The sequence below is a fragment of the Camponotus floridanus genome, unplaced genomic scaffold, assembly GCF_003227725.1.
Source record: "Camponotus floridanus strain SB8 unplaced genomic scaffold, Cflo_v7.5 scaffold116, whole genome shotgun sequence".
Taxonomy (NCBI): Eukaryota; Metazoa; Arthropoda; class Insecta; order Hymenoptera; family Formicidae; genus Camponotus; species Camponotus floridanus.
Genome location: NW_020229233.1, coordinates 301079 through 406633, shown reverse-complemented (window position 1 = coordinate 406633; position 105555 = coordinate 301079). Strand labels below are relative to the sequence as shown.

Below are 105555 nucleotides of genomic sequence, written 5' to 3'. Positions count from 1 at the left end.
AGCTTAGAAAGAAGATTTCAACAAGGAGCAAGTGAGAATCTTGTAAAGGAAATGCTGATCGAAGACACAGAAAAATATATGGATTATTTTAGAATGGCACCTCAATTATATTTGACGCATTATTAGCATTAGTTGGACCATTCCTTGTTACACTCTTATTTAAAATATTTTTTAATAATATTCTTACGGATATCTGCTGTTTCGACATTTTTCATCATACACACAATTTCGAAGTTCCGCACAAAATGTGTATAAAATAGAAACTTGCGGATAGAAATCGGCGGAACAGACGTAAAACAGGTTAAACCAATCACGAGCGTTCCGCCAATTCCGCATTGCGTATACGTTCCGTGTCATGGGACCGCACCATTAGAGTGACGTCCCACGAGCGCGTATTGCGATACGCGCGAATCGGGCGTATCAAGCTCCGACCAATGACAGACGATCCGTTTTTGATACGTTGATTTTGGGAGTTGATCTTCTTATATCCTATGGAGCGGATTACGCGGTAGCGAATTCAGCGGATCGCTAATCCACGGGATTATAAAGTTGGCTGTAAGCAGAAATAACTAGGATTTCAACCAATTGAAATCCGATTTATTTCTGCTTACGGCCAACTTTATCATCATTTCTATCGTCTTCTAGGATACATAAAGCTAAAGCAATATTCTGATTGGTTCTTCAGCTTACGTTTACGTTTTATGTTTATGGTTATGGTAATTCATGCACGAAAGCCTTAACATAACATAAGAATTTCTTGTGTGTTGCCGTAGGATTAGTTTACGTTCACATAAAGGCCCGTCTACAATGGCAGTATCAGTAGGTCGTAGCAGTTGTAAGCGAAATGAACCATATCCATTTCCTACGGATTTCGTGAGTTCTACGGCGGTTGCGCATACGCAGTCATGGAAGAATTCTGCGTTTTTAATTCTGATTGCGCGTTCGCCGTAGAACATACATCGTAGCCGTAGGAAATGGATTTAGTTCATTTCGTTTACAACTGCTACGACCTACTGATACTGCCATTGTAGACGGGCCTTAACATGTCATCTACAATGGCAGTAGGATTAATGAATTAAAGCTGTAACTTAAGGAATTGACCAATCACAGTCAAGCATTAAAAGAATACTCAATTGTGATTGGTCAATTTCTCGAGTTACAGCTTTAATCCATTAATCCTACTGCCATTGTAGACGACGCTTTAAGCCTATTCTCGCGATTCGTCGCATATCGCGCCATCGCGCTGGTCTGCAGGAGCCATAAGACGATCTCAAATATAAGATCGGACTATGAATACCGACCTGCGTTCGCTTTGTACCAATGATGGTAGGCCAGGTGACTTTTTCGCGCATGCGCAGTAGTAATCACAGGAAAGCAACGGTGTATCAGATAACGGATTATGGGCGGCAAAGTTTTGGCGGGCAAACTGAGGTCGGTGATGCCAGAAAGAAGTCCCGAGTGAATGTTATAGTGTTTTAAAGTACAGCGAGAAAAGTGATTAGTGAAATGAAAATGTGCTGTTGGTCGTTCGTAAAAATTTTTTAAAAATTTTCTTTCAGAAATTTATTTAAGGGCGACCAGTGACACACCTTTTGCTTCTACTAGATACTTCGTTAACGCGATCGCGGCGCATGCGCGAAAAAGTTACCCGGCCTACCATACTGAACCATAGATACTGAACTCAACACATATGCACTGAACGTAGCCAATGTTTTCAGCTCGAAAAGTACGACGATAGAAAAGGACAGGTATTGTTCCACTTTTCCCTCTCGCTCGTTCCATTTTCTCCTACGGCAGTGCACAACATTCCAGTATAGTATAGAGTTCACTTGACTTGGCATAAGCACATCAAAGGCTGCTTCAGAAATCCTACTCGTAAGGTAGAGTGGTATTTAACCTACCAATCGGGATCGAGAAATGTTTGCTTCTTTTGTCGTGATTGATCGATTTGATGTTACTTTACCATGTGGGTAGGATTTCTAAACGCGCCTAAAGGTGCCGACACCGAAGTGACACTACTGTATATACTTATACTGTGCAAATGATCAGTTTCAGCGGCACGTGAAAATGCACCATTAGAGTATACAGTGCGCATACGTATACATACACATAAAAAGGCTGAACGAATCAAAACATTTAATAGCAATTATAATTAGAAAGGTTAAGAAAGATAGAGAAGGAGAGAAAATGATCGAGTTTGAAAAAATAAAGGAATGATCTTTCGCGATGTAATAAAATTGCGAAGAATACAGAAAAGAAACCGCGCTCGCATAATATTTGCCTCGAATTGCCGCGCTGTTATACTCGCCTTTTCGCAAATTTTCACGGCGTAGGGGAATGCGCAAAGTGCAGCTCGCGTGCGCAAATACGCTCGCAATTACGTTCACTGTTATTCACTCGTGCTCGTCAGCGCCGAGAGTCGACAGCCGAGAGCATCGTGCGTGTCGTCTCGCGCACACGCGAGACTTGTCGGCACGTTTCTTACCGTAGAGCTGTCAATGGTTCCGACGAAGACGGTCGAGAGGTTCGATAACTAAACAAAGACGCTGGCCTCGCTCGCGCTGGTAGAAAAAAAACCGCAACGTAACTGAATAAGGGTCTAGTCTAAAGGTTCTAGTGGAAGACGGAGAGAGAGAGAGTGAGAGAAAGAGAGAGAGGGCAGGAGTGAGGAGTGGCGAGGAGAAAGGAAGACGGAGAGGAAAAGAGGAGCAACGAGAGAGTGAGATTCTCTCGCTAGTTTGGCGTAGCTCGCGATCGAAGGATGGATGCTTGAAGCGGAGGATCCTACTAGGCGAGAGACGTTTTCAATGGATCATCGTCGCGACGGTAACTTGGTTTAAAAAAAAAAAAGTCGAGAAGCACTTTTGAGGTTATGTGTTGTTGAAAAAACGACCGTACGAGCGAAACCGGAGGTACCGCATCGTAAGTCTGATTGAGATGCGTTTTCGGATCTAATTAAAGATGCCGTATCGATAACGCCACTCGGGGATCATATCGATCCGATAGTAAAACCTGCTTTGCATCTCGATGAGAGGTGCATTTTCGTGCAACAGTCTGAAGTTGTCAAAATTACGCGCGATTGTTATTTTTAAATTATACGCGTACAGTGAGAAACAGGAAAAGAGGAAGAGATCATTAAGAATATTCGTTGATGGTTCGTAAAATTCAGTCACCTCTAATAATAACGTGTATAATAATTTTATGGCTATTGAATAATCGGATTGTCTAATCACGCTGATTGTTGATATAATCAAAATATATCGAACATTTAATACCTTGACAACGAATTCGCTATTTTTGTAACTAAAGTTAATTATTTCTAAGTGATACACGAAAGATAGTGATGTGCGAAAATTGTGTTACGCCGATTTACATTTCAGTTTGTAAGGATGTATGTAATTTGTTTGTGTTGATAATCACAACTTATTCCTTATTCGAAGGATGTGAATAAATTTTGAGCCGCACAAATTAACATACATTTATCATAATATTGATATTGTATTTATAAAACTTGGTTTACGTTTACAACAGAAGTTCATATGAATGGATGATGCTTGGAGGCAATGAACGGCATGGAGAGACATGGTCACGGACATGGACATTCACACGCGCATTCGCATCGTCATCGCCATTCTCATGGCAGTTCTCAGAATACGCCGCAAAACTCGAGCCAACCGCCTTCAAAACACAGCCATGGTCACGTAACACACACGCAGAAAGATACAGCTGTGCCACAAGTGACTCAAAAGCAAAGGAATTACAAATTATTGGTCGATCCATTTTTAGTTAAGGGTGCAACAAAACTGTGTAGATATGATGGAACTGTTCCAGGAGATCCGACGTATCCGCAGGTTCAGCCTCGAGATCCCAGATCGCAATTGACGAGGATCTGGACCAGACTTGAACAACTTGATTTACCTGTACCTAGATTTAAAATTGATTCAAATTATTGTGGGGAACCTCCTCCTCTGGAAGTAACGTTTTGCCATTTAAATGATAATATCGATAAAACATTTTTGACAAACATGGTTCAAAAGTTTGGTTCTATAGAGGAACTTATTATTTATTATCATCCAATAACCAATAAACATCTTGGTATAGCAAGAGTAGTGTTTGAATCGACCAAGGCATCAAAGGCATGCGTGGAAAAGTTGAATAATACATCTGTGATGGGAAAAGTGTTGAGAGTTTTTTTGGATCCCTTTGGGGAAGAGTGTAAGAAAATGTTTGAGGAGTTGACTACAGAGAAAAAACCGGAAAAGAAGGTAGAGAAGGAAGTGGTAAAGCCTGAGATTGAGCAAGAAAAACATCAAACACCAGTGGACAAGGTTTTACCTGAGGAGAGGGAAGACTTTAGAAGTAACAAAAAAGCTGTTCTAACTGTAGACAAAAACAGAGAGCCATATGTAGAAAATTCGAGGTATAACAAATACAGGGATTATCCTACACCGAGCGGTAGCACAGGTAGTGACTTGGGTTATGGAACAGCGCCCAGTGAACTGAATTATTCTAATAATTATTCTCAAAACTCTACTCCTGCCACAAATTATGATTTTTATTATGGCAATTATCATCATCAACCTCCAAATAGCTACTTAGCTAGCATACCACAAAATGTATCACAAAATATACCAGTCCAACAAAATTCAAATGTCTGGTGGAGTAGCAACTCTGGGACAACGGGGTATACACCTTCAGCATCCGTTTGGCCAATTCAGCAGCAGGCGACAAATTTGGACAGTGCTAGTTCTAATATAACACAGATTAGTAATAAGACTTCCAATGCAAAACTGCACCATACTCCTAAAAAGGAAAAGGAGAATCAGATTGTGATGAAAAATGCGTCGCGTGATTCTCCTGTTGAAACTCGCAAAACTTTAGATTTAGATACCAGAATTGCTATGTTACTAAAGGACAAAGCAGGTGGAATGGCGCCTCCATTTTTACAATTTGGTAGCGATTCCGAAGATGACAAAAAGTCTTTACAAGATGACAATGAAATGTTATCAGAGCCACCCAGTCCCTTCCTATCGCAAGAAATTTATAAGCAATGTTTTGAGAAAATGGTAGAAAGAAATAAGGAACGAAGAAAAGTTCACGAGAATAGCATTAGTCAGTTTTCTGTGGATGAAGATTTGGGTAGTGTTATAAGTTCCAGTGAAGATGAGGCGTTATTAGGAAGTTATAGTCCAGCACCTGATGATAATGAACCAGAACCACCTAAAGAACCACCTCCACCTCCACCACCTGACGATGACAGAATGTCTTTGAGTCCTTTGAGTTCAGGAGATGAAAAGATTGAAGAAGTAAGTTTATATATTACGTTAATTATATATATTTCTACATTTTATATATAAATCTTATATATAAATCTCATTTTATATATATCTTCTTATATATAATTTATAGATAATAATAGGATTTTTATTTATAGATAATAATAGATAATAATAAGGTATATAATTTACAGGTAGCACAAACTGAACCTTCGAGTCAATTATATCCAGCAGCTGGTTATCCAGGAAACCTAACTCATTACCCCTCTAATGATGTTTATAATTGGCCACGACCAGCGCAATATCCTTATCCTTATGGAGCAACTTATTTGCAGAGCCATTATCAACCTACTACAGCTTCTTTCTCAGCAACAGTTGGAAATCAAGGAGCAAATTATTATTCTTCTTTTCAATCGCGGTTACATGCTATGGCAAATTATAGCATCACAAAAGATCCACAGGCAAGATTATTGCATTGCATTGATATAAGATTGAATCTGTAAATTTCAGTTTTTTTTTTGTAGAAGCATTTTTTTCTAGAAAAATATTTAAGGTATTTCTATTTAGGGTCCTACAATCAATGGAGTACTGAGCAGAGTAGTGAATGAATTAAAACAAATTCTAAAAAAAGACTTTAATAAGAAAATGATAGAAAATACAGCATTCAAATTATTCGAGGTATGGTGGGATGAAAAGAAGTCGGAGAAGAGCCAAACTCATGGTGTTGGCGAAAATGCTATCGTCAATAGTACGACGAAAGAAGATGTAAAAACACAAGGATTATCGTCTTTATTAGAGCAAGCAACACCGTTAGGACTCAATTATGATGGATTTGGTTTGGGTATTAGAGCTAGCATGCCAAAGATGCCTTCGTTTAGGGTAAGATGATTTTATATTTTATATTTTTCATATTTCATTTTCGCTTCTGATTGATTATTACATGTTTGTTATTTCTTTTTATCTGTAGCGTAAGATCAAAGCTCCGAGTCCATTACCGCAGGATGAAGATAGCCGACAATCGGGTCATGCTGACATGGAAACGATCGAAAGTGACAGTGATCTGGATGTACCACCAGCACAAAAAACAAAAAAAGCTATAATTTCTCTTCCGAGCGTCTCTTCCTCGACGTCGTCTTCGTCCTCGTCTCTCGAAAGCAGCAGTGAAGAAATCAGTTCTAGTGAATCTTCCGATAGTTCAAATGAAAGTTCTGATGAAGAAGCTTGCTTTGAGGATGAAGTATGTATAATATATACAAAAGCGTGAAGATTTAAAAAAATAACAATTGCATCAATTAAAATTGATATATTTTTTTTTAGCAAGATACAGACAGCCGCATGTCTGATCACAGACCTTTGGCTTGTAATAGTGAGGATCCTGATATATTGATGGAATTTGCAATTCAAAAGTCATTAGATTGCCCCACGCCGACTGGTAGAGAAACGCCAATACCAGATATCAAAATTAAAGATCAAAATTCGAACGAGTTCCCTCAAATCGATAATGACAATCTAATTACCTCATTATCTTCTCCTGCGAAAAACGAGAATGTCGAAGAAGAAGATAGAATTTCTGAGAAATTGCCTACTACGCAAGAAAAGCCGTTCGTTGATGTATGTGAAACTTTAGAAGTGAAAGATGTATCGAGAGTCACTGAAGAGAAAGAATCACAGATTGAAGCGAAACCAGCACCGGGAATAACGCCGATAAAGGAAGAAGTTATACCGGATATGCAAAAGATGGAGAATTCGGCTGCGGAAGCCTTGATGACTCTAGCTGGACGAGATAATATCATACGTCATACAAGTCCGGGTTCTATACAACCTAATATTATCAGAGCGCTGCAGACAATGTCGACGAAATACATCAATGACGAACCTATTTTGAAAGAAAACGAAAAAATTGAAATGTTCAGTGAGATTCCTACAACGGATTCAGAAGAAGAAAGTTTAGAAATCAGAAGATTAAGGTCAGTGATCAATTTAACATAAATTTTTAAGTAATAATTTTTTCTTGTCTGTGTAATATAATGTATAATATAATGTATATAATGTTTATTGTAAGATTATCGCTCTGGAATAACGACAAAATATTTTATATAGATATCAAGCAGAGGCGGAGCTTCGATTAAACGGACAACAGACACCAAGTTCACCTGGTTCTCAAGCTTCACAAGTGTATATGGAACATTCATATTCATTGCCACCTGCACAACCAGAACCCGTAGAACCGGTGATACGTGTACCGCCAGTGAAAGTAAAACATCCGAAAATTGTTAAATTATCGAAATCAAAGGACAAGGTTCATAAAGTGGAGAAACAAAAATCCAAGAAATATACAAAAGTGCACAGTCATCAGAATCACGAGGGAGAGAAGGAAAATATCCAGAATGATTATATATTCGATAAGTTACCTAAGCAAATTTTGGAATCGAAAGTCACGTACAAAGAAAGAGATCTTATATCAGAAATGGCTATTTTGTATGAGTTTTTAACAAGAGGCATAGACGCGGAAGATGCAGAATACTTGAGAAGAAGTTACGAAGCTCTATTAGCAGATGATACCCAAGGTTACTGGTTGAATGATACGCATTGGGTTGATCATCCACCAACAGATATACCGAGTCCCGCGAAAAAGAGGAAACGAGATGAGCTTCGATTACATGCAAGTGGAAGTGCTAGAACAGAAGGATATTACAAAGTCGATATCAGAGAAAAGGCTAAACACAAAGTAAAAATTCAGATATTTTAATATATATATATTTTTTTAAATACATTTTTAATACATTTTTTATTAAATTTCAAATTTTTATATATATTTCAATATATAATATTTTATATTATACAGCTTTCTTTTATTTATAGAAGTTATATAAGTAATCAAATTTATGAATAATCACAATTTGTTCTTGCAGCACCACTATGCTCAAAGTATACAACGCAGTAATGATGTGGAAGACAGTACTAACTCTTATATCGGAGGAGATAGCGTAATGAACGGTCCAAAGAATAATTCTAAAGCATTGACCGGTAAAATGCAAGCGCTGTCACGTGAAGCAAGAAGTAATCAACGACGATTACTGACAGCTTTCGGAATTGATACGGATAGTGATCTTCTTAAATTTAATCAATTAAAGGTAAAATATAAACATACAGGTTGAGGAAAAAGTATGGAAACTTTTAAATTTTTCAAAAACTATGCATTTTAGAAACAAATGTTTTAGACAAAAGTTGTAGAGTTTCAAGTAATACATTACATAACATTATTATGACTGTAAAGTGTTGTCAAGGTCACATAAAAATTACTTTAAATTTTTTAAATGGACCCCTTATTTTTCATGAAGTACTTTCCGAGTTATCAGATGCTTAAAATAATTTCTTAATTTTACATAACCCATAAAATATCTAGTAACATATTCATTTTTCGAATAGCTTATCTAATACTTTTATGTACAAAATAATGAGAGGAATCAATTGATGTAAAGAAAATACATAATTATTTCGAAAAAAAAAATATGTAATTTGCAATTAACAATTACATATTTTTTCTCAAAAATAACTATGTGTATTTTTTACACCAATTCATTCCTCATTATTTTGTATATAAAAGTATTAAGGTAAGGTAATCGAAAAATGAATATTTTACTTAGATATTTTATGGTTTATGTAAAATTAAGAAATTATTTCACGCCTCATAACTTGAAAAGTACTTTATGAAAAATAACTTAATTATATTATTTTGGAAAGCTCTCAATGTAAGCTACAAGAATATGTAATGAAAAATAGAGGGTTCCATTTAAAACATTCAATTTTTATGTAACCTTGACAACACTCTTCAAGATCATACTGATGTTGCTATCTAATGCGTTACTTGAAACCCTACAACTTTTGTCTGAAACATTTGTTTCTAAAATGCATAGTTTTCGAAAGATTTAGGAGTTTCCATACTTTTCCTCACCCTGTATATATTCTCAATATCTAAAATTTTTATAATTCATTTATTCTAATGTACACTTTTGTGTTTCAGTTCCGCAAAAAACAATTAAAGTTTGCCAAGTCTGGTATTCATGATTGGGGCTTGTTTGCCATGGAACCAATTGCAGCCGATGAAATGGTTATAGAATATGTAGGACAAATGGTTAGACCAGTTGTTGCTGACTTGCGGGAAGCCCAATACGAAGCTACTGGAATTGGTAGTTCTTACCTCTTCCGCATCGATTTAGATACAATTATTGATGCGACAAAATGTGGTAATTTGGCGAGGTTCATAAATCACAGTTGCAATGTGAGTTATTTACGATTATCTATATTTTTATATTCTTGACTTGTGCATTTATTATATAAAAAAGAAATATGGTGGAAAAATTAAAGTACGAGTTGATTACTCGGTCAAAAAAATGACCAAAATCCAATATTAGTTAACTTAGAGTGAGAAAGGCAAAATCTGTGACATGTATTTTGTTATAGTTACCAAATTTTTATTTCTTTTAGCCAAATTGTTACGCAAAAGTAATCACGATTGAAAGCCAAAAGAAGATTGTAATCTACAGTAAACAACCAATAGGAGTTAATGAAGAAATTACATACGATTATAAATTCCCATTGGAAGATGACAAAATCCCTTGCCTTTGCGGAGCTCCTCAATGTCGGGGTACCCTCAATTAAATTGTTTATTCTTTTTTCCGTCTTCTACACTTCATCGCGCCCTACTCATATTTTTGTAAATACTTTCCCATGTAAACATTTTATAAAATGCAATGGAAAAAAATACTAAATTATGTTAAGATGCGTTCTTCTTACTTTATTATTATGAGAGCCCTTTTATCCAGTGTGTGATTTAAATATTTGGAAAAACATATGAAGACAAATATATGAACCATCACACACATCACTGTGTGTTAAAATTATTTTTCAACATCTTGTTTGTATTTATTGTCCACCACTGTGAATATTAAATGATAAAATATTAAAAAGAAAGAACAACATTTGTGTTTAATATGCAATCATATTTGCTATTATAAACTGTATATATTTTATATGTATCCTGTACATATATAATTATAACAAAATTTTATATAATTTGTATTTTATTGTATATAAGGTATTATACAATTCCCATTCTATCTATAAAATTGATATAATATGAGAATCCAGTTTTAAATAATTTATTTTCGAAAAACAAATATTTTTCATCAAACAATCAATCCAATTTCTCAACATTCTTCTTCTTCTTTAATTTATTTGGCAACGTTCCTTGTAGGGTGCAATCTACATCCATCAACTAGTAATAAAAATGTAAAGTTTGAGTTTATGCTTCCTCTTGTAGAAATATTTGTGTCTGAGGGCCTCAGCACAAGGTGTTGTGTATCGCATTACGTTACGTTAAGTATCAGGGTGCTTTTCCATGCGGCGTAAGTTGCGTAAGCGTAACTTGCGCTAAACCCTGTCAACCAATCAAATCGTCTCAGCTATTATACGCAAATCCGCCTAGTTATTTAACCGCCTAGTTAGTAATACCGATAAGCTGAATTCAATTTTTTTGCGTAAGCCGCCGAAAGTCGCATAGGCGTATTGACATATTTACACGATTTGCATAATTTTAAAATGAACCAAATTCGGGTAAGAAGAAATTGTAACAAATTTTATATAAAACAAAAATTATCCATTCAATTTAGGTATAATTCATCGCTTGCACAATATAACGAAATAATTTTAAGGTTATCTCTGGTGAAAATTATTTTCAGAATCTCTCAACAATTTTTGTTCCGTCTTTCTCCATCTTTGCAATTGTATACCAATAATTGTTAATACAAGATTGGAATCCATATTCAAGGGTCATTCCATGAACTACTGAAAAACGAGTTCTTTAAAAATATATTTATCTAATAAAGATTTAAAAAATTAGAATATTTTATTTTTAATTAGTTAATCAAAATTTAAAAAAAAAATAATTGTTATTATTAGCACTTTTGAGTATTTAATCGCGGAACTATTTGTAAAACCTGTTACGATATTATTTTTATTTATTTATTTATATATTTTATTTATTTATTATTATTTATTATTTACATACATTTTTATTTATACACGCTGCACTTCATCCATTTAGGTGCAATTTCATTGACGCTACTTTTTAGCGTCAATGAAATTGCACCTTTACTTCACCATACATTATCTCTATAACCTAACCGTATGATTACGCACATTTTACGATAAGTACCAGGTACCTAATTCACATGGCGCGTATTTAGCAATACGCCTAAATAATAATAATCAATAGAAAATCGATTTTAGTATTTCTGCTGTGTTCTACAACAGAAAGTCTAATCTTTATTGGTTAAATTTGTTACGCTTTACGCAAAATTTAACAAAATACGCTTCATGTGAAAAGCAGTGATGGTGAAAGGCAGGCCGGGTGACTTTCGCGCATGCGCCGCGAACGCGGCGTTAACAAAGTATCTAGTAGAAGCAAAAGGTGTGTTACTGGTCCCCCTTAAATAAATTTTTGAAAGAAAATTTTTAAAAAATTTTTACGAGCGGCCAACAGCATTTTCATTTCACTAATCACTTTTTTCGTACTTTAAAACACTATAACATTCACTCGGGACTCAAGACTTCTTTCTGGCATCACCGACCTCAGCTTGCCCACCAAAACTTTGCCGCTCATAATCCGCTATCTGATACAACGTTGCTTTCCTGTGATTACTACTGCTAGAGAATCTCTAGGAGAGAGAATGATCAAGCTTTTTCATGATTGGCTGGCAGAAAATGTATCAATTTTAGCTATTGCGACGCCAATGCAAAATATGATGACACACAAATAGGACACACATGACACACATATATTAACCTATTTGTGTGTCATCATATTTTGCATTGGCGTCGCAATAGCTAAAATTGATACATTTTCTGCCAGCCAATCATGAAAAAGCTTGATCACATGTCACATGATCAGTTGTCCATTCTCTCTCCTAGAGGTTCTCTAACTACTGCGCATGCGCGAAAAAGTCACCCGGCCTACCATCACTGGTGAAAGGGAATTTTTTAAATGGCGTCAGAGAAAAGACTGAGAGCAGAAAGAAATCTGAGAGCGGCCACCTCGGTTTAAGGAGCACATTAAAGTCACTAGATTAACAAAGTACCGCAATTTTGATCTCAATAAGATAAGCTAAAGCAAAAATGGTGTCCGATAGTATAGATATAGGCTGCGATTGTTGCATTTCTCCACGCAACAACCTGGTATTTTTGATATTTTCTTCTTTTTCTGCGCAACAGAAGGAGTTTTCTCACCTCACACACAACAGGACACAGGACAGACCAGGATCAAAGTTAGAAAAATTGAACTTAGTATAGATAGCTACACAAAGTGTGTACTATCTGCACTATCGGACGCCATTTTTGTTCCATCTTATCTTATTGAGATCAAAAAAAATTGCGGTACTTTGGCCGGTATTCATAATCCGATCTTATATTTGAGATCGTCTTAAATTCGAGCTTGAAATGCTACGCAGCTATTTGATTGGTTGATTGAGGTCTCAAGTCAACCTCGGACCAGACTTAAGACGATCTTAAATATAAGATCGGACTATGAATACCGGCCTTTGTTAATCTAGTGACTTTAGAGCACATTGTCCTAATGCGCCGCCTGACAAAGTGGACGTCAACTACAGTCCATTACAGTCGATAATGATACATGGTTCGTATCCGAGCTATGGTTCGTGTCCGAGCTATGGTTCATGTCCGAACTATTCACATGAGATGGACATGAGAGAACTATTCACATGAGATGGACATGAGACAAGAGCCGATAATCTATCGTTCTGCTTTTGTCTCACTAACGATGGCAGACCACGTGGCGGTAGGCATGAGGCAAACCATGGACGTAAGAAATACAGGACAGAGCATAAAGTACTCTTTTAGACAAGGGGTGAAGCCTGAGGGGTAAGGGATTTATTGTCGCGGCCATCTTAGATGCCTCAGATTTAGCATCTATTTTCACGTCGCACGAACGTAAATCGAATAAAATATGAGAGATTCCGTGAAATAATCTATCATCTGAAATTGCTGTATTATTCCGAATCATTTCTGAATATTAAGAAATTCAAAAATATCACACTCCGTGAAATTAATATCCGTCGCCATCTTACATGCCTCATATTCCGTTGCAGTAGACATTTCTTTCCCCTCACCCTTTGAGCTTCACCCCCGCAGCAATACACTCTGTCCAATATTTCTTACATCCATGAGGCGAACGGTGATTTTCTATCATAAAGCTCATGTCTCCTTCCATCCGTCGTCAGTCCCGTCTCATCTTTTACGCGCTACATTTTACATAATTCGGATAGGATTTCGAGACGACTTCGAGCGCCCAATACATAGAGACAAATTTACTTATTTATTATAAAGACATTTATTAAAAATGTTTTTTAATAAAACCTTTTCTTTTTATTTAAAATAATTATATCTGTATTTCATAAATGCCTACAACTCTCATATTATTATAGTAATATTTTATTTTATATATTTTTTAAATAATTAATTAATTTAAAAAATATACATATCAATGCGAATGATATCTTACTTTGATGCATTTGCGTGTTAGTGTTAGACATGAAAAACATAATGTAATACAACATCTAGTGTATCGAATGCTATGAATAATTTTCTTGTAAAAAAATAAAGTTTTAATAAGATTGCTCACACAACGGCACAATACAGCATCCAATGCGCTAGATATTGTATTACATTATGTTTTTCATATTTTTATGATAAATATCATCCTGGCTTATGTCTTGATGAGATCGATAATTCGGATGATTAATTTTATGTAATCATTTTTTGTGTAATCATATTTAATTTTGAAAATAATAACAAAAAGATAAACCAGTTTGTGAAACTATAATTCTTTGTATGATGATATACAAAATAACTTTACATTAACAATAAACAGATTCTTTAATCTTTTATTAATATATAAAAGAATTACGTTTCACTGTCGTAATTTCGCGGCTATTTGATGCTATGAAACAAGTAATGCGCGACAACACGCTGGAAATAATCAATCAGCGAGCTTTACAAGTGATGTTCGATTCTGCGGTGCTTCATTATCTGTGCATAACAGATCTCTTCTATTGTTTTAAATTTATATTTTTTTTAACGATCTATAAGATCTGTGTATTTTGCAACATGTGTTATCGTTTCTTTTATAGAACACGACATATTATCTATCAATATTTCTGCGAATACACGTACGTGCGTGTATGCTTTTATTGTGTTGGTTGTGTAATTTTTTTATTTTTTTATCACGTGTTATATTTCTCTTTTATTTCTACTTTTAAGTTTTTTAAATTTTATTTTTATATTTTTTTATTTTGCATTATAATAAACAATCACTATGTCGAGTCAGTGCCCTAAGTGATAGATAGTTATTAGTGCCCTAGATAGTTATTATGATAAGTGCGTGTACAAAGAATGTAAGAATGGGAGATTTTCGCATGGGAAACGGCTATTCCGATTTCCAATGCAGAAGGATACAAGATGCAATACATGGATACGCAATACAGGTATGTTTTTGTGCAATAATTGTCATTATTTTATTAATTTTTTTGCCTTTTCTACTCCCAAATTCAATACATATTATTTGTTATTTTATTATTTCATAAAATAAAAATAAAAAAAACGACAGCAGGGAGGTTCGAACTCGGGTCAGCGCCGTGACAAGCAGTCATCTTACTTGCACTGCTACGCGCTATTGTGAAATAACGCTTTATCGAATTGATTATAACCAACACGCCTGACATAAAAAATTTTTTTTTACCAAACATTCGGTATACCAATTGCTATGTCAGCCTGAAGTATGCATGTAATCGTAATTTTCATAATGTGTTGTATTTTTGTTACAGGACATACAAAGTTGGAAAACTTGTCTGCCCTTAGAAAATTAGGATTATGTGAAGATCATAACGAGATAATAATAGGAGCAAGCGAGATAGTAATAGGAGCAAGCGAGAGAGAAATAGTATGCCAGGCTGCAAGAAAGACTCGATTTTCGAGTCTTCGTTGCTCGTTCTATTCTTATCTCGGTCGCTCTTACTGCCATTTCGCTCCCTCTTATTATCTTCTTGCTTGCTCACATAACTCCTGCGTACACTATATACATATATATATATATATACATATATATATACAGGGTCTACCAAAAGTGTGGAAACCCCTAAATATCTCGGAAAATATACGTTTTACAGAAAAGTGTTTCCAACAAAAGTTGTAGGGTTTAAGAAGATCTATATACTGATTCTATCAGTTTGACCTTGGATGGCGTCGTCAAGGTCAGGTCAAGGTCACATTGACTTTTTTAAATGACACCCCCTACATTTGATTGCATATTCTTATAGCTTAATTCAAGAGCTTTCCAAAACACTATAATAATGTTCATTTTTATTAAGTACTTTGCGAGTTATGAGGGTTGAAATAATTTCTTAATTTTACATAAACCATAAAATATCTAGTAAACCATTCATTTTTCGATTATCTTACCTTCATACTTTTATGTACAAAATAATGAAAGGAATCAATTGGTGTAAAGAAAACATACAGTTGTTTTTAAGAAAAAATATGGAATTGTTAATTGCAAATTACATATTTTTTCTTAGAAATAACTATGTGTTTTCTTTACACCAATTGATTCCTCTCATTAATTTGTACATAAAAGTATGAAGGTAAGATAATCGAAAAATGAATGGTTTACTAGATATTTTATGGTTTATGTAAAATTAAGAAATTATTTCAACCCTCATAACTCGCAAAGTACTTAATAAAAATGAACATTATTATAGTGTTTTGGAAAGCTCTTGAATTAAGCTATAAGAATATGCAATCAAATGTAGGGGGTGTCATTTAAAAAAGTCAATGTGACCTTGACCTGACCTTGACGACGCCATCCAAGGTCAAACTGATAGAATCAGTATATAGATCTTCTTAAACCCTACAACTTTTGTTGGAAACACTTTTCTGTAAAACGTATATTTTCCGAGATATTTAGGGGTTTCCACACTTTTGGTAGACCCTGTATATATATATATATATATATATATATATATATATACAGGGTGTCCCAGACCACCCGTCTCACCCGATTTTTTCGTAAACGCGACATTTTAAAGAAAAATGTTTCAGACAAAAGTTTTGTGACTTCGAGGGGGACATAAGATGGTGTCATTGGTTTGACCTTGGATAGTCGTTTGAAGATCACGTGAAGGTCACCTTTAATTTCTTAAATGGAAACCCCCATTTTTCAATGCATATTCTTGTAGCTTACCTCGAGAGCTTTCCAAAACACTATAATTAAGTACCTTTTTATTAAGTTACCTTTTTATTAAGTACTTTTTGAGTTATAAGGCTTGAAATAATTTCTTAATTTTACATAAACCATAAAATATCTAGTAAACCATTCATTTTTCGATTATCTTACCTTTATACTTTTATGTACAAAATAATGAGAGGAATCAATTGGTGTAAAGAAAACATACAGTTGTTTTTAAGAAAAAATATGGAATTGTTAATTGCAAATTACATATTTTTTCTTAGAAACAACTATGTGTTTTCTTTACACCAATTGATTCCTCTCATTATTTTGTACATAAAAGTATGAAGGTAAGATAATTGAAAAATGAATGGTTTACTAGATATTTTATGGTTTATGTAAAATTAAGAAATTATTTCAAGCCTCATAACTCGGAAAGTACTTAATGAAAACTAACTTAATTATAGTGCTTTGGAAAGCTCTCGAGATAAGCTACAAGAATATGCAATGAAAAATAGGGAGTTCCATTTAAGAAATTGAAGGTAATCTTTATGTGACCTTCAAACGACTATCCAAGGTCAAACCAATGACACCATCTTATGTCCCCCTCGAAGTCACAAAACTTTTGTCTGAAACATTTTTTTTTTAAATGTCGCGTTTACGACAAAATCGGGTGAGACGGGTGGTCTGGGACACCCTGTATATATACAGGGTGTCCGTCAATTTTCGACCTTAATGAAATAAAGAAGTAGATTGGCTCGAATTAAGAAGGAATGACCTGTATTATTTTGGGATTGTCGCAATAATTAATGAAATATTAAATAAAAAAGATCGTCCAATCTGCGTGAGTAAAAGCGCGCGACGACGAGAGTCGTCCCACCGTAATCCGATACTACGCGTATCCGATACGAGCGCGGTGAAGCGGTGGGCGGGTCGCTCTCCGAGACATGATGGTGGTTTGCGATATATCGCAATATCGCGCCGAAAAATGGCCCGTCTCCCCTTTTCGTGGCGAGAAAATGATGCGCTATTATTTCCACACCACCTTGCGGTAGATAGCATGGTGCGCTTTTTTTATAGTGGTTTCCCCCATAGGCCTATTCCACTCTCAATTTAAAAATTATTCAAAATGCCATTTACTATACGCTGAATATATCATAAATGTAAAAAATTAATGGACAGTACCTTTACAAAAATTGATTCGTGGTTGAAAATCCATCGATAAAATGTATTGCACACGTTGATAATGTGATACGATGATAAAATTCTTCAAGAATCCTTTCTTCATCTCGTACACGAAGACTCACTGCTGGACCGGTTATCCCGATATTATGCACGACACTCAGTTTTACATAATTATTGCACAACACGTAAAATTGTACGGCCATTTAGTTTTCGTGCACGCCCGAGAAATGATTCCATGTAAATTGCGGCCGCACGATAAGTATTTTCTCCCGCTAGCCCGTATGCCACAATCATGTCCGTATATTCCTGCGGAGTATACTTCATTTTCACTGGTAATTAACTGCGCGAACATAAGATTTTTACTAAGCGTCTTAGCTCTCGCACGTTGTTGCCAGACTGCGTACGCCAGCAGCACGCAACTACAGCTGACAGCTGAGCGGACATGTGAGTGTAATCATAGTGCGCAGGCGTCGAACTCACACGTACGCTTACACATGTCCGTTCAGCTGTCAACTGTAGTTGCGTGCTGCTGGCGTACGCAGTCTGGCAACAACGTGCGAGAGCTAAGACGCTTAGTAAAAATCTTATGTTCGCGCAGTTAATTACCAGTGAAAATGAAGTATACTCCGCAGGAATATACGGACATGATTGTGGCATACGGGCTAGCGGGAGAAAATACTTATCGTGCGGCCGCAATTTACATGGAATCATTTCTCGGGCGTGCACGAAAACTAAATGGCCGTACAATTTTACGTGTTGTGCAATAATTATGTAAAACTGAGTGTCGTGCATAATATCGGGATAACCGGTCCAGCAGTGAGTCTTCGTGTACGAGATGAAGAAAGGATTCTTGAAGAATTTTATCATCGTATCACATTATCAACGTGTGCAATACATTTTATCGAGGGATTTTCAACCACGAATCAATTTTTGTAAAGGTACTGTCCATTAATTTTTTACATTTACGATATATTCAGCGTATAGTAAATGGCATTTTGAATAATTTTTAAATTGAGAGTGGAATAGGCCTATAAGGGAAACCACTATAAAAAAAGCGCACCATGCTATCTACCGCAAGGTGGTGTGGAAATGATAGCGCATCATTTTCTCGCTACGAAAAGGGGGGACGGGTCATTTTTCGGCGCGGTATTGCGATATATCGTAAACCACCATCATGTCTCGGAGAGCGACCCGCCCACCGCTTCGCCGCGCTCGTAGTATCGGATTACGGTGGGACGACTCGTCGCCGCGCGCTTTTACTCACGCAGATTGGCCGATCTTTTTTATTTAATATTTGGTTAATTATTGCGACAATCCCAAAACAATACAAGTCATTCTTTCTTAATTCGAGCCAATCTACTTCTTTGTTTCATTAAGGTCGAAAATTGACGGACACCCTGTATATAAGAATATATATATATATATATATACAGGGTCTACCAAAAGTGTGGAAACCCCTAAATATCTCGGAAAATATACGTTTTACAGAAAAGTGTTTCCAACAAAAGTTGTAGGGTTTAAGAAGATCTATATACTGATTCTATCAGTTTGACCTTGGATGGCGTCGTCAAGGTCAGGTCAAGGTCACATTGACTTTTTTAATGACACCCCCTACATTTGATTGCATATTCTTATAGCTTAATTCAAGAGCTTTCCAAAACACTATAATAATGTTCATTTTTATTAAGTACTTTGCAAGTTATGAGGGTTGAATGATAGAGTAGCGCCGGTATTAACATTATCCAAGGTGTACTACATGGAGGTTACTCGCTCGGATTTGCATCTGTTGTGTGTGTGATCCAGCTAACTAAGGCAAGATCGATTCCTCAACATATCCTCATATTTCGCTGAAGTCAAATTGCCAAAAAATTGCTCCATAAAACGTGTATGAAACGTCTCGTTAGTTCCTTCATTTACCGCTATGTGACGCACTACATGCAGTCTAACTCGCATTTAAAATTCAACTAAGAATGTATAAAGCTATCAAAGAACGAGCACCTTCTAACTTCAGCTTTGAGCAAGCAGAAATTAATTGTTATCGTCCAAATACAACGTACGATTAATTAAAATTAAACGTTTTAAAAATGGCTGGCGACTTGTCGGAACGTGAAAGAATCACTATCCTCATGATGCGTGGATGGGGTGATAACGAAAGATCGTTCTCTGATGTCGTTCGATTATTTAATGACACGTATCCGAACCGTCGAATTAATAAGTCCACTGTGTTAAAAACAATAGAACGTTTTAGACAAACTGGTAGCGTAAGAAATCGCTCTAAGTCAGGAAGACCATTGTCTGCAACCAACGAAGAAAAACAACTTGATGTTCTGCAGACATTTATTGAAGATCCCAATTCTAGTGTTCAGAGAGTCGCTCAAACTCACGATATTGCTCCCATGTCGGTTTGGAGAATTTTAAAGAAGAACAAGTTCCATCCATATAAATTGCAATACGTTCAAGAATTGCAAAACGGAGATGAGGAGCGTCGTATACATTTCTGTGAAAGAATGATGGCACTAATAGATGTCCGGCCCATCTTCCCTTATCAAATTGTTTTCACAGACGAGGCAACTTTTACCTTAACGGGAGAAGTTAATAATCAAAATTTTCGTTTCTGGTCAGATGAGAATTCGAATTGGGTGCGGGAAACTCACACACAACATCCACAAAAAATAAATGTATGGTGCGGAATAATAGATGGCTATTTAATAGGGCCGTTTTTTTTTTGAAGAATATTTGAACGCTCAAAGGTATGAGAGATTACTTGTTGATCAAATAATTCCAGCCATACAGAATACTTTTCCAAATAATTTCCAAGAAATATGGTTTCAGCATGATGGAGCTCCTGCTCATTTTGGTGCAGGACCACGTCGTATTTTAAATGAGACTTTTCCGCTACGGTGGATAGGAAGAAGGAACGGAAATGAGGGAGGAGAGGATTGGCCACCTCGGTCACCAGATCTAACTCCTCTTGATTATTATCTATGGGGATATCTGAAGAGTAAGGTTTACAGAACAAAACCTAAAACCATTCACGAATTGATACAGCGAATAAGGGATGAAATGGCTTTGATACCTTTTGAAACGAATCGTAAAGTCATTTCTACATTCTACCAAAGATTAGCATATTGTCAGGAAGTAAATGGCAGCCACTTTCAGCATTTACTTTAACACATTGAAACACATTTGCAATCGTTTGGTGCAACCTAACCTGATCTCTGTATACACGCACCGCACGCACGCACACGCACACATTTCGAACAATTATTATGATAAATGAGCATCCACAAATTTATTTACTGTTTACTATGTCGATTGCTTTCCAGGTCTTTAAATGCTCGATTGTAATTTGGTTGGGTCTTTGCTTTTGCTGACTGGATCCACGACCGATCTTGCCTTAGTTAGCTGGATCACACACACAACAGATGCAAATCCGAGCGAGTAACCTCCATGTAGTACACCTTGGATAATGTTAATACCGGCGCTACTCTATCATTCAACCCTCATAACTCGCAAAGTACTTAATAAAAATGAACATTATTATAGTGTTTTGGAAAGCTCTTGAATTAAGCTATAAGAATATGCAATCAAATGTAGGGGGTATCATTTAAAAAAGTCAATGTGACCTTGACCTGACCTTGACGACGCCATCCAAGGTCAAACTGATAGAATCAGTATATAGATCTTCTTAAACCCTACAACTTTTGTTGGAAACACTTTTCTGTAAAACGTATATTTTCCGAGATATTTAGGGGTTTCCACACTTTTGGTAGACCCTGTATATATATATCCCGTGCTATGTGCACGAATTCTGTAAGATGTTTATGTATATTAAATATATTTCGATGATAAATAAATTTTATTATCTCTCTTTCTCTCTCTCTCTCTCTCTCTCTCTCTCTCTCTCTATATATATATATATATATATATATATATATATATATATATATATATATACACGGTGGGCCATTTTAATCGATGCACTCGAATATCTCGAAAACAGCACTCTTCAGAAAGAAATGTTTCAAACAAAAATTGTAGGGTGTGAAGGGGGACATAAGATGGTAGCATTGGTTTGACCTTGGAAAGTCATTTGAAGGTCACATAAAAGTCACCTTCAATTTCTTAAATTGAACCCACTATTTTTCATTACATATTCTTGTAGCTTATCTCGAGAGCTTTTCAAAACACTACAGACAAAATGTTTTTTCATTAAATACTTTTTGAGTTATAAGGCTTCAAAGTTTGCAGTACTTCGATATAAAATGCAAAATATCTCGTAAAATATTTAGTTTTCGGTAGTCTTACCCTAATACTTTTATGCACAGGATAATGAGACAAAACTATTGGTGCAAAGAAAACGTATGATTGTTTATGATAAAAAATGTGTAATTTGCAATGCACTTTTTGTTATAAACAATCATGCGTTTTCTTTGCACCAATAGTTTTGTCTCATTATCCTGTGCATAAAAGTATTAGGGTAAGACTACCGAAAACTAAATATTTTACGAGATATTTTGCATTTTATATCGAAGTACTGCAAACTTTGAAGCCTTATAACTCAAAAAGTATTTAATGAAAAAACATTTGTCTGTAGTGTTTTGGAAAGCTCTCGAGATAAGCTACAAGAATATGTAATGAAAAATAGTGGGTTCAATTTAAGAAATTGAAGGTGACTTTTATGTGACCTTCAAATGACTTTCCAAGGTCAAACCAATGCTACCATCTTATGTCCCCCTTCACACCCTACAATTTTTGTTTGAAACATTTCTTTCTGAAGAGTGCTGTTTTCGAGATATTCGAGTGCATCGATTAAAATGGCCCACCGTGTATATATAAATAATTCAAATTCGTCATTTCTCATTTATATTAAAATTTATTTGATATACGTAAGCACCTTGCTACACAGCACTGGTGTTACCGCCATTTTGTGCACATAGCACGGGACAGAACCAGAAATTGTGCACATTATATGTTACCATAGACATAGTAAGTATAGACCGAGCATACATTGGCCGGTATTCATAGTCCGATCTTATATTTGAGATCGTCTTAAGTTCGAGCTTGAAATGCTACGCAGCTATTTGATTGGTTGAATGAGGTCTTAAGTCAACCTCCAAGCAGACTTAAGACGATCTTAAATATAAGATCGGACTATGAATACCGGCCATTGTATAAGCGTTAAGTATACGAAAAGAGAGACGAAAGATGTAAGATGAGTTTCTTTCTCTTTTCAATGTCAGAGAAGTGGGGAGCACTTTTCCTCATTTCCTCGCGCCGGTTCGTTTCCCCTATTGCGCTATAAAATACATAACCAAACATTGTGTAATGATTTTTATAAGCAGTGAACATTAATCTTAAAATATTTAAAATGGTTAATGCGTGTTGTGTCTGCGGGAAAGAAACAAATCCAAACGAAAATCGTACATTTCATTGGTAAATTTTTTTTAATAAGTATATAAAAAATTTTATGCATATAAATTAAGAATACATCAAATTAAAATATTTCAAAAATATTTTCTTAAAAATACTAACTAAAAATATATTTTTTAGCTTTCCGAAAAATACAGATTTTAAACAGAAATGGTTTGAAGCAATTGGTAAAATTGTCAGTTATTCATCTGTTCGTATTTGTAGTGATCATTTTTCTAAAAATGATTTTAATCATGACACTACAAAAAGGAAACGTCTACTTTCAACTGCAATACCTAATAAGGAGAATAAGTAAAAATATCAATTTATCATTATTTAGAATTAATGGAGTTATTTATATATTTAATATTAAATCTTATATTTTTTTTTAGAAACAGTTTAACACACAGGGAAATAAATGAGCAGATAAATGATTATGAAGAAAACTGTTTAGATCAAAACACGAATATTATTATTAGAAAGAGGAAAATTAGTAATGTGTACGTATTTGTAAGTAGTGATTACATATGTCAATTTAATTTTATTCAAGAATTTTTTTAATTATAGGCAAATGGATATCTAGTAAACCATTCATTTTTCGATTATCTTACCTTCATACTTTTACAAAATACTTGTACAAAATAATGAGAGGAATCAACTGGTGTAAAGAAAACACATAGTTGTTTCTAAGAAAAAATATGTAATTTGCAATTAACAATTCCATATTTTTTCTTAAAAACAACTGTATGTTTTCTTTACACCAATTGATTCCTCTCATTATTTTGTACATAAAAGTATGAAGGTAAGATAATCGAAAAATGAATGGTTTACTAGATATTTTATGGTTTATGTAAAATTAAGAAATTATTTCAAGCCTTATAACTCAAAAAGTACTTAATAAAAAGGTACTTAATTATAGTGTTCTGGAAAGCTCTCGAGATAAGCTACAAGAATATGCAATGAAAAATAGGGGGTTCCATTTAAGATTTCAAACTTGCCCCCCCTCACCGCCCAGGGGGAGGGGTGGTGGGGCTGATTTTAATGTCATTGTACGTCCCCCTCGAAATGACGAAATTTTGATTCTAACCATTTTTTCGTAGTGTGCTTATTTTTCGAGTTATTTGGCTGCCTAAGTTAAAATGGGTCACCCTGTATAATGTTCCTATATTTTTTAATGTTCCTATATATAAAATTTTATGTTATTTTTAGAAGAAACATTCTATCAGCTTTCAGTATGTTGAAATGTGTCTGCAATTAAATGCCAATTGTGATTTTTTATTAATTATCATTAATTATAATTGTTATACTACATTAGCGTCGTCTGAGCATTTAAATCAGATTGCGCAGGCTCTCCCTACTACGATGGTGTAAGAGAGAAAAAGAAACTCATCTTACATCTTTTGTCTTTCTTTTCGTATACTTAACGCTTATACAATGTATGCTCGGTCTATACTTAGTATGTCTATGTATGTTACCTTCTGAGAATTTTCGTGGATATTGGCTTTGTAGGTCATAGTCCACGTTTTTTAGATTAACAGAGGGCGTATCGCTTTCAGGGATCACCTAAAAGCGGGCCATAACACCTCTCAGTCTTTTCTTTGATGGCGTAAGTTCTGACATATTACTAGAATACGCAAGGTACGCAACAGTACGCGCGTACGCATCTTAAAGGCCTTTGCACGTATAAAAATTTTAGTCGTAAGGTTGTAAGAAAACTGACCAATCACAGTTGATTATTCTTTTATCGCAGAAAGAATACTCGACTATGATTGGTCAGTTTTTTACGACCTTACGGTTACGACTAAAATTTTTGTACGTGCAAAGGCCTTAAGCGTCGTTTACAATGGCAGTAGGATTAATGAATTAAAGCTGTAACTCAATAAATTGACTAATCACAGTCAAGTATTCTCTTAATGCTTGACTATGATTGGTCAATTCCTTAAGTTAGAGCTTTAATCCATTAATCCTACTGCCATTGTAGACGACGTGTTAAGCGTCGTCTACAATGGCAGTAGGATTAATGAATTAAAACTGTAAGGCTGATGGTAGAGAACTAGATGTCTGTTGTAGTCGTGGACGTAAAGTAAGACAGAGAAAAACGTATGTCGTACAAGGCCATTGTCACAATGGCCTTGTATGACATACGTTTTTCTGTCTTATTTTACGTTTACGACTATGACAGACGTAAGCGTTCACGTCTAGTTCTCTGCCATCAGCTTAACTCAATAAATTGACCAATCACAGTCGAGTATTCTTTTAATGCTTGAATGTGATTGGTCAATTCCTTAAGTTACTGCTATAATCCATTAATCCTACTGCTATTGTAGACGACGTGTTGTTATGCTGCATGGGAAAGCACCTTAACTTTTTAACTCGGGGTAGGATTTCTAAACGCAGCCAATGAGAGATCTAAATTATTAAACAAATAATTTGTTTAATAATCTGGATCCTTCATTGGGTTTCAGAATATTAAACAGATTTTTCTTAATTGAATGGGTAAATAAGAAATAATTCATTTATTGCACGTATTAAAATATTCTGGTATCGAATGTATGTAAAATAATTGTATGTATATTATTGAGATAAATATTTAATAAGACATTTGATAAAAAACACTAATAGATGTTTTTTTTCGAAGTTGATAAATGTTTTTTTCCTATCTTTCTTAAACATTTCTTTATATTTTCAAGATTTATTTATTAAATTTAAAACGGTCTGCATTTGTAGCAAAACGCGTTTTAATATTGCAAATACGTTGTACCATAACATTACTACAATCTTACATTGTAATATTTCTGAGGGCGGACATTTCAACGTTGCTGCAAGCTTGCAGTAATGTTGCAGAACATTTCGCAACTTCTATGCAATATTACAATGGTTCAGTGTTAGGTCTATGCAACGTTTTTGCAATCTTTCGGTGTTGTATGGATGTGTTCTCTTTTTATTTTGTTATTGGAATCCACAATAGTGACATAGATTAAGTTTCCACTGAGAGTTCGAATCGAGTCAGAGTTGGGTCAGAGTTGGGTCAGAATAGAGTTTATTGGTGTTTCCACCATAAAAATTTCACTCCAACTTGACTCTGATCCGATTCTGACCCAACTCTGATCCGATTCGAACTCTCGGAAACTTCCCAGATAGCCAAACTTGATATGACATTCAGCAAACAAATGCATCGCATATATTATTATATTTGCAGTATACATAACATCGAGATAGAATGCGTTACGAATGCAGCTATATGTCTGCTTCTACATGCAATCAATTAACAGAGCAAATGGTCTGCAATATTGATATATTACGTTGTCTACTACATGTCAGCAATAAGCTGACACGTTGCAATTAACTTATTGTTATTTGCACATGAATTCATGTGAGTACAACATAACAGACATAATGCTGTCTCACCTTGTCTCTTGTTTGTTCAAATTAGTTGCTTCAACAATTATTGGCAACATGACAGCAACCTCATTGCATTTGGCTATCTGGGTTAGTCATATATGTATATATATCGGTTAATTTGAAATGTATATTTATTATTTATTACTCATTACCCATTATATTCTTCAATATAAAAATGTGATAAATCCTACGAAAATTCAGAAAAAAGTAGAGTAGTTACTCGTATTTTTTTCGCTTAAATTTACTTTTCAAAACATTGAAATCAGGCATGACATAACTCTCGAATAAATCTTTGTCGAACATAAACCGTGCCAATGTTTGATCACCGATGCCCGATAACACGGTCACTAATCTTCCCATCTCGTTTATACTTTTCATTTGATCCGCCATAAAACCGGTGATGATGAAATCACTCGCATTTAAATCACCATGCTTCTCTGCTATAGCGTTCACCGCGACTAATTTTTTACTAACTTGAATTTCTATCTGCAATGCCGTCTGTAAAAATTTATATAAAGAGAAACATTAATCACCCATACGGCACAGAAATATTGCAGCAACATTGCAGAAAGATTGCAAAATGTTGCTGCAATGTTGCTGCAATATTGCAGCAACGATAAAATGTCCGCTTGTAGAAATTTTGCAATGCAAAATATTGTAGCATTGTTACGGTGCAACGTATTTGTATTGAAACGCGTTTTGCTACAAATACAGACACCGTTTTAAATTTAATAAATAAACTTTGAAAATATAAAAAAATGTTTAAAAAAAATAGGAAAAAATGTCTTTAAAAAAACATCTATTAGCATTTTATTAGATGTTTCTTAAATATTTATCTCAATAATATTACATACAATTATTTTACATACATTCGACACCAGAATATTTTAATACGTGCAATAAATGAATTATTTCCTATTTACCCATTCAATTAAGAAAAATCTGTTTAATATTCTGAAACCTAATGAAGGATCCAGATTATTAAACAAAATAATTTGTTTAATAATCTAGATCTCTCATTAGGAGAATATTAAGTAAATCAAGTCAGTTTATCGCCAGAAATTAAACTGACACAAGACAAGAAATATAATTACGACATTAATCCTTTGTAGATCTTATATCCATCTTAAATGAATTCGAATACGAGTTAATTAATTTTGGGTGTCGCCGCGTAGCGGCAAGTAAAGTGATGATGTTAGAGTAGCGAGGATAAGGGGTGGACGAAATAAGTATTACCACAGATTCATTGAGCTGCAACTTTTAATATCCAGTAACTGTTCGAGTAGAGTCATGAAGTAAGAAAGTATAAAAGAAACGAAACTAGAATTTAGAACGTAGATTACATAGTGTAGAGAGAGATTATACATTGCTCAATCTAACACTCCGCCTCAATGTATGAGCCGTAACATAAATGTAAATATAGCTTAATTTTTGCAAACACCAATATAAGAACGAAGCTTAACAAATTGGTCTCCTGTGAGACTTTTCGTAAGTATATCGGCAGTTTGCTCTTTGGTATTTACGTAATGCACGTTGATTTCTTTGCTTTGGTACATGTTTCTAACAAAATTGTATTTAACATCAACATGTTTTAATCTACGATGTTCCCATCGGCTTAACAGATGAATCACAGATTGATTGTCCTCAAACACTGTAATGGGATAGGCACTATTCACATTAAAGTCCTCTAAAAGTCCTTTTAGCCATATTGCTTCCGTCAAAGCTGTTGCCAAAGCAACATATTCTGCTTCAGTAGACGAGAGGGTGATTCCAGTTTGCTTTTTCGTTGACCAAGCTACCGTAGAGCCGAAGACCTGAAGTAGAAAGCCAGTAGTTGACTTGCGATCGTTGTCTGTAGCCCAATTTGCATCTACGTAGACTTGGAGTGGTGTTCCTGGATCTAAGCCTCGTTTGAACAGCAGTCCATAGTCGAGAGTGCCTCTAATATATCGAAGAACTCGTTTAAGGCCTTTCCAATGAGTTAATTTCGCATTGTTCTGGAAACGACTGTAATAGTTTACAGTAACACTTATGTCAGGACGTGTGTTGAGCATAAGAAACATCAGACATCCAACGAGCTCTCTGTATGGTTTTATCTCATTTATGACTTCTCCGTCATCGTTTTCTTGTTTTTCAGGATTTGCTTCCATGGGTGATTTGGAAGAATTGCACTCCGTCATTCCAAAGCGAGTGAGCATTTTTTCCATATATGCTCTCTGGCTCAAAAATAGGCCTCTTGATGTTTGCTCGATTTTTATTCCGAGGAAACTTTCAATTTCGCCAATGTCCGTCATAGCGAATTCATTTTTAAGAGCATTAACAATCTCTTGAATCTGGATTTCATCTTGGCCTGCAATGATAATATCATCGACATAAAGCAGTAGATACAGCCGACACCTTTGGGATATTGCTACATAGAGACAGTGATCTCGTTCTGATCTTTTGAATCCTAGGGTCAAGATGAACTCGTTGAATCGAGCATTCCATGCTCGTGGAGCTTGTTTCAGTCCGTATAAGGAACGATTCAACTTACATACGAGGCCATTACCTTGGGTGAATCCTTGAGGTAATTTCATGTATATTTCTTCATCAATAGTTCCGTGTAGAAAAGCATTTTTAACGTCTAGCTGTCTAGTTTTTAGCCTGAGTTGGTTGACTATCGATAGAAGGGTTCGCACCGTAGTGAGACGCGCAACTGGCGCATATGTTTCTTCGTAATCCAGGCCTCTTCGTTGAGAGCATCCTTTCACTACCAGACGTGCCTTGTATTTGTCGATATTTCCGTCTTTATCCCTTTTTATCTTGAAAACCCATCTGTTATTGATGATCTTTCTTTCAGGAGGCAATGGTATTAAGTCCCAGGTTTTGTTTTCGACAAGAGATGTAATTTCTTCATTTATCGCATCCATCCACTGCCTTTCATCATCTCGTCCTTGTATGTCGTCAAAATGTTGTGGAATATCTTCGACAAAGGATTCTGCGCTTAAAGCCAAGACAGTGTAGTCATTTAAATACTTTGGCTTGTTTCTCTGTCGTGAGCTCTTCCTCAAAATCCTTGCTTCATCAGCATTATCGAAGTATTCGGATTCTTCATCACTCGGGATATCTTGTTCTCCGCCTGAATTGGGAGACTCTTGATTCCTTACTGTTTCTTCTGTAGACTTCTGTAGACTAAAATCATCATAAAAATCTTCAGACTCGGAGGTAAACTTTGACTCGTTAAAAATAACGTCTCGACCTAATAATATTTTGCTACTTTCCGGACACCACAGTCGATATCCGTTCGCACAATAACCCATTAGTCTGCAGCGTTTTGAACGTGATTCGAATTTTCCGTTGATCAGTTCCTTTGGAATGTGAAGATGTGCAACGCATCCAAAAACCCTCAGTTTCCGAAGATTGGGTTTTTCTCCATACCAGAGTTCTGCTGGCAGCTTGCCTTTCACAGCGTTCGTTGGGCATCGATTGATTAAGTAAACAGCCGCTATTACAGCCTCGGACCAAAAAATCTTACTCATTTTTGAATTCAAAATCATACAACGCGCCTTTTCGATTATTGTTCGGTTCATTCTTTCCGCTACTCCGTTCTGTTGTGGCGTATAGGGAATCGTGAGTTCGAATTGTATTCCGCAGTCCTCGAAATGTTGACGAATTTCAGTCGAGAGGTATTCCCTTCCATTGTCACACCTGAATCTGCTTACTTTGAAATTAAAATGAGCTTCTGTCAATGATTGGAACATTTTAAAATGTTTGAGCACTTCTGATTTGGCTTTCAATGTATATGCCACAGTAAAATGAGTGAAGTCATCAATAAAAGTAAGCAAATATCTTTTTCCATCAAAGGATGTAACGTCCATTGGACCACAAAGGTCGCTATGAACCAGCTCGAGAGGTCGCTTTGCTCTGATGCGGTGAGATTGGTGAGGGAGGCGAGTCTGCTTGCCCTCCACACAGGTTTCGCAGAGCTCCAATGAAGTCTCCAATTCTTTCACATCTATTCCGTCTGCCATGCTCACAAGTTTCTTCAATCCGGAGCTGCTCAGATGTCCTAAGCGACGATGCCACAGTTGTGTTGTTTCACTGACATTGCAGACATTCGCGGTTTCCGTTACGCTTTCAACACATAGTTCATACAGCTTGTCTTGACGACGCGCGATTGCGGCGACTTTGTCCCCTTTCTTAATGATTCCTTTACCGTCTTCAAAAATTACTGAAAAACCATTCATTTCAAGTTTACGAACTGAGAGAAGATTACATTCGAGTCCCGCTACCGATAAGATTCCAGTTATTACAATGTCACTAGTTTTCCCGTTTACTCGCGCGCGCACTCTTAAGTCTCCGATTTTATTTGCAGTCAGCACGTGACCCGACTTTGCAACGCGTATATTTATCGGCGTAGTTAATTTCCGCACGTTAATTAATTTTGTCTTTTCCGTTGACAAATGCTCAGTAGATCCGGAATCTAAAACAAAATTTACGTTTGACACACTACTGTCACTTCCATTTGAGAAAAACACAAAGGCTTTTTGATTTTTGTTACAGTTATCATCAACCGCGGCATTCGCCGTTTCCGAATTCTTATCTTCGTTTTTCAATTTCCGACATTCGGACCGTTTGTGTCCAACTATGCCGCAGTGGTGACATCTATAATCAAACCGGTTACGTCTCGTTCCCGCGCTATTCCCGTTCGAATTAACATTCCGTTTATTGTTCGCGTTTCGATTTCCGGTTGAGTTCGCGTTCCGATTTCCGGTTGAGTTTGCGTTCCGATTTCCGTGGCGCTTATTCGTCGTAGCTGAGAACACGGTAGACGAGCTTCCACTTACTAAATCTGTGCTGCCACCTCGCTTCGCTTCTTCATCCAATAACCTTGTTTTGACGAAGCTAAGAGTTAACTGTCCACTTGACATTGTTTCGAGGGCTGTTACGACCATATCATACTCTTCGGGCATCGTTAACAATAGATGGCATACGATATCAATTTCTTCTATCTTAGCACCGGTCGATTTCAACTCCCGAACGAGCTTGTCGAACTTCAAAAAATGAGATGCCATGGATTCCGTTGACGCGTACCGCATGGTCAAGAGTATTTTTCTAAGACGAAGTTGGCTCGAGACGCCTGTACGCTCGAAACTATCCGAAAGAGCCTTCCACATATCATACGCTGTATCTTTCTCCTTCACGTACTCGAGATGACTATCTGAGATACGTTGAGTAATAAGCGACTTACATTTTTTGTCATTTCTTTTCAAGATAGGAGTTTGAGCGGCTGCGGTTGCCGCCGGTAGCCTTGCTATTAATGTATTAAGCTCTTCACCGATTAGATCAAAGAGATCATGTTCCTCAAGTAGAATCTGCATACGAAACTTCCAGTTACTGTAGTTGCTTCCATCAAAGAGCGGCACTTTGTACTTTTCATCGTCCGCCATTTTTGTCGCACTTTCGCACACGCGTTGTTTCTCAAAACTTTTCCGACTCGTGACTTACGAAGTTCATTCCGCGACTAAATTCCTTCTTCACACGCGCAACTCTGGGCCCATAACCTGATGATGTTAGAGTAGCGAGGATAAGGGGTGGACGAAATAAGTATTACCACAGATTCATTGAGCTGCAACTTTTAATATCCAGTAACTGTTCGAGTAGAGTCATGAAGTAAGAAAGTATAAAAGAAACGAAACTAGAATTTAGAACGTAGATTACATAGTGTAGAGAGAGATTATACATTGCTCAATCTAACATAAAGAAACATATGTTATACATTTTCGTTATGTTAAAACATTGTTGCAACATTGCCAAAATAATATTACAAAATAATGTCTCTGCATTATTGCTGCAACATTGCACTGCAGTGAGCAATATTGTAACATTGCAGCAACGTTGCAGCAAGCTTCTATGCTGTATGGGCAATTAAATATGATGCAATTATAAAATATTTTTAAATTGCAATAAACTCAAACTGTTTGATGCGCAAATTTACTTTGAACGCATGCAACGGACACTTCCAATCTTGATCATCTGGCGGCGAGACGGTGCATAAATGCACTTTGCCGCCACGCATCTTTATATAATCTAAAAATTTCAGAGCATGCTTGTGCTCTTCGTAATGCATCTGCATGAAGAATGATTCACAGCCCGGTAAAGCGACATCCACGCGACCGAAATATGCAGCCTAAATAATAAAATACAAAGATAATACAATTATTAATTATTGTTAATATTATGCGGATTATTTATTTTGTATTTAAAAAATATAATCTATATAATATATTATTATATCATATTATATATAAAAATATATTCACTATTTTCCACGGTTTTATATTTAAAAATATAAAGAAATTACGCTGTTTTTGCATACCATAGATAGATAATAATAAAATGCTTTTAATTCTATATTAATCTGCTCGTTAATCGCAGCTTCGGTTTCGTTATGAAAATCAAAACCGCTTCTCTTGTTGTTCGGCCACTTCATTGGTTTGTCGATGCATATGTCCGTTCGATTATAATCGTCACTTTTCGATTTTTTCCACGTTGAATTTGATAATTTTTGCAAACTAATGAAAAAAACATCATAAATTAATCAAAATATAGAAAAGAAAATTTTAATTTAAAAAAGACAAGACGATAATTTTATAATCAATCATAATTATAATCGTATCTTTCAATTTGGAGGAATAAGGTTTTATTCGTAAAAAACTTTTATTCTATTTTGTATTTTTATGTAAATAAATAAATTTCCTATTAAAATTATGATTTATCAATGCAATTACTTAATGTAACCTAATGAACCTAATCGCTGAGTTTGAAGATAGCATGCGTCATTCAATTTAAAAAGTTTATAATAGAATCTACAAATCAATACTTGGAACATTTTTTTTAATGACACAATTTTTTAAATTAATTTATATTTATTTTAGATTAATTTAACCCATTTGTAAATATCACAACGTAATAAAATATAGTGTTGTTAATAAATAAATTGATTAATAAACTATATTTTGATTAACTTGAAGACACATAATATTGAATTAAGCGTTTGGAGAGACAATTGCTTAAAAAAAAAGTAAATAAAATTAACAAAAAAAGAAAAAATGCATATAAAAATAGAATTATCAAATTATTATATGTATTGTGGATACGTTTGAATTTAATTGAATTATTAAACTATATTACATCATAAGTTTTTATATATATGAAGAAATGAGCATATAAGTTCAAAATTCAAAAATTTAAATTCTCAAAGATCCATTTATATTTATTTGTATTTATTTATAATCCTCCTAAAAGAATATGATTAGATATAAAGTAGTGCAAATCAAAATTAAAACACCTCAATCCTAAGCACTTTAATTTTATTTTTTCTTTCATCTACATTATTCATTTAATTGATATATATTGTAAGATATTAGAATTAAAGCTCTAAATGCATATCAACATATCCTAAAACAACTCTATAATAACTGTAATAAAACTATTATTTTCTCTGAATAAAATTTTTAGTTTTTAATTTTTTCATGTAAAAAAATTGTTTCTTAAAATTTATTTTATCATTGAATTTATATTTTCATTATAAACAATTGTATCAAATACAGAATGTACACAAAGTACAGAAATATTATGAAATTGTAAACTATTGTTCCATTTATTGTCCCAATCAATATTGTAACAAAAAAGAAACTAATACTAATTTGATTATTTATATTGTAAAAATGTTTTACTATAAATAATTACAATAATTCATAAATATGTCATTGATTTATTGAATTAGGTGAAGGATCCGATAGTTGGTGCGTATTATTCGAAGTATTTATAGACGCTTCTTGCTTTATATTACAACTGTTAAGATTCATGTTTATCACGGTGGTAGATGTGGGATTTTGCATATCTAATTGACTTTGCGCTATGTCTTGCAGAGCAGCTTGGATTCGCTGAAGGAGTGCTTCTCCTTGTCTCACTACTTCTTCCAATTGCTCACCGGCCTGTTGATTCTCTTGTTCAAGTCGACTAAGACTGGCTACTTGCAGTTCCTGAGATGATTCTTCACTTGGCAAACTCTCTATTAATGTATCTATATCTTTTGCGCATCTTGCAATAAGATTCGCAAATAAAGCAGCATAATCTAAAACAGATAAATCATATATGTTTAATACTAATGTACATTATATATATATATATATATATATATATATATATATTACATATAATATACATGAGATATATGAGAAATCATCATTACCTTCTTGAGGCTGATGTGATTGTGGAGTGCCATTGCGATCAAGATTAGAGAATTTACTAGGTGTAGAATACTGCTGTAGAATACCAACGCTGTTACAAAAGTGTTCCGCTTGCTGAAATAACAGACATTGATATATATATATATATATATATATATATATATATATATATTTTATCAGGTAATGCAAATTTTATATTTTTATTTCGCTGAGATATCGTTTACTTCCTCAGAATTTTGATTTTGTCAAATATATATATATATATATATATATATATATATATATATATTTGACAAAATCAAAATTCTGAGAAAGTAAACGATATCTCAGCGAAATAAAAATATAAAATTTGCATTACCTGATTTATAGTATCTTGTAACTGTGTCAGACGATCTGCCATAATGCCAAATTATTAATTCACAATTGATTTATATATATGTACATATATATATATATATATATATATACATATATATCATTTCACATTCGCCAGAGAGAAACCTGAGAGCGGCCATGCGTCCGCTGAAGCGGACGCATGTCCTGATGTACCCCTTAAGGTGCCTTTACATGGGAGCGTTTTAGCGTCGAGCGTTAAAGCGTCAAAAAGTGTGACATGCGCAGTGTGCCTAGTGATTTGTTGAAACGCTGGAGCAGTCAGTAAATCATCTAAATTGCGGAATATTATCAAATATTATCATTATTATCAATATTATCAATATTATCATTATTATCAAATATTATCAATAAAATGTCAGTTAATTATCGTTATCATCAATGGTTATTAGAATGTAGCAGCATTATTAATCATGAATATAAGAAACAAAAAAAAGTTACGTGCACACTCCACACGTTATATCCTATACAAAGAATACATTGTAATAAATAATATTCATGTTGTATTTAGAAAACATATATTTATGCCAATTATTCCTTCTGTTTGGTTATGTTGTAATACGCTACTAATCGCGCAATTCTATAATATATATTGTATAATGATATCTATTATATCTATTATATCTATTATATTTATTATATATTATATATATTAATACATTTTCTATTAAGAATATACAATCTACTTACCTCTACCGTATTTATTAAAATTTTGTTACTAGACATTGTTTTAGCGGTTTTAGCGTCAAGATGCTGGAATCTGCCTGTTCAGAATTATGCGCAAGGGTGCTGCGCACGTGTTTTTGACGCTCGACGCTTGACGCTAAACGCTTCCATCTAAATACGTCTTTAAGGTGCAATTTCATTGACGCTAAAAAGTTGCTTTATTGTTCAACCAGTGGTTGACGCTATATTTTATCGTCAATGAAATGACACCTTTAGGGTGCGTTTTCACTTGACGCTAAAAAGTAGCGTCAACCATTGGTTGAACAAAGAAGTAAGTAGTTGCTTCATTGTTTAACCAATGGTTGACGCTACTTTTTAGCGTCAAGTGAAAACGCACTCTTAAGGTGCAATTTCATTGACGCTAAAAAGTAGCGTCAACAATTGGTTGAACAAAGAAGCAACTACTTACTTCTTTGTTCAACCAATAGTTGACGCTACTTTTTAGCGTCAATGAAATTGCACCTTTAAGGTGCAATTTCATTGACGCTAAAAAGTAGCGTCAACCATTGATTGAACAAGGAAATAAGTAGTTGCTTCTTTGTTCAACCAATGGTTGACGCTAAAAAGTAGCGTCAATGAAATTGCACCTTAAGCGGCCTTTTCATTGACGCTAGAAACCAGCGGCAAATGGGGATCTAGTGACTAAATTTGCCGCTTGCTTAATGGAGGGAGAAGTAGCGACAAAACATGCGAGACAAATAGTGCGTTCGAAAATATGTAGTGCGTTCGAAAATATGTTTGGTCGGTGTTGGAAAAAAAGATAAAGTTGGCAGTATTGAAAACTCCCAGTGCTGCGTTTCGTTTCTCCCATTGGGATCACTAAGATTTAAAAAATTTGCTACTTGAGATATTAAAAAAGGTAAATAAGTAGTTAAATATATTTTATAATAATATGTTTAATAACATCACATATATTATTATTAATACAAACGTGTGTTTTATATTAATAATAATTATAATAAAGTGACATAATTTACCTAAAATGTGATTTAAATTCAATATTTGTACATCTGGTAACAACATTTTCCAAATAATCTGTTATTTTTGGTACTATTTTCTTTTCACCTCTATTGTTATTACCTCTATTGTTATTACCTCTATTTTCTAATAAAATATTTTGTAATTCTTCATTATTATCATCACTATCTGAAGAAGAACTACTCGAAGATTCAAAAATGATGTTTTCGAGTAAAATATATTGCTCCATAATAATAATTAGTGTAATTGCAACACTTTCATATATTGTATATACGGTACAATACAATCCTAATGATCCCAGTGGGAGAAACGAAACGCAGTACTGGGAGTTTTCAATACTGCCAACTTTATCTTTTTTCCCAACACCGACCAAACATGTTTTATATGTAAACATGTTTTACATGTAAACATATTTTCGAACGCACTATTAATCGGATCTCTTCGGTCGGATCGGTTGTGCTCCTGTTATGCTATAACAGAATTACGCCTCTAATTGGTTATGCCGTACGCGTTACGCGGAAAATATGAGTCCATGTGGCCGTACCCTAACAGTCATCGAAAGAAATTGCGGTCGAGCTGATCGAAAAAATTGTGAAAAACATTATAAGAAATTATAGAAGATTATTATTCTTTTAATTAATATATCTTTATTTATCAAATATATATTAATAAACAAATGTATTTTAGAGGAATAAGATGTTTTATATAAAATAAGAATAAGTTGTTAATCTAATTCGATTACTTCGGAGACACATCATTGATTTGGATTAGTCTAGGGAAATTTAGAAAGTCTATCGCTGAGTACCACTGCTCAGTCCGATCAAAGATCCGATTAATTATCATAAACACCCTCTGATTGGTTCTTCAACTTACGTTTACATTTTACGTTTATGGTTATGGCAATTCATGTGTAAAAGTCTTTATACCTCTTACTATTAATTATTTTATCTTTTTAATTACTGTATATGTCATTCTAAAATTGTGTACGATAACCTTTATGTGCACTCAGTGCGCACCAGTTCTGTCAGTGAAAAACGCTATTAATTTCGACTAAAGAGCATACACCAATCAGATTCACAAATTTTACAACAGTTGCGAAGCAGCTTTCCTGCTGAACGTGGCCAACGGTTAACCTTTCTACTTACACTATGCACCATGGTATATATGATAAAATGATTAGTATGCAATATGGCCGTTATTATTCCGAACATCGTCGATCAGTTGGATGATCGACAACGGGGTTGAACGGGGTCAAGGTATTTAATCAAGGTTGCGATTGCTTAATGCTGACAGTGCACGATAATCAATCCGGTGTTTATTAAATCCGCATTCTCCAAGAATGTCAGACATTTTTTTTCTCCACATGTAAAAACGATTTTTTTTGCGCGATACAAGATTCCTGCGAAGGTCAAATAGGAATCCTCGTGATTTCCTTCTGCTACTTGTGGAATATCTTTATCTATCGGGACACATAGATTATCCCATTCTTTGTTCTCGATATAGTGCTTCGCATAACTAACCTCAAGCCTTAAGAAGTGAGTCACGTGTCGCGAGACAGATTCTCGGAACGACTTTTGAGGTCGAAAACGTATAACCGCCGTGGGTAAGTTTTGAATAATGGCGAGCGATCTGTCGAGCGGCTGCATGGAGACAATCGACATCCTCGACGATGAGAAGGAGGAGGGTGAGATCTCATTGGAGGACGTCAGTTCATCCGAGGAAGGCGGGATAGGCCATTTGACCTGTAACTACGTCATCAGCAGGACACGATCGTGTCCAGATTGCAAATCATGGGGTGAATGCGCTCCCTGGTGTACCATGATGTATTATTCTAAGAGCAGGAGAGGTAAAATTTACTAGATCACATTATCTTTTTTGTTCGAGATACACAAGTTATATATAAAATTCCTTTCTTTTCTTTGATATTTTATCGTTAAGTTAAAAGGGACCTTTGGGAGAAACATTTGTGTATATTTTCTAGATTGTCATTTAAATTTTTTTAGATATACATGTATAATAATAAAGGAGCGTGAATGATAGTTGTAAAGTCTTTGTACATTTTAATTTCTTTTGATTAGTGTTATTGCAGTAATCTATAATTTTCGTTCTTCTATGAACAACTTAATGTAAAATTGAATATACAGAATATACAGGGTGTCCCAAAAGTCCCGGACCAGTCGAATATTTCATAAACTATGCACTTTAGAAAGAAATGTTTCAGACAAAAGTTGTATGGCTTGAAGGGGGCCATCAGATAGTGGCAATGATTTGACATGAGAGAGTCATTTGAAAGTCACGTGAAGATCATCGTCAATTTCTTAAACGGAACTTCTAATTTTTTATTACATATTCGTGTAGTTTATCTCGAGAGCTTTCCAAAACACTATAACTAAGTTCGTTTTCATTCAGTACTTTCCAAATTATGAGGCTTGAATTTATTTCTTAATTTTACATAAACCGTAAAATATCGTGTAAAATATTCATTTTTCGATTATCTTACCTTAATACTTTTATGTACAAAATAATAAGAGGAATCAATTGGTGTAAAGAAAACACATAGTTGTTTAAAAAAAAAATATATGTAATTGTTAATTGCAAATTACATATTTATTTCTTAAAAACAATTGTTTTTTCTTTACACCAATTGATTCCTTTCATTATTTTGTACATAAAAGTATTAAGGTAAGATAATCGAAAAATGAATATTTTGCTAGATATTTTATGGTTTATGCAAAATTAAGAAATGATTTCAAGCCTCATAACTCGAAAAGTACTCAATGAAAAAATATTTTATTATAGTGTTTTGGAAAGCTCTCGAGATAAGCTACACGAATATGTAATAAAAAATAGGGGGTTCCATTTAAGAAATTAAAGGTGACCTTTACGTCACCTTCAAATGACTCTCCAAGGTCAAATCATTGCCACTGATGGCCCCCTTCAAGCCATACAACTTTTTGTCTGTAATATTCGACCGGTCCGGGACTTTTGGGACAGCCTGTATAAGGAATTTCGTTGAAAAATTATTATAAACTGAAACGCTAAAACTTTATTATAACTCGAATATAACAATAGGTATGTTTCTTAAAATTTTATTATGACTCGAATATAACAATAAGTATGTTTCTCATTAGATATAAGATAGAAATGTATAAATTTAAATAGAATAATTTGATATATTGCTTATTGATACTGATATATTGTTGTAATCAAGTAGAAGTTAATCTGATTTTATAAGATCCAGTCAAGGGAAAAGAAAATCGTCATCGTGTAAGAGAAGCAGGATGTACGGCGGCAAAACACACAGCGTCGACATTACAAGAGAAAAATGATGACCTAGTGCCTATTTCGAGCGATAGCGATATGGAGATTGTCGGTCTCACGGACACATCTAATCGATCGAAAAGTAGAATGAAAAAGAAAAAGAGAAAGAAAAAGGACTATGACATTATTACCATTGATGACTTAATTTCTCCAGCTTCCGATCCTATAACAGACTTTGGTACTCTGAAAAAAACGCATTATAGAGAATCAAGTCCAGTTCGCAGAAGTGGCAGATCAAGAGTGATTTCGAGATCACCAATCCGAAGACACAGATCCCCCGTGAAATCGCGATCGCCTATCCGATCGTCCCGATCTCCGTTAAGTCGTGTTAGATCGCCAATGTCGAAGAGATCTCCGCGAAGGCTCAGATCGCCAAAACGGATCTCGCCGCATCGTTCGCCCGTCAGATCGACGAGAAGACCATCGAGGCTAGATTCGTCACCGTCCACTCGTCATTATTCCAACAGACACGGTGACGTGACAAAATTGTTGAAGAAAGTAAAGCATTCCATGGGTATTCTCGAATCGGAGTCGAACGTCGATCGGAGCAAGGAACATCAGTCGTCGTTGAAGGAGAAACTGTCAAATATGTTAAAGAAGCAACCCGATAACAATGATACGACGATGCGTTTTAAGGCGAAAACGAATAAAACGGCTGAACCCGATATTGTTAATGATGCCGATGATGAAGAGGATTTGGCACTGCTTCGGCAAAAGGCATTGGAGACAAAACAGAAGAAGTCTAATAAATCATCGAATCATGGACAGACGGATATGGAACTGGAGAAGAAGCCCGCTGCGAAGAATGACGATCAGGACGAAGAGGCGTTGCAGCTGCGCATGATCGCACTCCGCTCGGCAGTCATGAAAAAACATCAGAACCGGGTTCGACGTGGCATCAGAACGAACAAGAAGCCTTCTCGCAGCGAGAGTCCATTCAGTCAAAGCTTCCTTGATGACATACCTGTGCCCGGCGACGAGTTGTTGAAGTTCGCATCGCCGCCGTGCACCCCGCCATGCGACAGTAATCGCATCGAGGACATGGAGCTGGACACGGACGTTGAGGGCGAGAAGGAGGGAGAGTTGCCATATTCACCCACCGATAAGATAACCACACATGTGCCTATCGATACGTCGTTACTTGGCATTGAACCATCTGACGTGTCATTCATCAATGTAAACGAGACGAATAACAAGTCTCCAATCTTCAACGACGCAGAGCGGATCGAAGACGTGCCATTGCTGACCACTGACGTTGCATCATGTTACAGTAACACTTACCTGACGTCTCACGCTTATGAAGCATCGCAATACTATGCGTACTCGCCGTCTCAGCAGTGCACCGAGATCTTCCTCGGTTCAGATTTGAATGATGAACCGGAAAAACTATCCGATCACCTCAGGGACTGTCAAAGCGATAATGTTGTATGCGATTTAATAGACGGTATTTGTTGCCAAGTCGATTCCTCAATGGGTGTTGCATCGACGCAACATGACGTGCCTGATACACATCCGATTCCAGTTCTAACTAATCTTCTTCCTACTCCTTCCATTTCATCAAAAACGCAGCAGCAGGTTATAGAACAATCTACTGATGTTCTATTCGCAAACGTAGATTCGACATTCGGCAAATGCACTTACGAAGCGCAAAATATTTCCGAATGTCCTTTTAGAAGGACTTCTCCGACTATGTATGCCGAGCCAGTATCGCCGAATGAGTCGATAGTAACGATCGACGATTTTTTAGAGACGGAGAAAGATTCATTGGGTTCTTCTGTTGTTGACAAAAACTTGCCGACCACAGATTGCATCCCGAAAGAGTCGAGCCAAGCTGTCGAAGAAGAAACGGAAGAACCTCTATATATGCAAGGTGTGCCGGATATTACCAAAGATGCGAATAAGATACCTACCTTAATCAACAAAACGTTGGTCCCTGCACCTATATTAAGATCGAACAAACAGCTTCAGCAACCGTTGCCAGGAACGAAGAAGTGCGAGACGCACGTTTCGGAGCCAAGCTTCAAAAGCGCCGAGATGCAACCGGTGACCGCAAATGCGCAAAACACGAAGAGTGGCAGTAATTTCAAACCTATAAAATTGCGAGTTGCCAGGAAATCTGCGCCTATTTTAACAGCGTCCGTTGCATTCAATGAACTTACGAACGAAAATTCGGAAAATGACCCATCGGAAGTTCAAGAAAAATCCTCTAAAGATAGTTCTGAAATAATCGAACATTTCGTCACCGTTAAGACGGTGTGTCCTGCGAATAATGACGTCGCTTCGGCGCGTAAAAAACGAAAACGTAAGAAGGAGCTTCAACTTCCGTTCAACCGGTACAAGAGTTTCAGCTCGTTGTTCCAATTACTCGTAGAGAAGCAAAACAATTCGGATGACAGTGTAAATAAAGATGTAAATATTATATTTTCGTCTAATGTGGAGCGACAAATTACTGAATCTGGTCCAAGTGAGGGTAACAATGACAATAAAGCACAGAAGGGTTTAATGGAGAATGAAGAATTGAAATTGCAAAATGCCATTGGCAATCAGGAATCAGTTAGTTTTAATAATATCACGATAGAAAATAAAAGTGTTGAGAGAAGCGATCTTGCTTCTACATTATCAGCTTCCGCTGAATGTCCACAAGAGAGAAATGTCGAATCCCATTTATCAAGAAATTCCGCATCCGACAATCTTGACTCTAATAGAGCACCCAAAGATACTGATAACAGAAGGCAAAGTGTCGATGAGGATGAAAATGAGTTGCGGGCTATTTTACTAGCTTCTATGAAACGAAAGTTAATAGACATTAATAATAGTCCTTCAACAATTTCGATTACTGCAAACTGTGCAAATTCGCAAAAATCTATACAGAAAACATTAACAGATACAACGCAAAAACCTATACAGAAAACATTAACAGATACCGCAGTAATTAACGCAACGCACGCAACGATGAACAATAATGCTGTGTCATCAACAAGATTGGGTTCATCGCAAACTGAAGAGAAAGAGATTAATCGTGTACCCAGTTCATTACTCGTGAACGGTAAGAAGAAGATCAACGTGGACGCAAAAGGTCCGCAGAAGAAAATGATGAGGAAATCAATTATCCCTGCGAGTACGAAAGTGGTGAACAATGCTAAGAAGTATCAAAATATGATGGAGCAGAGAAGATCAAATCTGCGAAAATTCGATAACAATACGAAGCCTAACGAGAACGTTTGGTCTAACGCTAATCCATCCAAGACGCCGTTGCACGTGTCCGACACTCAGCGATTTGTAATAAGCTTAGGATCCGACACGGACAGCGAGTCCGATGGTGAGAAGCGTAAGGACTCCGTCCTCGTTCCCACTGTAGAGAAGCATCAATCGCAAGATATCAGTGCTGATTTCGAACAGAGTTTGCACAAATTTCTGCGCGACATGAGAAAAGAACAAGAACAATCCACCGTTGCAAACGTGGCTAAATCTGCGACAACACGAGATGTACCATTAGTGATTAAAGATTCATCTAATATGCATACACCATTGGTAAGGCAACTTTTTACATTATATTTAATTAATATACAGGGTGTTTCATTTTAATCGCCCCAGGCAAATATCTCGAAAAATATGGAATTTATGAAAAAATGTTTCCGACAAAAGTTGTATGGTTTCGAGGGGGCCATAAGATGGTAACATTGGTTTGACCTTGAACAGTCATTTGAAGGTCACATAAAGGTCACCTTAAATTTCTTAAATGGAACCTACTATTTTTTATTGCATATTCTTGTAGCTTATCTCGGGAGCTTTCCAAAACACTATAATAAATTATTTTTTCATGAAGTACTTTTCGAGTTATAAGGCTTGAAATCATTTCCTAATTTTACATAAACCATAAAATATCTTGTAAAATATTCATTTTCCGATTATTTTACCTTAATACTTTTATACAGGGTGAATCATAATGGTTGTAACAACCTTTTACCATTAGAAATCAATTATCGACTGCAACTGTAATCAATCGAATAATTCATAAATGACAGCTGCTTGGATCGACCGTGTCTGCAGTAACGTACAAGCGAGTTAAATACTGTGAATCAAATAATATACATATTCTATGCATACTTTTCTAATATATTTAACTCTTTTATGTACATATTTTTCTTTCTACACGGTTTTTTTCTAATAACGCGATTTCTTATTATTGTGAAACGTATCTGCCACATAAAAAGAGATATCTTTTGCATTCGTGTATTTTTTAATACGATTTTTTTTAAATAATGGTATTTTAATACATAGAATTTGACGGCGATTTTTTCCATTCTTACACAAATCATTTTAACGTGTAAAAAGAGTTGGATTGGTAAACGATACAAAAGTATTCCTTTTTTATAAAAAAAAATGCGTAATTCTACTTTCTACAAGAAATATTCTGCTGTAGATATTAAGAATGTAAAAGTTATAACTTAGAAAATTAATAATAAGTAGAATAATTCTTGTAGAAAGCAGAATTACGCATTTTTTTTAATAAAAAAAGAATACTTTTGTATCTTTACCAATCCAACTCTTTTTACGCGTTAAAATGATTTGTGTAAGAATGAAAAAAATCGCCGTCAAATTCTATGTATTAAAAAATCATTATTTAAAAAAAAATCGTATTAAAAAATACACGAATGCAAAAGATATCTCTTTTTATGTGGCAGATACGTTTCACAATAATAAGAAATCGCGTTATTAGAAAAAAACCGTGTAGAAAGCAAAATATGTACATAAAAAAGTTAAATATATTAGAAAAGTATGCATGGAATATGTATATTATTTAATTCACAGTATTTAACTCGCTTGTACGTTACTGCAGACACGGTCGATCCAAGCAGCTGTCATCTATGAATCATTCAATTGATTACAGTTGCAGTCGATAATTGATCTCTAATGGTAAAAGGTTGTTACATCCATTATGATTCACCCTGTATACAAAATAATGAGAGGAATCAATTGATGTAAAGAAAACATACAGTTGTTTTTAAGAAAAAATATGGAATTGTTAATTGCAAATTACATATTTTTTCTTAGAAACAACTATGTGTTTTCTTTACACTAATTGATTCCTCTTATTTTGTCCTCTTATTTTGTACATAAAAGTATTAACGTAAGATAATCGAAACATGAATATTCTCTGGTTTATGTAAAATTAAAAAATGATTTCAAGCCTTATAACTCGAAAAGTACTTCATGAAAAAATAATTTATTATAGTGTTTTGGAAAGCTCTCGAGATAAACTACAAGAATATGCAATAATATATAGAATGTTCCATTTAAGAAATTTAAGGTGACCTTTATGTGATCTTCAAATGACTGTTAAAAGTCAAACCAATGTTACTATCTTATGGTCCTTTCGAAAACATACAACTTTTGTCCGAAACATTTTTTCATAATTTCCATATTTTTCGAGATATTTGCCTGGGGCGATTAAAATGAAACACCCTATATATCAGCAAGAATAGCTTGTATTTATTTGAAAGAATTAGTATTATGTAGATATATTATTATAAAATAAATTGTCTACAAAAACTTTTTGTTCTGGAAGTTTTTACATTTTATTGCAGGCTGTGAGGCATCTTCCTGCATCGCAACAAGAGGAATATCGTCGTTTGAAGCAGCAAATCTTGGAGCGCGAAAAGCTGAAACTACAGAGAAAGGTAGCAGATAACAATAATAGCGCCAACAATAATAAATTATTAAATTCTAATACGACAGCGAGTTCCCTAGTAAAATCTCAATCGATGTTTGAAAAGAAAAATATGCACATTAAACAGAATCCAGATAAATCAACAGAATCGGAAAGAAATTCTCAACAATTACCAACGGAAAGCAAAAAGAGAAATATCAATGCGGCAAAAAATTCAGTAACATCAAATGCATCTCATACAAACACAAACAAAAATCTCTCGATAAATGTTGTTAAGCCAATTCTGAACTCCAATTCTGAATATTCGTCAACTAAAGAAGCTAAGAAAACAATACCGAACAATCTCAGCATCTGCATCACTAATGAGATTGCACCGAATTATACCGGGATAGAAAGTAGAACGGTTGAGAATTCGTCCGAGAAACAACAAAATAATAGACCTGCTCTGAGAGCGTTAACTAAAGAAGAAATAAACCGTAAATATGTTCAAGTTTTATTAAAATCGGACATAAGCGGGCGAATTGTTACTATAAATGACAGGTCAGTTTTGCGACATGATATAACAAATGTCAGCCAAAGCGAGAAACCAGTTGGAAACGATGTTAGTACAGAGATTTCAGAGGAAAAACAAAGAAATAATGAAAATAACAATAACAGTAGTGTATTTTCCAATGCATCTACCGTAAAGCTTTTAGACCTCACCACCAATTCAAGCATGAATAAGCAAGAACATGAAGACTTCATGATGGAAACTACAATGCCGCTTTCCCAATATGAGGCAGAAAGTCAACGAGAAATGAATCGTAATACTTCAACGTCGCTATCTTCGGAAAATAATAATAGTAATAATGCTTTCTATAAATCTGATTCTGTAAATGTCGACAATAAAGGTAATACGGATGACGTTTGGGATGCGCTTAAAAAAGATGTTAAAGAGGAACTAGATTCTCTAATAAATCTTCCAAAAGCGGAACAAGAGCGATATTTAAGAGATACCGAGCATAAATTAGTTGCGAGACGGTAATTAACACATTTAGTAATTTATACACAGAAAATAGTAACAATAGCATCAATAAAACTTTAAATTGTATATGTATGATGATGTATAGGTATACGGTTTTGGATCATTTGGCAGAAATGTCAGGGAATCTTCGTCAGTGGGACATGGAGAAGGAACTACAGAATAGTCTAGCTAGCGAGGTGAAGAAACTTAAGGAGCAATTAAAGATGGCAGAAGAGAGATTACAATTGCAGCGGGATCGCGTTAATAGCATGGGACCGAAAGTTTCGACCGCACGTCAAAAGATCAATGCTGGACGGCGCGAATGTTTTAAATTGTCGAAAATTTGTTCGACTTTAGGTAACCGGCTCATGGGAAAGATTTACAAGTACGCAAGTATGAAAACTGCAAATATCGATATTTTTAAATTTACATTTTTAAATTAATATTTTTTAGACTATTTCGATTATGAAAGGATTATTCTTTTAGATTACCAGAGGCAGGAGGTCAACTTTTGAGTGATAAACTTAAAGAAGTTGCTAATCACACCCGTCAATTTACTAAAAAGAAGCGGATCCAATTTAATGATGTCCCTGAAAATTCCAATTCTAATTTTTTACGAGAAATCTCAGAATCATCTAAGCATACATGCATCGAAGATGATTTGCCATTACAAGAACAGCCAATAAATGATACTGCTAATGAAACGGGATCAAAAAACGATACTTGTCATTTGAAGCAATGTAGCGATGATGGAAATTTATTCATATCAGAATCTTCTGTTATGTTAAATCTCTCGCAAACATTTCTAAATCAATTAACACCTCTTAAGAGAAAAGAAACAATTACGTCACTTCATAATGATGAACAAGTTACACCTCCTAATCAAGATACTTCTGAACCAAAACTATACCAAAGTACTCCTGTAGAACAAAACAAAAAAGATAAACAAAGAAGCTGTAACACATATGATCTTATCACATCTTCAGAGTTGGAATCATCAGGGACAGATCCTGTTTTATGTCAAGATAGTGAACAAAATAATAAGAAATCATCGCCATCGCCATCGTTATCGACGTCGACGACGAAGACAACAACGACGATAACAGTGACAACGTCGACAATAACAACAACGATGACAACAGCGACAACGACGACAACAGCGACAACGACGACAACGACGACAACGACGACAATGACGGTGAAGGCGATTGCGCCTTATGAATCAATATTATCACATTTAAAGACACCAAGGTGGGTCTCTCTCTCTCTTTAGATTAAGAGAGATTGTCACAATATTAAATTGTCCATTATCTATATAATGTGCTAAAAATCATGACAATTTTGTGTGGTTTTTGTTACTCTTCTTACCAGGAACACAAACCCCCATGGAGTCCTATGTCCGTACGAAATGATGGGCATTTGCAGAGATGAAGATTGTCAATACATTCATCAGTCGAGGAATCAAACCTGAAATTGTACATTACTGAATGCATTCTTTCAACATGATATACGTAAGGTGGTTCTAATTTCTCAAAAGTGTCAGTATATGCTCATTAACAGCTTATCGAAAGCATCGAAAATTTTTGAATTCGTCATAATGTCGTCAATTTAGTTTAATATCTTGATTATCCTACGTTTTTTCATCGCAAATAATATGTAAAATACTTCATATATGTATATATGTATATATATATATATATATATATATATATATATATATATATATATACACATGTATATATACACATAAGGGTGTTCCAAAAGTTCCGGACCGGTCGAATATTTCATAAACTATGTACTTTAGAAAGAAATGTTTCAGACAAAAGTTGTATGGCTTGAAGGGGGCCATCAGATAGTGGCAATGATTTGACCTTGGAGAGTCATTTGAAGGTGACATAAAGGTCACTTTCAATTTCTTAAATGGAACTCCCTATTTTTTATTACATATACGTGTAGCTTATCTCGAGAGCGTTCCAAAACACTATAATAAAGTATTTCTTCATTGAGTACTTTTCGAGTTGAGGCTTGAAATCATTTCTTAATTTTGCATAAACCATAAAATATCTAGTAAAATATTCATTTTTCGATTATCTTACCTTAATACTTTTATGTACAAAATAATGAGAGGAATCAATTGGTGTTAAGAAAACACATAGTTGTTTTAAAAAATATATATGTAATTGTTAATTGCAAATTATATATTTTTTTTTTTAAAACAACTGTTTTTTCTTTACACCAATTGATTCCTCTCATTATTTTGTACATAAAAGTATTAAGGTAAGATAATCGAAAAATGAATATTTTACAAGATATTTTACGGTTTATGTAAAATTAAGAAATGATTTCAAGCCTCATAATTCGGAAAGTACTTAATGAAAACTAACTTAATTTTAGTGTTTTGGAAAGCTTTCGACGAGCTACCAGAATATTTAATAAAAATAGGGAGTTCCATTTAAGAAATTGATGGTGATCTTCACGTGACTTTCAAATAACTCTCCCATGTCAAATCATTGCCACTATCTGATGGCCCCCTTCAAGCCATACAACTTTTGTGTGAAACATTTCTTTTCAAAGTGTATAGTTTATGAAATATTTGACCGGTCCGGGACTTTTGGGACACCCTGTATATATATATGTGTGTGTGTGCATGTATACAGATATATAAGAATTACAAAAAATTATGTTTTTAAAATAAATAACGTAAAATATGTAGGTTGCAAAAAGTTCCATTGTGCGAATTTTTTTAAATATTTTTATTGAATATTTTATTGTGATAGACTAGAGCAAAATACTCATAATGAAAAGTAGCTTTAATTGTCTCCTTCAAACAAATGTCTTTGCTTTCGCATTTCCAGGTATCGTCCATTATTATCTGAGAAATATAAATATCAATGTAGAGACGAGATGCATTAGCTAAGCAGAGGCAACGCCCGAAGATCGGTAAGTTGTCTTCATCCATGGCAGACTCTAGTACTCCTAAAAAAGTGCGCAATCCTAAGAAATTATGTTTTATAAAAAAAACTTATATTTTATGCATAAGACTTTTTTTCATTGTGCTACTACTATGAAGCAGCAGCAGCTGTATTTTGTTGAAACTTCAGAGAATTTCTACAAGTGTATATTTTTTGAAATATAAGAAAAAAAGTGTTAAAAACTGCAAGAGTAATCAGTGCGGTAAAGACAGAAGAAGAGTCTATTTACCATACTAAGAAGAATTAATATTTGAAAAAGAAGACCATTCAGCAATTGCAGATCATCATTGAACAATTGCATCAGTTATTCGCACTTCGTACTTTGAAATATATAAGTTACCTCATAATAACTAATCTTGTATATGTATAATAAAAGTTGAATATTTTTTCTTATTTAGGGTGTAAATAAATTCAATTATATGTTTTCCTACTTCTTTTATATATATAAATTGTCTTTAAAGTTTAATACTTTAAAAAGAAGACCGTTCCGACGTATAATTTTTTTTTGTCTTATATAATTCTTATAATTATCAAAAGAAAATTCTTACTAATTAAAATTAACAATAGAAAATAATTAATAACTGTCATCATCGTTTAATTATTTAAACATTACATTCTTTATTTTTATTCAAAGATTCTTTATTCGCCATATTTGTTACCGGGAAAAGTACCTTGTGTTTTGTATTTGTGCCAAGGTAATCTGCCCGTAAGTCTGAGTTCATCCCAACGCTGCACCCAGGCGTTTGGACAAATAGACGTGAAGACATCCTTAAACCACGTACACGCTTCAGAACCTTCCCCTAAGATATACTCGCATCGATAAAAATCAGTATACATTACGAAACATCGTTGTGTCTGATTTTGCTGTTGAAATCTGATTAAAAATCGTAATTAAGAATGCATATCAGTATATCAGTGTATGTCACATGTCGATGTATATCAGTTTCTGAATTAATTTTTAATGTGTCTTGCATAATTATATACCTTGGGTCATAGCCAGGAGTGAATCGTAACTCTTGTAATGCTTCCTCCTCTATTTTATCTTTTCGTTTGAGACAAGATTCATCCTTATCTACGACGATTGTTTTCTTCTTTGAACTGTTCTTTTCACTCGCTTCATCATTTCGTATTAAAAGAGGATTGTCCACTTTCTCTTCCATTTTCTGCTTAAATGTATTGGGATGTATTGATAATTCTGTTATATATTTTAAAATATTCTTTTTTGAAACTGTCGGCTTCTGCCATTTTTAGATTTTCTTTCGTTGTTTTCAATTGTTTAAATTTTTATAAAATTATATACAGGATGTCCCAAAAGTCCCGGACCAGTCGAATATTTCATAAACTATGCACTTTAGAAAGAAATGGGTCAGACAAAAGTTGTATGGGTTGAAGGGGGCCATCAGGTAGTGGCAATGATTTAACATGGGAGAGTCATTTGAAAGTCACGTGAAGATCACCGTCAATTTCTTAAATGGAACCTCCTATTTTTTATTACATATTCGTGTAGTTTCTCGAGAGCTTTCCAAAACACTATAATAATAAAGTATTTCTTCATTGAGTACTTTTCGAGTTATGAGGCATGAAATCATTTCTTAATTTTGCATAAAATATCTAGTAAAATATTCATTTTTCAATTATCTTACCTTAATACTTTTATGTACAAAATAATGAGAGGAATCAATTGGTGTAAAGAAAACACATAGTTGTTTTAAAAAAAATATGTAATTTGCAATTAACAATTACATATTTTTTTTTTAAACAACTATGTGTTTTCTTTACACCAATTGATTCCTCTCATTATTTTGTACATAAAAGTATTAAGGTAAGATAATCGAAAAATAAATATTTTACAAGATATTTTACGGTTTACGTAAAATTAAGAAATGACTTCAAGCCTCATAATTCGGAGAGTACTTAATGAAAACTACCTTAATTGTAGTGTTTTGGAAAGCTCTCGATGTGAGCTACCAGAATATTTAATAAGAAATAGGGAGTTCCATTTAAGAAATTGACGGTGATCTTCACATGACTTTCAAATAACTCTCCCATGTCAAATCATTGCTACTATTTGATGGCCCCCTTCAAGCCATACAACTTTTGTCTGAAACATTTTTTTCTAAAGTGCATAGTTTATGAAATATTCGATCGGTCCGGGATTTTTGGGACACCCTGTATATTGCAATGTGTGATATATAATTAAATTAGTATTTTTTATTGATGCGTGAAAAACGAATGTATAAAGCATTACAAAAAGGTTCTATAAAAATAGCATACAAAAAATACACAACATATAATTAATCACAGCTAATATAAGGCTACATCTGTTTGTTATTTTCTATATCTGTGATGTTGGAGCTTTTCAATGCGTATCAAGTAAATTTATATCGCTTTAAAAATAACTGAATTATATAGCAGTACATATAATGCTTTTCCAAAGAAAGCAATTGTGATAATAAAAAAAACTAAACGCTAACACGTAATTAACATATCCAATGCGAGAATTAAGTTTATACTTAATTAGATATAAAACTAAACTTTTCAGCGAATACACTATGATAAATAAAATCTTACAAGGTTATTTTTTTAATAATATTATATGCCGAGCGATAAAATATATAAGCATATATAACATGAACAATTTATATATGTAATTATTCACATATCTTTGTATATTGTCATTGTTCTAAGATTAAACACATATTCGCTTTTATGACTTTTTCCATATATTATTGAGAATATTATTATTTTTTTTTAAATTATATATAATTACATATTTTTCATTCAGTTAAGACAGACTATCAATAGCATTTGTAAAATCTTCAGAATACGAAGTCTGCATATAACAAATTTATAGAGTCTTTTGCTTAATCATAATAATTGCGCTTGTAGAAAGAGCTACATCCAATGGTAATAATTTATTAACAATAATTTTTCGCGATGCGAAATTTTTTTCTAAACATTCGCATTTAAATTGTATTTATAGAGAACATATATATATATATATATATATATATATATATATATATATATATATATATATAATTTATTATTAAGAACACAATTATTGAATATAATATAATAGAATTTGACACATACACAAGTGGAAGATAAAGTTTTTAATAAAACTATTAATTTCAATTTAGAAAAAAAAAAATATATGTATACATATATAAATTCAAAATATATTATATACATATCATAATATTATCATCCACTTGACATTCGATAATAAAAGGCACTATTTAGGTCCCAATATTAGTAAATTAGCCGACATTATGATCGGTTCAGGATTTCATAATAAAATTTTCATCTAATTCGTTATTCTCTTTTCCCTCTATTCGTCATACAGAGTGTCTCAACTAACATGTGTCAAAGAAAAAACAAGTAGATCTCGCTAAACTGAATTAAAAAGCCGTATACCATTTTGCAAATAATCACATAAAATTTCGAGATATTAATTAAAAAAGATCGGATAATAAACACGCGCTCCAACGATAAATCAACTGCTCGCAACGGTGAACATCGGGCGATAGTGAAAAACGAAATAAAAATGACTCTTATAAACTTGTAAACCATTTATTTCTTTGGAGTTGTAATTTATTTTATTTTTCTGCAGTTTTGTATCAAATATACCAATAGGTTTAGAAAATTAAAAGCAAAAAATCAATTTTTGAATACTCAAACTATCTGTATAAGAAAAGTAATGGCCGGATCATATTTTTGCGACATCTTCACGCAGTTTTGTGTTCAATATATAAAAATCAACATTGATTTAAAAAAATTTTTGCAAAGCCGATCTGATAAGATTTCGGCACAGCATTCTTTCTATAAAAAAATCGTAGAACTTTTTCCTGTAAAATAATTATATTTCCTGTAAAATAAAGTAATTATATATTTCTTGTAAAATAATTGTAATATTTCCTGTAAAATAATTATATTTTAAATATTGATTTTTAAATGTTAAAAATGGTTTTTATTTGAAAAATAATTATTTGATTAGAAAGTGATTAAAATTTCTTACAAACCGCGTGTCGCAAAAATACGATTCACTACTTTTCTTATATGAATTATAGTTTCAGTTTTCAAAAATCAATTATTTGCTTTTAATTTGCTAAACCTATTGGTATCTTTGATACAAATTATATTTGATACTGCAGAACTATTGTAAAATAAACTACTTCAAAGAAATAATTTATTTTCATGATTTAGTGCGCTGCGTGAACTTTAAACATTATTTAAATTGTTTACACAAGATACTGGAACTATTTTAAAAAATGTTAGAATTCTAAAAAAAATTTTTAGATTTTTAGATATGGTGTTTATAAGAATCATTTTTACTTCATTTTTCGCTGCTGCCCGTTAGTCACCATCGCGAGTCGTGTATTTCAGACAGACGGTAGACACATCGTCCTTACTGGAAGGCTGACTGCCTAGACAAGCTAATCTCGTACTTATTTTAGTCGATCTTCTTTAATATCTCGAAATTTTACGTGGTTGTTTGCAAAATGGATATAGGACTTTTTTAGTTCAGTTTAGCGAAATGTATGGTTTTTTTTTGACGCATATTAACTAAGACACCCTACACCCTACATACACACACACACACACACACACAGGCTGTCCCAGTTATCTTCCGTCATCTTTCAAAGACAGATTCCTGGGATCATTTGAAGACGAAAATGTCCTCAGCGAAAATGTCAATAAAGGCCATCATTTTTTGCATGTTCCCATGTTTGGGACACCCTGTGTGTATATATATATATATATATATATATATATATATATATATATATATTTCTATTATCACGATGTAACGTGATCAATTGCAGTGTCGACAAATTATTATAAATTTTTGTTATATGTATGTATATCTTATATTAGTGCGTTGTCTAAAAAAGAAATATTTAGGACCAGTTTTTCTTCGATTAAATTTTGTAAGCGTGTGAGTGTATGTATGTGTAATAAAAATAGTGACAGGCATGAATGAAGTATATGTCCTGTGAGATATGTAATTATCTCAACGATGAGAGATAAGGTTGACAAGTCATGCGCTGCACAGGCTGATAGAGTCTTCTTTGTACTGGACTGGCGGTAACATTATCAATGTTTTGTGCGAAATTATAAGTATTGGGATTCCTAGACAAATCGCTAGAGCTAATTTCCGTAGGACGGTTCTCCTGTAGAGGAGAATCGTTTCTAGTTTGAGATTGCGTAGCGGCTTCGTTCCTTTTGCGGAATTTCGTCGAATACTTGTAAAAGTCCGACATTTCAAAAGGCTTCGTCACTTCTCTATACGGCTGATATTTCCCTGGTTGCACAACTGTGCAATTCTGCGGTGAACCTAGTGGTGGTCGTATCGCATCATCGCAAACATCTAAAGATGGTTTCGATTCGGCCGGTATCTCCAGCATCTTCGGTCTCGTCACAGACTGATCGTAACGAGCGTGTGGTTGTTTTGTGAGTTGCCGACACTCCTCGGACTTATCCCTATTGTGGCGATTCACCGGACTCATATTAGGCAATGCCGCACCACTTTGATTGTCCTTTCCGTTTTCATTGCCTGTCTTGATACGAACTGGCGGAGGACTTGATTGATAAGCGACCGTATTCTTATGAGCAACAATCAAATTACGATCTAAACCCGCACTCGCTCCTGAATCTACGGATGTTTCGTACCATTCCTTCTGACGATTCTTACGATTATTATTATTATTATTATTATTATTGGGATATTCTGCGGCTGGCGCATCTTTACCGTCGTGTGAATCATGAAAATAATTCGACTGCCACGTCTCCACACTTCCCAAAGATTGCGTACGTAGCAGCATCTTGTTATGATTGCTGTTCGCTAACGGCATTTGTTGTTCGGCCAACGGCAACAGATGAACAGAATGATGCTGTTGGGATGATGTGACGATGTTACTGCTAGCGGTTCCTTTGACGCCTGTCACGGCGACTGTGCGATAACGCGATTGCACGTCCGAATTCGCACCACTACTATTGTAGTAAGCATTCCGCCGTCTGCGGTCTAAACTGCCAAATCTATCGGGTTCGTCGACGCTTACCCAGTGAATGTCATCATTGTGACGCACCCAATAGCCAGATAGTAGTTGCGTCTCGATTGACGCATTGCTAATTGCAGTGTGCCGCGGGATATTTTTACCGCTGGACGAAGACGAATCGCGGTCTCGCCTCAGTAAAGGCTGAGCGTGCGCGCTATTTTTGTAATGAACTTGGTAATCGGTGATAGGCGTATAATGTGATGCACGAAAATCTTTCTCGTAAGTTCCCTGACTCGTTCTTCGTACGATATCTGCGTTATCCAGATGCTTATACTCGATGGAACCTGTGTATTGCGATCTGTGACTCTCCTGTAATTGTTTCTGTTGCAGATGCTGGAGTTGTCGATAACGCATTTGACGCTCATCCTCAGTGTAGGTATTCGGCATGTAAGGTCGATAAGTTCTTTCGGTATCTGGATAATGTCCGCGAGATCCTCCGCTTCCGTGGGAATACGTACGAACGCGATATTGATCCGACAAGATGTAAATGTTGTGATTCTCATTGTGATCATGCTCGACCATCTTAATGTTTGAATGATCGACAGGGCTCGCACCGGGATAAGTACCACTATGATAATGATGATTGCAGATGTTCGATATATTCGATTGCTCCTCGTAGCTATGTCCGGAATATGTATTTGGTTTATCAGGAATACATTTGTCTTCAGGTCCTAACGGACTTAGACTGATACCAGGTTCATGGAGTATACCTCTTCCAGCAAATTTTGGAGTACTTATTTCGTTTCCTATCATATATGATGATATGTTACACACATAAAAAACTACTATTCATAAGAACCAGTGTTTGCTGCTATCTAGATAAAATTATCTAGATAATTATCTAGATAAGGAAATGGATCATTTTTATCTTTAGACTAGATAGAAGAACTAGATAGAAGAAATGCAAAGTATCTTTATCTTTATCTTAGATAAAAAATGTCATCTTATCTAAAAATTGTCTAAAATGACGTTTTCATTATGCAAAAGTTTTCCAGGCAAGTTTCTAAAAATCTATCTAAAATATCTGAAATATATTTTTTATTTGGAAAATAATATTACAAATTATTACTTTATCTTGTACTTGTTTTACTTAAATTTGTGCAATGCATTTATGTATATTTTATAAAAATGATATATGTATTGTTACATTGATTATTATATTATAAATATATTATAAATATAAATTAATAAATATTTATTATATCATTTATATACTTTTTTGTTATTATTTAAATATTCTTTAGGAAAAGAGAAAGAATATGTGTTTATGATTTTAATATCCCATTTATAACTTGCGTCACATTTTTTACAAATATTTATAGTCTTATAAAATAAACAAAAATATCTAGATAATTATCTAGATTATTGCAATAATCATCTCATCTTTCATCTAGATTAAGTAAAAGCAAAATCATCTTTATCTCATCTAAGATAAATTTACGGATTTTTATCTTTATCTAGATAATTTTGAAATTATCTACAGCAAATACTGATAAGAACATTATTTAAAAATTTAATTAGTGATTTGAAAAATACCTGTACTATCTAACGGTGGTCGTGGCTTTTTCGTCCTGTGTTTTACATTAACGTGCGAATGTGATTGCGTATTATAATTTCCTGTGTGGATCGGTAATTGCGCCGATCGATGGGTTTTTCCACGACTCTGTCTTATAAAGTTCAACTCTGTTTCTAATTCTTGCAGTCGTCGCTGACTTTGCTGATAAGCAAATCTGTGCTTGCGACGTGTAGCCTTGCTCTCTGTAGAGTCATTCACAATATTCAATGCAGTTTCCATAATTTCGAGTTGTACCTGCTTCTCCAATTCCAATTCTGACTCTTCCTATGAATAAATATAATATTCAATATATTTATCAATCATTATATAAGTTATATTATCAGTTTTTTTAAAAAAAAGATAATCTTACAGTATCGGCTGTTTTCAATACATTAACTGATTTTTGTGGGTATATAAATGTAATGTCTTTCCTCCGAAAAGTTGGAGGACTTTCCCCAGGCTCCAAAGGTATTTCTGGAGGTAAAACTCCCGTTATCTCTGCCTCCTCCACACACAAGTTTTTCAATTCACTATTTTTTTGTGCAAGTTTCTCTTGCAAAGCCTCTCGGCGTTGGCGTAACCATTGTAGTCTTGCGGATAATGCGTCATCTGCCAAGGCACCTGGCGCATTTTCGTTTCCTGCCATCACTAAACATGGAACAAAGAATAATTTTAGTATTGTTCTTAGTTATCAGAAGCTCACAGATTGTATCGTATTAGTTATACTCACCCATATTATTAACAAAGATAAAACAAGTGGGTCAGCTGCAATCTCTTCATATGCTTTAATTAATATATTTTGATAACAGCATATCTTAAATTATAATGCCATTTTGTGACCTAACAAAAGTAACGCTAAAGTATATTACAAGAAATTTGATTTTTAAAAATCAAGTATCTTTATACATAAAGATTCAATAGTCAATACGATACAAATCATTGGTACACCAGGAATTTCTGCAAAAATTATTTAAAAATTATTTAAAAATTATTAAAAAATTATTTATAATGCTCGGGTTAAGCATTACAATTTACAAAGATGTATTTAGATTACTTTAATTTATAAAGATGTCAGACATTTGTGATAAGATATAGAGAATATATAGCTTGAATCTCTTGCAATAGTGATTTTTGGCAATTAGGTCAAACTTATTTTAATCAAAACATTTAAGTAAATCTGAACAAACTGAATATAATTTAACATAACAGACAACTAGAGAACTTTTATTTTTTCGAAACCTTTCTTCTTAACTTTTTACTTACTAATAAAATAACGATGCTTTTGATCCTTCAAAGATGTAACAGGATATATGCATAAAAAACAATCGAAGAATACATACGACTTGAAAACTTTGAACGTTCGAGTCACGTTTTTTTTTGTTGCTCTATAAACACTTCTTCTTTTACTACAAGAGCCAAAACGCTACTAACTTTTTTACCAGCATAGTTGCAGCTGCACCTTGTCGGTGCCTTTGATGAGCGTTAGGTCAAAACGGAGTGCGCGTGCGCAAAATAAATATGCGTCATAAGCATATAAAGTACATAGATGAGCCTATGAGCCTATCGTAAGATTTCTTTATTCTAACCACTATTCTACTAAGTTTATTTCTAACCTCTATTCTAACCAAGATTTCTTTATTCTAACTGGTTAATCAACGCAGCTATAGAATGCAGTCGATTGGCATTATAAATGCTTCTAATATTTCTCATAGTTTTTTATCTTCTTATCAGACTTTTCTTCTAAATAATGTTTTATTTTTTGTTGTACGTAAGAATATTGTCACAAAAAATACTATTAAATTGACAGTATTTGTTGGTATCTAGATAAAATTATCTAGATAATTATCTAGATAATGAATGTGATGATTCTATCTTTAACTAGATGAAGAAATACAAAGTATCTTTATCTTTATCTTAGATAAAAGATATATGTCATCTTATCTAAAAATTGTCTAAAATGACGTTTTCATTATGCAAAAGAGTTTTCCAGGCAAGCTTCTAAAAATCTATCTAATCTATCTAAAATATCTAAAATATATTTTTTATTTGGAAAATAATATTACAAATACACTTTATCTTGTACTTATTTTACTTAAATTTGTGCAATGTATTAATGTATATTTTATAAAAATGATATATGTATCGTTACACATTGATTATTATATTATTAATATATTATAAATATATTATAAATATATTATAAATATAAATTAACAGATCAATATTTATCATATCATTTATAGGGAGAGTCCCGTTAGCCCACAAGCCCGATAGCACACAACCACACATATCGACTGATGCTTAAGGTAACCAGCACAGTTGACCAATCAGAAGGTCCTAGTGTTCTAACTGACCAATTAGCAACACTCGTGCGCAATCGGGCTCGTGCGCTATCGGGTCCCGTCCCCCATTTATAATCTGCGTCACATTTTTTACAAATATTTATAGTCTTATAAAATAAACAAAAATATCTAGATAATTATCTAGATTATCGCAATAATCGTCTCATCTTTCATCTAGATTAAATAAAAGCAAAATCATCTTTATCTCATCTAAGATAAATTTACGGATTTTTATCTTTATCTTTATCAAGATAATTTTGAAATTATCTACAGCAAACACTGCAAAAAAAATTGAACAGCGCATAACAATCAAGTTGCAGTATATTATTTGTCCGTTCGCGAATGACTTTTTAAAACACATCAAGAGGCGGAAACGCGATGCACTTGATGAACGAGAGGGAGAATCAACGGTGATCAACGAGTCGCAATAATAACAAATATCTATCTTCTATTTTGGCACTGGGCAATTAATAATCTTCACTCATGCTGCCGAATATCTTCAACAGGCTCAGAGACACAACAAGAAAGGTTCAGTTTTAACCATTTAAATGCCACAACAGCGAGATCAAAGATTCAATAAGTAGAACAAATCAAGGGACACAAGCAGTATTTGCTGTAGATAATTTCAAAATTATCTAGATAAAAATAAAGATAAAAATCCGTAAATTTACCTTAGATGAGATAAAGATGATTTTACTTTTACTTAATCTAGATGAAAGATGAGATAATTATTGCGATAATCTAGATAATTATCTATATATTTTTGTTTCGTTTAGAAGACTATAAATATTTGTAAAAAATGTGACGCAGATTATAAATGGGATATTAAAATCATAAACACATATTCTTTCTTTTTTTGTAAAGAATATTTAATATTATAAAGAAATAATAGCAAAAAGGTATATAAATGATATGATAAATATTTATTTATTAATTTATATTTATAATATATTTATAATATATTTATAATATATTAATAATAATAATATAAAAAATATATTTTAGATATTTTAGATAGATTTTTGGAAGCTTGCCTGGAAAACTTTTTTGCATAATGAAAACGTCATCTTAGACAATTTTTAGATAAGATGACATATATTTTTCATCTAAAATAAAGATAAAAATACTTTGTATTTCTTCATTTAGTTAAAGATAAAGATGCTCCATTTCTTTATCTAGATGATTATTTAGATAATTTTATCTAGATACCAGCAAACACTGGACACAAATAAGGAAGTGGGAAAGATGGGGGGACGATAATAACAATGACGACGACATCATCATCGGCTTCGTAAGCTTCATTTTGGGTGTGACAATGACGACGTCGCGGATAATGCATGGAGATCGCGCAACATTCGCTGCCACTTGCTGGAATCGACGTGCGCGACTTGATCGATGTCGTGACTGCGATGTGCGCGAGACTGTCGCCGAGCGATAGCCAGAGAGACATTAATCGAGCCATCGGTTGATCGAGTGGATAAGCAGGTCTTATCCGGTATTATGTCCAGACACGTTTCTTCCCTCGTGCCATTCGAACGAGCGCGAGGGAAAAAGTAACGAGAGAAAGAGAGAGAGAGCGAAGATGACGATTCCCAGACAGTACACATGTCCAAAAGACATCTAAAAGACGATTTAAAGACGTCTCAAAGTCCTTTAGACATCTTTAAGACATCTTTTGACCTTTTCGTGTTGTCTGGGTTAAAGGGAACTGAATTTTTGCACCGCACAGTACCGGAACTGTAACCCGTTCATGTGCCCAAGAGAGACCGCCGGAAGGCGTGGAGCGGAAAGAGAGAGAGAGAGAGAGGGAGAGAAATGGGGAGGGAGTACGTTTCGATAGAACGGTGCAGCAACGAGGAATCCAGAGTAGGTAGATAGATTACCGACCTATCATCGGGTGGTGTGCGCGGTTCTTCGCAGGCGAAGGTGAAATTCCCAATCACGATGGACGAGTGTATGCTAAACGACTTGTTGGAGTGTTCGGTATGCCTAGAGCGACTTGACACCTCCAGCAAGGTCCTGCCGTGCCAGCATACGTTTTGCAAAAAGTGCTTGGAGGAGATTGTGAGCACTCATCGCGAGCTACGTTGCCCGGAATGCCGAGTGCTCGTGGACGCCAAGGTGGACGATCTGCCGCCGAACGTGTTGCTGATGCGCATCCTCGAGGGAATGCGCAACGCCGCGCCGAAGAACCAAGCCAAGCCCGCGTTGTCGAGGTCTTCCGGTGGCACGGCCGCGCCGCAACGACTATTCGGCGGCCACCAGGTCGCTCCGGCGCCCATGGTGACCGCCAATCTCGTCCCCGCTGTCGCTATTGCTTCCGAACCGGCAATACGACATTCCAATGCCGCCGCGAAGCAGGTGCACTTGCACAATCAACAGGCGTACGGGAGGGCGATCTATGATTATGTTTCCAAGGAGGCAGGGTACGCTCTATGTTTTGTTGCTATATACAATATTTGCTCTTACAATATATACCCAGATAGCAAAATGCAATGAGGTTGCTGTCATGTTGCCAATAATTGTTGAAGCAACTAATTTGAACAAACTAGAGACCAGGTGAGACAGCATTATGTCTGTTACATTGAACTCACATGAATTCAAGTGCTATTAACAATAAATTAATTGCAACGTGTCAGCATATTGCTGACATGTTGTAGACAACATAATATATCAATATTGTAGACCATTTGCTTTGTTAATTGATTGCATGTAGAAGCAGACATATAACTGCATTTGTAACGCATTCTATCTCGATGTCAAAAAGTATACAGCAAATATATAATAATACATGCGATGCATTTGTTTGCTAAATATGTCATATCAAGCTTGGCTATCTGGGTACTCAGATAGCTAAATGCAATGAGGTTGCTGTCATGTTGCCAATAATTGTTGAAGCAACTAATTTGAACAAACTAGAGACAAGGTGAGACAGCATTATGTCTGTTACGTTGAACTCACATGAATTCATGTGCTAATAACAACAAATTAATTGCAATGTGTTAGCATATTGCTGACCTGTTGTAGACAACGTAATATATCAATATTGCAGACCATTTGCTTCGTTAATTGATTGCTTGTAGAAGCAGACATATAGCTGCATTCGTAACGCATTCTATCTCGATGTCAGCAAGTATACTGCAAATATATAATAATACATGCGATGCATTTGTTTGCTGAATATGTCATATTAAGCTTGGCTATTTGGGTATATACAATATTTGCTCTTACAATATTTAGTTGTTGTTAATGTCATTAATTTTTTGTAGCGACTTGAGTTTCAAGAAGGGTGACATAGTCATACTTCGGAAGAAAATTGACAAGAATTGGTATTTTGGGGAATGTGGCAATAATCATGGCGTCTTTCCGCTTTCTTATATTCAGGTCTAAAAATTATTCTATTCTTCAAAATATTCTGTTCTTCGTTTGCTATTATTCACTTTAATTTATTGTAATTTATAATATCATGACTTGCAGGTGATGACACCTTTAACGCCACATGTACCTCAATGTAAAGCGCTATATGATTTTAGAATGACAAATGATGATGAAGATGGTTGTCTAACCTTTAATAAGGTATTTTTTTAAATATCTTAACTATTTACATGTTATTATATATATATATGTAGAAAATATATATAAATATATTCTCAGGGAGAAGTCATCAGTGTTATCAGAAGAGTGGATGAAAATTGGGCCGAAGGTAAACTCTTGGATAGAATTGGCATCTTTCCATTAGCTTTTGTAGAACTGAACAGCGTCGCTAGAGCTCTGATGAAACTTTCCACTAAGTAAGTAAAACGATTAATTGATATAATTGTATCATATTTTGAGCAAATATATATTTAAATAGTCGCTTAATCAGTGTACAGCCAGGACCGTCGAGATTAGCTCCACCAACTCCAACGAATGAAGAAACCACGCCATTAATACCAACCGATCATACGCGTAATGTACAAACTACCAGCCAATCTCGATCACAATTGGTACAAGTAAGTTAAAATGTTGTAATCTTTTGAATTAGTTGCGCGAGATAAATATATTTTGACATTGTATCTTGCAGAATGCCGCGTTACCAGTATCCGATTCTGTCTCAAATGTCTCGTCTGGCGGCAGCTCTACAACCACTACTCCAAATACACCCAATAGTTCGACCACGTCCAGTAGTTCCAGTACTGCTCCAAGCAGCCCTGGCAGTCCCGCGACATCACCGCCTGCAGTTGGGAATAGACATAATGTTAAACGTCATAGTTTCACTGCCGTTAATACAGGTCATCATGCTCATCCCCATCATAGACATAGCGCTGAGATACTTAGTCCTCCAATAGACAATGCCCCTAATAATGCCAATAATAGTGGAGGCAATGAATCATTTTCCTCCTTGCAAGTAAGAAAATACATTTTCTATTCTTTTTTTTTTTTTAATTTCTAATTTTTTTTTAATATCTTCTTTCTTTTTCTTTTTCTTCTTTTTGACAAGAGTTCTACATTAAATAAATTTCTTTTTATTTTAGGTCAACAGTTGTACAGATCACAATCTTCGCCATAGACGAAGCGGTAGTAGCGATCTCGTTCTTGCCCAGCAGAGTGTACCCACTAATCAGACTTCCAGCGCATCTGGCGCGACACATTTACCAGCGGCATACATAGCATTATATCCGTACAAGCCTCAGAAAGCGGATGAACTCGAGTTGCGAAAGGGTGGAATTTATATGGTGACGGAACGTTGCCAAGATGGATGGTTCAAAGGAACATCCAATCGCACCCAGAAATGCGGAGTCTTCCCTGGAAATTATGTTGCACCTGCTAAGTATGTTCATTTCTTTATTACATTCTCTGAATCGCAAGCATGTCTATAACACAGGCCTGCAAAAAAGGGGGTCAAAATTTCTTTTTAAGATGCAATAGTGATTTTTGACGTAATTTTGTGCGCTAAATCCGAATCTGGCCGCCGAATTTGCATAGCACGTCAGGTTTTTGAGTTATTTGTAGTTGAATAGCCCAAAAATCGCTATTTTGGCCAATTTAATGAATTTATTGTGAGTAAACCAAATTTTTTGAAATATTTATATCAATGGTATAGTACTCACTTTCATCTTTCGATTACCCCGCCGTACGATTTTTTTTCGCTCAGATATACAAGTTATAAGACTGGGCATGCATAGGGATTTAATAAGCCTTTCTAAATCAACCGTGCCACTTCTCTATCTCACTACGAATCAAAATAAGGGTAAAAATATACATTTTTAAATACCTTCTGTCACCTTTTGAAATTAAAAATGACGCATCCAATATGGCGAATAGAATCACAATAAAAGCATAAAATTTAGAAAAATTTATCAAAATGTGTAACAACTGTATTAGACATTTCTTTACAATATTTTTTTGACCAACCGAACCTGATATATGTCAGTCTTTTCAAATTTCAAGATCATGGATTTACCATATTGATGTCTATATAAATTTTCTTTAACGTAAATTTTCTTACGTCATACTTATATATCACAGCGAAAAAAAATCGTGCAGCGGTAAGTGGATTTGAAAGGCGAAAGTGAGTATTATACGATGCCATTGACAGAAATATTTCAAAAAATTTGGTTTCCTCGCAATAAATTCATGAAATTGGCCAAAATAGCGATTTTTGAGCCATTCAATTACAAATTACTCAAAAACGTGACGTGCTACGCAAATTCGGCGGCCAGATTCGAATTCAGCTCACAAAATTATGTCGGAAATCACTATTGCATCTTAAAAAGAAAAACCTCGCAGGCCTGTGTAATCAGCCGTGTATCAAGTCTTCGATATCCGATTACAGATGTCAACGCGGATTATGTCGCGGATCGCCAAACTCACCGAGCCAACATCAAGTTTCATCATTACCAAACGCCGTATCGAATGCCGAGTCACGTTTGGCTGTAACATATACGAAGAGCAAAGGTCTCATGCCGCAACCTTCTTATAATCCTCGCGCACTGCCGCCGCCTGAATTACCGCCGCGCGCTATCAGTCCTTCTTCGACGACTGTATCTTCATCCTGGCACGGCAGCGCTGGTCAGCCGAGTCAAGGATCAAATCAGGAAACTAGTCCACCGCGACACAATGACCAAAACGCAATCACTAATCCGCTCGGACGTAGTCACAGCGTAGTAATGACTTCAAATATCCGTATGTGTTTCGAGTATATTATATTGTCTCGTAAATAAGCGCTCTTTTATATGATATATTTAATCATATCATATCTTTCCAGCTTCGCCTGGTAAACAAATTGCGGTATCTGCATCGTTACAACCGCCTGTTGGTCTTAATAGCGCTAATAATGGCTGTAGCAGTGCTACTATTTCCGTTCCTTCCTCTTCCGCAAGCGATATGAATAGAAGCCCGAACAATACTTTGCGAGTAGCTTCCTCGAATGCAGCCGCAGCCACATACAGAACCACGGAAAAGGTATTTTACTTCTAATATTTACTTCTATTTTACTGCTAAGAGAAATATACATATACAGGATGGACCAATAACTCTGTCTACCTGGATTATCTCCGTTATTTTTAGAGATACAAAAATTTTGTACTTATAAAAGTTGTACGGTACCAAGACGGCCGTAATATGCTACGAATAATTTTGTTGTAGATGGAAACGCTGGATGGAAATGACCTTGAAATCTCTGAAGCGTCTCCACTTACAATAAAATTATTAGTAGCATATTACGGCCCTCCTGGTACCGTACAACTTTTATAAGTACAACATTTTTGTATCTCTAAAAATAACGGAGATATTCCAGGTAGACAGAGTTATTGGTCCACCCTGTATATTTATATGTAAGTATCATTCTGACAATATCATACAATATTACAAATATATGTTGTTAATTACAGCCAAAGGAAAAAAAGGATAAATGTGTCTCTTTAATGCGGCGCTTGACCAATATTAAAAAGTCCAAATCTCCTCCACCAGCGACATATTCGATGGATAATCCTGTATTCGACGACGGTAATTCTGTCAATCCGATGCATGTCCGGTGAGTAATTTTCATCACAAAATTACTAATATGTGCATATTTTATATTATTATCTAGAAATTGAGAACGACAAAAATTAATCTTTAATATGCACGTTTTGTTAATCGATTTAATTTGATGTGTATGCTAATTTCCGTATGTATATGTATTGTGTGTACATCATGAGAATAATGTTTCCACATTATCGCACAATTTTTACATGTACGTGCGCGTATATACATATAATGAATGTTTGTCAGTATTTTAATGTTTAAACAAAAATGTTTTTTTATTGCAAAAATCGTTGCATGATCGACATCGCCATATTTATGCACACATGTAGAAAGTGGTGAGCAACCACTCACGAATAATGTAACCGTTTATTTTAACATCATGCTTTGCGCATGACATAAATTGCACGCTTTGAAATGTTTCTCTAATAAATTGTATTGGGGAATGGGACGACAATCGCAGATCGGGATCTTGTCCAAGTCAGTTGCTACAGGTGATACCTACACAGGAATTAAATGCTTCAAACAGCCAACATCGCTTATGTCCAGGCTCTGTGCAAGGACATGTCACATCTTCACAGAGATTGAAATACAAAGAGAGACCCTCCTTACCAGTATCAGTAATCCAGAGGTTAGTTCTTTGTAATGTAAATCAGATAAATACAGATAAATTATAATGAACTATAAATTATAATAACAGATAAATTATAATGAACTATAAAGTATATAACATAAAAAATACGTATATACTTTTTAAATAAAATTAGCAATATATTATATATATTATATATATTATAATGAACTATAAATTATAACAGATAAATTATAATGAACTATAAATTATAATAACAGATAAATTATAATGAACTAAAGTATATAACATAAAATACGTATATACATAAAAAATACGTATATACTTTTTTAATAAAATTAGCAATATATTATATATATTTTTTGCGATAATGGTAAATATTTCATATTTTTATGGAAGCTATTGTACAGGGTGACAATTTTCAGTAAGAGATACTTATATAAATTTCAAATTCTTTTATTTTAAGCAATGAATCCTTAATTTTTATGGTAAAGAGACATTTTGTGTGTAAGTCAATATGCACATTTGAAAATTTTGTATAATCCTATCTGACTATATTTTTTACATTAGCATTTGCAATTGATTGTGTCATAGAACTACATTTCATTTTCAGGTAAGCCTAGAAATCTTTAGAGAAAAAGAGAGATTATTTTTACATAGTTTATTTTATACTGTTGTCTAACTAACAGTTGTATAACTGACATAAATAATATATTTATATATCACAGATTTTAAGCATACTTGCAAGAGATAAAATTTATCTTTTATAAAGATATATAGATAGCAAAATAAAATTTAGAAAATTAAAGGAACATTGATTATATATATAAATATATTTTGCATGTTTGGAAAATTTATTGTGATAATAATGTATATTTGTTACACATGCTTGTGAGGATCAGTTACAAAAAACAGAGCAGGTGAATCTGATAGATTTTAATTTATTATGGGGAAACCTAATTTTTTTAAATATTTCTGCCAATCGTATAGTAATCGTATTAGTTATCAAATCCATTTTCGATTTCACCGCCGCACGATTTCTTTTTATTGAGATATACAAGTATGAAGTTATAAGAAAATTTATGTTAAAGAAAATTTATACGTAGGCATCAACAGAACCATATTAGATCTGCTATCTTCAAATTTGAAAAGGCTTACATCTGTCAGGTTCGATTGTTTGAAAAAGTCCTGTAGAAATATATCTAATATAGTTATTACACATTTTGATGAATTTTTCGAAATTTTATACCTTATCCAAATATTGATTCGTGATAAGGCAAAAAGGTATCACAGTGGTCTTGGAATGACTTACTGGATTTCTTTGCATGACCAGTCTTGTATATCGCAGCGAAAAAAATCGTGCAGCAGCAATCAAATATGGATTTGAAAAGTGAATACCAGTACTCAGTGTTTGCTGGTATCTAGATAAAATTATCTAGATAATCATCTAGATAAAGAAATGGATCATCTTTATCTTTAACTAGATGAAGAAATACAAAGTATCTTTATCTTTATATTAGATGAAAAATATGTCATCTTATCTAAAAATTGTCTAAGATGACGTTTTCATTATGCAAAAAAGTTTTCCAGGCAAGCTTCCAAAAATCTATCTAAAATATCTAAAATATATTTTTTATATTATTAATATATTATAAATATATTATAAATATATTATAAATATAAATTAATAAATAAATATTTATCATATCATTTATATACCTTTTTGCTATTATTTCTTTATAATATTAAATATTTTTTAGGAAAAGAGAAAGAATATGTGATTATGATTTTAATATCCCATTTATAATCTACGTCACATTTTTTACAAATATTTATAGTCTTCTAGAAGAAACAAAAATATCTAGATAATTATCTAGATTATCGCAATAATTATCTCATCTTTCATCTAGATTAAGTAAAAGCAAAATCATCTTTATCTCATATAAGATAAATTTACGGATTTTTATCTTTATCTTTATCTAGATAATTTTGAAATTATCTACAGCAAACACTGCTAGTACTATACGTCATTGGCAGAAATTTTCCAAAAATTAGGTTCCTCCATAATAAAATTCATAAAATTAGTCAAAATAGCTATTTTTAAACTATTTAATCACAAATTGATCAAAAACCTAACGTGCTGAAGAAATTCTACGGCCAAATTCGTTTTCAGTATCAAAAAAATCTATCAGATTTATCTAATCTGCTTTTTGTAACTAACAAAATCTAGAATTTCGCAGGCTTGTGTTATTTATTATATGGCTATTAATCATTATCTCTGTGTATGAAATATATTTTTGAATATATTTTATTTATTTATATATGTGTGTGTTTGTGTATGAGGTCTTAATGAACTTATTTAGTGTACAATGTTAATCATGCACATCATGTTCATATTAAAAATTATTGTATATTCTATAGTTTTGTAACATATATTGTAACAATAATTTTTTTATATACATTAATCTCTTTATTCTTACCTAGATCCAATGAATCTGGTGCAATGGTGTGTCCCACTGTTGGAAATCATCATCGTAAGAGTAACTCTTTAGACGCTGGGATGGGAAAACAAACAAAACAACAGTCGTCACGCGATCGGTAAGAGTTTATTCTATCTCTCAGATTTATCGTCGCGATTATAAAAATTTGTTACGTTTTCACTTGTCAGGTTTGATTTTGATAATTAAATTTTATTATGATTTTTAATTATTATTTATTTAATGATGAATAATGATACTTAATGATGATTAACTGTATTTATTTTCAGTGATCGAGTGTACAGATTTCGTTGTATTGTACCGTATCCACCTAATAGCGAATTTGAACTGGAGCTTCGCGTAGGAGATATAATATACGTACATAAGAAGCGTGATGACGGATGGTACAAGGGTACGCAACAACGCACCGGCCGTACAGGGCTATTTCCGGCAAGTTTTGTAGAAGCTTTCTGAGATCCAACACAAAGTCGCTTAGTGTTAGAAACTTGTATATAAACTCGGCCTTTTGTGTAAATACCATATATATTATATATACAGAGTGTCCCAAAAGTCCCGGACCGGTCAAATATTTTATAAACTATGCACTTTAGAAAGAAATGTTTCAGACAAAAGTTGTATGGCTTGAAGGGGGCCATCAGATAGTGGCAATGATTTGACCTTGGAGAGTCATTTTGAAGGTGACGTAAAGAACACCTTCAATTTCTTAAATGGAACTCCCTATTTTTTATTAAATATTCTGGTAGCTCACGAAAGCTTTCCAAAACACTATAATTAAGTTAGTTTTCATTAAGTACTTTCCGAATTATGAGGCTTGAAATCATTTCTTAATTTTGTATAAACCATAAAATATCTAGTAAAATATTCATTTTTCGATTATCTTACCTTAATACTTTTATGTACAAAATAATGAGAGGAATCAATTGGTGTAAAGAAAATACATAGTTGTTTTAAAAAAAAATGTAATTGTTAATTGCAAATTATAACTCGAACAGTACTCAATGAAGAAATACTTTATTATAGTGTTTTGGAAAACTCTCGAGATAAGCTACACGAATATGTAATAAAAAATAGGGAGTTCCACTTAAGAAATTGACGGTGATCTTCACGTGACTTTCAAATGATTCTCTCATGTCAAATCAGCCACTATCTGATGGCCCCCTTCAAGCCATACAACTTTTGTCTGAAACATTTGTTTCTAAAGTGCATAATTTATGAAATATTCGACCGGTCCGGGACTTTTGGGACACTCTGTATATACCGTATATATTCGTAAAAAGGGATTGCATCCTGACATGAAGATCATGTGTATAGCATGTATGCTGTACATATTTGTTGCTGATTTCCTTGGATTTTAGAAATTATTATCGGTTTCAATGAATTATGTTCATACATAATATATACATGTATGCTGTATTTGTGACTGCAATGTAATAAGCAAATGAAATTATTATATTTGTTGATGTAATATGCAATTGAAATTATTATATCTTATATAATTGCAATGATGAGAAAATCGGCAACAAAGCAGTACCACCAAAAAATATAAGAATGCGCCACAAACTTGACATATTACCAATGTATATATAATAGATATAATAAATAATTGATATATGTCAAGTTAAGGAACGTATTAGTGCGATGAATGTAATAGGAAATTTTAGTGCAATATAATTACATGCATATTTTATGTAAATATGCAATGAAATGAGAGACAAAGGATAATAGAAATATGTAACATATGCGTATTGAGACTACCCGGAAAACTTATACTGCCATTCGGTAATGTAGGCTGATGCAATGAAATGAATTCATTATTGTGCGCGACATTACTGCCATTTGCAAAGATAAGGAGAAAAAAACTAGTTTTTTATTTTAAAAGCTATTAATTTTTAAAAACTTACTTGCTATCTCTTCAATATGTCCATGACATACAAAAGAGATTATATATAAGTTGTGTAATAAGTATACATACATTCATGACAAGATAAAAAAGATTAATGAATAAGTATTAAAGAAATTGGCTCATTTTTACAAATGTTCAAATACTTTATGTCAGTTTGTATTGGTTTGTGTCTTGAAAGATTTAAAAAACTGTAGATTTAACATTAATGATCAATACTTTATTTATTTTAAGTTTTATATCGACTTCATTAATCTGCCTTTGTGAATCGGTTTATTAGCTAAAATGATTTATTATATTTAAAAAGAGAAATTAAGTCAGTTTTTTAAATATTACTTGAAAGCAAAGTTGTCATTTTATTAAAAGAAGAATTTTATTATAATTTCTTATAATTTTTAAAAAGAATAATTTTATTATTTAAACTTGTTTATTTTTTTCTTCTTAATTTATTCGATCATTATTATTTATTATATTATATATATAGATTTTATACTATGTTTGATAACTCGCGTTTACTTCAGTTTTGTAAAAAAAAAATACAGATGCTTACAAACAAGGAACATAAGCGATTTACATTTGCATTAATATTATTTAAGACTGAACTTTATGTTTCGAAATTATTAAATTAATTTGAAATTGTTAAATTGAGAAAATGTTTTTTTAGTAGATATATTCATTACAATATCATGCAGAGGAAAATGTTCCATTTTAAGGCAGTTTGGATTGCTGTAGATAATTTAGCTAAGGCTAAATAATCTATTTAGAAAATAGCCTTAATGCGCAAAGTTGATATAGTGCTATATACTTCACATATATGTGTATATACTGTTTTATAACTCAATTTATAACTTGTTTTTTAATTTATAAAATTATATACAAGCATCCATGGCATGACAATGAATTAGTTATTTAAAGAGCTAATTCAAAATAAATACGAAATAAATTAGTGCTTCCATTATCTAATTAGTATTCAATATTTAGATGAATTTTGTTATGTTCTCTATTTTTTATCATTATTATTAAAGCAATTTTACTCTATTGGTTTTTATAAAACTTTATACATGCATTGTTGAAAAATATATTTTACTAATTACGACTATTATATTAACTTTTGCAATTATCTTTTATAAAGTTATATTAAATTGCAACAACTTCAATTTCAATATGTTATTTAATGATTTTATTTACATCAAACTAATATATATACAGTCCATGTATAAATATAAAAAAATATATATACAAGTTGTCGCAGACCACTAGTACCAGCCGAATATCTCAAAAACTAAGCGTGGCAGACAAAAACATTTCAGACAAAAGTTGTATGGCTTGAAGGGGAACATAAGATGATGCCAATAGTTTGATTTTGAAGAGTCACCTGAAGATCAAGTGAGGGTCACTTCCAACTTTTTAAATAGGACACCCTATATACTTTTACATATTCTTGTAGCTTGGCTGAAGAGCTTTCCAAAACACTATAATAAAGTATTTTTTCATTGAGTATTTTCCGAGTTATGAGGGTTGAAATAATTGTTCAATTTTACATAAAATATCTAATAAAATATTCATTTTTTTATTATCTTACCTTAATACTTTTATGTACAAAATAATGAGAAGAATCAATTGGTGTAAAGAAAACACATAATTGTTTCGAAGAAAAAATATGTAATTTGCAATTAACAATTACATATTGTTTCTTAAAAACAACTGTGTGTTTTCTTTACACCAATTGATTCCTCTCATTATTTTGTACATAAAAGTATTAAGGTAAGATAATCGAAAAATGAATATTTTACTAGATATTTTATGGTTTATGTAAAATTGAACAATTGTAAAATTAAGATATTATTTTAAGCCTCATAACTCGGAAAGTACTCAATGAAAAAATACTTTATTATAGCGTTTTGGAAAGCTCTTGTGGCAAGTTACAAGAATATACAAAAGTATAAGGTATCCCGTTTAAAAAGTTGGAGGTGACCTTGAGGTGTCTCTCTTCAAGGTCAAACTAATGGCATCATCTTATGTCCCTTCAAGTCATACAACTTTTGTCTAAAATATTTTTGTCTGCCGCATTCAGTTTTTGAGATATTCGGCTGATACGAGTGGTCTGCGTCACCCTGTATATACACACACGCATCCATAAAATGCTCAATTCATTATATATATATATATATATATATATATATATATATGTATATATATTTATTTATACATTTGTGATTGAATTTAGAAATATATATATTGCACAAATCCACAATTATGAGCAAGAAACATACGCCATATACATACATGGTATAATTTATCGCATATGTACATGTATATGCATATGTACATGATATAAACGTATATTTATATTAATTATGATATATTTAATGACATTTATATATAATTATAATTTTATTATAATCTTGATATTGTAGGAGTCTGCAGATGTTTTGTCCTGAAAATAGACAGAATTCTATGTACAACGAAGTATAATGTAACAAAAACACATATATAGTACGACACATTGTAAAGTATAAATAGTACATACAGGGAATTCCAGCTATCGCGTGCCAAAGAAAAATCATAAGTGGATGTCGCTAAACTGAACTAAAAAGTCCTTTATCATTTTGCAGAAAATCACGTAAAATTTTGAGATGTTAAATTACAAAAAACATGTCTTTACGTTACGATTTTTTCCGTGCGTTGACTGAAGTTTAAGTTTATGTACGGAATTAAATTTACCATTGATACTTAACGTAACGTAATGCGATACAGAACACCTTGTGCGGAGGTCCTTACTTATCAAGCAAACTACCCATACGGTACAGAAATATTACAGCAACATTGCAGAAATATTTCTTTGCAAGATTGCAACATTGCAGAAAGGTTGCAAAATGTTGTTGCAACGTTGCTGCAATATTGCAGCAACGGTAAAATGTCCGCTTGTAGAAATATTGCAATGCAATATTGCAGCAATATTACGATGCAACGTATTTGTAATATTAAAACGCGTTTTGCTATAAATTCAAATACCGTTTTAAATTTAATAAATAAACTTTGAAAATATAAAAAAATGATTAAGAAATATAAGAAAAAATGCCTTTAAAAAAACATTATTAGTGTTTCGTTTAGATGTTTCTTAAATATTTATCTCAATAATATTACATACAATTATTTTACATACATTCAACACTAGAATATTTTATAATACGTGCAATAAATGAATTATTTCCTATTTACCCATTCAATTAAGAAAAATCTTTTAATAGAAAAATCTTATTTAAATTAAAATTTTATTTCTTAAATTTAATATTCTGAAACCCAATGAAGGATCCAGATTATTAAACAAATTATTTGTTTAATAATCTAGATCCCTCATTAGAATTCAGAATATTAAGTAAATCAAGTCAGTTTATCGCCAGAAATTAAACTGACGCAAGACAAGAAATATACTTATTACATTAATCCTTTGTAGACCTTATATCCATCTTAGATGAATTCGAATACGAGTTAGTTAAATTGGGTGTCGCCGTGTAGCGGCAAGTAAAGGAACACATGGTATACATTTTCGCTATGTTAAAACGCTTGCTGCAACATGACCAAAGTAATATTATAAAATAATGTCTCTGCATTATTGCTGTAACATTACACTGCAGTGAGCAATATTGTAACATTGCAGCAATGTTGCAGTAAGCTTCTGTGCTGTAGGGGAGTGGGACGGCCTTTCTCGCCACGCGCTTTCATGCGAATTGATCTTTTTTAATTAATATCTCGAAATTTTACATAATTTTTTGCAAAATGATCTAAGACTTTTTAGTTCAGTTTAATGATCTACTTATGGTTTTTCTTTGGCACGCGATAGCTGGAACTCTCTGTATAAAGATTATTTACTTGTATACAGCTCTCTCTCTTTCTCTCTCTCCTCCTGTACCTTCCCCCTCTCTCCCTCCCACCCCTTTTAATCAGAATAATTATTAATTTTTTATTAATTTAATGAAATCAAATTCACACACACAAAAACACATGCTCTTCAATGTTATTTTAATTTTGCAAACATTATTAATTCTATCCCTAACATAATTAATGCGCAACATGTAAAATGTTAACTATAATTTTGATATCTGCAAAATTCTACGATATGAAGAATTTCATTGTCTTTATTGAAATACAAAGTAAAGTAGAACAACAATTTATGTTATCATCAAAAATCGTACAAAGGATAACGAAAGCGTCCACTTCTGTCCTTTGAAACAAAAAAGTGTTAGCTGCAAGTTTATGACTGAATAATTTACTCCGATTATCAAATCGGAGAGAATGAAAAAAAAGAGAAAAGATTGTCATGATCGATAAGATCAACGAAACTTACTGATATCGATGAAATCTAATACGAATACGAGCAAAATGTGACTTACAGATATTGAATGTCCTGCATACACATGCGAAAAGCTGTTATTTTATAGTTTTGAATGAAAGTGGCTGGATATATTTTTTTATATGTCAGTCACAATTCGGCGTGAAAAAAAGAAAACCGATCGATCATTGAATCGAATTTAATCGAGTGTTAGAATTAGTGAGAAAAAAAATATCTCTTACACTCTTTTATGCGAGGGGCCATACTGGGCATGCTGTAATAAAGTCGGCAGTCTTGTAACGCGATATTTAGAAAAAAAAATCGAACAAAGATAGAAAATAAAGTGTGTGTGTGTGTGTGTGTATGTGTGTGTGTATACACACGTATTTATATGGAAGAAAAAGAACTTGTCTATTTGTGTTCATACGCGTATCATTCGAATCATTATTATACTCTATCGCGTTTATATCATTCAAGTCATTTTAATGTCATTACGCACAATGTATTGCATATGTTTTGCATTTCAATTTTGCATATCCATCTCTGATAAATATGTAAGCATATACAGGGTGTCCCAAAAGTCCCGGACCGGTCGAATATTTCCTAAATTATGCACTTTAGAAAGAAATGTTTCAGACAAAAGTTATATGGCTTGAAGAGGGCCATCAGATAATGGCAATGACTTGACCTTGGAGAGTCATTTGAAAGTGACGTAAAGGTCACCTTCAATTTCTTAAATGGAACCCCCTATTTTTTATTACACATTCGTGTAGCTTATCTCGAGAACTTTCCAAAACACTATAATAAAGTATTTCTTTATTGAGTACTTTTCGAGTTATGAGACTTGAAATCATTTCTTAATTTTGCATAAACCATAAAATATCTAGTAAAATATTCATTTTTCGATTATCATACCTTAATACAAATTATGTACAAAATAATAAGAGGAATCAATTGGTGTAAGAAAACACATAGTTGTTTCAAAGAAAAAATATGTAATTGTTAATTGCAAATTACATATTTTTTCTTAAAAATAACTATGTGCTTTCTTTACACCAATTGATTCCTCTCATTATTTTGTACATAAAAATATGAAGATAAGATAATCGAAAAATGAATATTTTACAAGATATTTTACGGTTTATGTAAAATTAAGAAATGATTTTAAGCCTCATAATTCGGAAAGTACTTAATGAAAACTAACTTAATTATAGTGTTTTGGAAAGCTTTCGTGAGCTACCAGAATATTTAATAAAAAATAGGGAGTTCCATTTAAGAAATTGAAGGTGATCTTTACGTCACTTTCAAAATGACTCTCCAAGGTCAAATCATTGCCACTATCTGATGGCCCTCTTCAAGCCATACAACTTTTGTCTGAAACATTTCTTTCTAAAGTGCATAGTTTATAAAATATTCGATCGGTCCGGAACTTTTGGGATACCCTGTATAAGCATAATTTTCGTAGGTTTTTTACAAGGAGGTATATATCTTCTATCAGTCTCTGTGACTTCTCCGTAGATGATTAAATTATACAATTGAATTCCTTAAGTTATACATATATTTGGAAGAAAACTATGTAGAAACTTATTTATAGACATACATATGTGTGTTTTATATATGATGTACACTTAAATAATTTATTATTAATGGTTCGTATATATACATATATAAATGATACTGTTTGCTGCGGGCGGTATATCCAGATTGACCATAACAAGAGACTAATTTATTATATCATTATATGTGCATTGTGCGCACGAAAAATGCGACATGATCATATGTAAAATCGTTCTTCGCATACTGTAAACATTGATTTAACATTGTTGCCCGTTCATTTTTTAAGAGCCACAATGTGTTTACAAAATCTGTTCGTAGCAATAGTCTTAAATCAATGTACGTATGTGCAAACGTCTCTGTGGGTTGTAAATATGTTATTATTGCAAAATATCTGGCATTCCCGCGACGGTACAGTAAAATTATAACATTATATCCTCGTATACATAAGAACAATGGCTCTCTTACGTTTCGCGTAAGTCAGAATCTGTACTACATTACAGAACAGATATATAGGTAGCATAGAGAATGTGTAAGATGAAGAGTCAAGAGCCTTTGTTTAGACCAAATGTGTTTCTAGCACTTCTTTCGTAAGGATAAATTTAGAGAATAGTCATTATATACCGATTACTACCTTTACATGCTACTTACGCTATTCGGTATTTTGTCACTAACGTAATGATGTTCCAACACAAAAATCTATGTCGATGTCGTGTCCAAGCGTATAATTTACATATAGAAATATAAATATCATTTAATATTTAAATAACACATATAAAGTCTGTAATAAATCCTTCATAGACTACCACAAATGGTGAGTATATATACCCTATGTTAACACTGTATTTCCTTTCTTTTATCGAATCATTCTTTTATTACATATTATATATTCTTTTATTAATGCTCGAAATTAATTATTATCAAATTATATTCAATTTTATCATAAATAATTGTTATAATAGGAAATCAGTAATTAATAATTCGGATACTTATATGTTATTATATATACAGGGTGTTTCAGAGCGACCGTATCAATAGTTTTTTAAAAAAACAATTGTTTCGGAGAAAAAATATGTAATTTGCAATTAACAATTACGTATTTTTTTAAAAAACAACTATGTATTTTCTTTACACCAATTGATTTCTCTCATTATTTTATACATAAAAGTATTAAGGTAAGATAATCGAAAAATGAATATTTTTCTAGATATTTTATGGTTTATGCAAAATTAAGAAATGATTTCTAGCAACCTCATAACTTGAAAAGTATTCAATGAAGAAATACTTTATTATAGTGTTTTGGAAAGCTCTCGAGATAAGCTACACGAATATGTAATAAAAATAAAAATAGGCGGTTCTATTTAAGAAATTGAAGGTGACCTTTACGTTACCTTCAAATGGTCAAATCATTGTCACTATCTGATGGTCCCCTTCAAGCCATACAACTTTTGTCTGAAACATTTCTTTCTAAAGTGCATAATTTATGAAATATTCGACCGGTCCGGGACTTTTGGGACACCCTGTATATTATGTATGTACAAATATATACACACATATTTTTTTCGAGTAAGTTATTTAATTGTATAAAATTGATCGATAATCTGATACGGAATCTTTTAAATTTTCGTAAATAACATAGGGAACTAGATAGGGAAGTTATTTTTATTAATTATTATTATCTACGAGCTAGTTTACATCGCGCCTTCTCCCTCTTTTTTTATATCGAGATTATACTTTTACTAGATTATTTCGAATATCTAAAAGTTTAGAATGATTTCTATTCCTGTTCTTTTTTAGTGTACATATTTATTTACTATTTTTATTAGCTCAATATTTGTCTTACATTTACATTATGCATTATTCATGTCAACTACTTTAATATGATAAGTTGCCGTTATCTTTATCTTGGAAATGCTTCTTCATGCGAGTTTATCAGTTAAGTCATATGTTGGAACTTTATAAAAGTTAATTATAGTTTCTACTCATACAATTACCTATATACAAAGTATTTTTTTATATTTTCTGTCTGATCGTCATGTATTCCATTTTTATTTCCATTTTTCACATTTAAATTTAAAAATAAAGGAACATATTTAAAAAGAAATAGTTGCTATTGTTAAAAAATCAAACAGATTAGCAAAATGAGTATTATTATATATTTCCTATATAATATAATTATAAAAATTCTGATATTATATAGCTGTCATTCTCATTAGATATGCTCTTTGACATATTTTAAAACGCAATTAACATATACTCTTTAAAATAACGATGTCTTCAAGGTACTTTGAAAAAATAAATATTTTCAAAAATTTATTAATTTACTTAATCGATTTTTTTTAATCGTAAAATTATAGTGCATGGCAAAGTGGAAATGCTATTTTATGAAGAAAAGTCTTGTATATTTTGTTGCTTTATACGATACGAGTAATAGCAGAATTTAGAATGTAAAATGCCGTTGCGTAATTTTTTCCTGTCAATGTCACGATGTATTTTCTAAACGATGTTTTAAAACTATTCAATGTTTTAAAATCTTCTCAATTTATGTTTTAAGACTATTTTTAATAATTTAAGACAAGTGTAACATTAGGAAATAACAGTGTAAGTATTTGCGATGCGCGGGACCTTGAAGATTATACGTATTTATACAGGGTGTTTCATTTTAATCGCCCCAGGCAAATATCTCGAAAAATATGGAAATTATGAAAAAATGTTTCAGATAAAGTTGTATGGTTTCGAGGGGGCCATAAGATAGTAACATTGGTTTGACCTTGAACAGTCATTTGAAGGTTACTTCAATTTTTTTAAATAGAACACCCTATATATTTTTGCACATTCTTGTAGCTCATCTCGGGAGCTTTCCAAAACACTATAATTAAGTTAGTTTTCATTAAGTAAGCTTTTCAAGTTATGAGGCTTGAAATTATTTCTTAATTTTACATAAACCGTAAAATATCATAAAATATTCATTTTTCGATTATCTTATCTTAATACTTTTATGTACAAAATAATGAGAAGAATCAATTGGTGTAAAGAAAACACATAGTTATTTTTAAGAAAAAATATGTAATTTGCAATTAACAATTACATATTTTTTCTTTGAAACAACTTTGTGTTTGCTTTGTGTTTACACCAATTGATTCCTCTTATTATTTTATACATAAAAGTATTAAGATAAGATAATCGAAAAATGAATATTTTACAAGATATTTTATGGTTTATGTAAAATTAAGAAATAATTTCAAGCCTTATAACTTGGAAAGTACTTAATGAAAACTAACTTAATTATAGTATTTTGGAAAGCTCTCGAGATGAGCTACAAGTATGTGCAAAAATATATAGGGTGTTCCATTTAAAAAAATTGAAGTGACCTTCACGTGACCTTCAAATGACTCTTCAAAGTCAAACCAATGGCACCATCTTATGGCCCCCTCGAAACCATACAACTTTTCTTGAAAACATTTTTTCATAATTTTCATATTTTTCGAGATATTTGCCTGGGGCGATTAAAATGAAACACCCTGTATATGTATAAAATGTTGCGTGCAACTCAATATTATAAGCGAAGAAATGTCATGCGCGAGCTACGCATGAGAGACAGGCTCAAGTGCAAAAGGCACGCGATGGGTGCATTCACGCATTAAATAATCCAGACACGCGATTAGAGGGGACGGCAAGAATGGTCAGACAAAAGTTGTCTGACTGGCTGACCGACTAGCTGACAGATTACTAAGTATCGACCGAACTACATCCGGAGTAAGTATGATTTAATTTTACGTAACGCTATTATGTGACGCGCTTCCTTTTGATATGTATAATTTATGCAATCGCCGAAATTAACGAGCTGAATAACTGTTATAAATTTACTATCAATAAAATTTGTCCGAGTATACCATAAGATACTTTTGCGGCTGCGCGATGTAAAGTTCAGCTTTTGGTTTTTTTTACAATCCAGACAGCACAAAAAGGCCGAAAGATGTCTTAAAGATGTCTAAAGGACTTTAAGACGTCTTTAAGTCGTTTTTTTGATGTCTTTTGGACATGTGTGCTGTCTGGGAATTGAATTATCTGTCTTATTATTTTTTTTATTTATTCTTTTGAGAGAAAACTGATCTAAGATGTAGAATATATCTGTAAGAATAATTTTTTTTAATAAAGAAGGAAAGAATAGAGAAGGAATTTTCATCCATGTCATTCATTTCATGTCTGTGTCATCCATTTTACTTCTCTTGCAATATATTTTTTCTACATTTTCTTCAAATTCATAGCTCATGTGTTTCTTTTCATTCTTTCCATTATTTGTAGATATATTCTTTATCTTTATTTTAGAAATAAGTATAATTTTTGCAAATATTTTCACTGCCCCACTGTGACTCCCTCTTGTACCGTACCTCGTTTTAATCGCGCAGTCGCAAATGTAGAGACCGAAGAGCGATCATTACTCATCAAAAAAAAAATTCAGTGTACCACGGTGTACATGTATACGCGAATATATATATATATATATATATATGTGTGTAGATATGTATGGATTTATCATTGTGATTTTGCACTTGGTATTGACGAACACATTTAACAAATTTTACTTTCATTCTAAATATTGAACGATATGCGATGTCAATAGTTCATTCCGGAACTCGTAATGCTTTAATTTCAAGATTGTAATGATTATCGGGCCGCTCGGTAAACATTTATTTTATTTTAACGAGCTACCAGACTTATATTTTTTATCTTTATTGAATGTTTATTAATAACTATAAAATAGCTATTTTACGTTAAACGCTTCGTTTACGCTTCGACGTTTCAATTTACGCTTCTTAGGAGCTTCGTTTACGCTTCTATTACACTTCCTTACATTCGGCTTACGCTCTGAATATTCATTTTCGCTAGGGTATGTGTAAAAAATTATAAAAACAACGTCTGTCACCTGTTGCATACATCTTTTATCACGTTTGACACGAATGATGGTGTTTTAATTATTGTTCCGTCTCAACACTAAGTATTTGGAATCGACACGGAAAATACGAATTACCTAATTGAATGGAATTTGAACTCTTCGCATTCGGAGAGAGGAATAGAAGGGATGAGTTAATTATATGAGAAATAGTAGGCAAACTAAGTCCGAGTCGAACATTATGCAGAGTCAGTGGAATTATTAAAGTGTATACATCATAATAAAATTCTCATATTCATCAGAATCTTTGTGTAAGTGTCGATAGTGATACACATGTTAATCATTGATTGATGGATAATTAATAATTATTAATTATAAATGCGATATGTTGATGCTCCCTAAAATAATTTAATTTTATTGTAGATGATTGTAGGTGTGTACACAGAAAGTTTCTCACTGCAATGATTATTAGTGTTCTACGTAGTGTTTTCGCAGGAAGGCAAATTAATATGCATGCACCATCACAACTATTGAAGTGTAATCAATATTTGGTAGTATATTCTTTTATCTGGAATTATGATAATAATGACGTTATAAATATACTAATCACTCAATATACTAATTATTTCTATTTCTTACTTATATAAATATATGTCAATATATTTACTATTTTTTTCAGGGTATTGGACGATTGACACGTATGTTGTCTTCCCATCATGTTTCAAAGAATATTGAATTCATTACACAAGATAATCGTGTTGTATCATCTAAAAATGTTATACAGAATATAAATGTGGCAAACAATCGTCCATTGCTAGTTATTCTTACTTGGTTATTATCTAAACGACAGCATGTTATGAAGTTTGTTAACTTGTATATGGAACAAGGTTTTGATGTGGCAGTAGTATCTCTTACACCTTGGCAACTTATGTGGCCCACAAAAGGCTCCAGAGTAAGTATATACAATATAATTGTGTTACAATCTATTTATTACAAAATTTCTAAAATTTATTTTCAGTTAGTCGCAGCAGATTTGTTAACTTTCTTAAAGCAAAATGAAAGTTATCAACAAATTCTATTACACGGGTTTTCAGTGGGTGGCTATATGTGGGGAGAAGCTTTGGATTTGATGGAAAGTAACAAGGAAAAATACAGTGGCATTGTAGATAGAATTGTTGGACAAGTATGGGACAGTATAGCTGATGTCAGAGAAATTCCAATAGGTCTCCCTCATGCAGTATTTCCAAAAAATGTAATGCTGCAATCCATGTTTCGAAAATATATAGAGTAAGTAACAAAGAAAAAAAATGAGGAAGATTGATGAAACGAGAAATAACTTGTTTTAATTAATACAAAATAATATTATCAGATATCATATGAAGACATTCTATCAACAAGCAACACAACATTATATTCGATCCAGTCAAGTATTTCATTCTGCCAGTATACGTGTACCAGCGTTATTTTTTGTAAGTAGAAGTGATCCTATTGGGACTGTATCCAGCAATTTGACTTTACGTGATGATTGGGAATCTGCAGGAATAAAGGTAAGATTTACATTTGCTGATTTATGAGAGGATTATAAAGGAAATATTATATGTATTTATCTTGCAGACCTATGTGAAGATATTCGAAGAGTCGCCGCACGTTGCCCACTTCTACACATATCCAAAGGAATACGTCGCTGAACTTTATGCTTTTTTACAAAAACTAAACTTGATACAAAATGAAGAAAAAATTAGATCGCACCTTTAATTATTTTAAAGATTCTTTTGATATGAATCTTTCAATTGTGTATTTTTTATATAAAACTATCTTTTTGGTAATGTTACACACCAGACATTTGTAATATCCAATATATACCATATACATATATATAGTACATACAATGAATAATTTTTTATATATTTTACAAATATATATATATATATATATATATATATATATATTTAATATACATATAATAAATTATATATAATTTATTAAGAGAGAGTTTACATAAAGAAACGTGTTCAAAAGTATTTAAAAAAAAACTTATCTTGACCATATTTCTACAAGTTTAAAACTGCCTGTCGTAAAGAATTATATAATAAATGTGCATTATTACTTATAATTATTTAGTAGAAAATATTTTAAATGCAAAATTTAAAATATTCTCTATAAATATGTATTATGGTTTTCTTTGTGAATAAAACAAGATATATTGAAGAAGATATATTTTAGATATATATTAAAGATAATAATATAGTTTAAAACTATATTTATTAGTGTATTGTATACATATTATGAATAGGCATTGTGTTATATATATATATATATATATATATATATATATATATATATATTTTACATCACACAATTTGATTATATACATATGTTATATATAGTTTTATTTGATATTAAAATTATTTGTTTCAATTTTTTCTTTCAGTTTTAGCTTTTTACATTTCTTTTTCTTTTGTTCCTCTAAAAGTTCTTCTATCTCATCCGGATCTTTACCTTCTAAAATTAATTTTTTCCGTTTATTGATCATTTTCTTTTCATAAAAATCGGTCTCATCCAGCCTAATCTCCGCTTCTCGTTTCGCCACTGATATTTGTGTCAAGATTGTAACAATTTCCTTATCTAAAATTCATTAAAAGGCGATCAGATTATTGTAAATTTTAATTATTTGACAAAGAGAAATGAGAAGTATATACTCACCATCTACCTTATATTCTGTTAATTTAGTACCTATGGTGTCTTCAATCATATGTAATAATTTAATATCATTTGGAGTTATCAAGCTAATCGCCATCCCATTTCTACCCGCGCGAGCTGTTCTACCAACTCTATGAATGTATTCCTTTGGTACATTTGGTATAATATGATTAACGATTAATTCTACTGTCGGGATATCTAAACCTCTTGCTGCGACATCAGTGGCAATTAAAATCTGTACATGATTTGACTTGAATTTACTTAGTGCTGCTAAACGTTCCTTCTGCTTTATCATTGCATGAAGAGCCATATTTGTAAATCCAACATCATTCAGCATCATCGATAATAATTGACAGTGCCTAAATAGAATTATATAACTAAGTTTGAATTTACAAATGATTTTTAACATCTTCTCTTTATATATAAGAAAAATAATTGTTATACTTGCAAGTATCCGTAAATATCATAATAGAACCATTCTTATTTGTAGCACGAAATGTCCTAATTACTTCTACTAGAAATGAATCAAGTACATCTTTAGGACATAATACATAACGTTGATCCAATTCCCTTACAGTAGCAATACCAGCATCATCTTCTTCTTCCCATATGAAAACCTTGAATAAAAATTGCAACTTTTGCTTTTTCTGTAATTTAATATAATTATAATCACATTATTAAATGATCATACCTTACTAGAGGCTATTTGCTTTACTTTATCAAGAGCATCTGTCATTGTAGCACTAAATAGTAACACTTGTTTCTGTTTAGGTACTGCGGCAAATATTTTCTTCAGTTGTTTATCAAAATGACCACCCAGCAATCTATCTGCTTCATCTAATACTAGGAATTTGATTTTTTGCAAGGAAAACGTATCACAGCTATCCAAATGATCTGCTAGTCTACCTGGTGTAGCTACAACTATGTGTGGCCGTTTTGACAATTCCAATCCTTGCACCATCATATCCATACCACCAACAACTACACATTTCTTCAAATTGATTGCCTTGCCAATGGCAGCAAATTGATCAGCAATCTAAAATAAATATCATTAGATACTATAACAAAATTATATAATAAAATTATATAATTATATTAATTGCAAATATATCTCATACAAATGTGTTCTGTTAACTACAAAATCTTCCAAAGAGAAATTGAAAAAACTAAAATAATTATCTTACTTGAAAGGCTAATTCCCTTGTTGGTGTTAACACAAGAGCAAATATACCGTATGGATCTTCGCACAATTTTTGTAAAATAGGCAAAGCAAATGCAAGAGTCTTGCCACTACCTGTTTTGGCACACCCTATACAATCTTCGCCTGCTAATATTCGAGGAATGCAATTCTGCTGAATGAGAGTGGGATTTTTTAAACCTGAAATAAATAATATAAAACAACTGTAATTAAATTATAAAATGGCAATTTTTTAATAGCTCTTAAGCTCTAAAGTATTATAAATATTTTACTTTATAATAGAAACAATTCTCCATAAATTATGTTGATAAAAAAGTTATTTACCCATCGTATCGCATTGTGCAAGGAGCCAGGAATTCAATTTTAAATCCGAGAAATCTTTAATTTCATTCATTCTGTCGAATATAAATTATCGCATGGTATACATTCACTCGTCGCATTCAAAAATTCTATTTATTAGGTTAGAACATTGACGTAAGAAATACTGGACAGAGTGTATTGCTGCGGGGGTGAAGCTCAAAGGGTGAGGGGAAAGAAATGTCTACTGCAACGGAATATGAGGTATGTAAGATGGCGACGGATATTAATTTCACGGAGTGTGATATTTTTGAATTTCTTAATATTCAAAAATGATTCGGAATAACACAGCGATTTCAGATGATAGATGATTTCACGGAATCTCTATTTTATTTGATTTACGTCCGTGCGACGTGAAAATAGACGCTAAATCTGATGCATCTAAGATGGCCGCGACAATAAACCCCCTTACCCCTCAGATTTCACTCCCCTCGTCTAAAAGAGTACTTTATGCTCTGTCCAGTATTTCTTACGTCCATGGGTTAAGGCTATAGCACACACTTTCCATAAGCATGACAGTAAGGTTTCGACCAATTGCGTTGCTCAATTTGGCCGTCCGTAACCAAATTGAGCAACGTGATTGGTCGAAACCTTATTGTTATGTCTTATGGAAAGTGTGTGCTATAGCCTTTAGAATCACATTCTTCTTTTTGCCGCTACTTCTCCCACCATTAAAGGCTTTCGCATATGAATTGCCATAACCATAAACGTAAAACGTAAACGTAATGGCCTATCCAGACAAACTTGCATAGGTGCATATGCATACATAAGACCATATGGACCAATGAGCATCGAGTATTATGTTATGTAAGTCAATATAGCGATTTAATACTCGATGCTCATTGGTCCATATAGTCTTATGTTATGCATATGCACCTATGCAAGTTTGTCTGGATAGGCCCTTATGCAAAACGCGTTAGGTTGATGGCAGAGAACTAAACGTGAGCGCTTACGTCTGTCGTAGTCGTGGACGTAAAGTAAGGGCCATAGCACATAGCATGGCGTAATGGTCTTAAAAGTCTTAAGACGTAGACGTAAGTCAATGCACAAGCTTTGGCGTATGTGGTAATGTCGTGCAACAAATAGACAATACGTGAATTGAAAAAGCATTGAAAGTAAGTAAATGATCTAATCATTTTTAAGTTTTTATTAATAAAGAATAATATTATAATTATATATAATCATCCTGAAATTAAATAATGCAATTTTTATTCGTTCTTCAAGTATATGATAATAGTGAAATGAAAATATCTATTTTGATCACATGATATATAATATTCTAGGTTAGTTGCAATTTGATTACAATTTTGATTACAAGATATATATTTTAGGTTAGCTATAATTTTATATATCATGTAATCAAAATAGATATTTTCATTTCACTATTATCATACTTGAAGAACGAATAAAAATTGCATTATTTAATTTCAGGATGATTATATATAATTATAATATTATTCTTTATTAATAAAAACTTAAAAATGATTAGATCATTTACTTATTTTCAATGCTTTTTCAATTCACGTATTGTCTATTTGTTGCATAACATTACCACATACGCCAAAGCTTGTGCGTTGACTTACGTCTACGTCTTAAGACTTTTAAGACCATTACGCCATGCTATGTGCTATGGCCCTTACGTCCATGAGTCTTACGCCTTACAACCTTATGTTGCGGCCATTGTAGAATGGCCTTAAGAGATTGACCAATCACAGTCAATTATGAAGAGAATACTCGACTGTGATTGGTCAATTTCTTAAGGCTTAGGGCTTAAATTATCTATTGTAGACCCGGCCTTAAGGCGTTACGGCAATGTTTGTGCCCTGGCCCTAAAGCGGCCTTTTCATTGACGCTACTTTTTAGCGTCAATGAAATTGCACCTTAAGTTGACCGTTTATATAGCCTATGTTCCAAAATTCACTGCCAGCGCTGAAAATATATAATATACGTAACGTGAACTATAGATTTTCAGCGCTGGCAGTGAATTTTGGAACACGCTCATAGTCTGTGTTGTATGGCTTTGAGCTAATGCCTGCTTTTTGATTAATGAAAAAAAAAAAGAAACGGGATAGCCGTTCTCATGTTTCTCTCTGATATGACTTTAGGGAAATGTGATAAAAAATATTATAAGTATGTATATAAATTATATATATATATATATATATATACATATATATAAATTAAAAGATTAAAAATTTTTTTTAGATCAGAAAGAGATAATGAGATGTATAAAGTTGGAACCTCGATGACAAATGTGTTTCGATTGAAAAGTTATGTATGTACATATATATGTCAGTTTAAAAAAGAGTCAACATGATAGAAATCACGGCGAAACTCATTCGAGGTTCTATATATTTCTCCGGTGAAATTATAGAATGTTTGGTGACATTTACTAATCCTCCAAATCCGAATCATCAAATATCACAAAGTCACAGGTACAGTATATTTGTTATACATATGTTGTCTCAATAATATAATAAACTACATTTATAATAAATTACAATATAATAAATTACATTTATAAAATTAATTTATGATCTCTTATAGTGATTTGTTTGAAAGTTTGGCATGGGCAAGCGCACAGGTACATTGCCAGTGTACAACGAATAATAAAATAGTACTTTCAGAGAAGTTAAATACTACAGCTCGTTCAGTGGCAATCAACGCAAGTAAGAATTCAGAACAATTATTTTAATATTTTCTTAGAATCTTTTCTTGTTTTTCCATTAATTATGTATATTTATTTTCATTTTGTTGTAGATACTACCTTTGCACCATGGCAGCAAGACAATGGTCATGTAGTACTAAATACAAAACCAAAAATTTTATGCTGCGATTTAAAGCTGTCACCTGGGGAAAGTAAGACCTGTAAGTTTACTAGTAATTTTAATTAAGAATATATATCTAAGTATTTTTGTTTAATAATTTTTGTATATTGATTTATTAATTAATTAAAATTTTTTTATTAGATTTTTATCGCGAAACAATACCAAGTGATGCTCCACCTTCATATAAAGGACAGGCTGTAAAATATTCCTACAAAATAACAATTGGAACGCAAAGAGTGAATACTGTTATAAAACTATTACGAGTACCATTTAGAGTACTATCTTTAAGTGGTAATAAATGTTTGGAAGATTATAAAAAATATAAGACATCTATTATTTTTTTTAAATAAAATAATTTATATAATTTATACAATTTGTGTATTTACAGAATTGCCAGAGATTACAGCGTGCAATGATAGTGTAGATTTGAGTCCCAATAATCCATTTATGGAAACACAACACAGAGAAACTCCATTAGATATTGCGCTACAAACACTGCAGGTTGTATACTTTTCTTTATTGCATTTGAATTAGATTTAAGAGTTTTACATAGCTTTTTAATGTCATATCTTTTTATGATATTTTAGAATTTAACAGCTAGACGCAGTCCAAACTTTTATAATGTGACAAACGGTCGCGGGCGCGTAGTGCGATTCTGTCTCTTTAAAAATTCCTACAAACTTGGCGAGGACATAGTTGGAACCTTTGACTTCTCGAATGCGACCGTCTCCTGCGTTCAGGTATCTGTATCCTTACAGTCGGAAGAACATGTATCGGAAAAGTACAAACGAGGCAAGGTCACCACGCCAACATTGATTAGCTACAACAAGCATCATGAAATGTGTCTGGGTCTGAAATACTCGCACTTGGTGCTACCAATACCTCTTCATGTTACGCCAGATTTTACCACCGATCTAGTGATGCTCAAATGGCGGTTGCATTTCGAGTTTGTCACGACGCCAAAGCTAGTAGAAATGCCCAACGAGAACACCATCAGCTGGCACGGACCATCGACTTTGGATGTCGAGACGATGATTTGGGATCTTCCATTGCACATCCACCCGACCACCACGCCGCCGAACACGGCGCAACAGACGAAATACAATACTGACATATAACTAATAATATAGCATAATATACGTGTTTGGTATATGTTCGATTATAAATGAACGCGAATTATCGCTACTCTAATATACAGCTAATGCGTGTGTTGTAAAGTTAACGTAGGAAAGAATAAGAAATTCGTTTTTCTCTGGCGACTCTTGCGCTATACTGTTATTCTTCACTTTATCATACTTTAGAAAATGTATATTTTGCATGATAATTTATTGTACACAAGAGATATATTTTCGTATATTTATGTGTTTGGATAAGAGAAGTTGTATAATGAAAGAATATGTTAGAATCATTTTTGAGAGCATACTTTTACATCTCTGTGTGATAAGTTTTGTAATTATATTCTTTTCTACACACACACACATACACACACACACACACACACACACACACACACACACATATGTATATACATATATATATATATATATATATATATATATATATATATATGTATATACATACAGGGTATCCCAAAAGTCCCGGACCGGTCGAATATTTCATAAACTATACACTTTAGAAAGAAATGTTTCAGACAAAAGTTGTATGGCTTGAAGGGGGCCATCAGATAGTGGCAATGATTTGACATGGGAGAGTCATTTGAAAGTCACGTGAAGATCACCGTCAATTTCTTAAATGGAACCCCTTATTTTTATTACATATTTGTATAGCCTTTCTCGAGAGCTTTCCAAAACACTATAATAAAGTATTTCATCATTGAGTACTTTTCGAGTTATGAGGCTTGAAATTATTTCTTAATTTTGCAATAAAAAATAGGGGGTTCCATTTAAGAAATTGAAGGTAATGTCACCTTCAAATGACTCTCCTATGTCAAATCATTGCCACTATCTGATGGCCCCCTTCAAACCATACAACTTTTGTCTGAAACATTTATTTCTAAAGTGCATAGTTTATGAAATATTTGACCGGTCCGGGACTTTTGGGACATCCTGTATATCTTACACAATAATGCTTTGGATTACTGTGTATTAAATTCCTAATGCGCTTTTACTCGGAGTAATAGTTTCTCGGGAGATTAATGACTTTGTAGGAATGATATATTACAGCAACGAAGAAAAATAGACAGACTGGTTTAATCTCTATAAATAAGGCACTCGTATAAATTTTCCTTTTTACATGATTCATGAGATTATTTTCTTTTTGATTGTGTCTTTCGATGTTTTTTTAGCAATCTTATCGTTTTTTCTATTTTTCTCTTGAAAACCTAAATGCATTATTTCGTTTATAAAGCGAATAAAAAGGTGCAACAAGGATAGATCTTATAACAAAATGATAGAAATTTATTTCGTATAGCTTTCTTTTCTTCTTCAAAGAGTCAATCAATTTCTCGAAAGAGACAACATTAATGACGCGCTTCATAAGGAAACTGTCGATCGTCCTGATCGACTGGCAGTCTCGACTGCAGGGGTGGCACCAAGGTTGGTGGCGACGGGGTGGCGAAAGGTGCGTGATAATCGTATCGGTAGTAAGCTAGGGACTCCCATCGGCCCGGATGCTGCACTTCGTAGGACGTCGGTGGGCCCAGGGAGGAAGTCGCGTAATAGCCGCCCCCGGGTCGATCGGGTACGCTGGGCATAGGATAGCTGTACTGCGGCTCTAGCAGACTCTGCAGATGCCTGATGTACGTGATGGCGTGGCGTAAAGACTCTATTTTGGAGAGTTTCTTACCGGGCGGCTTGCAGATCGGTAGCTTCGATCGTAACAGCTCAAAAGCGCGGTTCATGTCGCGCATGCGGGTGCGCTCGCGATCACATGCCGACTTCTTGTAGTCTGAAATCGTTAATTACCGAGAGTTAATGACTGTTCTTGCTCCTGGACTGGTATACGCGCCACTCGTCGTTGTCGCGCGACAACGACTTACCGGAATGATTGAATGAATCGGCTGTTTTTTTGACCAGCTGAAATCGAACTTTTTAGAAAAACAGAGTACTGATGAATTATATGCATATATAAATCTATATTAATTAATAATAAATATGAATTATATAAATTCTTGATACACACGGGAAGTGAAGAGAGATTCTATAAAAATGAGCAAGAGGTTTTTCTCTAAATTATATAAGTAACTGAATTTTTACCGATTAATTATTATTAAGAAAACTAATTTTTGCAGTTTTTGCCGATTAATTATTATTGAGAAAAATTTTTTAATGTTTCAAGAATGGGTCATTAAAATATATAGGATGTCGCAGATTATCCGTATCAGCCGAATACCTCAAGAACTGAGCGCGGCAGATAAAAATATTTCAGATAAAAGTTGTAAGATTTCAGCATTACGGCGATATCAGTATGATCTTGAAGAGTATTGTCATGGTCACGTAAAGATCACCTTGAATTCTGTAAGTGGAAACCCCAATTTTTTATTGCATATTCTTGTAGCTTATCTCGAGAGCTTTCCAAAGCACTATAATTAAGTTAGTTTTCATTAAGTACTTTCCGAGTTATGAGGTTTGAAATCATTTCTTAATTTTACATAAACTGTAAAATATCTTGTAAAATATTCATTTTTCGATTATTTTACTTTAATATTTTTAAGTACAAAATAATGAGAGGAATCAATTGGTGTAAAGAAAACACATAATTGTTTCGAAAAAAAATGTAATTGTTAATTGCAAATTACATTTTCTTTTGGAAACAATTATGTGTTTTCTTTACCAATTGATTCCTCTCATTATTTTGTACATAAAAGTATTAAGGTAAGATAATAAAAAAATGAGTATTTTACTAGATATTTTATGATTTATGTAAAATTGAAAAATTATTTCAAGCCTCATAACTCGGAAAGTACTCAATGAAAGTACTCAATGAAAAAATACTTTATTATAGTGTTTTTAGAAAGCCTCTCGAGAGCTGCAAGAATATATGATGAGCTGCAATAAAAAGTTGGCGGTTCCATTAAAAAAATTGAAGGTGACCTTTGTGTGACCTTGATAACACTCTTCATACTAATATCGCTATGTAATGCGTTATTTGAAACCTTACAACTTTTGTCTGAATTATTTTTGTCTGCCGCGCTCAATTTTTGAAATATTCGGCTGATACGGGTGATCTGCGACACCCTATATGTATAATAACATTTATAAATTATTTAATGTTTTTCTCGATTAATTATCACTGAGAAAAATTTTAGTTTAAAATGAGCTTAAAGAATTTCTTATTCAAATTGTTGTGTAACAATATTTATATATATCAAAAAAATATCCGATAAAACGTAGTACAATGCTCGATACAAAATTAATATGAAATCAATTCATAATTTGAGAGACATTCCTGTTGTGAAAACAAAAAAGAGACTAATATGATTAAAGCACAATTATGTATATAAATTTTGAGTATTTATCTTATAAAATGCCCAAGAAAAACAGGCTGAAAAATAGACCATAATATAAGAAATTTTACTACTTATTTTTGGAAGGAAACACGGAGTTTAAAAAGAAAATCGAAAAATATTAAAAATGACAAATATAAGAACAAGCCGCAAAGGTTAGAACCGATTAAAAGAGAGCAATATATGTATTATTTAAATATGCATTAAATAGAAGAGTGAATAAGAAAGACTAAATATTTATGCGAAACATATGAAATTTTATAGCTCGTAACTTGTATATCGCATGTTAATTTTATAACTTATTGTATATTTAATATGTAATTTTAATATGTAATAGTTTGTAATGTATATGATTATTATGCATATGATCATTTATAGCGTATCAAACACGATGTGTCTCACAAAAAAATTATCTTACATTAGAATTTAAACAACCGCGATCAAGATAATTATTTTTTAGCATTACGATTCTCCCATTAGGTTTTGCTACTAAGTTATTTGCATTATTCATTTCTTAAACATTCTTAGACAACATTTTTAAATTGAATTGTCAATTAATTGAGGCTACGGAAACCAATATGACATTTAATTAGATGACATTTGTATTTTAAATAGCTTGATTACATTTCATTTATAAAAATAAATATATATCTGTAATAACGTAACGATCTGTTTCTAAGTTTTCGGGGATACAATTGAATCAAGGTAGAGTTCCAAAAAAGTACGATAATCTGTCGAGAAGTAATTCATCGAGGAGATGTTGCGACACACGAGATAAACGAGATAATAATGTGGAATAATATGTTTTGCATATATCGAAAGGAATACGACTGAATGAAGTGCGGTATTTTCGATTACCCTTGCCGCATATGCGCAAGAAGATGACGATGATACGAGTGATACCACAAGTCCCAGATTCGGAACCAGGTCGTTTTCGCGCGGTTCAGGTTGCTACAAATCTGAATCCTGCATGCAGAACTACTCGAGATCGCGGCAAGACGATAGAATCTAGACAAAGCTCGGTCGAAATAGCACTTGTGACGTCTTGCCACGCCTTCGAAGACGTCGATCAAAGTAAGAAGTAAGAATTAAACAACGATAAAGAGCATATATGTATATTTTTTTCCCGATCGTCCAACAAATTCGAGGATTAAGTGCAAAAATACTCGTCGAATCAATTCCCACGTATTTATTACACAGGCCTGTGAGGCTTTTTTTTCTAAGATACAATAGTGATTTCCGACGTAATTTTGTGAGCTGAATTCGAATCTGGCCGCCGAATTTGCGTAGCACGTTACGTTTTTGAGTAATTTGTAACTGAATGGCTCAAAAATCGCTATTTTGACCAATTTCATGAATTTATTGCGAGGAAACCAAATTTTTTGAAATATTTCTGTCAATGGCATCGTATAATACTCACTTTCGCCTTTCAAATCCCCTTTCGATTACCGCTGCACGATTTTTTTTCGCTGAGATATATAAGTATGACGTAAGAAAATTTACGTTAAAGAAAATTTATATAGACATCAATATGATAGATCCATGATCTTGAAATTTGAAAGGAATGACATATGCAGGTTCGGTTGGCCAAAAAAATATTGTAAAGAAATATCTAATACAGTTGTTACACATTTTGATAAATTTTTCTAAATTTTATGCCTTTTTATTGTGATTCTATTCGCCATATTGGATGCGTCATTTTTAATTTCAAAAGGTGACAGAAGGTATTTAAAAATGTATATTTTTACCCTTATTTTGATTCATAGTGAGATAGAGAAGTGGCACGGTTGATTTAGAAAAGCTTATTAAATCCCTATGCATGTCCAGTCTTATAATTCGTATATCTGAGCGAAAAAAAATCGTGCGGCGGGGTAATCGAAAGATGAAAGTGAGTACTATACCATTGACATAAATATTTCAAAAAATTTGGTTTACTCACAATAAATTCATAAAATTGGCCAAAATAGCGATTTTTGGGCTATTCAACTACAAATAACTCAAAAACCTGACGTGCTACGCGAATTCGGCGGCCAGATTCAGATTCAGCGCACAAAATTACGTCAAAAATCACTATTGCATCTTAAAAAGAAATTTTGACCCCCTTTTTTGAAGGCCTATGTTATTTGTTATGATTGATTTCTATGACATAGATAAAATGAGAAAATTTGGTGACTCAATTTATTGATAATACAAAAGAAATATTTATCTTTAATATTGAAAAAAATTATATTTTTTTGTATTGCTCAAAATAGGTTTACAGACATTGATTTAATATATAAATTTGAAGTAAACTAGTATACGAGATGAAATCCTATGTAAACAAAAAACATAAAAAAATGTATATTACATAAATTTATATGAAGCATGATAGATAAATTCATAATATTCTACCCATATTTCGAAGATAAGGAGGAATATCAAGATATTTGCTTAGAAACCGAAGTTATTGAGTCTCCTAGCGATCTATTATTTTCGACGCAGCAAGAGGACATTTCGACGATTATTAAAAATGATTCCGGAAAATCTACAAAATTTTCTCAAGAGGAAAACGACCATTGTCAGCAAACCGTACGCGGGATTGTGCGTAACGAGACATTGCGGGGTCACGTGGAACGTAGCTATGAGAGCGTCGACCGGAAACAAAGCTGCGACGATCGCATTGTCGAGGTCGAGAAGAAAGAGGAGAGATGTAGCAGTTGGTGGAAGGATGGCGGGCAAACAATTTTACATTTCTTCGCCAAGATCCTGGGGAAACGCGCAGGAATGGACGCTAAGGGACCGGCGGATCGTGTTTCGCCTATCAGCAAGCATGTCAAGCGCGTCTCGAGGGGCGATAAAAACCATAACAGACACAGGAGAGGCATCGATGGGGGTATACGCTTGAAGAGAGTCAACAACGGCTACATTGTCCCGAATCACGTATATAGGTATAGATTTTTACAGAATATACAGGGTGTCCCATTTTAATGTCCCATCCCAAATAACTTTCTTATTTTTAATTTTAGAAAAAGATGTTTCAGACAAAAGTTGTATGGTTTGTAGGGAGACATAAGATGGTGCCATTATTTTGATCTTGAAGAGTCACATGAAGGTTACATGAAGATCATTTTGAATTTCTTAAATAGAACACCCTATATATTTTTGCATATTCTTGTAGCTTATCTCGTGAGCTTTCCAAAACACTATAAATAAGCATTTTTTCATCAAGTACTTTTCGAGTTATGAGGCTTGAAATCATTTCTTAATTTTACATAAAACATAAAATATCTTGTAAAATATTCATTTTTTGATTATCTTACCTTAATACTTTTATGTACAAAATAATGAGAGGAATCAATTGGTGTAAAGAAAACATACAGTTGTTTTTAAGAAAAAAACATGGAATTGTTAATTGCAAATTACATATTTTTTCTTAAAAGCAACTGTATGTTTTCTTTACACCAATTGATTTTTCTCATTATTTTGTACATAAAAGATTTAAGGTAAGAAAATTAAAAAATGAATATTTTACAAGATATTTTACGGTTTATGTAAAATTAAGAAATTATTTCAAGCCTCATAACTCGAAAAGTACTTGATGAAAAAATGTTTATTTATAGCGTTTTGGAAAGCTCTCGAGATAAGCTACAAGAATATACAAATATAGGGTGTTCTATTTAAGAAATTCAAAATGACCTTCACATAACCTTCAGGTGACTCTTCAAGATCAAACTAATGACATCATCTTATGTCCCCCTAGAAACCATACAACTTTTGTCTGAAACATCTTTTTCTAAAATTAAAAATAAGAAAGTTATTTGGGGTGGGACATTAAAATGGGACACCCTATATAATAACGCTCTCTACTATTTAGTAACATGTGACAATAATACATCTGAAAGAATTTATAATTTGATTTAAAGAATCTCTCACCCTTAACGCGGAAATAGGATACTATGCGCTCTAATCTTTTGTTTTTATTAAAAGTATCGCGATTTTTTGCAAACGTCTCAATTTTAGAAGCTTGAACATACATGTGAATGTAATTTAAAAATGATGCGTAAAAATGTGCAGCATCAGAAATTGAGCGCAGTCGTGATGCGAAAATGGCTCGCCTTTTTCCCGAAATACACGTTTCACTCGAATTGATATTCATGCGCCCACCATATCGTATTCGCAGGAACGAAAGAAGCCGACAGGTCATGGAAGATAAGCCGCGCGAAGAACAGCATCATCCATCGATTTTCGTGCGACAGATACAACGGACTCGTGACAAAAATCTACGTATCATGTTGCTGGAGCGGGAACTACGCATACGTTCATCTAAGAAAGACATACAGTTAACTGCGAACAGCGTTAACATCAAACAATTAAGCAGTCCTCTCTGTTGAATCCTCTCTTGCTATAGGAAAAACTGAAACTCGCTGAAAGAACTCTTCGTTTATTATAGATAACACAGGCCTGCGAGGTTTTTTTTTTAAAGATGCAATAGTGATTTCCGACGTAATTTTGTGAGCTAAATTCGAATCTGACCGCCGAATTTGCGTAGCACATCACGTTTTTGAGTAATTTGTAATTGAATAGCTCAAAAATCGCTATTTTGGCCAACTTCATGAATTTATTGCGAGGAAACCAAATTTTTTGAAATATTTCTGTTAATGGCATCGTATAATACTCACTTTCGCCTTTCAAATCCACTTTTCATTACCGCCGCACGATTTTTCTTCGCTGAGATATATAAGTATGGCGTTATAAGAAAATTTACGTTAAAGAAAATTTATATAGACATCAATATGGTAGATCCATGATCTTGAAATTTGAAAGGAATGACATATGCAGGTTCGGTTGGCCAAAAAAATATTGTAAAGAAATATCTAATACAGTTGTTACACATTTTGATAAATTTTTCTAAATTTTATGCCTTTTTATTGTGATTCTATTCGCCATATTAGATGCGTCATTTTTATTTTCAAAAGGTGACAGAAAGTATTTAAAAATGTATATTTTTACCCTAATTTTGATTCGTAGTGAAATAAAGGGATAGCACGGTTGATTTAGAAAGGCTTATTAAATCCCTATGCATGACCAGTCTTATAACTTGTATATCTGAGCGAAAAAAAATCGTGCGGCGGGGTAATCGAAAGTGGATTCGAAAGATGAAAGTGAGTACTATACGATGCCATTGACAGAAATATTTCAAAAAAACTCACAATAAATTCATGAAATTGTCCAAAATAGCGATTTTTGGGCTATTCAACTACAAATAACTCAAAAACCTGACGTGCTACGCAAATTCGGCGGCCAGATTCAGATTCAGCGCACAAAATTACATCAAAAATCACATTACATCTTAAAAAGAAATTTTGATCCCCTTTTTTGCAGGCCTGTGTAATTTGAATTGATTTGTGTCACCTCGGTTTCTTTCGGAAATTGAAAAGCGTATCTAGCATGTTAAAATTATTTTCAATATCACGCGCATTTCTCTAGGACGTATAAATTAGAGTTCAATCATGGATGTGACCTCACCAGGCGATGCGCAATTTGACATTGCCGCACCTTTCTCAGTCTGCGATGGCTCTCGTTGCACCGATTTGATGTTGGCTTCGTGGAGCATCTCGAGATGCGAGTGTCCGCCGATTATTTCCGGTTCCGGTACTCTAATCATAAGCACTCTCTCTCCCTCGGAAGTTTGTTCGTCGCGCGACTCGTAACTCGTTTCTTGCCATCTGCTTCTTGCAGACTGTGAACGCGTAGTTTCTTCTATGGAAAACGATACTCAGATAATGAGACGATTTCACTCACTATTAATTATATATGAATAATAACACCTTATTCGAATTATAATGGTAAGTTGAAAAAGTCCTTAGTGTCCATTCAAATTGATTTTTTTATATAATAAAAAAATGCATTAAAAAGCTGATTAATTGGTGACATCGATAATGATCGAGAATCGTTTAACTCATACGTAATACATAGATAATTTTCCGATATACTTTTGACGTCAAGAGAGTTCAAGATAATCCACGCACCTGGAATTAATCCTTGATCCTGTTGATTTACTGTGGAACTCGATGAGCTCACTTCCCGACTTGCAGCTTTTCGTTGCTGCTGCTTCGAGTTCTCGTCCAGGTCGAGCAACACCGGCGAGCGCGTGTAATCCTCCTCGTTACTCTCGTTCTCGGACTGGAACATAAGTTAGCGTCTTTTTTTTGCACAGACAGGTTCGAACAACAAATTCTAGAGCAGCGCGATTTTTCGATGAGCCGATTCTCTTTCTTCTTCCTCCATATGTTTAAATAAAAAAAAATAAAATAAAATATACAAATCATACAGAAAATTGAACAATAGATATCGCATTCAAAATATAATGCATTGCTTTGAAAAATTTAATTCGAAAGAAAAAGTACAAAGAGTAATATTTTATATTACATTTTTTTCATTTTATCAGCGTTATACAGAGTGTCAGAAAAGTCCCGGACCGGTCGAATATTTCATAAACTATGTATTTTAGAAAGAAATGTTTTAAACAAAAGTTGTATGACTTGAAGGGAGCATCAGATAGTGGCAATGATTTGACAAATATGTAATTGTTAATTGCAAACTACATATTTTTTTTTAAAACAATTATGTGTTTTCTTTACACCAATTGATTCCTCTCATTATTTTGTACATAAAAGTATTAAGGTAAGATAATCGAAAAATGAATATTTTACTAGATATTTTATGGTTTATGCAAAATTAAGAAATGATTTCAAGCTTCATAATTCGAAAAGTATCCAATGAAGAAATACTTTATTATAGTGTTTTGGAAAGCTCTCGAGATAAGCTACACGAATATGTAATAAAAAATAGAAGGTTCCATTTAAGAAATTGATGGTGATCTTCACGTGACTTTCAAATATCTCTCCCATGTCAAATCATTGCCACTATCTGATGGCCCCTTTCAATCCATACAACTTTTGTTTGAAACATTTCTTTCTAAAGTGCATAGTTTATGAAATATTCGACCGGTCCGGAACTTTTGGGACACTCTATATATATTCATGGTATCGAACTTGCACAAAGTAAGGAAACGGCTATCGATCGAGTCATTGGGAAATATTTGCGATGATTGTGCAGCAAATTCCAGTTCTACCTCATTCTTTGCTGATTCGGCGCGATATTTGTCCAAATTTTGTTCCATCACAGGTATCCGGTCAAGCACAAATGACATCTCCTCGTTGATTCCGGTGTCATCCATCGACGCACCATAGAGAAACGATGTGGAAAACTGACGAGTCGCCTTTCTCATCGAAGTCTCGTAAGGCATATATCACGTGGGTCTAGCAACCGCGTTTGTTCTCGGATAAGATGTGGATCGACCACAGTCGTTTTATTAATGTTAATTTTATCCGTTTATTAAGTATTCAGGTGTTCCGCCAGGGGTTCTTATTTTACTGCGACCAGATCGCCTCGAGAAGAGAGATGTACCGAATAATCTTGTGTGCCCTTTTCGAATTATGATTCTAAATTGAAAAAGTCTCAACTTTCAAGTAAAACTAAAAGAAAGATTGAAAAATACTGTAGAAAATTATTGATACAGTAATAATACTAAGAAAATAAAGTAACGTGCTCGCGAAAATTGACGTTTCTATAAAATAACAACTATTATCTTGTGAAATACGTGTATATTGCGATAATTTTTTACATAATAAATTTTCATAATTATTGTAGAAAATATTTTTTGTATATAATTGATACAAAAAAATATTTTGTAGAATTTAGTCAACTTTTGATACAATATAGGAAAATTCGTATTTTTTATTTTTTATAGATCGATTGACGTTGATAAACTCTAAGGAAAGATTTTGTCAGAAATAACTGGCGCATATAATACTTTTATATTTTTTTTCCTAGATATAGTTTTTTGCTTTCAATTGTACGTATTTCTCAGAGAACTAAACTAGATATAATGGTGCCCGGGCATGAGTGTCTGTACCTGGTGCGTGATATTAGCATATGAGAGCCTCTGGGATGATCGGGATAAAAATGGGAGTACAAACATCGGAACATAATAGATGCCCGACCGATGGAAATACTAATGAAGTGGAACCGTGCAAGTATAACAGATCGTGTAAGAATGGCACATGTGGACGGAGATGCGACAGGAATTTTGAATATGATAAAAAAAAAAGACTCAAAAGCGCAAATTACATCACGCTTTCGCCACGGTTATGTGATAAATACGCACGATCGAATATCGTGAATATTTTCAAGTGATGAAGATTCATGACGATTCATATTACAAACCATATGGCTAATCATGTTGAATTCCCACAAAAAAGTAACTTGTTTGTACAGGTATTTAAAAAAATAAATGATTCTTTAACAGATAGTACCTAACAGATAGTTTTATTAAGAAATTCTTATTTAAAAAAATCACATATTGCATGACATTGTTGTATCGCGAAAATCATTCATACTCTGCATTGTATGTATGCACGAAAAAAAACTATATATTTACAATATATTCTTTATATTCAAAGCAGTTCTCAAAACCGTTATATGGTAATGTGATAAATACGCACGATCGAATATCGTGAATATTTTCAAGTGATGAAGATTCATGATGATTTATGGATATTACAAATCATATGGCTAATCATGTTGAATGCTCACAAAAAAGCAACTTGTTTGCACAGGTATTTAAAAAAATAAATGATTTTTTTAACTGATAGTACCTAACAGATAGTTTTATTAAGAAATTCTTATTTTAAAAAAATCACATATTGCATGACATTGTTGTACCGCGAAAATCATTCATACTCTGCATTGTATGTATGCTCGAAAAAAAACTATATATTTACAATATATTCTTTATATTCAAAGCAGTTCTCAAAACCGTTATATGGTAATGTGATAAATACGCACGATCGAATATCGTGAATATTTTCAAGTGATGAAGATTCATGACGATTTATGGATATTACAAATCATATGGCTAATCATGTTGAATGCTCACAAAAAAGCAACTTGTTTGCACAGGTATTTAAAAAAATAAATGATTTTTTTAACTGATAGTACCTAACAGATAGTTTTATTAAGAAATTCTTATTTTAAAAAAATCACATATTGCATGACATTGTTGTACCGCGAAAATCATTCATACTCTGCATTGTATGTATGCTCGAAAAAAAACTATATATTTACAATATATTCTTTATATTCAAAGCAGTTCTCAAAACCGTTATATGGTAATGTGATAAATACGCACGATCGAATATCGTGAATATTTTCAAGTGATGAAGATTCATGACGATTTATGGATATTACAAATCATATGGCTAATCATGTTGAATTCCCACAATAAAGCAACTTGTTTGCACAGGTATTTAAAAAAATAAATGACTTTTTTAACTGATAGTACCTAACAGATAGTTTTATTAAGAAATTCTTATTTAAAAAAAATCACATATTGCATGACATTGTTGTACCGCGAAAATCATTCATACTCTGCATTGTATGTATGCACGAAAAAAAACTATATATTCACAATATATTCTTTATATTCAAAGCAGTTTTTAAAACGGTTATATGGTTATGTGATAAATACACATGATCGAATATCGTGAATATTTTCAAGTGATGAAGATTCATATTACAAACCATATGGCTAATCATGTTGAATTCCCACAAAAAAGTAACTTGTTTGTACAGATATTTAAAAAAATAAATGATTCTTTAACAGATAGTACCTAACAGATAATTTTATTAAGAAATTCTTATTTTAAAAAATCACATATTGCATGACATTGTTGTATCGCGAAAATCATTCATACTCTGCATTGTATGTATGCACGAAAAATAAACTATATATTCACAATATATTCTTTATATTCAAAGCAGTTTTTAAAACGGTTATATGGTTATGTGATAAATACACATGATCGAATATCGTGAATATTTTCAAGTGATGAAGATTCATATTACAAACCATATGGCTAATCATGTTGAATTCCCACAAAAAAGTAACTTGTTTGTACAGATATTTAAAAAAATAAATGATTTTTTTAACTGATAGTACCTAACAGATAGTTTTATTAAGAAATTCTTATTTAAAAAAATCACATATTGCATGACATTGTTGTATCACGAAAATCATTCATACTTTGCAGTTGTATGTATGCACGAAAAAACACTATATATTCACAATATATTCTTTATATTCAAAGCAGTTCTCAAAATGCAAACTTTGTTTTGTTTTCTCCTCACCCGAATATCTTTGAACTTGCAAGTCGTGAAATTCTAGAAATAAACGATGACGTTGCAGAAGGTGCATCTAACGCATTTTGATGTGCATCTATATCTGTGAGAAAATAATATATAAATAGAACATTATACATATATATGTATATATATACACATACACACACACACACACACACACACACACACACACACACACACACACACACACACACACACACACACACACACACACACACACACACACACATATATATATATATATATATATATATATATATACACTTTCTCTCTCGAGAAATATTTGTGTTTTTTAAAATAAAAATACATATTGATACGAGATTATAAGAATCATGATTACCATAATTTAACGAATGGTTTTTTCTTCTGTAGAAAAAAGTTGTCAACGCTGTACGTAAATCTTTGTTGAAAGCAAAGTAAATCCAAGGGTTGACGCAACTCGTGAGACTATTTAGTAGACTTAGAATAGTGAAAGCAGCTCCTGCGGATTATAAGCATAATATGAGATAAAATTTAATGAATTTAAATCCTTAGAATTTAAGATGTTAGACCAAAAAAATATGGCATTGTTGCATTGCAACTTCTTGAAATTGTAAATTAACATTGTCAAATATTATGAAATTACATAAGTCAATCTATTACAATTTAGTTAAAGAATATCAATATGAATCGCCAAGTAATATACAAATGTATATAAATTTCTCTAATAATAATTTCTCAGTTATGTTAATTTATATCGTTGTTATTTTTACATAATATTCACCAGTAAAAAATGGCAAACTAAAAGCTTTAGGATCCCACGTTGCCCAGAGTTCACATCCGATAAATGGACTACTGGTAACAATATATAAAGTAATAACAATAATCGTCTGTCTCACAGTATTGAGCATAGCTTTAGACATGAAGGGATTCCGATTTTGTTGCGAGAAATTGATCTTATTTTTCTTTTTGGAATCAATGACTCCTGACATCTTATTGCTCCTCCATATTGCTATACATATACTTGCATATGTGTATACAAGTACTATGAAGGGTAATAGGAATTGCACGATACTATACCTATAATTAAATACAAAAATCACGATGTTGATATATAATTAAATACAAAAATCGCGAAATTTATCTTGATATAATTAAATGCAAAAATCACGAAAT

General features: G+C 33.1%; 12 protein-coding genes across 24 annotated transcripts in view; 5 read left to right on the top strand and 7 right to left on the bottom strand.

Moving 5' to 3' along the window:
* Positions 1-2200: 2200 nt before the first annotated feature.
* LOC105249868 (histone-lysine N-methyltransferase SETD1) lies at positions 2201-10209 on the top strand. Of its 3 annotated transcripts, none has more exons than XM_011255632.3 (10): positions 2201-2826; positions 3532-5306; positions 5471-5737; positions 5844-6155; positions 6244-6513; positions 6594-7243; positions 7377-8004; positions 8189-8410; positions 9301-9558; positions 9765-10209. In XM_011255632.3, the coding sequence occupies exons 2-10, from the start codon at positions 3564-3566 to the stop codon at positions 9936-9938; spliced, it is 4524 nt and encodes a 1507-aa protein (XP_011253934.1). In that variant the 5' UTR covers positions 2201-2826; positions 3532-3563; the 3' UTR covers positions 9939-10209. The 3 variants fall into 3 exon arrangements, with proteins under 3 accessions (XP_011253934.1, XP_011253937.1, XP_011253935.1); XM_011255635.3 differs by having other exon boundaries at positions 2201-2922; positions 9765-9950; XM_011255633.3 differs by lacking the exon at positions 2201-2826 and adding an exon at positions 2929-3154 and having other exon boundaries at positions 9765-9950.
* Positions 10210-32398: 22189 nt separating this feature from the next.
* Positions 32399-33046, bottom strand: LOC109610453 (ferritin, heavy subunit-like). The gene is made up of 3 exons (XM_020029465.2): positions 32933-33046; positions 32552-32743; positions 32399-32464 (listed from the first exon to the last, which is right to left on the bottom strand). Exons 1-3 carry the CDS (start codon positions 33044-33046, stop codon positions 32399-32401), a joined length of 372 nt encoding a protein of 123 aa, XP_019885024.2.
* A 1264-nt stretch (positions 33047-34310) lies between these two features.
* Positions 34311-36047, bottom strand: LOC105257592 (mediator of RNA polymerase II transcription subunit 21). Of its 2 annotated transcripts, XM_025415214.1 has the most exons (4): positions 35892-36047; positions 35167-35474; positions 34811-34922; positions 34311-34693 (listed from the first exon to the last, which is right to left on the bottom strand). In XM_025415214.1, the coding sequence occupies exons 2-4, from the start codon at positions 35206-35208 to the stop codon at positions 34323-34325; spliced, it is 525 nt and encodes a 174-aa protein (XP_025270999.1). In that variant the 5' UTR covers positions 35209-35474; positions 35892-36047; the 3' UTR covers positions 34311-34322. The 2 variants fall into 2 exon arrangements, with proteins under 2 accessions (XP_025270999.1, XP_025271000.1); XM_025415215.1 differs by lacking the exon at positions 35892-36047 and having other exon boundaries at positions 35167-35535.
* A 2032-nt stretch (positions 36048-38079) lies between these two features.
* LOC105257582 (serine-rich adhesin for platelets) lies at positions 38080-50221 on the top strand. Its single transcript, XM_011268305.3, has 7 exons — positions 38080-38751; positions 40141-43757; positions 45815-46917; positions 47007-47285; positions 47387-48151; positions 48272-48416; positions 49756-50221. Exons 1-6 carry the CDS (start codon positions 38523-38525, stop codon positions 48369-48371), a joined length of 6093 nt encoding a protein of 2030 aa, XP_011266607.1. The 5' UTR covers positions 38080-38522; the 3' UTR covers positions 48372-48416; positions 49756-50221.
* Positions 50222-50472: 251 nt separating this feature from the next.
* LOC105257583 (cytochrome c oxidase subunit 6B) lies at positions 50473-51122 on the bottom strand. Its single transcript, XM_011268306.3, has 2 exons — positions 50857-51122; positions 50473-50746 (listed from the first exon to the last, which is right to left on the bottom strand). Exons 1-2 carry the CDS (start codon positions 51030-51032, stop codon positions 50512-50514), a joined length of 411 nt encoding a protein of 136 aa, XP_011266608.1. The 5' UTR covers positions 51033-51122; the 3' UTR covers positions 50473-50511.
* Positions 51123-54697: 3575 nt separating this feature from the next.
* LOC105257584 (transcription initiation factor TFIID subunit 1) lies at positions 54698-58953 on the bottom strand. 2 transcript variants are annotated; one of them, XM_011268308.3, is made up of 5 exons: positions 58753-58953; positions 58220-58446; positions 57860-58137; positions 57471-57774; positions 54698-56680 (listed from the first exon to the last, which is right to left on the bottom strand). In XM_011268308.3, exons 2-5 carry the CDS (start codon positions 58221-58223, stop codon positions 54885-54887), a joined length of 2382 nt encoding a protein of 793 aa, XP_011266610.2. In that variant the 5' UTR covers positions 58224-58446; positions 58753-58953; the 3' UTR covers positions 54698-54884. The 2 variants fall into 2 exon arrangements, with proteins under 2 accessions (XP_011266610.2, XP_025270992.1); XM_025415207.1 differs by having other exon boundaries at positions 58220-58272.
* Positions 58954-61163: 2210 nt separating this feature from the next.
* Positions 61164-70482, top strand: LOC105257585 (SH3 domain-containing RING finger protein 3). Of its 3 annotated transcripts, XM_011268309.3 has the most exons (13): positions 61164-62257; positions 63101-63215; positions 63309-63407; positions 63486-63622; positions 63697-63823; positions 63895-64218; positions 64346-64641; positions 65647-65996; positions 66079-66275; positions 66704-66846; positions 67300-67467; positions 69913-70026; positions 70196-70482. In XM_011268309.3, the coding sequence occupies exons 1-13, from the start codon at positions 61776-61778 to the stop codon at positions 70377-70379; spliced, it is 2736 nt and encodes a 911-aa protein (XP_011266611.1). In that variant the 5' UTR covers positions 61164-61775; the 3' UTR covers positions 70380-70482. The 3 variants fall into 3 exon arrangements, with proteins under 3 accessions (XP_011266611.1, XP_011266612.1, XP_011266613.2); XM_011268310.3 differs by lacking the exon at positions 67300-67467; XM_011268311.3 differs by lacking the exons at positions 66704-66846; positions 67300-67467; positions 69913-70026; positions 70196-70482 and adding an exon at positions 66459-66624.
* A 10802-nt stretch (positions 70483-81284) lies between these two features.
* Positions 81285-84489, top strand: LOC105257586. Of its 5 annotated transcripts, none has more exons than XM_011268314.3 (7): positions 81285-81469; positions 82714-82918; positions 83031-83158; positions 83287-83559; positions 83626-83894; positions 83977-84154; positions 84222-84489. In XM_011268314.3, the coding sequence occupies exons 3-7, from the start codon at positions 83069-83071 to the stop codon at positions 84360-84362; spliced, it is 951 nt and encodes a 316-aa protein (XP_011266616.1). In that variant the 5' UTR covers positions 81285-81469; positions 82714-82918; positions 83031-83068; the 3' UTR covers positions 84363-84489. The 5 variants fall into 5 exon arrangements, with proteins under 5 accessions (XP_011266616.1, XP_011266614.1, XP_011266615.1 ...); XM_011268312.3 differs by having other exon boundaries at positions 81297-81469; positions 82604-82918; XM_011268313.3 differs by lacking the exon at positions 81285-81469 and adding an exon at positions 82233-82396 and having other exon boundaries at positions 82604-82918.
* Positions 84490-84666: 177 nt separating this feature from the next.
* On the bottom strand, positions 84667-87248 carry LOC105257588 (probable ATP-dependent RNA helicase DDX49). The gene is made up of 7 exons (XM_025415209.1): positions 86830-87248; positions 86492-86685; positions 85999-86343; positions 85752-85924; positions 85311-85666; positions 85001-85232; positions 84667-84676 (listed from the first exon to the last, which is right to left on the bottom strand). The coding sequence occupies exons 1-7, from the start codon at positions 86897-86899 to the stop codon at positions 84667-84669; spliced, it is 1380 nt and encodes a 459-aa protein (XP_025270994.1). The 5' UTR covers positions 86900-87248.
* Positions 87249-88852: 1604 nt separating this feature from the next.
* On the top strand, positions 88853-91170 carry LOC105257589 (RAB6A-GEF complex partner protein 2). The gene is made up of 7 exons (XM_011268317.3): positions 88853-88992; positions 89068-89297; positions 89410-89531; positions 89623-89730; positions 89832-89981; positions 90079-90191; positions 90278-91170. The coding sequence occupies exons 2-7, from the start codon at positions 89176-89178 to the stop codon at positions 90806-90808; spliced, it is 1146 nt and encodes a 381-aa protein (XP_011266619.1). The 5' UTR covers positions 88853-88992; positions 89068-89175; the 3' UTR covers positions 90809-91170.
* A 478-nt stretch (positions 91171-91648) lies between these two features.
* On the bottom strand, positions 91649-101485 carry LOC105257590 (achaete-scute homolog 1). 3 transcript variants are annotated; one of them, XM_011268319.3, is made up of 4 exons: positions 101270-101485; positions 100164-100317; positions 99691-99894; positions 91649-92597 (listed from the first exon to the last, which is right to left on the bottom strand). In XM_011268319.3, exons 1-4 carry the CDS (start codon positions 101441-101443, stop codon positions 92170-92172), a joined length of 960 nt encoding a protein of 319 aa, XP_011266621.1. In that variant the 5' UTR covers positions 101444-101485; the 3' UTR covers positions 91649-92169. The 3 variants fall into 3 exon arrangements, with proteins under 3 accessions (XP_011266621.1, XP_011266620.1, XP_025270997.1); XM_011268318.3 differs by having other exon boundaries at positions 91651-92597; positions 99661-99894; XM_025415212.1 differs by having other exon boundaries at positions 92170-92597; positions 99661-99891; positions 101270-101443.
* A 1842-nt stretch (positions 101486-103327) lies between these two features.
* Positions 103328-105555, bottom strand: part of LOC105257591 (annetocin receptor-like) — a 6814-nt gene continuing 4586 nt past the window's right edge. Inside the window, exons 4-6 of the mRNA XM_011268321.3 lie at positions 105164-105459; positions 104741-104881; positions 103328-104479 (exon numbers count right to left, since the gene is read on the bottom strand). Coding sequence (XP_011266623.1) covers positions 104382-104479; positions 104741-104881; positions 105164-105459 — 535 coding nt within the window. The 3' untranslated portion in view covers positions 103328-104381. The remainder of the gene's footprint in view (positions 104480-104740; positions 104882-105163; positions 105460-105555) is intronic.

What these genes read in the sequence shown, in the direction of transcription:
- LOC105257586 (XM_011268314.3), top strand. Translation starts at nt 83,069, where the DNA reads ATGATTATTAGTGTTCTACGTAGTGTTTTCGCAGGAAGGCAAATTAAT. An exon ending in TGAAGTGTAATCAATATTTG is followed by an intron (nt 83,159 to 83,286) that starts GTAGTATATTCT and finishes TATTTTTTTCAG; the next exon opens with GGTATTGGACGATTGACACG. An exon ending in GGGAATCTGCAGGAATAAAG is followed by an intron (nt 84,155 to 84,221) that starts GTAAGATTTACA and finishes TTTATCTTGCAG; the next exon opens with ACCTATGTGAAGATATTCGA.
- LOC105257583 (XM_011268306.3), bottom strand. Translation starts at nt 51,032, where the DNA reads ATGGAAGAGAAAGTGGACAATCCTCTTTTAATACGAAATGATGAAGCG. An exon ending in ACTCCTGGCTATGACCCAAG is followed by an intron (nt 50,747 to 50,856) that starts GTATATAATTAT and finishes ATTTTTAATCAG; the next exon opens with ATTTCAACAGCAAAATCAGA.
- LOC105257588 (XM_025415209.1), bottom strand. Translation starts at nt 86,899, where the DNA reads ATGAATGAAATTAAAGATTTCTCGGATTTAAAATTGAATTCCTGGCTC. An exon ending in ATATTTACGGATACTTGCAA is followed by an intron (nt 85,667 to 85,751) that starts GTATAACAATTA and finishes AATTCTATTTAG; the next exon opens with GCACTGTCAATTATTATCGA. An exon ending in AACAGAATATAAGGTAGATG is followed by an intron (nt 85,233 to 85,310) that starts GTGAGTATATAC and finishes AATGAATTTTAG; the next exon opens with ATAAGGAAATTGTTACAATC.
- LOC109610453 (XM_020029465.2), bottom strand. Translation starts at nt 33,046, where the DNA reads ATGAAGTGGCCGAACAACAAGAGAAGCGGTTTTGATTTTCATAACGAA. An exon ending in TTTATTATTATCTATCTATG is followed by an intron (nt 32,744 to 32,932) that starts GTATGCAAAAAC and finishes TTTATTATTTAG; the next exon opens with GCTGCATATTTCGGTCGCGT. An exon ending in GTCCGTTGCATGCGTTCAAA is followed by an intron (nt 32,465 to 32,551) that starts GTAAATTTGCGC and finishes CATACAGCATAG; the next exon opens with AAGCTTGCTGCAACGTTGCT.
- LOC105257584 (XM_011268308.3), bottom strand. An exon ending in TATTGAAAACAGCCGATACT is followed by an intron (nt 57,775 to 57,859) that starts GTAAGATTATCT and finishes ATTTATTCATAG; the next exon opens with GAAGAGTCAGAATTGGAATT. An exon ending in ACCACCGTTAGATAGTACAG is followed by an intron (nt 56,681 to 57,470) that starts GTATTTTTCAAA and finishes CATATATGATAG; the next exon opens with GAAACGAAATAAGTACTCCA.
- LOC105249868 (XM_011255632.3), top strand. Translation starts at nt 3,564, where the DNA reads ATGAACGGCATGGAGAGACATGGTCACGGACATGGACATTCACACGCG. An exon ending in AAGCTTGCTTTGAGGATGAA is followed by an intron (nt 6,514 to 6,593) that starts GTATGTATAATA and finishes ATTTTTTTTTAG; the next exon opens with CAAGATACAGACAGCCGCAT. An exon ending in TTAAATTTAATCAATTAAAG is followed by an intron (nt 8,411 to 9,300) that starts GTAAAATATAAA and finishes TTTGTGTTTCAG; the next exon opens with TTCCGCAAAAAACAATTAAA.
- LOC105257589 (XM_011268317.3), top strand. Translation starts at nt 89,176, where the DNA reads ATGATAGAAATCACGGCGAAACTCATTCGAGGTTCTATATATTTCTCC. An exon ending in CAAATATCACAAAGTCACAG is followed by an intron (nt 89,298 to 89,409) that starts GTACAGTATATT and finishes GATCTCTTATAG; the next exon opens with TGATTTGTTTGAAAGTTTGG. An exon ending in TTGCGCTACAAACACTGCAG is followed by an intron (nt 90,192 to 90,277) that starts GTTGTATACTTT and finishes ATGATATTTTAG; the next exon opens with AATTTAACAGCTAGACGCAG.
- LOC105257585 (XM_011268309.3), top strand. Translation starts at nt 61,776, where the DNA reads ATGGACGAGTGTATGCTAAACGACTTGTTGGAGTGTTCGGTATGCCTA. An exon ending in TTCCGCTTTCTTATATTCAG is followed by an intron (nt 63,216 to 63,308) that starts GTCTAAAAATTA and finishes CATGACTTGCAG; the next exon opens with GTGATGACACCTTTAACGCC. An exon ending in GTTGTCTAACCTTTAATAAG is followed by an intron (nt 63,408 to 63,485) that starts GTATTTTTTTAA and finishes ATATATTCTCAG; the next exon opens with GGAGAAGTCATCAGTGTTAT.
- LOC105257592 (XM_025415214.1), bottom strand. Translation starts at nt 35,208, where the DNA reads ATGGCAGATCGTCTGACACAGTTACAAGATACTATAAATCAG. An exon ending in TACAAGATACTATAAATCAG is followed by an intron (nt 34,923 to 35,166) that starts GTAATGCAAATT and finishes CTGTTATTTCAG; the next exon opens with CAAGCGGAACACTTTTGTAA. An exon ending in ATCACATCAGCCTCAAGAAG is followed by an intron (nt 34,694 to 34,810) that starts GTAATGATGATT and finishes TATCTGTTTTAG; the next exon opens with ATTATGCTGCTTTATTTGCG.
- LOC105257582 (XM_011268305.3), top strand. Translation starts at nt 38,523, where the DNA reads ATGGCGAGCGATCTGTCGAGCGGCTGCATGGAGACAATCGACATCCTC. An exon ending in CATAAATTAGTTGCGAGACG is followed by an intron (nt 46,918 to 47,006) that starts GTAATTAACACA and finishes GATGATGTATAG; the next exon opens with GTATACGGTTTTGGATCATT. An exon ending in TCACATTTAAAGACACCAAG is followed by an intron (nt 48,152 to 48,271) that starts GTGGGTCTCTCT and finishes TCTTCTTACCAG; the next exon opens with GAACACAAACCCCCATGGAG.
- LOC105257590 (XM_011268318.3), bottom strand. Translation starts at nt 101,443, where the DNA reads ATGCCTTACGAGACTTCGATGAGAAAGGCGACTCGTCAGTTTTCCACA. An exon ending in GGATCAAGGATTAATTCCAG is followed by an intron (nt 99,895 to 100,163) that starts GTGCGTGGATTA and finishes CGTTTTCCATAG; the next exon opens with AAGAAACTACGCGTTCACAG. An exon ending in GTCAAATTGCGCATCGCCTG is followed by an intron (nt 92,598 to 99,660) that starts GTGAGGTCACAT and finishes TAACGATTTCAG; the next exon opens with ACTACAAGAAGTCGGCATGT.